The 128,430-nt window shown below is 38.8% G+C and overlaps 8 protein-coding genes and 1 non-coding gene across 9 annotated transcripts; 7 read left to right on the top strand and 2 right to left on the bottom strand.

The window, feature by feature from the left end:
* The first annotated feature begins 7,890 nt into the window (after positions 1–7,890).
* On the top strand, positions 7,891–9,400 carry LOC108594213 (cuticle protein). Its single transcript, XM_017979320.1, has 2 exons — positions 7,891–8,040; positions 8,424–9,400. The coding sequence occupies exons 1-2, from the start codon at positions 8,029–8,031 to the stop codon at positions 9,387–9,389; spliced, it is 978 nt and encodes a 325-aa protein (XP_017834809.1). The 5' UTR covers positions 7,891–8,028; the 3' UTR covers positions 9,390–9,400.
* A 646-nt stretch (positions 9,401–10,046) lies between these two features.
* On the top strand, positions 10,047–12,808 carry LOC108594212 (importin subunit alpha). Its single transcript, XM_017979319.2, has 5 exons — positions 10,047–10,150; positions 10,458–10,583; positions 10,641–10,954; positions 11,013–11,583; positions 11,635–12,808. Exons 2-5 carry the CDS (start codon positions 10,521–10,523, stop codon positions 12,256–12,258), a joined length of 1,572 nt encoding a protein of 523 aa, XP_017834808.2. The 5' UTR covers positions 10,047–10,150; positions 10,458–10,520; the 3' UTR covers positions 12,259–12,808.
* Positions 12,809–13,492: 684 nt separating this feature from the next.
* LOC108607130 (antichymotrypsin-2) lies at positions 13,493–17,548 on the top strand. Its single transcript, XM_017997770.2, has 4 exons — positions 13,493–13,599; positions 15,798–16,734; positions 17,164–17,317; positions 17,371–17,548. The coding sequence occupies exons 2-4, from the start codon at positions 15,820–15,822 to the stop codon at positions 17,490–17,492; spliced, it is 1,191 nt and encodes a 396-aa protein (XP_017853259.2). The 5' UTR covers positions 13,493–13,599; positions 15,798–15,819; the 3' UTR covers positions 17,493–17,548.
* A 74-nt stretch (positions 17,549–17,622) lies between these two features.
* On the bottom strand, positions 17,623–104,547 carry LOC108607780 (CG31714). The gene is made up of 20 exons (XM_033294198.1): positions 104,527–104,547; positions 98,713–99,371; positions 88,459–88,566; positions 87,630–87,721; positions 86,495–86,769; positions 57,965–58,192; positions 57,215–57,354; positions 45,924–46,029; positions 41,459–42,156; positions 40,722–40,839; positions 35,147–35,559; positions 34,269–34,418; positions 32,257–32,439; positions 32,049–32,187; positions 31,776–31,985; positions 27,899–28,650; positions 26,607–26,739; positions 19,171–19,428; positions 18,645–19,104; positions 17,623–18,577 (listed from the first exon to the last, which is right to left on the bottom strand). Exons 1-20 carry the CDS (start codon positions 104,545–104,547, stop codon positions 18,084–18,086), a joined length of 5,637 nt encoding a protein of 1,878 aa, XP_033150089.1. The 3' UTR covers positions 17,623–18,083.
* On the top strand, positions 21,638–23,575 carry LOC117134791 (odorant receptor 67a-like). The gene is made up of 4 exons (XM_033293649.1): positions 21,638–22,146; positions 22,200–22,401; positions 22,453–22,608; positions 23,540–23,575. Exons 1-4 carry the CDS (start codon positions 21,638–21,640, stop codon positions 23,573–23,575), a joined length of 903 nt encoding a protein of 300 aa, XP_033149540.1.
* On the bottom strand, positions 51,523–52,759 carry LOC108607147 (heat shock protein 23). Its single transcript, XM_017997782.2, has one exon. It carries the CDS (start codon positions 52,542–52,544, stop codon positions 51,870–51,872), a length of 675 nt encoding a protein of 224 aa, XP_017853271.1. The 5' UTR covers positions 52,545–52,759; the 3' UTR covers positions 51,523–51,869.
* Positions 54,475–85,474, top strand: LOC108607121. Its single transcript, XM_033293648.1, has 13 exons — positions 54,475–54,618; positions 62,530–62,615; positions 64,859–65,217; positions 65,494–65,666; positions 67,038–67,103; positions 68,658–68,798; positions 68,874–69,003; positions 72,035–72,171; positions 74,860–75,004; positions 77,720–77,979; positions 81,704–81,860; positions 84,799–84,886; positions 84,924–85,474. Exons 2-13 carry the CDS (start codon positions 62,552–62,554, stop codon positions 85,364–85,366), a joined length of 2,163 nt encoding a protein of 720 aa, XP_033149539.1. The 5' UTR covers positions 54,475–54,618; positions 62,530–62,551; the 3' UTR covers positions 85,367–85,474.
* Positions 103,137–114,906, top strand: LOC108607106 (cGMP-dependent protein kinase 1). Its single transcript, XM_033294319.1, is given in 12 exon segments — positions 103,137–103,197; positions 105,381–105,662; positions 109,406–109,477; positions 109,865–110,791; positions 110,793–110,879; positions 112,173–112,333; positions 112,421–112,704; positions 112,765–112,934; positions 113,139–113,377; positions 113,432–113,749; positions 113,805–114,038; positions 114,326–114,906. Coding segments are annotated over 11 exon segments (3,120 nt in total). The 5' UTR covers positions 103,137–103,197; positions 105,381–105,557; the 3' UTR covers positions 114,849–114,906.
* Positions 114,907–118,514: 3,608 nt separating this feature from the next.
* On the top strand, positions 118,515–118,585 carry Trnag-gcc. The gene has a single exon. It is a non-coding gene; the product is annotated as a tRNA-Gly (tRNA).
* Positions 118,586–128,430: the final 9,845 nt, after the last annotated feature.

Below are 128,430 nucleotides of genomic sequence, written 5' to 3'. Positions count from 1 at the left end.
AGTAAATTCTCCCTTCAGGTGGATTCGAAGCGTCATTTGTAAAATACGAAATGATTTTCTCACTCTTTAAGAAGATTAAATAATGCAAAATCAAAAATATATAGCCAGAGGTTATAGCAATTGAATTAATTTAATTTGATGTCAAAAATTCTTTTGTCAAAACTGCAAATTGAAAGTTTAGATTAATTTCTCCAATCCAAATCTGAAAAGCTCTAATTATGTTAACCCAAAAATGTCTAAAAGTTATGCAGTTACTCACACACACAGACAGGCATTGCCAAGCTTATTACAATTAAAGTGCAGACAATTTGAATTTGGTACAGTTACCGCATGCACTAAATAAAAAATATAGTTGTCGGCTTTTGCTTGGGCAGCGCACAGATAAATCATATAAATTTATTATGATGATGGCATAAATCATTTAAAATTGCAGCACAGTTTAAAATATATAGACTGTTGTTTTTGTTTTCGGTCTTGCATGCCAGTGCATTGTTTACGTTGTCTAAACGCCGCAAAATATGCAATGCCCGCAGCATTCCAGCAGCAGCAGCAGGAACAGGAGCACCAGACAGTTGACAGGCTTGCACTAGCAAAAGTGAACCCTGTCAACGCTTGTTGGCCACTTGCAAAATGCACCGCTGTGTCGTTATTTTTTTTAGAACAATTTTACACACATTTTACAACTACTTGTCCCACTTGCCCACTGTACTGGCCTGTTCCCCTGCCTCTCTCGCGCTGTGTCAGCCGCAGTGCAGTCCGCTTTGGCTTTTAAATCACTAACAAAATTTTATACGCCATGAAAATGATTATTTTCTTGTTTTTGTTTTTGTGTCCATGCACTTTGGTAGAGCCTCCCTTGATGCTGCAGTTTTGTCGGTTTGGCAATTTGTTTTTAGTGCCTTGTTATGGTTTTCCCCGGCAGAAGATCATAGCATGCAGGGTATGCAAAGTGAACGGCTAACAAAAGTTGTTATAAATTAAATTAAATTGCACCAAGCGTGCATTAAAATAAACAGTGCGCATAATTTTTGCCCCAAGCTCAACTCAGAATATTCAACAGTTTATAATGCAAACGTTTATTTTAATAGAAAGGGCTGTCTATAAATTATAGAGTATCTATTGGCACATCAATGCTGCGCCCTGCGCCCTTTTCGGTTCACTCTGGTGGGTTGTCACTTTTCATTGCGCGCTACGTTGCATAATTTCCATGTTAATATTGCCCTTGAGTCATAATTCAGCAATGAAATTAACTCCACTATGCATGTGTCTGTGTATTTTAGCCATACGCCCTCAAACAAGGCCCAAAAGGCAGCGATGTGAGCTAGAGGAAATCGTGTGCGAACTGCAATTAGCATATGAAACAAATTTGATGCCCTATTGTGGGCATGGTCAGGCCTGTAATTTATGCAGCCTGAGCTCTATTTATGTTTGGGATATTATGCTTAAAGAATTACGAGCATTATTAGATCGTAAAGTTTATGCTTAAAATAAAATGCATTCATTTTCTTTAAGTGATGTGAAAGTAACAAAAAATTATTATTCAATTGTTGCATTTTTTAAAGCCAAAGCTTTGCATAAAACTGAAATAAAATATTTGGCAGCATGCTTAGCTTATGCTCAGGGTCCTCGAGTTAAGTTGTTGCTGCAAAATTCCGCTGCAAGTGGCAAACCTATTTGTGCTGCAACTTGAAGCCTGACAACGTTGCATATTTAAAGGCGTCTAAGTGCTGGCAAAAAGTGCAACTTGCCATCACCTCGCAGATGACGTAGACGGCGACGACGACGACATCATGCATGCTGTTTTGGCTTTGGGCTTGCCTGATTGTTTTGAGTGTCGACGTCAAGTCAACAGCATCAGCAGCAACAGCAACAACAACAAGTTTGCCAACAACAGTAACAAGCGCTCGTTGCATTGATTGCATTTGCGTCTGTCTGGCATTGCCACCATGCCTGACTCCCCTGGCGTATTATAACAATGCCGTTGACACTTCAATATGCGATGCAAAAAGGCAAGAACAACACATGCTAATGCCTAAAAATTCTGTCGCGTCCTTGACTCAACATCCTGTGCTGCAGTCTGGCCCCCTGCTTATGTGTCTGCAAATAGTCAAACAATAGCTGCTAAGCACTCAACGCTCCATCGACTGTCAACTGATGCAAAAATCAACTGCGCTTCAAATATTGACAGATCTGCCTGCAATTGATTGCTTTTTTGCCTGGGTGTCTGCAATTAGGGCCCAAAGCAGGCACAAGCTGGCTAGAAGCTTTAAAATTAAACATTAATTAAATCGTTTAGCATTGAGTTCAGACAGTCTAGAGACAAGAGCTGCTCATATAATTTGCATGAATGCAATCGACTCTAGGACTTCTATACTAAGCGAACTGATAGTTGATGTTTAGTTATAATATTCAATAAATAAAAGCAAAGTAATAATAAAAAGTAAATATTGTTTCGTACGTGGGCTACCCAAAGCTCTATCGGAATATCAACAAATATTTTTATATAAATCCAATATAAATTTTGTTAGTTTGGCTGCAACTATAATTGCTTCTTTCATAATTTATTTAATGTTGTTTATAAACAGTCCACGCTAAAATACAATTTTAATGAATGAAAGTGTTACACACACTCAACATTTGCTGCATGAATAAAATAAAGCAATCAGATCTGGACTTGTGTTCGTTGTTATAAGATAAAATATAGTGCTTAAGAGTCATAGCTGAGGCTTCAGTGTTAAAGAGTAACTGGGAGAAGTTATTGCAAGTAATAGTTAGTGAATTATTAAAAGCTTTTCAATAACTTTGTCAAATTGTTTTTTAAGTTCTTGCAAATTTACAGCAACATATTTTTTTATGTGTATGACATATTGACACTTTAGCTGCTGCTTTTGAACACAGGCTATGAAAATTATTGTTGTCCTTTTTATTTTTTGCTGCTGTGCATTCACTTTGTTTGACATTTTTGAAATTGCTTTTAATTAAAATGCACTGAGTTGAAAAAATGAAACGTTTTATTAACAACAAATAAGAGCTTAAACTTTAATACAGCTAATTAGTTAAATATGATTTAAAACTTCTTGCCAAACAATCCCTGCTTGTTGTTGCGATATACTTTGCGGGTTTGCTTGCCAGGTTTCCTGGTTACTTTAATCCTACGCACAACGACCAACTTTGTCTTCTGGCCACCATTGCCAGTTCCATCGCACTTTTCAGTTGTAGTCTCTGTTCCACCAGTTGCTGCAGGTGTTGTCGTATCTGGATCCTCTGCACCTGCAGCCGCAGTGGTAGCGCCAACATCCTCGCACAGATCTATTTCGGGATCTTGATCGCCAGTACACGGCTCCAGATCCAGCTGCGCCACAACACAGAGTGCCAAGGCAGCAAAGCTTATGATAACTATTTGCAATTTCATGTTGAGTCTAACATTTTGTGCTTAGCTTTGGTGACTTTTATAGCAGCCGAGCTATGCAAATATTAACAGAGCTGTAGGCCTGTAAATTGGGTCAGCTTGCTTTGGAGCTAGTTAATAATACATTTATTTAAACAGCAGGCTGTCTAACCTAGTATGCTCTTTTAAATCTATGTACATAGATTGCTCTCATTCAGAACTATGCCAAATCACAAATAAATATGTTAGCAGGGCTGCAAGCTTCAAAGTATTGACTAAAGTAGCAATAAGTTTAGTTTTTACTATTTTGGCAATAGTAATGAGAATCGTTTAAATGGAAATTAAAATATTGCTTAAAGCATAAAGTGAAATTTAATTCATACATTTTTGATCTATTTATTGATATTTTCTAACTCTTTGAACCATTTATAAATATAATTTAGTTTGTTTGAGCTCGATTATACTTCTTTATTTTATTTTTATACACTTTGAGCTTAATTGAATTGAAACTTCCGATTAAGAAGAAGCTTCTAGAAGTTTACATATACTTATTGTATAATACTATTTTTGAAGTAATTCAATTTTAATTTTTTTTTGTTAGAAGCAATTTGTTTATGCTTGCAAAATTAATGATTATCGCCGCTAAGTTATGTAAAAAAGTTAAAGTATGCTATATATTATTTATTTATTAAAAGAAAATCAGAAGGCAGATTAAATTAAAAGAATATTAATAAATAAGAATTACATATACGTATGCATATCGGCGGCGATATAAGAAAACCCAAACCGGAAACGTGAAACAAATCCGCTTAGCAACTCAATAATTAGCAAAAGTATTATATGTGGGAGTTGACAAAGATCGCAACAACAATGAGCACTCGTCATAGACTTTATGATCAAGTCTAAGCCGGCACCGGCAATTGTACAAACAAAGTGAAGTAAACAAAAGTCACAAATCAACAAAAAGGAATTCGATTGGCGCCAATAAAAAATCAATCAATTCGAAAATGCCTTGTACACAGACTAGAACTATATTATTTATTTATAAACTGAGTTTGATGACAAGCAGCTTTGTTGAACTAGCGATGCGCTAATTCTAATTGACACATTTTATTTTCATTGCTGAGACATTTGAGAAAATAAACAATTTAGTTAATGGAGCTATTAAAGCGTTTAAGAAGTTACTCATTCAAAATATTTAACGTTCAAGTACAACATTTATGCTCTTCTTCTTGATCAATGCTCCGGTACGTATATAATGTAATTTGTAAATAATATAATAATAGTTGTAAATAATATAATAAATAGCGGCGTCAGATTACCCCAATCCGACAATTGTTTTAATACATACTGCTTAAAAATATTAGGCAACTAAAGTTGTTCATCGCTGTTCAATTGAAGGGGTAAGTTCAGTCGTTCAGTCTTTGGTGAACCAAGTCATTATCTATGGTTTTATGTATGTACCTTTGTGTGTATATTGTTCAGTTACTAAGTCGTTATAATAGCGTCAATTGAACAGTCGTTTAGCTTAATTCCATAATCGTTCATTTTGTGCACTCTCGTTTTATAAATTATACGTACAACAGATTTCCTATATTAATCGGAATTATAATACATAAATATTTACCAAAAATAAAAATTTTAAGTCATAAGCATAGCGTATTAGTTATTATTGTGCAATTGATGGATTATGGTTTATGGATTCGCTATAGATCATTTGTCTTAATTACAAAACTCAATAGTTGTCGATCGATATGTCTATATAAATATGTATGTATGTATGTATGTGTGCTTTTGCTTATTGTTGTTATTAAGGTTTGACACTTAATTGGCTTAAGTGGTTGTTGGCCAGCTGGCTTCCTGTTTGATGGCTTGAACAATTTTACAGTTTTGTCGTAACTTTGGCAAGAAACTTTGCGAAAAAAAAATCAAAATTCCAGCTATGAACTTTAGGGCTGGCAGCTAGGAAACCTTGACAGCATTTCCATTTCAGTGCCTTGCTCAATGGCCAGAAACATGCTCACACATGCACGTGCATGCTTGTGCATGCGTGTGTGTGATTTTTGTTTAAATTGTCTATGGAACTGACGTTGAATGCCAGTGCCGCCCACAAAATCTAGCATCTTTTGCTCTGATTGCATCTCTCTCACTCATACTACTCACACACCACACCCACACACCCACACTCACATACACACGTACGCTCATTTCGCTAGCTAAAAATGCATTTCCTGTCAAGTGTAAAAAGGAAATGATGTGTTGCTCTTGAGCTTTAACGTGCAATCAATCATTGACGCTGTCCCTCTCTTTCGCTCTTGCTCTAACTATCTATGCTATTTTACACCTGCCACACCCACTCTACGCCCCACTGCGCACTGTCCTTGGCCCTCCGCTCGCAAACACAGTCAGCGCCAAACGAGTTTATTAAGCCAGGCAAATATTGTTAAGTATTTGTCAAATGTCAAAGTGCGTCCTGCCCCGCCCACACCGTACAGCCCCAACCCAAACATAGGCGTTTGTTGTCAAAGGTTGCCATTGGATTCGTTGCACTTCCGTTACCGCAATTTCCGTAGCTTGTTGCCCGCCATTCGATAACAAATTTCCTTTGGGAGTCATTAATGCAACATTTTTACATGCACTTTGCTTTTGACAAATAAAACTGTATTTATCTCTGTGGAATTAATTTTATGCAGCAAATAAATGTGTGAAAATAAAAATAAGCACAACACTTTGGAATTCATCTTTTAAAAAAGTTAAAGTACTTAAGTTTTATTTAAATTTAAAAGAATCTTTTTTAACCAACATTATTTGCATATACATAAAAGCAAAATATTTATATTCCAGCTATAAGCTTGCAAATGATACACGCAAAGAAATTTTTTTAAATACTTTAAAAATAAATAACTGGGCATTAAAATGTGTTCTATTTTTTGTTTTTGGCAAGTGTACTTAACTTTTACTTTACCTTAACTTATGTTTGCATATGGCTTGTCTTTCAACGCCTACACATTTTGAACGTATGCGAGGCTACGTGCTTAGCAGACATAATTAGAGGTTTATATTCCATGCGCTTGAGGTCTGAAAGCAATTTATAAACGCTTAAGTTCTTTAGCTTTAAAACATGTAATAGCCATAGGCCTAAAATTCCTTGAAAATCTTGAATTATTGTTAGGCGCTCGAGGAAGAAAACTGTATGAGTTGACATTATTTTGATTGTAATTTATTTGAGTTGGAAAATCGTATTGACCTTGCTAAATAAAGTGCAACCAATTAGCTGCCGAACATTGCTCTAAATTGTTAAGCAGCGACGAAGGCCGACGACCATTGATGAAGGTCTGTCTGGGGCTCAGCCATCCAATTGCTGTTAACTTTGAACTTGCGCTTCAGCCACAAATATTAACAAGTGCAGCGAAGCAAAAGTTATTAACGATGTTTTAAAATTGATATAAAATTCGGTGGCTTTGAACGCGGCTATCTTTGATTAATATTGATATACATATATTTCGTTTGACGCGCGTACATATTTAATTAGACATTGTTGTGTGTAGCTTTGGCTGAGTTAAAAATATTGATTGTCAAGTGGGGGAATGACAAACAAAGCAACAATTAACAAATAAATAAACAAAGCTAAGTCAATGTTTGCAACTGGGGCATGGACATTGCACGTAGCCAAAAATAAAAAAAATAAATGGAGCAAATAATAAATATCATATACACAACATATGTACCTACATATACATATATTCTCTCTAAAAAAACACAGCAAACGTAACTGAAATGGAAATTTAAACTGAAATTGAAACTCATGCAGCAAATGAGCAAACGCTGCTGACATACAAAAGCCAAACTGACGACGAAGACCAAAAACTAAGAGTGTAGCCAAAGCTGTTGACAGACAGACAGATAGACAGACAAATCACCCAACAATATGTCTCTGCGAACTAGTGCAGGAGGGCGGGTGTGGGGAGACAGCTTTGCCTGCATGGGCTGGCAACTTGAGCGCAGTAAATTACAAAATTTCAAGTGCAAAAAAGTATTGAATGTCGCATGTTGTAAGCCCGTGTAGCTATGCTTAGGTGACAATTGTACATTTAATTAAATAATGGTAAATTATTAATAGTCACTTAATTAAGCCAACTTTGTAGGCCTAAGAGGAAGCGCCCTTAAGCGTTGAACTTGAACTGTTTTCAAATCTAAACCCGTTTAGCTACGCAATTGTCAAATTGTCAACTTGTCAACTGGCATCTGTAAGATATTTTATCATTTTTCGGTTACTTTGAGATACTTTTGTACTTATTACCGGTTTGTCACATTTGTCAGCGTCGCTGTGTGGGTGCAACTGGACTATGACTATGCCTTTGGGCAATGCCTCACTCGCGATTCTAGACACACACACACACACACACACAGTACAGCATAACACACACGCCTAAAGAGGTCCGGCTTGCTCCATATAAAGTCAGTTGCCAGCAAAGTGAACCGCATCATTAAGCAAACGTTGCTCACAAGCACAAAGTGACGACGCGGTAGGACTATAAAATCAAATACCCATATAATCGCGACGGATACGTTATACGGCTATTTGTGACACTGTGTGTGCGGAACACGTACCTTTAATTTTCTCTCATAAAACAAAAACAATGGCAAGCTACGTAAGTGCGCACCTTAACTTCCTGCCAGCTATCAAAAGCAAATCCTTAAATTGTTGTTGCTAGCGATTAGAAATACCCATATACTTGAATGAAATTTGATTAGAGAGCAGCATCATAAAAGTAAAGTTATAGTGTCATAAATATTTCCACAGTTTATTTTCTAATTAAAATTATCAACAATGATCTCAAGTTTTGTTCATTCAAATTTGGCGCCTACGTGCGTAATGTTATGCTCACCAAGGCAATGTTACATATATAACCGCCTGTTAAGTTATCGACTGCTGATCGCCGCAGTTAAAGCGCATACACTTGAAATATAAACGCAGCTTTAATTATTAAAATCTTATTTTTTATTTATTGCTAACAAAATTATTTGTTTACAGTTTTTGTCTGCTATCTCTCTGCTGGCTCTGACTGGCTGCTGCTTGGGCGGCTTTGCGGCAACTTATGCTGGCTATCATCCCGGATACGCCACTTACCAGGCAGGTCCTGCTGTATACCATGCGGCTCCTGCTGTTTACCATCAAGCAACGGCTCCAGTTTATACAAAAACCTTGCTGCCCGCGGCGCCCGTGTATACCAACACCTATGCTCTGCCCGCTCCCGCTCCAATTGTCAAGACCATTGCTCCAGTTGTTCCAGTTGCACCTGTTGTGAAGACTTTGGCGGCTCCCGTTTTAAAGACCATCACTCCAGTTGTCAAGCAGGTTGAACTGGAGTCCTCGCCACGTTATGACTTCTCCTACGGCGTGCACGATTCCCTCACCGGTGATATCAAGAGTCAAGTGGAGAGCCGTGATGGCGGCAATGTAATTGGTTCATACAGCGTGCTCGATGCCGATGGCTACAAGCGTACTGTTACCTATACTGCTGATGATATCAATGGATTCAACGCAGTCGTTAGCCGTGTGCCCCTTGTGGCTGCTCGTGCTGCTGCCGTCGTGACGCCAGTTGCAGCTGCCGCACCTGTTGTTGCTGCCCACGCACCTGCGCCAGCTGTTCTGCCCGCTCCCATTTACTATCCACAACAGCAGTTTTTCCAGCCACAGCAACAGATAAATGTTGAGCAAGAGAGTGAAGTTGTCGAGGCTCCTCGTCAGCCCGAACAAGAGCCCGCGCCCATTGACTACCAAGAGGTGCAGCAGCAACAGGAACAACAAGAGGTTTACCCTCAGGATCAGCAATTCCCACCTTTTCCATCTGCTTCTCCAGCTCCTGTTGATGACTCCGATACTGATGTCGTCGAGGCACGCTCCGCACAAGAAACCAGCAGCACAACTGCCGCTCCAGCACCTGTTAACGAGGATAACAAGGAGAAAGAACTGCAGCAGGATAAAAAGTCAACATAAACAAATTCCACATAGGCCATGTTCGGATTAAAATGATAAAACAAATAAATAACTATATTCAAAAAACTGTTAATTTTATGTTGTTAAAATTTAATTATCGGTCAGCAATCACACATCGATAAAACATTTAAAGCATAACGAAACGATCGGTCAAAAGCAGTGCGCGCAGTTTTATATTTCATATTCAAAAAATACTTATTTAAGAATAAAAAATATATTTTTTTCCATTAATCGACTAAATCGATCTTGAGTCGAATTTATGTTTTGGTATTTTATGTTGCTTAAAGTTGGCAACAGTGGCGACGATAGGCAATTAATGTTTCGTGTTTCTTAATTTCTCGAAATTGCATTTAGATGGTCGGACTTAAGATAAGACAAGAATTGTCTTTTATTTACCTTGACGATTGAAACATTGACGGTTGCGGTATTTTTTGTTGCCAAAGAGTGGCAGCTCTGGCGACGATCTTCAGCTCTACAAGCTTGCCTTTCGAATTAAACGGCAATTTTGAGCGCAAAGCAAGCACAGGAATTGATTTCTCAGCGACGTTCACATTTTGTACTTAAATTTTGTGTTCTTCATCCAGTTTTATTCAGATTTTAAACGTGTTATAGTTAACACGTCAAGAAATTTTGTGCATTCCAAATTAATTTTGAAACTGATAGTGAAAAAAATTTTTTAGGTGAAATATTTATATATTTTAAAGAAATTTCAGCACACTCATACAGTACATACACTCACAATATACAGCTAATTTAAATAGGTGAGTACAAAAACGTGTGTGTGTATGGTGCAAATGGCGTTAGTCCCTTTGTCTACCTTTGGCCGTCTGTTCGCTATTTACTGTTCACAGTTAGCGCAGCCGCAGCTGTTGCTTTGTTGTTGTTGCGTGGCCTTGTAAAGCCGGCTCTGCAGGCAAAAGGGAGAACAGGAAAGAATGGGCATAAAAGAAATGCTAAGCGCAATGTGCAAAAGTGTGTGTGTGTGTGTATGTGTGTATGTGCATGTGTGTCTGCAGCAGCCCTTTACCTGAGCATCAATCTTAATTTCAATACACTTCTTCGTTACAGCTGAACACTTGTTATTGTAGCAGAAGCAATTTTATAATTAATCCGAAGATATAAATCATAATCATGAGCAAGTCTGAAGCAAATGCACGTCAGGGCCACTTCAAGGCCAAATCGCTCAATTTGCAGGTAAGTGGCGCCTTTTGTTAGACTGCGGATGTAAACCTAACCTCACATCTGTGCTAGGAGTCTCGCATGCGGCGCCATGAAGTGACCGTAACGCTGCGCAAGTCCAACAGGGAGGATCAGATGTTCAAGCGCCGTAACATTAACGATGAGGATATGACATCGCCACTAAAAGAGGTCAATGGCCAGTCTCCGGTTCAGTTAACGGTCGATGAGATTGTTGCGGCAATGAACAGTGAAGATGCAGAGCGTCAATTCCTGGGCATGCAGCAGGCACGCAAGATGCTTAGCCGCGAACGCAATCCGCCCATAGATCTAATGATTGGCCATGGCATTGTGCCCATATGCATTAGGTTTTTGCAAAACACTAACAAGTAAGTCAATACTGCACATCTAACCTTTACTTGATTACATAACTTATTTATCTGCCAGTCCTATGCTGCAGTTTGAGGCCGCCTGGGCATTGACCAACATTGCCTCTGGCACTGCGGAGCAGACGCGCTGCGTCATTGATCATAACGCTGTGCCACATTTTATAGCGCTGCTGCAGTCAAAGGCCATTAATCTGGCCGAGCAGGCTGTCTGGGCTCTGGGCAACATTGCCGGTGATGGTGCTATAGCTCGCGACATTGTCATTCAAAATAATGTCATTGATGGGATTTTGAGTTTGATCAGCAATGAAACGCCGTTGTCTTTCCTACGCAACATTGTCTGGCTAATGTCGAATCTGTGCCGCAATAAGAATCCTTCACCGCCGTTTGAGCACGTGAAGCGTCTGCTGCCCGTACTCTCGCAGCTGTTGACCAGCCAGGACATACAGGTGCTGGCCGATGCTTGTTGGGCGCTGTCCTATGTAACAGATGATGATAACAACAAAATACAGTCTGTGGTCGATACGGATGCAGTGCCGCGTCTGGTGGCGCTTTTGCAAACCGACGAGCCTAGCATTATAGTTCCTGCTTTGCGTAGCGTGGGCAACATTGTTACCGGCACGGATCAGCAGGTGAGCCGCTAAGCAAACTGCCCATAGCGTTAGTTAATCTTTGTGTTTCAGACTGATGTGGTTATAGCTGCTGGAGGTTTGCCCAAACTGGGTTTGTTGCTGCAGCATTCCAAGAGCAACATTGTCAAGGAGGCTGCCTGGACCGTGAGCAACATTACCGCGGGCAATCAGAAGCAAATACAGGCGGTTATTGATGCGGGTATATTTCATCAAATACGGCAGGTGTTGGAGAAGGGCGACTTCAAGGCCCAGAAGGAGGCTGCGTGGGCGGTGACCAACACCACTACCTCGGGAACGCACGAGCAAATTGTGGATCTGATTGAAAAGTACAAAATACTAAAACCTTTTATTGATCTGCTTGATGCCAAGGATCCGCGCACCATTAAGGTGGTGCAAACTGGGCTTGCCAATCTCTTTGCGCTTGCAGAGAAACTGGGCGGCACTGAGAATCTCTGCCTAATGGTTGAAGAGCTTGGTGGCCTGGACAAGCTGGAAGCTTTGCAGCAGCATGAGAATGAAGAGGTCTACAAGAAGGCATATGCCATTATCGATACCTATTGGCCAGCTGGCGATGACGATGCTGCCGAACAGGAGCTCGCACCACAGGAAGTAAATGGCGCTCTGGAGTTTAATACTACACAGCCCAAGGCACCAGAAGGTGGTTACACCTTCTAAGTTATACAAACACATACAAAGCACATACGACCGCGCTGACACAGTTCCATAACAACTTGTTTTGCACTCCATACCCAACACCCATATACCCACACACACACACACACACACACACAGGAGGAAAACTCAATTTCCTTATTGTTTATCGTTTTGTTAATTTTAATTGCTCGTTGTGCAGCTGACGCTCACTCAAAACTGCAGGCTATGAAAACGCATACCAGGCGCTAAAAAACAATTTTTAAAAACTCGCCATACCTATACATACAAACATGAAAAAAAAAAATGTTAAATTATTGATTAATGCACATTTGAAGCCTGTTGCGCTATCTGGTTGCGTTTGCATGGCCTGCGAGGACTGTATGTGTGTGTGCTACACTACAGCTCAATCTAATTTTTCGGATATATTTCTCATATCTATTTATATATGTATTTAGGCTGTTAGTATTTATTGATATATGTATATGTAGTGTTTTTAAATGATTACCCCCCCTCTTATTAAAACACGCATACTCAAACAACAACACGAAGAACATCGCAACTCAACAAGTGTCCTCAACATTATACGCATGAATATTAAAGCATTATAAATAAAAATAAATGTTAAAAACAATATTAATTGTAAGCGCTTAAGCATGCATGCCTAAATTGCAAATTGTTAAGCAATTACATATGTTAAAAAATAAGTTATCTACATAACTGTTGCTAAATGAACAAAACTGTGCCAGTTCTCTTGCTACCGATTAGATAAGCTGATTAGACAATAGAAACTATGTAAACAATGCGCGCTGCACTGACTCAATTCAATCAAGCAAGCAAGCAAGCAAGCAAGCAGCATCACGCCCAAGCTGCCGCTGCCACCGTCGCCGCTTTATTTAATTCAACGACAATTGTAGTAATTGCAGCAAAAGCTTTGCCCCCCACAGACGCTGACCGGCAACAGCAGCGGCGCTTCCAGTTCATGTTTTGGCGTCGTTAGCTCGTGAGTCTCGTGGCAAAGAAATTATAAAAATAGATTCAATTTTGTAGTTGCAGAAAATTTTAAAGAGAGCTTTTCAACTCTGCTCGCTATGCTCAACCAACCCAAGTGTCGTCATCAATGAACAGCAGGCAGACCAATTTAATTAGCTGCGTTACTATATATGTATATACATAATTATATATATATATATAGTATATATATCTGTATAGTTTGTGTTTTGCTAGTGAGCGCGCGAGTGTTTTAGTTGATTCTTGTGCTAAGCTGCGTGCGGGCGTAAATTTCTTTGTAACCCAACGCGTTTACGTTTGTTTTGTTTTTTATATAATTTGAGCGCTGTCTTTTGTATTGCACACTTTTTAAAGGTAAACATTTTAAATCAAATTCGATTTACAAGAAAAAATGTACGGTTCTAATAATAAAAATACGAATAATGAATAATAATTTAGTATGAATAAGTGTATTAAATATAAACAAGTTTTATTAATCACTTTTGAACTTATATACGAGTTATATTTGTTCATAGATTTTCCAATTGACTCAGTTAAAGTGCATTAATTATACATATTATAAAAAATGAAATATTTTTGTGTGTAATTCAAATACTTGCGAGTTCGAAAATTACATTTTGTAGGTGTCCATCTGTTTCACATTATAAGCGACTAAAATAAATGTAGTAATTTTAATTTATGCAAAATAGCATTTGCTGATGCATAGCATAAAACATAATGTTAAACATATGGACTTGCCGAAAATACTTACAAATATCTATAGCACATGTTGCTTTGCTTACAGCAATATATATAAATTATAATTATTGCCGATCGTCAGCTAGGAAATGGATGCTGTGATCTCATGCTATGCTATTAAATCTCTATGGAGCATTTACCATCTGCTCTGCATTGCTCTACATTTTGCTTAGCATGCAAGTCTATATGTTTATACATATGTGTCTAAAGTTAAGCTGAAGATCGCTCAACGAAAATCACTTTTGACAAATTCATGATGTAATTAATTATCTAAAAGAAAAACACACTGAAAAATTGGCACACCAACAGTAAACAATAAACATTTGGAGAGTGCCATGGAGTAGCAATACTTATGAACAGCTGGCCGTAGCAGAGAGAATTGTTTAAAGACAATTGTCGAAAAATACCCTGTAAAGAAATCAACTTGGAATGTTTCATTTCCCAAAAACAAAAATACCAACCTTTGTAATTTAAAATCAAAGCTTTATATGCTTAAAATATTACTTTTGTATATTTGTAGCAATTTATATTGTGTAGCAATTTTACAGAGTGCTTGCTAGTCTAGCATAGCATGGGCATTTTCTAATTTGCTTTCCCATTCGGGCAAGGCGATTTATAGTTTCCACATTGGGGCCGCGCCAATTGAGTCGTGAGCGCGCTGGCGGAAATTCGCGTGAGATTAAAAGTTGCCCAAAATTTAAAGTGGCTCTATGTTTGTGTGCGTGTGGGTGTGGGTGCGGGTGTGGGTGTGTGCGTGGCCACCTCAATGTCAGGAGAGTCTTTTCGTTGCGGCGCTTTTTGTTCACTCAGTTGGTTTTACTGAGAAATAGAGAAATAGTGTCAAGTTTTTTCTGTGTGTTTTTCTTTGTGTATGCTGCCAGCCAAATTCTTGTTTTTGAGTCTGTTGCACTGAAACGCTTTTGTTTTCAGTTGGCTAAATCAGTAAAACGGAAGAAATTAAAATTCAATGTGCATAAGAAACCGTAGACAGCATTGAGGCCAGGGCCAATGAAATTAAAGCAAGTAAATAATGTGCCGCTTAAACGCAAACGTACTCTTTGTAATTATATTCCCTAAAGCAATTTAAAATAATATATTGAGTTGATTTCATTGAGTCAGCTTAAAAGCTGTTGAAACGACTTTTGGAATTGAAATTATGATCAATAAAATAAAATTTGTAAAATGAATTATGAATTATTTTACTTAGTGTTTAATTTAAAAATATACTGAATTCATTTTGAATGTTAACGTTTAATTTGATAAAGCGGAGGTGAGTATGTTGGATATACAAGATAGGTGAGGTGAATATTTTCTCAATTGAAGAGAGCAGCGGCTAACGCTCTCAGTTGGAGGAACAAACTGAAATGGGTTGAGCTCACTGAGAGTGAAACGAACTCAATAGTACTGAATCTCTTATCAGTTTCAAAATTTGAGAAGCTATAGCTTAGCTCAGAAATATCGTACTTAAGAGTTGAACTTATTCATGGCATTGTAAATAAACAGATGCTGTTGTGTTTGATCAATAAAAACATTTGTTTGATAAAGTTATAGGAATAAATCCAATGCTGTTGTAAAGCAAAATTAAAATGAGCATGTATGCTTCAAAAAATTTTGAGGAGCTTAAGAGTTACACAAATAAGAGTAATTAAAAGGGCAAGCGGTCCAAGGATATGAACATTTAAGATAAGGAAATTATGATTCAGGGTGTGTAACTGTTGGACTCACCAAAATACATCATGGCCATGCTCATGAATATAAACTATTAATTACTTACCTTAATTGACTTGAAGCTAATTACATTTAATATCTTACAGCTGTAACTTCGAGTAGGACAAGATGAGTGCTGCGCCCAGCGAGCCATCCATGCCACAGGAGATTAATGTGGGCAGCGAAGCTTACCACAGCATAGCTGCCACAGCTGAAGATCAGAATGTCATAGTTTCCCCACTGCTGCTCGAGGCGACGCTAGCGTTGCTCTACTTAGGCTCCGATGGTGCCACCGCCGAGGAGCTGCAAGGGCTGCTTAAGCTGAAGCAGCGCTTTGCCAGCAATGCCAAAATGGCCAACTACTATGCCAACGAGTTGAGTGCGGCAACTGGCGATGCCGACACACGCATACAATTGCAGAGTCGTTTGCTCATACAGGGCGACGGCAAAGCTGGTGCAAGCATTGCGGAGGATTTTCAGAAAATAGCGCAGACATATTTCCATGCCACAGCCGAGTGCCAGGATTTGCAGCAGCAGGAGAAGCTGCGCCAATACATCTGTGAACACATTTTGCCCAGCGTAGGCGGTGGCAAGTGGCAGCAACTGGAGTTGCCACAGCTCAGCAATCAGACATCGCAACTGCTGTTGCTGCTGGCGGCACAACTGCACAGCAAATGGTTTCTGCCTTTTAGTGCCTACCGCACAGGCCTCTATGAGTTCCATGGCCAAGATGCCGCTGCCGCTGCTGCCGCGCCCAAAGCTGTTCCCATGCTCTTTGACGATGACATGTTTGTCAAATACGCCGAGTTGCGCGAACTCGATGCACGCGCCATTGAGCTGCCCTATGAGCATGTCGATGAGCTGGCCATGCTACTAATACTGCCCAATCAGCGTGATGCCAACGCTCTGCGTCAGCTGGAAGCTCAATTGCGTCAAGTGGACTTGGCTGCATTGCAGCAGGGCATGAAAATGGAAAGCGTACAGGTGCTGGTGCCAAAGTTTAGCATTGACTTTGAGTGCAGTCTGCGGCAGGCAATCCAAGGGGTAAGTTCAAACGAACGACAGCAGACAGACAATTAATCAAATTATTAAATTAAAATAATACATGTATAGCAGCAGAGTACTTGTATTATTTTAATTAAACAATTAAATTGTTATTGGTAAAACAACAGCTAGCACCTAAAATACATTGCAAGCCCTTTGGGGTGAATTCGCATGCTTTTTGCGTGGCCCTAAAAGTATGCAGCGTTTTCTATTTACCATATTGATAAATTAGCCACAACTCACAATCAGACTTTGCGACACACGCAGAAACACATTTTATCAATCTGATACTCAGTTAGCTTGACAACAGCTTGGCACTATGTTGTCCTGATCCTGCAAAGGTCAAATGATTTATGATGAGGAGAAACAATTGCTTCGCATTATTTTACTGCATATATAGAGACTTAATATATCCTTCTCTACTTGCAGCTGGGCTTGGAGCACATTTTTAATAGCTCTGCAAACTTCAAGCATTTGTATCCTGGCAGCAGTTTACCCATTGTGGATATATTGCAAAAGCTGCGCATTGAATTAAACGAAACGGGTTCAAGTTCAGCTACTAGCGCCGCTCCAGCAACAACAGGTAAGAGCTTTGTATGCACAATTAAATATTTAATACTCTATATATTTGTACAGCCTACAAGCCCATTGTGATTAGCAACTCGCGTCAAAAGTTCTTCCGAGCGGACCATCCATTCTTCTTTGCCATACGCGGTGAGCAGTCAACGCTTTTCTTGGGGCACGTGGTTAGCTGTTAGTTATAAGTCGAAAGCTATTTTTTATAACAAGAGTCTTGAGTTTATTCAAAGATATATATATATGTATATGTATATATGTGTATGTATAATTTGCTTTTACTGCAGAAATAGTTCTTTACAATTATTGTAGTTTTGTAGAGTTGGCTTATAATTGTGCTTAAACCGAAAATGTTTATTTTTATTTATTTTATGTCTAGGAATTCGTTTTTATTTTGTTAAATGGAATCAAAAAATGTAGTTCAAAGTTTAAACTATGGCTAATTTAATTTGTTCATTACTCTTCGCTTATAATTTTGTACATCTAGCTAAAAAACTTTGCCATTTAGTTTAAATTCTGTTGCAATTTGTTTTTGATTTTTTAAATATTAAAATTAAATAATAGTTTACTATATGTCATAATCTAACATTTGCTGCGTAATGTCAACTAAAGAGCAAAAATAAATTGTTAAATATTTGATAAATGTTCAATGACTAAGCTTAATTATTTACAGGCCTTTGGAATATTTACAATAGAGATTGCTTACAAACTAAAGTCCCAGTTTTAGCCCTAGCTCATTGATTCTCTTTTCTAGCTCTACTAAAGCAACAAACTTAGAGCTTGCTGCTTAGCTGTGATTGCTGCTGTGCCTCAGCCGTGGCTGCTGCTGCTGCTGCTGCATCCACATCCAATGCGCCACGATTGAGCAAATAGTCAAGGTCGTGCGTTATGCGATCCAATGTGGCATGACTGCTGTCCAGCTGTGCGCTTTGTGTTGTTGGCGTGCTGGCTGCCGTTGTGCTGGCCGTGCTGGTGGTGGTGGTGGTGGAGACAACAGCGGCAACCATTGTGGGCAGCAGTGGATCGAAAGTGGTGCGCGATGTGGGCTCCAAAATGGTGACGCGCTTTTGCGTCTTGGGCGTCGGCAAAGTGGCGCTGGAGATGTTGCCGCTGAGGTTGCCACTGATTGTGGGCGGCGGTGGCATGGCAGCAGGCGTGGCTGTGGGCATGCTAAGCATCAATGTGCTGGGCAGAAAGTCCACATACGGATTATGTTGCAGTGGCACGTAATGTGGCGCGCCAGCGGGCAATATGCCAATTATGCTATCTGCAATGCAAAAGACAAACAAAGAGCAAATCAAATGCTAGTTTAAATATTATTTGTTGCTGCTTACCTGCTGCCACGCCCTGCAGAATGTCCAGCGTTTCAACGCCCACATATTCATCACATGTTGCTGTTGCAAAGTGCTGCTGCTGCTGCTGTTGCTGCTGATGGAGATGTTGCTGATGCTGTTGATGCAGCAGCCTTCGTCCCAAGCTGCCCGTTAGTCCGCCAGCCAGCGTATACGCATCGTAGGCATAGCCCAAGGCATTGCCAGCACCGAGCGCCTCGACGTTGTTGCTGCCGCTAAGCAAAGCGCAGCAGCGTGCTGCTGGCGAGGCGGTGCCTGCTGCTGTTGCAGCCACCGTCAGCGGCTGATGTGCATTGAGCAATGTCTCGGCATTGTTGCCCGCCTGACCGCTGCGTGGAGCAGTTGAAATAATTGTCAACGGCAGTTGCACTGTGGCCGTGCCCGCTGCTGCTGCTGCTGCTGACAGCTCAAGTGCTTGCTTGCCACTGGAACTGGCTGCTGCCACAGCTGCTGCTGCTGTTGATGCCGCCAGCATTCGTCTCCTTCTCCTATCGTTGATTGGTGTAACCTGCAATATTGTATTTGTATTTGTGTTAGGCATAAGTCTAGCGTTGACCTCGTTCTGCTTACAGCTCAGTGGACTGTTGATGCTCGCAGTCGTCGTAGTGCAATAGTTGTCCTCCAGGCTCGTCTTGCTGGTGCTGAACTTGGTTTGCTTCAGCGAACTGCCGCTCTGTGTGCTGCTGCCGCTGCCGCTGCTGAGGAACGGTGGTCCACGCAATTGACTCTCGGCCTTTAGCACAAAGCAAAAGAGTATGCCAAAGCCCTGTTCAAAAATAAATGAAAGTTATGGAAAATCTTTTTAAAATCGTTTCAGCCTTGACAAACAACAGTTGCCAATGCTTACACAAGCTTACAATAATGCAGAATACGAGTGATTTTTGTTTGTCCGCTCTACCTAATTTTTATTAACTTTAGATAAATAATAACCTAACTATAATACTTCCTCTATAATTATATAATCCTTACTCTAAATAAACACCTACAAACAAACCATATAAAACTACTTCTTAATCTTACTATAACTGATCTAAACTCTATAAACAAATCTATGAACAATACCTTATATCTAACTATCCCTTTAACCTATCCTACTACGATAATACAAATCGCTACTGTACTAACTACTACCTTTTATTTTTTTTTTTAATTTAGCAACTACTAACTATGCTATCCTAAAAAACTACTTTCTATAGCTAATTCTACTACACTCACCCCACCGCATCCCCTTCACATTAAACACTATACTTCTATAACTGATAGATTAATATTAAACTACACTATAAACTTATACACTAAACACCCACTTTTTACCCTGTCCTACCAATCTACCAATTAAAAGGCAATTTAGCAATATTTTACATTTGTACAATTGCCTAAGCATTGAGTGCAGTTGGCTTTTGGCAGAGCCTACGAACAGACAAGCAGTAAGATTTTAAGAATATACAAATTTATTACTGGTGAGTGTTTACCAAAACAATAAACGATGGTGTTTGCTTTATATTTAAAAAAAAATTATTTTATATTTCCTTTAATTGGCAAATGAACTTTGAATTTAATACATATTTATATGTTTTTTAGACTAACTTTAAATTTAGAAAACTCTACATTATTTAAATATAATTGTTGCATTAACGACTTGTCGCTAACTTTGTGTTGCGATCGCGATTAAGCGCCCGAATATAGAACATATATATATATATACTAAATATGCTGTTGTTGAAGCAGGCAATTTATGTTTAGCTTTGGCTCACAAGTCGATAAGTAACAATGTATGTAATAATTATAGGCACGGCCGTATAAGTTTTCATTAGCCAGTTACGAGATTTTGTAATTTATAAACGGTCGAGTTAAGCGACGGTGAAACCGACTTGCGGGAGCGACATAATAATATGTCTAATGTGTTAAAGATTAGAAACGAGAATAATGCAGATGTGCGGAAGGCAGGTGCAAAGAATACGCCGCGAGCTCATTAGCGCAGTGAAGAAGGCAAGAGTAAACAAGTGGTCGCATTAAAGTTGGGCGCAACAAACTTTTATACACTTTGCCTAGAGCATCGCAGCAAACACACGCACGCACTCATGAACATATACACACAAAACAGCGGACGCGTCACAGCTGTTCGCTGTAGCGTCAGCAGCGACGCCAACGACTGCGAGCAGCGACCTGAGGAGCGTCAGCAAGCGCACCTCCCTCGTTATAAATTCCCTAAGTTATCCAACCGATCTTTCTGAAATTACGGTATCTGGTAAAAAAGATGAAAAGGGGCTATGTTGATGATTTCAGATTTTTTTGTGGAGTCAAAGCGTTTGTTTGTTGATTGCGGTGAAGGGAGAGAAATAAAAAAATAAATTTAAAAGCGATATGTTCCTGGGTATAGACCCAATCATACCAAGTTGGTTGCTCTAGCCTTAAAGTTGCTCAAACACATTTCTTCATCAACGGAACTGGACGGACAGCCCTAATATCGACTCAGTTGATCTGCTGCTCAATAATAATATATAACTTTAATATAACAAGCGTCATTTATTTGCATATACAAATAATACTAAATCTTATAGGCAACTTGTGATTGATTGTAAACTATTTAACTATTTCAAATCAAACTTGCTTAATAGTAATACGTTGCTTTGTATTTAGTTGTATTCGACTTCATTTGTAATAAAATATTTTTAACATAACTAACTATAGCTGCCCAACAATGTCCCTGGCATATGTGAGCTTTGCAGACTTTATGAAACCATCATTGTATTTTTTCCATCAACTTGGCATGGACTTCTACGAGTACGAGCAACGCAAATGGAGCCGCTTCTCAAGCGCCTTGAACAGTCTAATTCAAGTGCTTAACCTGGGTTTGCTAATGACATTGGAATTAATTTTTGTAATTGAAATATTCAGCAGTGGAGAGAATCTGGAGCATGCTTCGCTGGTCATGAGTTACCTTGTGTTCTCGGGTGTGGCTTCGATCAAGATTCATGGTGACGCTGCTCAACAAACACAAGCTCAAGGCCTTGATGGAGAGCATGCAGGGAATCTTTCCAGGCGCTTCAATGGAGCAGCAAGAACAATACGAAGTGGCTCGCCATTATAGACTTTGTCGTTGGTTTAGCCGAGGATTCAGCGTGCTCTTTTTGTTTCTGATTCTTACCTACAACATGTTTCACTTTGCGCAGTACTTTGTGATGCGTTTCCTGATGCGTTCGCCCAACGCAAGACGGACCATGCCCTATACGCCTGTATCCCCCTGGGATTGGAGCGACAATTTGGGCTACTATGCCCTGTACACAGTGCAGGCCTTGGGTGGCTACACTTCTATACTGGGACACATTACAACCAATCTATTGATTTATACAGTGTCCATACAAGTCATCATGCACTTTGATTACCTCAACAGACAACTGGTTGAGTTCAAGCTGCAAAGTAGTTACGCCAAGGAAATGCGGCAACTTAAACGTTTGATTTTCTATCACAATGAGTTGCTTGAGTAAGTTTTGAGCAATATTGTTCTTTAGTTTAATTGATTATGTCTGTTTGCAGACTTGTGCCCAAAATAAATGAAGTCTTTGGTTTGCCGCTGCTGCTAAATTTTATGACCTCATCGCTTGTGGTTTGCTTTGTGGGCTTTCAAATGACAATAACGCTCAGTCCACAGTTTGCCATGAAACTTTTCCTGTTCTTAATATCAGCTCTGGTGGAGATCTTTCTCATCTGTTACTTTAGCGATAAACTGATGATGGCTGTAAGTCGCTTGGATTTCATACTGTACTAAAATTCATAGCATACTTTGCAGAGCTTGAAAGTGGCCTCCTCCGTCTATGAGATGAACTGGCTGGAGGCTGAGCCGCGTTTCCGTCGCATGCTTGTGCTGATGATATTGCGCGCTCAGCGTCCAGTCCACTTGACAGCTACCGCCTTTCTAAGTCTCTCTATGCAAACTATGACTACGGTTAGTGTATCTAACAAACAGTTCTTAGAATTCTTCTTTTATATAATTTATTTCTCTCTTTAGTTCTTACAAATCTCTGCTGTCTATTTGGCTAGACGCAACTGAATAATCAGATTATGATGTATATACTATAAAGTAAGGTACATACACTTGCGTGATCATAAAGACAATTGAATAAAATATAATTATAGTAGAACTGCAAAAATGTCTTTACTTTAACCAGCTGTTCTTGCATAAATCGTAAGGCGCAACCACAAAACTTTTCCAGTGCACTTTGATAATAACTTAATTTCTATTTTGCATCGCTTGGCCATAAGTCCTAGCGACAACAATAGTTAATTTGTTGCATGAATAATGCAACAAACTGCAGCAGCTGCTAGCCGCAGGTGAACGAGTTCAGAAAGTTGTACAATCAACTGCTAAAATATACGCTAAGCCAACTGGCTAAAATATATAACAATGCTAGAAGGTTCTTTACTCTGAGCACGAAATTCGATTAGTTGCAGCAAAAATAAAAAATTATTTTGATTAATTAGGCTACTCAAATTTGTATTATTGGAATTGACAAATTTGGCTGATCTATTCTACTTTATTGCATTTCTGTCGAGTATGAATGTGTTTGTTTTATATGGAAATATATAGCATAAAAAGGCATATTTTATTTATTATGTGTTAATCAACAGATTCTATGCTTTTTGTAAAGTCGCCCAGATTAAGCTTTAAGTTGTTAGACGTTAAAAAAGGCTATGGATGCAGAATTTGATTCATATTATCATCATTCATATTAATCGATAGCAGGGTATACTTCAGACAAAAAGTAGTAACAAGAAATTTCCGGTTGATGTTCCCTTTGGACAAGGACAAGTTAGTCATATGGATGTGAATTTTTTGTGGTTTTGCATAAGACCAACTATTTCGACCATAAATACAGTTGGTGCGCAAGATGGATACCTGTAGTAACAATTGAGCCGAGCCTAAAGTGTAACAAAGTTTGATCAAAGATGAGAAAAGTGTTTGCAAGCACCGATGATTTTATGAAGTTGCCGATAATCTTGTATCGTTCCATTGGCCTTCGATCCCTATGAATCCAACAGCTCTGGCACACTGAATCTACGCTTGCTATATCTGAATATATTTGTTAACTTGCTTAATATGAACTTCACCTTCGTAATGGAGTTTTTAGTAATTGTGGTGAACTTGAGGAAGCCTGATAAGATCATTGACGTCTGCATGACCGTGTGCTATGTAGGATATATCATTGTGAGCGAGATGAAGAGCTTCAGTGTGGTGCGAAAGCGAACGCTGCTGACCAAGCTGATGCGTGATCTCGAATCAATCTTTCCACCTGCCATAGCGGAGGAGCAGCAAAAGTATCGAGTCGATTACTATGTGCGTCGCTCGCGTAATTTTCTCATAGGCTTCAGTTCGCTCTTCATCATTTTGACTGCCACCTATGCCATTTTCTATTTGGTTACTTATGTGATTTATCGTCTGCTGGGGTACGATAATCTGGAGCGTATCATGCCATTCTATTATTTGTCCCCCTGGGACTACAAGGAGAGCAACTGGGGCTATGTCATGATGTATATTTCGCAATGTGCCGCCGCCTATACGGCCACAATTGGTCATGTTGCCGCCGATATTCTGATCTTTGCCGTTTGCATTCAGTTTGTCATGCACTTCGATTACTTGTGCCGCACGCTCAGCGATTTCAAGCCTGTGGGCAACGAACAGGATTTAATTTGGCTGCGCAGCATGATTGCCTATCACAATAAGCTCTTAAGGTAAGTTTGAGCTGCTGCTGTGCATAAATGTAATTCGTCCTTTTTTTTTTGCAGCCTCTGCGAAGTGATGAACAATGTTTTTGGCATTGCGCTGCTCCTGAATATGCTCACCTCATCGGTAACCGTTTGTAATCTGGCTTTCCAAATGACCTTGGGTCTGAGCACAGAGCACGAGCTGAAGCTTTTCTTTTTCTTGATCTGCACATCGGTGGAAATCTATCTAATTTGCTATTTCAGCAATTGGCTAACAGAGGCGGTAACTACAATTAAACTTTACTTTGCTAGCTAGTCCATTTATTTTTGTCATATTTTTAGAGCAGCAGCATTGCCGCCGCCGTCTATGACATGCATTGGTTTGATTCCGAAATCCGTTTTCGTAAAATGCTCATACTGATATCGGATGCGTGCTCAGAATCCAGTCATGCTCAAGGCGACAGTGTTCCTTGATATTACCATGGAAACCATGACAATGGTAAGCACTTCGATTGCATACAAATATAATATAATATTTTAATATTTCCTGAACAGTTTCTACAAATGTCCTATAAACTTTTTTGCCTCATCCGCACCATGTATCAGTAAACTCAACTATTTGCAACAGTACGACTGGTACCAATTGGTGATTTTGTTTGTGAATTCACCAATGCTTGAAATTGCAGAATTATAGTTTCTTATTCTAGGTAAATTCACCAACATGCGCCTGTTTTGTTTATTTCTTATTCTAATACCTTAGCCTAGGCTAAACAAAAAAAACAGCCGCATGTTGGTGAATTTACTGATGAATTATTTACTTTCACCAATGTGTTGTATCAGTGGTAACTGTTGATTAATAAGTCCGTTAATCATTGCAGTTAATACGCTGATCAGTGAGTCGTACTGTAAGGTAATTGCCTTAGGCTGTCTAACTTAAAAATAATAAAATCACAATAAATATTTGTTAGTACACAAAGCAATTAAAGTGTCACACTAATTTCATTAGGGGCTGCTTCTGATTTTGCTTTTATGCCAATCGTAGCCATAAATCCGCAACTAAAACATGATTCTGCTTTCAAGAAATGATGCACCGCAGACAAAGACAGCGACAAGGACAGCGACGACTTTGTGAATTAATTAGATAATTAGCGCCGAAATCTACCACAACACAGCAGACAAGACCTCAAACCGCAATCGTGCTAATAATAGCAGCAACAGAGCTCTGAGCCGAGCTCTGAGCTGAGAGCTGAGAGCTCGTGCGTGTTAGCTGGCCTTTAAACGTTGGCTGTACTCTCGATTAATATTTAAACAGGCAAGAGGGCGAATCGATGGGCGCATTAATAGTGCAGAGCCAGCCAGGACACGTGTGTGTTTGTGTTTGTGCCTTGGCATGTGTTGCGCATAAATTTTGTGCTTAGTTGGGATTTGTGGCAACTAAGTTTCGGGGCTAATTTGTCTATTAGGCCTTAAAGGCAATTTGTTGCAACGAAAGAAATTCCAAGAAGTCTTCAAGCAGGTGCCACGTTGCTCAAAAGTAAAGTGCACTTATTTCATTTGCACAATAAATCAGCAGAAGCAAAAGAGCGAGAGCGAGAGCAAGAGCCAGAGCCAGGGCAAGAGCAAGTTGGGGCAGCTTAGTAGCTTGAGTAAGATGGCCGCACACTCAAGCATAAAGTAAGTACAAAACAGGCAACAAGATGGCAAATGAAGTTGAGAAAAGACGGCTGCTCTTTGATCCAAGTGGCGACCTCAGTGCGGCAGCAGGTAAGTTGTTAATGCAACGAGTAGCGAAAGTGGTTTTCATGCTGTGTGGAGAGGGTTGGAGCTGGGGGCTGGGGGTTGATTTTTGCATGCATAATTTGCGCCAACGACAGGCGTAAAAATATGCAGGATTTGCACTTTGATGAAATATGCACAAAAAAGAAGAAAAACAAAGATAAACCCCAAACAGTAAAATCTCAAACTGAAGCGAGAGAGAGCGAGAGCAAGCCAAATGGATATTAACATAAGAGTCGCTGGCAAATGTCTCAGCAGCAGTTGCTTAATAGTTTTGTTGACAAGCTGGCCAAACTCAAACTTCAATAACTCAATCAGCATAAAAGCTTCTGGGGAGCGATTGGCCATAAAACTTGCACAATAAATATAAAAACAGCAGCAGCAAGCAAGTGACACAAATCAAGTATACGCCGCATACGCACACACACACACGAATACATATATAATTAAATTACAATTGCTTACCAATATTATGCAGGATATGCCAAAAGGATATGCCCATAAAGTATCCGTTGCTGAATTAACATAGACTATGAAGCAGCCATCGCTGCACAGTTTTATGAGCAGCAATCCACCAGCCCGATAAAGCAGTCCGAGCCTATAAAGCATCCAAAAAGGGAGAGACAGAAAGTGAGATGCAGATACTGTGAATGAGCTTGTGTAACCGAAAGGAAATTAAAAGCATTTCGAATTGATAGTTAAGCCAGCTCATATGGTTTATGCTCTGTCAGCTGTGGAGGCTAAGACAGCACAAAAGGGGAAATTAAATATTCTAGCAAAGTGTAAGTAGCATTTGAGTCTTTGTTAAGCACAAGATTTATTTAAAAGCGACCCTTTTTATTTTTAATATTTGCCCAAAGTGCATTTAAATTCACACTTTAACGATCTAAACCAAACCAAATGTTGAAAAAAAAATAATTCCAATTGATATTGATAAAAAAATAAATAAGAGAAAAATATTCAAATAAATAAAATGCAATTTTTGCTTCTCCTAAGCAAACATATTTACAACTAAAACTATAAAAACTAAGTGTAATTAAATTGAGAACAATTTTTTGAATTTTGTATTCACTAAATATTTTTTAATGGGTATAAAAGTTGTCTTCTGACTGTGGCACTTTCTACACTTAAGGCGCGAATAGTAATTCAGTTAAAAGGCAAGCGCTAAGTTTATAATTGGAATTGTCCAGACAGACAGACAGACAAGACTGACAGGATAATCAGACGCGAAGGCGCCGCAGCCAACAGCAACAACAGCAGCAACAAGCTTTCCAAGAAGCCGAAGCGTATCTTGAAGGTAAGTGCAAACATTTTGCTTTTCCTTTTGCTTTCGCTGCTGATTTGGTTTGGGTTTGGGTTTGGGTTTGGTTTGGTGTTCAGCCAACAATACCGATGCGGCGGCGCATATGCCATTGTATCTCAAGGATGCGTGATGGCCACAATTTGCGATTTCTTGTAGCCACAAACCACAAAAGTATTCTTCCATTAAAACTGACAAACAGAGCAAAAGATAGAAGCAAAATGAAAACGCAAAATCGTGGCAACGAATAGAATTGAAAACTGAGCGACGGCGCGATGCCGCTTGATGTGGCGGATGTTGATGGCAAAAGCCAAGACTGCGCATTGCCCACGGCCCAAGCCAGGAAGCATAGCAGCAGCCGAATTGTCAGATGGGAGGTTAGCGTTGCCAATGGGACACAGAAGACTGTATTGTTGCGATAAAGCCGCAGCCGTCGTGCACTCAGCTCCAGCCCAACGCCCAAGTACTTAGCTGTGATTGATGAGCTGACGTGGCTGCCGCTGCCGCTGCCGCTGCTGCTGCTGCTGCACTTGTTCCCATTGACGACTCAGTTGGCGTGTGTCTGGCGCTCCCATTGCCATTGCCCAGCAGCGCCTCCGATTCCAGCTGTAAATTATCACCATTGAGCAGCGTATGCGTTGCATAATAAACTGACGACTCCGACTCAGACTCTGCGCTGGAATCGCTGATTGCATCCGCTGACTGTTGCATCCACATCGGCTCCAGCCACCAGTGGCGCGGCCACTTGCCAATGATGCTGCAGATTAGTGGCGCAGCAATCGCAAACAGCAGCGGCAGCAGCCAACTAATGCCAATGGCTCCGCGAATGCCCGCCGCAGCGCCCTGCAGCGGAATGCGCGACGTTGAAAAGTTGCGTCGGCCATTGCTGTTGTTGTTGCAGCTACTGTTGCTGCTGCTGCCGCGTGGCGCCTCCGTTGACTGCGTGCTTATTTGCGTTATGTTGCTCAGACTCTGACGCCGCTGCTGCTGCGACTGCTGCTGCTGCTGCTGTTGTTGTTGCTTGGTGGGCGTTGCTGGCTTGCTGCTGTTGCCACTGTTGGTGTTGGTGCCACCACCGCTGCTGCCACCAATCTGCAGATACTTCTTCGGCACCAGCTCTGTGTGTATGGCAAGTGCAATGGCAATCAGCGTCGAGATGCCCAACAGCAGCAGCGAAGCCAGCGTGCTGCTGATTATTCCATGCCAGTTCTGCAACAAAAAGAAAAGTATTATATTGTTGAATAAAAATGCCACATTGATGTGCCGAGCCTCATTACTTTTAATTAAATAATATACATTTTATAGCTTGACTTCGATCTGCGCGGTTTAGCTGCTCATAAAGTTCTGACATCAACGCTTTTAGTGCCTAGAGCATTTAGTTATTAAAACAGAGCCAATGTTGTTTCTGTTGTTGCCACGCAGCGTTAAGCTTGCTTTTATATCTCTGCTGCGAAAATGGCTATAACATTTTTTTATATTTTATTTAAACTAAGCTCTGGTATTTAGCTGACTTTCTATTTGCATTTCGTTGCTAACTGCAAATTATATGGCAAATGCTTTATTATATTTGTAGCCTGTAGTTAATTTGCCAAAAATGAAATGAAAATCTCACTTCCTTCTATACTAGTTGGCATATTTATTCATTATGTGAATACAATTTGAATTTGAAAAACTTAAGCTACGTCTCTTGTTACCGAGAGCATCGAAGAAATCTGTTATAGATTCGTTCTTTAAACAGTCAACTCAGCCTCACACACATTGATCATAGTGCAAGAATAGCAGCTGGGTGTCCTTAGAGTTCCTTAAAGAACGTGAGCGACCAATGCTGGTGTTTGGCTTAAAATTTGGTTTATTTATTGAAATATAATGTTTAAGATAGTTAAGTTAGTTGTTTCTATTTTAGTTACTTCCTCACAATGGGTCAAATGGAAATACCTAACCTAACCTAAGTTAAATATTCTGAATTCATTAAGAATGATATACATATTAAGTGATATACATATATTGTTTTAAAATAAAAAAAAAAACATCGAAAGTAAATTTGTAGCGTCTGGATTAAGGCTGGAGTTTTGTTAAGAGCAGGTAAAGCAAGCGTAGCTATTTTTTTATCTCAACTTTGTGTTGTGGTTCTGCTTGTCTCTCGAGGTCAACCCCCCACCAGCAGCGGCAGAGCCAGATTCACTCCAAAGAAATTCAGAGAAACTTTTTAATTTTCAATGCTCGAGAGCGCACAGTTTTATTTATTTATTTTTTTTTGTTTTGCGCGTTTGGTTGTTGTTTGGGAAATTATGAGTTAAGTGCGCTTAAAAGGTTTTGCTTTTCATAGGGCGAGCGAACGAGCGAGCGAGCAAGCGTTGTCGTCTGCTGCTGGCCCTGGGGGGATATTGTGGCGTATGCGTAATATTTATTATTATTATTTATATGTCGTTGCGAATTGTATTTATTTATGCAGACAGACATACTAACACCACACAACACAAACAACAAGAGAGAACATAGTTAAATGAATATTTAATTAATTATGCACTTTGGTATGTCTCCTGCGCTGTGATTGTGTGTGGGCGTGCGTGCGGTGTCCAGTGGCACACGCTTTAAATTCACGCATATCTTTTGGCATTGTGGCGGCACTTATGAGTATATTCTTTTTTATCAATGTCGCTTAAGCGCCGCTTCTGAACTTTGCATTGCAATAATGTATAATAACTATTACGTGCGTGTAGCTGCATGTTATACGTCAAAGTTGCCCCAGCCGGAACAGCAGCGAAGCAACAACGTACTTTGCAAGATCATCGACTTGGATGTGAACCAAAGCGTGTGTTTTACCATAAGTTGCTTCATTATGTTTGCGCCTTAAAATTTTGCACGTGGCCGTCACATCAGTCACATTTCACATTCCAAAACCTGTGTTCGCCGGTGTGTCTGCGTTTCTGGGGAGTTTGGTCGAGCTTGGGATTTGGGGCATATTTAATAGATTGCTTCAATGTTCTGTATTCGCGACTTAATGTCTGTTTGCATTGCGAGCGTTAAACCTTTTGCTGTTGCTTTTCATTCATTTATTGCGCTGTTGCTACCCAGTTTATAACTAATTCAAAGTAACGTTACATCATGTTACAGTTAACAATGTTTTCTACGGCTGGGCGGGGTCGCTATATCTCTGGAGATTATGCAGTGTTATTGCTTCTGTTTTTATGTTTATGCCGCGTATTTTAAATTTCAGCGCTGGCGCATTTTATATGCCATCAATTTTTAGCATATTTATTTAGCTGCACATTATGTGCAAATTGTATTTTTGGTGACGCATTTATAAATATTAATTTCGACTTAAGCGCACGCTCCTCCGTCTCTCTAGAGTACTTTTGCCTTGGTTTGCTTTGTTGACTTTTAATTTGCTTTCTGGCAAATGGCAACTGGTAACTGGTGGTGGCCAACAGGTGGGCGTGGTACACTAGGGATTTGCTTTACATGAATATTTGCTGGCAACAGTAAATTATAATATGCACAAGCAAATCCAGCTCAAATATTCGCAGCTAATTTGTTTTTGTGCAATGGAAAGTTTTGTTTGTTATTTAAAGATAATATTCATGCCTGAATGCTTGTGATAATTAATTATTATAAATGTGCTTTATGAATTGCTGCGTATTATTGCAAGTAGTTTGCCCGAGCTTTTGTGCTATTTATATTGTGGCTTTGCCAGTTTGTTGTTTTTATACACTAAGACAATTGGATAACCAAATGGAAGAGGGTATAAGAAAGTTGTGCAAAGGCTTGTAGTGTGTTTTGCAATTCTCACGTCTGTATGAGCAACAATAACTCGGGGATTATAAGAATTAGATGCTCCAAATTTCGTTTGTAGATTGAATTACAAAATTTAAAAAAGAAACTATTATCGCCTACAATATTCAATGGATTTCATTCAAACTTCGCATGTTCTCGACCAACACCGAAAATTTCAGCTAATCGAATAGCTGCTGGCATATTCCAATTTTAGCTTTTCATATTTTAAATATTCCTTTGTAATCATTTTAATTTACCATCGACTGTCTAAATACATTTCAATATTATAAATAATAATATAGATAAGCACTATTACAATACGCGAGTCGCATAGAGTAATCGTAGACTGTGATTATTGTATTACACTTGGCTAGTAAAATTGTTCTTCTGCTTATTTTGATCTGAATGCCTTTTTGCTTTTGTTTACTTGGCTTTGCCTCACTGTATGTGCATATTTATTTTATAGTAATTAAATATCACACACACATACCCACACACACAGAGCTCGCAAAAATGGAAAAACTGGTTGGATATGAAATTAGTCAAAGTGAAAAACTTACCACAGGCAGCATTTTCATGAATCCCAGCAAATAGATCAGCATGACGCTCGAGGTGGAGACGCAGAACTGCATTTTGAGAAAGGTCACAGCACACTTGCGATTACACCAGATGGGCAGCAAAATGAGCAAAGCGCAACAACATTGGAGCAGGCAACAGGCACAGCTGATGATTACAAAAAGCGGACGTTGTGCCGCATGCGCTGGAGGTGACTGCAAAGAGTTAATTTGTTTTTAGAAGAGCTTCAAGTTATTGGCGTTGCACTTTCAACTCACATTGGGCTGTCGCTTGGTGAGCATGACCACGTAGGTGCCAGAGAGCGGGCAAATGCAGCGTGTTATGTTCTCCATTAAATGCTTGGTGATGCACAAATCGGAGCGCCAGGTGGAGTCAAACGAGGCTTTGTAGTCGTGACACTGCAAGGCATTAAACTGAATTATTCTTTGTTCTTGTTGTTCTCGTAGTTGTTGTTGCTACACTTACCCGCAGACCGCCACCCAGTCTCCAGTTTTGGGCACGCTTTCGTGCTGAAATATAATTTCCACATGGCCAGCCTCAAAGGATAGGTCGAGTGGCTCACGAAAATTGTCATTGGAGCGGTTGGATTGAAATAGCCAGGTTTGTATAATGCGTGAGGCAAGCACATAGTCCGAGTCCTTAGGATCGCTAAAGGATGTATGAATAGATATATTAAAATATGCATTAATTGCAATGCGCGACAATTGATATTCAATTATTGAGCGCTTGATGTCAATGCCAGGGAAAGCAGAAATGAAATCTCATGCTATTGCCACTCAATTGCTCACGCCCCATATTATGGCCAAGTTCCAATTGTTGAAACGTGTTACATTAGCTTGATTTTGATGCCAATGCTTTGACAACGTTTGGTTTGGTTTCACACAATACATATACATAATCTTATTATTTATTGGATATCGCAAATGCCTCTTATTAATTTATATTAAATAAAACTTTTAACTATTTTATCTCAGTTATTTATGTAGATGCATGAAATTAAACAGATCTTCATGTATTTCGTGACCTCTCTTACTCGAAATTCGTTATATATATATATATATATATAGATATATCGCTCCTGTATCTCTTCTGGTAAATGCCGCTTGCTACTGGGAAGCTGCTGCTAATATGATCTACAGCAAACTCATTAGCATCCACACCCTACACATTACTTATGTTAAATTACATTCCACACATTTTGAACATAGCTTATAGCTTTATAGTTGTTAAAGTCAGCTCATATCGAGATATGCATATATCTAAGATATGGTTACCGTAATTAAAAAAAAGAAGATGGGGTTGTGTTCTTGGGTAAAAGTTCTAAGCATTCAAATTTATCAAGTTGTATAACTTAAGCTAATTTTTGCAAAGCTTTACAAACGGAGTTTAAATATGAAAAAGTCTGTTCATTGTTGACATATTACACATTTCAGCAGTAAAGCTTAAAAACAAACAAGGTTAGAGTTATTAAAAAGGTGCGAAAGTTAAGCTTAATTGGAAATATCAGTTTTAATTAATTACACGCTATGTATATAGCATGCACAGTAAATATTTTAGCTTTAATTTGTGCATAAAATAAAAAAGAATGTGCGAACTTTGGTAGAGCACAAATCCGTTCCACAATTCTGTATTTTTGACAGCTAAGTTTGTATTACCACAGATATCACTAATAATATCTAGATGCCCACAAGTCCCCACAGTGCTTACGTTCAGTCTCTGACTGCTATGAACTCGACCTTTTGCTCAAATGCAATTGGACTCTTATCCTTGTACATTAAAACAATTTAATGCAATAATAAGTGCAAGTATCGCAGCTAATTAACTACTAATTATAATAATTATATGAGTTAATCAATGTTGCAAATATTTACAAAGCACAATAAGTTTGAAGCGCTACTTTGTGTGATTTAATTTGCAATTTAGCCCCAAGCTAAAGCACTTAGTATATGTGTGTACATAATTCGTGGGATAAGCACTTTATGTGGGGGAATATTTAAATATAAAATACACATATGCAAACATATGCAGATAAGTACCGCCATATGATATGCAATTGGTATTATAAGTATTATTTGAAGTACACAACAGCTGTTGATGCTCATGCTCCAGTTGCATTCACACTAATCTCTTTAGCGTACTCAATGACAATTGCTTCAAGTGCTGGTGAGTTAAAACAAATGCACACACAAACACACGCACACACACACATGCATAGATAGCGTTATTAAATCAACATTTGTTTACACATTGCTGCCGCTTGGCTAACCTCAAACCCTAATCAGCTTTCAGCTCAGCAGCCATCCACACTCTACTCTACTATGAGTAATTTTTATGAGTGTGGCTGCCTCTTGTTGCATGCTACATATTTGCATATTGCTTACATTTATTACAGTTATTTGCTAGCAAGTGCTTGCTGGCTTAATGCGCTTAGTTGTCGGTTTCGATTGCTTTTGTCTCAACTAATTTAAGTCGCTTACCTGCCACGCGTGTAGTAAGTTTTGGGTAGAAAGCTTTTGAGGTTCTTATAGGAGATCACAGAAGCGAATATTGTCGAATTGGCCATGATATGCAGCAGACGTGTGGATAGTCCGATTTCCATATAAAGTTGATCCGAAAATAAATCCTCGCTGCGAATAGAGAAATTAGAGCGAACATTAATCATAATAAGCGCTCGACTGCACTCAACTGCAACTTAATTAGTTAAATGAGACACTTGAAGCCAAACACTGCAGCATGCCACCTGAGAGAGCGTCAAGTTTTTTGTGCTGTTGCAAGGTCCTGTGCCAAGACGCAAGCACAAACGTGGCATGAAGCAAGACAAATGGATACTCTTGATAAATATTAAGAATTCTAGTTCATTTACTTTTCATTTGATTGGTTATTTAGTTAAATTAAATATTTTTTTCTTTAACAGCTCGTCGTCTGCGTCGGCTCTTCAAATTTCAAATACCCTTTCTATAGAGTAACTGCCAGTTAGAATTTTGTATGCTTTATTTTATGCTAAGCGCGCTGCTCTTGTCTTCGTCTTTATATATTTCCACACTTCATGCTTATTTATGGCGCAAGCCATAAAGTACATTTTTCCATTAAAGGCAAATGCAAAAAAAATGTTTTTGCTTGGCGAGCATATTAATCAAGCGGTCATAAAACAAAGTTTACCGTTTACTTACGCACCAAACTGAATTTACTTTAAACAAAAAATAAGGAAAAGAAAATATTTGCATTGGCCTATGTGGCGTTTTAGTTGATGCTAATTAATAAAAAATCCTGCATACGATTTGCCTTGGGACTCTCCCACTTGAAGTTATGTTTTTATTTATTATTTATATTTTTCTTTGCCAGCTTGTCTACTCACCCGTAAATGCGTAAATCGAACGGCAATGTTTTCACTGAGGTCATGTAAATGCGCAGCGAATTCAAGCGATCCAGCGATAAAGCGTCCTCGTCTATGGTTAAAATGCTGCTTGCGCCACTAGCACTACCACCACCACCAGTGGCACTTGCACCAGCAGCAGCTGAATCGGCCGCAGCGCCCACACGGTTCGCCTGTAATTTGCCTGCAGCTCCATCCACTCTGCCCTGCCCGTTGGCGCGACCCTGTGCGGTCAAAGTTGTCGTGCTGTCAGCAGCAGTTGCCGAGGATGTCACCTGGCCAGCTCCGCCGTTGCCGCCGCCACCGCCGCCCGTCGATGTGGCCAATTGGGAGGCCGCAATTGTCTCGCGGTTGAGTGCCGCAGATTGCGTTAAAAGTTGCAACTTTTTTATTTGCTGCAGGTGACATAAAAATAAATGCAGACGCACATCATTATTAAAGTTTGTTTTTGTTTACAATCCAAATATATCAAACGCACATTGATTTGTAAACAAGCTCGTGTTGTCGTTAGGGCAACCCCTCAAATCATTTGCTTTTGGTCTATTGTTGTTTTCACAAATAACAAACAATATGCTCGAGTATAAATCAATACATATACATATATTATAAGAGCGCATTAATGTTGTTCGCAGCCAACTTTTTAATACACTTTTTAATTTGAATTAATATATGCTCAATTGCTTTTACCTTTAGCTGTGCTAAATTTGGTATCTCTATTTCTTATAATATCTGAGTTATTGTTGCTCAGACAGATGGACGAACTAGCCAGAGCTCAATCTATCTCATAATTAGCTTGTCTATCTGGTGGCCTTTGCACAGCTTTGTGATACCCTTTTCCTATTTCTTATACAAATGTTAAAGTGTATAAAAATGTTAAGATTGCCTTTAAGTATGTACGAGACTTTCTTAAGCTTTTATTAAAGTCTAAAAAATCGAGCTATTGAAATAATTTTCTCTGAATTTTTCTAATATACACAGCATCAGCATCGGCTTAAGGTTGTCTGCAAATATTCTATACAAATTTATGGTTCACTTAAGCCTTGCTGAATTGTTTTGTTTCATAGATTTTGTCTTGCACAATTTAATAACGACACATAAATATCGAAAAATATGTACTAATAATTACTTTTCATATTTACACTTTCAGTTAATATTTGGCATTTTGACATATTTAATATAAAAACAAAAAATTACCTTTACATATGACAAAATATTCATACAATGGTTGGTGTCTTAGCTAGAACATAACCATTGGAAAATGTTAACATTGCAGCTCAATCTTTTCTCTCGCTCTCTTAAATTCTTAAGCAATGCCAAGTAGCCTCCTCTGTGGCTTAGCAAATAAGCATATTGACCAGCAGCCGAGTAAATATATTTACTGTTTAGCTAGTTACATTTTTATCTGCAGTTTGCCTATCGATGCCAAACAACAATTGCAAATCTCAGTCAGCATATTGTGCAACGATGAGCATTGGGCCACAAATCAAAAGGGGGTTAAAAGGAGTTTGTTGGCAACAATAGCGCAGCGATAAACAAAGCAGTCAATGAACCCCACATAATATTATAAATTGTTGAATGCGCAACAGTGCTAGCCTCGGCTGAAGCGAGTGGGTGGTAGCTTGGTGGGTGGGTGGCTGGGTGGTTGATGTACTGAGTCTATAAGCTGACCCAATAAGCTTAAGCAGCAGCAGCCAAAACGGCCAACGAACCATTGAGTGCTCCATTTTCGCAATTTCGCAATTTGTAATGCGAACTTCATTACAATTCTGATTTTTGCTTTACTTAATATTGTTTCTTCATCTCCTCTCTCTGTTTTTTTTTTTTTTTGAAAATTTCTGCTGTGATGAGCAAGAATGTCTATCCGACCCGGCAGTGCGTGCTTTGTGCCTTGAGATTTGTGATTTGGCCCTGTAGCTTTAAAAAATAACGTTACAGTTTCTATTACCAGTTCAATGTCAAGGCGCTCGGAACGTTAAACGGATCTCAGGGACTGGCTAATGATACAAATGACAACGCATAAAAATTTACACATGCCACGCCCTCCTGCCGCCCACAGCCCACAGAACACAACGACTAATACTATGCGCCTATGCGATTTGCTTTAAAGACAAAAAAGTACGAATTTTCCGGTATTTTGCGCAAAAGTTGAGAAATGCGAAAAATTTGGGAGCGCCGCACACGTGTAACAGTTTAACGTCAACTTACTGTGGGCGTTCAACTGCATGGGCGTGGCAAGAAAACTGACTTCAAATTACAGCTCATGTGCGACTCGCAATTTTCAGCATTTTTTTATTTCAGTTTTCAAAAGTTTGTCTGTCGTTGTAGAAACTTTAGGCTTACTAAGTGATTTGTCGTGAACTTTGGGCATGTAATTGTTATAAACATAATATGTATGTGTGTGTGTGAGCCTATCACATTTATAATTTAACAAGTGTATATGCTAGTGAGTGGGGGGCCTTAACTAGGTCACTCAACTTTCCATTTTTAACGAGTCAATAAGCTATGCAAATACTTGCAGCATTCGGAAACTTTAATTTGAATGAACTTTTATAAACACGAGAGATTTTGGCAATTTCCTAAAAATCATTTGCCACAAAGCCGGCAAATTGCAATCAATGTGGAGCCGACAAATATATAAAAGTAATTGAAATGCAATTGCAAACAAAATTTAGCCATTGAGCCAGCTATTAACAATAAATACATATTCTGTATAATTCTATGAATTTGAATATGAGCGCATAATGCAGTTTATGCTTTTGCCTTTATGACTTATGCATAAATAAATGAACATTAAACAAAATGAAATGCGCATTGGTTGGCTTAGTGACTTAAGCGCGTTGACTAACTTTTTTGTTTTCCAACTATGCCAAGCAGTTTGTCCAATTAAATCAATAGATTTTGCCGCTTGTCGCTTTGCCTTTTTGCTAATTAAAAGTCCAGTTGCCACCTCTCTCGGCAATAATGCAGTCAATAAAACTATTTTCGAAATATAAAAACTTGAGCAAAAGTTGCTGCAATTGAGCCAAGCGTTTTATTTGATTTTTCTCTTAATTTGCACTGCGCAAAGCTAATAAAAGCGAAAGAGCAAAAAAATGCTATAAGAATTTAAAATATAAAATTGTTCCGTGAAACTTTTGCGACTCACATGGGCGCATTATATTGAAATGCCATAACTCAAACTGAACTGGCAACACACACACACACACAGAAACGAAATTAATTTCAGCGCATTAAAAAGTTGGTCTTGGCATCTTTTAAGTCAACTATGCGCTAAGCACTTTCTTAAATTACGAAAAAAAAACTAAGAAGGGACAGAGAAAGTAGTGGAAATTACTTAACTTTGCTGCATGATGAATATTAATAATGAAACTAGCCCGCAGACTGTCGCTAGATTATGCTCCATAGTTGTTTAATTTATAAACTTTGCTGACATTGAGACGTCTGCTTTAAAATCGGGCTCAACATGTGCGAGGTTGAGAGGCTGTGCGGCTGAGGGGCAGGGGGCGAGCATATTTCAACAGCTGCAATCAACACTCACATAAATTTGCATAGCGAAATTTTAAGCCTGCCGCTGTTGCTGCTTCTGCTGCTGCTGCTGCATGAAGCGAAGCGCGTTGCTGTTGTTACTTTTATGCCGCACTTACTGCCAGAACAAAGTGTGCTCAAGGAATAAAACATGAGCTTCCACATAAACCGGCGACCACCTTTCGTCCCCGCACCCGCCGTCCCTCTGCGATTCGCTTAAAAACTTAAGTAAGTTGAGTGTAAAAGACGGCAAGCTGACTACCCAACAGTAACAGTAAAGGACAACAAGGACACACACAGTTGCAAGCGCGATAAGGCCAAAACCGGAAACAGACTTTATGCCACAATATAAAGAAAAAGAGCATCAAGTTCAAGTAGCTTGCGTCAGTGGCAGTCCATTAGCAATGTGCTCATTGTTATTGCTCTGCGGTCCACAGCAGCTGTCATGAGAAGCGCAAAGAGATTTGCGCACCTGTGTGCTGCTGCTCCTGCTGCTGCTGCTGGTGCGTGTGGTGTACCTGGTGCTGTCTATGTGTGCTGGCTTTGATTGCTGCTCATTAGCAACAAGTTTGAGGCGGTTGCCAACAGTTGTTATTTCCAAAAAAGCGTCAAAGAAGGTTGAGAATTGTGAGGTGAGAGGGAGAGTAAATACCTATAGGTATCATTATGGGTTGGCAGCTGCATTTTAAAGTAAATCTAAACAAATGCTTAAATTATAAGCAAGTTGAGATTCGTTTTTAGCATAAATAATCTTAAACTGGACTGATTTTAATTTGGTTTATCGTTTTAACAAAATGATTCAAAACTTTGCGTTGCATAATTCTTAACAAATTTAAGTTTCTTTAAATTTAATTTGATACATTTTGAAAACTAAGCACTTTAATTAAATTCGTAAGCAACTTCTTGAGTAAATTCTTAATACAATAAGTTGTATTTTACTGTATTTTAAGATTTTGTTAGTACAAATATTATTTATTATTTCAATCAAACGAAAGTAGTTATCAGAGCTCTTACTCTCATTCTCAACCTTTTTAAAGTAATGCCGAAAATCAACGCGATCTTCAAGTAGCAGCTTCACATAAAATTAGCAGCAGCGCTTTAACATAGCGAGAGACGCGAGTTGAAAAGCTGCAGCTTAACATTTAACTAACAATAAGAGCAGCGTTTTAACAGAGAAATGTTAAATGTTAAGCTGCTGCAGAGAAACGCTGCTCTTAGTTTAATGTTAAGCTGCTGCTGTTAATCTACGCCCTCTGTTATCTTCATTCTACAGTATTTTTATTTTGGTAGTAACAATCACAGCCCGCTGCTATAATTTATATTTTCATTTTTATTAAAAAGTTAGCTGTGTAAACGTCTGTTGAGCAGTTCTTATTCAGCTTAAGGCTCGGCAATTTAAAACATATGCAAAATATCTGCCATTTAACAAGCATGTTGTGGCCAACAAATTGCCAAACAACAACAAGAGCAGCAACAACAATATTTTGCAGTCGGGCTTTATGGCATTGAAAACACACACACACACATAGAGAAAGAAAACTAAAAATAAAACTGAGCTCAAATAGCCGCATATAGATTTTACTAGAACGTATTCATTACCAGCAAAACATGAACATCAATTTGGTGCACACGCTCTCGCTCACTCGCTTGCTCGCTGTGTGTGCTTGCCACACACACATCACACACACACACACTCGAATGGCGCAAGCAGTTGCGTATGTGGTGGCAAGCAGATAAATGTAAATTGCGGCACAGTTGACAGCCCAACTACAAGCTAAATAAAAGTGGAGCTCTGTGAATAATGTGCCTAACACACAATTGTATGCGAGAGCCTTGCATGTAAGTATATGTGTGCATGCCTGTGTGTGTGTGTGTGTAATAAATCTGTAAAGAGCCGCAAGCTGGCGGGCAAATATTGAATATGGCTGTAGGTTATAAATTATGGCGCCCAAAGCCTCGACTGCTGTTGCTCTAATGTATGTGCCAAGGGGCTGAGTGGGTGGGTGGTTGGATAGCGGTTGTTAGGACTTACCTGTTGACTATTCAAGGATTTGGCATTCTGCATGACTTTATCCAGTATACGCAATATTATCTCCGCCGCCATCTCACGCTCCAGTTGTGTGCCCTTCAATTGCAAATAGGTGTCGAGCGCAAAATAGCAAAAGACATACAAACCCACAATTGTTAGTAGACAAGTGCCAACATAGAGGAGAGAGGAGGGAAATTTTTAATGCCATTCGTTACTGAAATTGTGTGCCATAAAAATGAAAAATTTTGCGAATGCTGGCTCGACTCGGCTCGCTTTTTGGCAAAACACTTTTGCCTCTATTCTTACTTGCACTTTTCCCCCTTTCTTTTCTTTTCCTTTGTCTTGGCTGCGAAAATTTTTTGCAAAATTGCCAGTCGTCTTGGGGGCTTCTCGTGTGGACTCAAGTCTTTTGCATTCACTTGCGTGTTAAAATAGTTGCTGTCCTTACGCCTAGCGCCAGCCACTCAAGTGGCTACAGCAGAGTCGCAAGACAGAGACAGAGTCAGAGACAGAGACACAGGTATGTAGTTTGTAATGCCTTTGAGCTGTTTTCACCTGGTTGCAGCTTGTGGCCTAAATGCCAAGTGCTTGTTGGGTCTTTGACCAGCTGGCAAAAGCTGTTTGCAAACATAATTTGAGTTGCATTTATTGAAGTTGTGCTTGGGAGCAAGAAGCAAGCAACTTTGAAATTTAATATTAATTACAAGAAATGGGAAATTCAATTCGCTTGCTCTCTCACCTCATGCAGCATATCGATGAGGAAACTCGCCTCGCCGGGCAGAAAGCTCTGCCTGCGCTGTAGCGTGTAGTCAAAGCAGGCCTTGAGTATGGTGGAGGAGTTGGTCTGCTGGAAGCCAGCGCAGAGCGCTCTGTAGCGATTGTAGATGAGCAGCAGCTCGTCCCGCACACAGCTGGAAAAGTCGGGGAGCAGCCAGCTGGAGTTGCCCGCATCGCGTTGCTCACAAATGCGACGCGAGTGGCCCTCAAAGCCGCGAGGACAATCCGTTATAATGGGCGCCCCAGGTGCGCTGGTGGGCCAGTGTACGCCGTAACTGGACTCCGCCAGACAAACATGCGCGGCATTGCGCTCGATGACATTGATGTAGACGCTGCGTGAGACTGGGCGCACGCTGTTGGAGACCAGACAAGCGTACTCTGCGGACTTTTGAATGTTGTTGATTTTGAGAATGCTGCCATCCGGATAGAGATCCTCCCACATGGCCGTGCCGGCATCCGACTGGAAGAGCTGCCCGTTCCGTGTCCAACTGTAGCCCAGCTGGGCATAGCGCTTGATGTCATCGTTGCCCGGCGAAAGGCAACGCACACGCAGTGAATCGCCACGCTGCAGGGTCACGCTGGCTGGATCGACTCGCAGACGTGGCGGTGACTTGATGTGGATGTGCAGCGAACGGCATTGCTCGACGCCCCAGTCGGTCACCTGGCAGTAGATAAAGCAACAATAATCTAATTAGTTAGCGCTGATTTAATCAAAAATTAATAAAAGCTACACCTCTGAAAATAAATAAATATAATTGTAAGCTCTTTACACTAGGCAACAAATTCGACTAATGGAATTATGGCAGATATAACTCAGCTAAGCATTAAAATTAAATTTAATAAACTTTGAGTGGCATGGTTAATTTCTCAAAATTATTTGACATTTATTTTCAATAAATCTTTGTGTTGCTTAAACATTTTGCTGCAACTTTTTTTAAAGTTGTTTTTGGAAATTAAATTCATATCTATAGAAATTCTGAAAACATATTCGTGTACTAGTAACAAGTGTAAATAGTAACTATTGTTTGTAATATATAAAGGCATTCGACGTAATATTTATTTAAGTGTGAACACAGTTGTTTATGAACTATTTATGAATGAATTGATAATTAATTTATCATGGGCTATCTACTTTAATTTTAAAAGATAAAGCAAGCAACTATTTATATTTTAATGTATGTTTAATTTATATCTATTTTTTTGCTCGATTTAAATAAAATTTCTTTAGAAAAATAAATACTACAAGTCTTCTTATGTTAGCAATCAAATGTTTGGCCCTCGGCGAGCGATAAATATCAACAACAAAGCCAATTGTCTGTGTTTGTCTTGTGTCCACAGTGCACAGACAGCTGTCCAGAGGATATAGCTAGCATATAATCGACTCTTGGCGAGTCTGTCTGCTGATTGGATATGACTTTTGTCGGATTGCAACAGCAGCAGCAGCAGGAGTGAGTCAAGTCGGTTAAACACTTGGCAGCTGCTTAAAGCCATGTTGCTTCATGTGGCAGCAACTGTGAGCAACAACACACTGCGCGCTTTAGTCATTATAATAATGATGTTGCTCATGATGCTGCTGTTGGTTGTTGCTGTTGCTGTCAAATTGCCGCCAAAAAATATAGGCACTCAGCGTGCATATCCGTTTCAAATTTAAAAGAAGAAAATGAAGAGAGAGTGCAGAAATGTTGCTTTGCCGACAAGCTAACGAGCAGTGATGTGAGGTCATACATAGACATATAGACAGCTGCACACACCTCTAGGGGGGTGGCATGTTGCATTTGTCTGTCTGTCATGTGTGCTCAGTGCTTTGGCACTTTGTTGCAACTGAAACGGAAACATTTGATAGACAGCAAATTCTATTTGTCGTCCTTCTGACTTTAAAGCAGCATCGAAGTATTTTAAATTTGTGGCACGTCTTGTATGTGTCTGTGATTTGATTTTGATGACATTGCAACACAACCGCAAACAGCAAATCTTTGCTTAGAAAATAGCAATTAACTCAGTTGGCTGTAGACGATGCTTAACGTCAAGCTCATTTCGCATTTTAGTGACAAATTTTTATGAGCAAATTTGATTTTATTGCCGCATAGCCTTGCCGCTTTCTATCTATGTGATGTGGCTTGCTGCTAAGTCGCGTCTCATTAACAGACAAAGTCGTTAAAAGAGCGCACATTGCCGTTTGCTCAATCTTCGTTCCCAGGCAGTCAATAAAATTTGCTCTGGCGTTGCGAAATTGTCAGCACAGGCCACAGGGCCACACAGAAGAATTTGCAATGTTAATGTTGCCTCTAGTTCTGCGTTTTGTTGCACAAACGTTTTGCGGTTTATGGCAGCCCCAAAGCCAGAGCTGTTGATACGAAGTGCAAACTGCAGCAAACGAGCGAGCGAGCGAACAAAAAGGGAATAAATACTTTGCTTGGCTTGCTTTTGTTAGTTGTTGTCTTAGACACGCCTAAGCTGCTGCTGCTAGAGCAAATTGTCTGCTGCCGCAAAGGCTAAATGGCTAAAATATAAAACAGACAGACAGGCAGAAGCAAAAGAAAGCCAATGTAATGTATTAAGCGGCTTAATATACAGAATCAATGAGTTGTGTGCTTGAGTGGGAAAAAAGAGCTGCAGGCTAATAAACTAATTGCAACAGTGCGTATACTTAATATCAATAAATAAATAATCGTTGCGCATACGACCCATGGGATACGAGTGTGTGTGTGTGTGCGAGCATAAAATATGAAACTCCCCAGCGCATAATTGACAAGACTCTCAGCCACATGCCATCGACATTGTGACAGAGCTTGAGGCGCATCATATTGTAAAGGATTTATGCACTTCAATATTCAATCTCACAAGACAACCTTTGGGGACTCGGCATTAAAACAGCTCCACAGAGAGAGAGAGAGCTGGGAGAGAATGAGCCAGAGCATCAAATGCAGGCTCTAAGCAGCTGCTAAGCGTTTTGTAAATGGGCGCGCCCCACACTCCGCACTCCGCACTGCACCACAGTCAAGGCAAGGCGGCGGCATGTCTTTGATACGCCGTAGTCATTACGTAAAAACCGCACAGCGACAGTAATAAGCGAGGCGGGCACAAAGCGACACAGCCAAATAGAAAAATTCTGTTGTTTTTATTTTGCTTATGGGGAGAGCGAGCGAGTCTTGCATAGAAAGCTCAACGAAAATCCCCTAGCAACTCGTAGCTCGCAGCTCGCAACTCGGACATGGCATTAAATACAATTGTTGGCTGCGCTGTCGCTTTAAGAAAATGTTTGCCCCTTGGCTCTGGGATACACTCTCTATGTGCCTCACTGTGCTGTGTGGCATCAACAGCTGCTGGGCGCGCTTTGTGGCCTTAAAGTGTGCAAATTTATAGCAGCAAGTTGAAATTGCAGCTTAGGGCGCGTGGCACAAAAGCTGCTTAAAGAGTTGAGACACTCTCTGTGTGACATGGCTAAAGGAATAAAAAACTTAATTGAAGAACAACAAGCAGCAAAGCGAAACCAGAGAAACGCTTCCCATTGGGCTATTAGTAAATAATAGAACAATGTTTAAGGAAATGGAGAATTGAAAATGTTCAACGAACAATTTAACATATTTCTGCGTATTTATTTGCGTTAAAGTTCAATATTTAAATTTAAAACACACAAAATGAAAGTTGCTTGAAATTTGCCGCTGTGATATTCTTATAATTTAAAATCCATAAATTATCCCAGCTAGTGAGAGTGACCAGCGTGCTGATTGAATTCATCGAGTCCTGCAGCTGACTAATCAGCTTAATTGCCATGCGTTAAGCTTGGCATATCACTTGGCAAGCTTCGTGGTGGCTCGGTGGCAGCCAAAATCCGCTGATGCTGGGCCGCACTTAAAATGCCACAAAATTACTTTCAATTTTGCGCTCAACATTTTGCGCACTTCGTCTCTAAGCTGGGAGCTCAGTTATGTGGCTTTTAATTAGGTAAATTAAAATATGTAAAAGGCGCAAAGGCGCGTGAAAGGATGCGCATAATAATAAAGCAGGCAAGAAAAAATACAGTTGAATGTGTTTTTTGTTTTCTTTACAATGTTTGTTGCGTCTAAGCCGTAAAATTTTTAATCTATAGCTTAACGGGCTTAAGGATTTTGATGTTGTTGCCTGGCTGGGTGGCTCTTAGCAGCACTTACTAAGTCTTTAAACTGTTCCAGGCCATTAAGCTTTAGTAGCCTAAGAGAGCGCCGCGCGCGTCTAGTGCGGCTTAGACATTTGTTTATGGCTTGGCAAATAACAAATTACGCAAATGGCTTGTAAGAAATTATTGACGTGTGGTCTGAACAACATGTTTATGACTTTACATCTTTTTTTTTTTTGTGTGGTCGGAAACGAGCCCAAAAGGAAACAAGTTATAAATCAGCAATGCATGTGCGAGCTTAGCTTACATATAAATCAAATTAGGCAACTCACCTTGCAGCTATAGACGCCCTCGTCGATGCGGCTCGCTTTGGTAACGCCTAAAATGGCCGTGAAGACATCTTTGGTTTCCGGCGGCAGCACAGTGGTCCAGATCTCACTGCAAAGTAAAATAGAAACATAATTAAAGCATTGAGTCTGCCATCTCTAATTAAAATGAACAACTCTCGGTTTTGCATTTGCCAATTCATGCGTGCACTCTCCTCTCAGCTGCAAATAGAGCAAACGAATTGGAGCATGCGGAGCAGTCTGCAGCAGTCTGTGCTAATTGATCCACTAATAGCGTAGCCCACTTATCATGCCACAGCTAAAATGCATTGCATTGTGTTTATGTTGTGTGTGAAAAATCACTGCTAATGTGAAAACAATCGCGGATGTTGCGGTTCGAAGTCAATTAGCTGTCAGCTTGATTTATAGACTGAAAATGTTTTTCCTACTTTTGTTGCTGCCACACAGAGCCATGCGTGGCGTGGCAACTAAAATATGCACTTTGGGTTGCATGATTAAATGGGTCATATGCCATTTGACTAGCAGACATCAACTTCATAGTATAAATCTATGTGTAGCGTAGTGTGTTGGTTGATTAAGTAACAAACAGCTTGATAGACAGTTGAGTAACTTAGCTTCAGTTGAGCCAGTTTTAAAGAGTTTGCAAAGCATATTTAATGCAGCAGCTTAGCAGCTACGGACACGTAACTCAAACTCAAATATGCTAAGCCTATTAAGATGCTTCAGCATTACCTCTAGATAACTGCATATCAGCGCTTACCGTGCGCTCAATTAAGCTTACGTCACTTAACTCACGCCTCATGCCAAACAAAAACTCCTTTGGCTTGCCTGCTGGCTGGCTGCCTGGCTGGCTGGCTGGCTGACTGGCTGCTAAAGTAGTCGCTGAAGTAGACCTCAAAATCCGCAACGAAAACCAAAACCGAATCTCTTGGCAGTTGCAGTTGGCAACAACTTAAGTGCTGCTCGAGGTTTTGCGAGCAAACACAACCAAGCTCTACCTCCAGCTAAGTGAGAGTGCATTCCACTAATAACTTTTACGCATGGATAACGTCGACAGCTTCAAAAACTTTATGGCACTGAAAAAGTGCCCAAAAACCGCACAAAACGTAGATTCGAAACCGCAGTTGGTGCTCGGCTGAGTGCGTCAAGCTATTTACACAGGTGCATTGGCCAAAATAGCGTTTCAAAATGAGTTTGTGGCGTGATTGTGGGCGCTCGGTTGGGTGGGTGGGGCCATGGCAAGGCATACAAAGCACTTAACCTACAATTTGCTAATGGCCCTGCGAGGCGCAAAGATTTTCCCATTGCCACTGATTCTGCTGCTGCTGCTGCTGCCAGCTTTGGCATACGCACCTTCAAAATCAATTAAACGGCAACGGAAGTAATAACATTCTGTGCAGGAAGTGCGTAGCGCTTAAAAACAGTATGCCCACACACACACACACGCACAGCAACCGCAAAAACAGCAAAGCTCAGTACTCGTTTACGGCAAATGAGTAACAAGAACAACAACAACAACAACAATTGCAGCAAACATTGGGGCTGGCGCAGGATGTGGCGCTAGTGCTGCTGCTTACTGCTCGACTAATACAATTACATACTAAACTGCAATGCCAATAGTACACACACACACACACACACATGCAAACGCCCACCACAGCGAGCAAAGCTAACAAAAAGATAAAGCAACAGGAGCAGCCTTAGCTTCCGTTCGAGCATCCTCAGCCCATAGAGATGGCAAATGGTATTGTGTCAGCATTATACAGATAAACTATGTTAAATTACTAGTATCAATTTAATAAATTAATGCAAAAAATGCAATGGCAAACAGCAGCTGAGCATATAGCGCTTGCTTTACAGTGACTGTAAAGCCATTAACAGCAAGCGCTAACATAACAGTTTTGTATGCGATCAGCTAACAGCCTAAAGAGCAAGAGCGAGCTTAGCTTACAGAGCTTGACTCTGAGTGACTGTAAAGTCAGTGAGGCGCTAGCATAGCACTGTTAGATGCAGTTCAGCTTAACAGCCTAAAAGAGCGAGAGCGAGCTTAACTTACATAGCACTGTTAGATGTGATCAGCAAACAGCCACTGGAAATGCAAATAATGATAGCACATGTTAAGCTTAAAGTCTCTGTAATTTGCAATGCTAAAAGTGAAATGCTTACGTTTGTGAGCAGAGCTAAGCTCAGCAGGTAATTACCAAATGTGTCACGTGTGCATCTCTAGCGGGCCGAGGCTAATGCCATTTGCAACAACGGCTGTTGCACTAACGTTGACTACGGGTGCTAGAAAGCATTTGTTAACTTGCAGCCAGGCTACAAAAGGCACTAGCAACGATAACTGCTGCGTTATTCAACGCAAGCCCAGTCTAAGAGCCGTGCGGGGGTGCGGGGTGTACTATATATGCTACATACTCTCATGTATACATGCATGAATGTTTGAGCGGAAATGGGGTATACAGTTTTAGAGGCACGTACACGTGTGTATTGTAGCTAGATGACTCGTAATGTCTATTGGTCTGGTCAAATGTGTGTTTTACTTTCAGCTGCTAACTCTCTGATTTCTCCTGTGAACAAGAAGCAAACGCGAAGCGCATTGCGGTGGCAGCAACAGAAACAAACATTAAGAGCATGCCAAATGCCAGAACTGCATATCAATTGAATGGCCACAAGTCGACTAAGCCGTGCAACTTGCTCCCTAACTGTCTAGAGCAAATTTTTAAGGAATTTAAGCAATAAACGTGTATTTAATAAACTTTGGCAAGGTAACTGAGGCATGGACTCGTAAAGAGAGAGAGAGAGATTACTCAAGAAAACGATTAATCGTAGAGTTAGCTGAGAATTAGTTATCAATATTTATAGACTAAGATGTAGCAATTCTACTGCAATATTATTTGATTTAAATATTTTATTGCTGCATATGTTTCTTCAAAGCTTCAATTACTCAAGAACTAACTACATCTTATGAATGATATCGATACTATGGATTAAAGCTTTTATTCCCCTACTGTCATATAAAATTAGTTTCTTTCATTGAAAAGAAATGTATAAAAAAAGGGGAAACCAACTCAAAGCTAATTTGGCTTTTATTTTTGAGCTAAACCATAACTCTTGTAAGATTTAAATTAAGACTCCAAAGAAGTCTTTAAGTAAGGCCTGCTCTTATATTTGGTTACTTGTCACTTTGACATTGCCTGAAAAATGTTGTGTGTTATATATGTTTGGAGACGTAATAAAAAGCAATAAAACACACTCACACACACATACACATAAAAAATTAGTTTCTGGCCACATAAATATGCATAAAACACACACACACACACATGTAAGAGAACATATGCTATGACAGCGACATAAAAATAACAATACCTCAAAGCGATCTGTACTATTGCATATGTGTATGTGTGTGTGTGTGTGAGCCACGCCCAAGTGGCAAGAGCAAGAGCTTAGAGTTTTATGCAAGGCCATGGGAGCGCGCCTTGGGCAAAGCTTTTCGAAATACAAATCCATCGCAATGGTTTTATGAGTTCATAAAATTGGCCATGTAGGTGTTTACTTTTGCTTTGCTCTGCCATTGCCGTTGCCAGTTGCCAGTTGCCTCGATGGGAAATTGAAACTGTGAACGAACTGGAATGCCCCCGCATTGCTGCTGCTGTAAGGCTCGTAAATATGAATAAATATGTCAGGGAGTAGCCGGAAAACATGCACAGCTGAATCTTAGTGCGTCTAATGCATTAAAGCTGCTCGCGACCATAATCGTAACTTGATTAGAAATACGACAATGGCATTCCACTAAAACTCAAGCATATGTATGCGCGTGGGCCTCAGCTCATATAAAAACTTTATTAAACGCAACTAGGCATAAAAATAAAACGATGACAAAGTACACGACGACGACGCATTTGCAGCTCGAGCCTCTTAAACTTGTTGGCGTGACTCGCTTCGCCGACCGCCGACATCAGCAATTCTTGTCGTTCCATACACTTGACCCAGGATGCTTGTAATTTAGCTTGAGATTTGCTACAGGCAAGATTAAATTTTAAGAAATATTTCCAAGGAAATTAAGCTCAACAATGGCAGCGCCAGGAAAGGAAATTTGCATGCAAGCGTCTATAATAAATATTTGCTAAATTTAAAAAATATATAATAACATTTCCACTAATTATACTCTCACCAACTAATGAATATTTCATAGTCCTTGGCTTAGCGCATTTCATTTTCGTCTAGCTTAATTTTTTTTTTTTATACCTATGTATATATTTTTTGTGGCGCGCTCACAAATTTCACTTGAAGTTGTAACAAATTTCATTACAATCGTAACAAGAAAACGTGTCCCAACAACTAAATTGCAAAAAGCGTAAGCAAGGACACTAAATTGCACATAACCAAAAACTGGCCCGGAACGTGAAATGCCGCAGCCTGGCGTCGAACAAAAAAAAAAAAACAAACGTCTCGTCCCATGGCCAAGGACCTTGATTGGCTTTTTACAGTTTTCACCCGTTCCAAGCAGCAGCAGCGACACTTGTAGCAATTTAATTTTGTATACGTTGAACTTTAAATAAAAGTCACAATATTAAAGCTGTGACTACAACAGAGTCTGTTGAGAAATTCATATTGCCACGCCCCAAACATTCCCGTTTTCTATTTGGCTACAGACAACTCCCCAATTATTTGCCCCTTGGCATATTGCTGTCATACAATGAATTTTGTTATTGTTATCACAATTTTTGTTGTTGTTAGTTGTTGTTTGTCGCTTGGGTCAAACCTGAAGCAATGTTGGCTGCGTCGTCTGCGTGGGTTTGCTTATTTTTGTTGTTTTTATTTTTATTTTATTTTTGCTGACATGCCTACTATTCCCTATATAGCATTTCTATTGATGAGCCTGCTGGTTGCCGCAGGACTTGGAGGAGGTCCTTGTGTGCGTGCGTTGCGCATCTTAGCAAGGTGTTAGTGAATTTTATTCAAATTTGACGCTAATCAAGAGACACGTGACAGGATTGTTGAGCGTCGAGTCAAATGGATATGACAGCGACAGCGAAAGGAAAACGAGAAAGATAAAGGTTGTCTAAAAATAAATAAAGTATGAAGTATGCATAAAGGATTGTTATTATTTGCCGTTATCTATTTATGTTATGAATTCTTCAATTCAGAGAATTTCGAGCTAAAAATTGCTAAACAAAATAAATGAAGCAATGAAAATGAAGTGGGAAAACTTAAACATGAAACCCACTCAGATCATAATCAAATATTTGTTTAGATTGGTCAAATATGATTTTGTTCGAATAAATTTCGATTATTAAACGCTTTAATCTTTTCTAGCATCAAAATAATCGAAAATTTATGATGCAAATATAAAAAAAAAGGAAACTCTAAAACTAAATACAAATATATTTAGAAATAAATAAAATCCAATCTAATATGTAGTGCTTTAAAATATTAAATAAATATAATACAAATTAATTTGCATTTTTTTAAACTAGCTTAACGTTGTTCGATATTAAATAAGTTCTTATATATAATATAAAAATTTATGTTATTTTAAGTGACCTCGAAATAGAATCAAACTATCTTTGGCTTGGGTGTGTGCTGTGCTTATGATAAAGTCCTTTATTAGCATTTAAAGCAAATACATGCGTCGCTTAATAAGTTTATATATAGTTATAGTCGTAGATAGAGATAATTGTCATATTTGATTTGGAGCAACAAGATTTACTAAGTGTTGGAACAGGAACGTACTAAACAATTGCTTTAAGTTGAAACTACTACCATGGGCTACTCTAGATTTTTGCCTGCAGCTACTCATCGATTAAAAATCCACTTTCAAGCCAAGCGACTGCCTCTGGCGGTCTTGACGCGCTGCTGCTGAAGCTGCTGCCACTTGAAGTGTTTGCACCACTTGCAGAGACGCGCAACCGCCAGACGTCGCCAGCTTCATTTGTCCGTCGCTGTGCCAGCAGGATTCGCCTGTTCACCATCAGCTGGAGCTGAATTGTTGGCCTGCTCGATGGCCTTGGCCGCCGAGGGATCCGCAATGCTGCCAAAGTAATTGCCGGTGGGCTCGATTTCCACCACGCGCTCCACATCGTCCAGTTTGGGTGGTGCTGGCACCGTCACCATGAGTATGCCATCCGCCGAGAATGTGGCACGAGCCAGTGTCGCGTCATAGTGCCGCGGCAGCTTGTAGCAGCGCGTAAACTCACGCGTGATGCACAACTGGGCCGTGTCCGCCCGCTCGTCCGACTGCTTGCCCTCCACACAGATCGTGTCGCTGTTCTTGGCCTTAACCGTGAGCTCCGCCAGCTGAAAGTGATGCACATCCAGCACCACCTTGAAGGTGCCACGGCCCAGCGAGTCCGGTTCCGTGCCAGTTTCTATGACGACACGTCCCACCAGGCAGGAGCCATGGCACCAGGCGCTCTCATCCACGCGCATATGGAACTCGCGCGCACACACGTCCATCTCATGCGAGAGATAGTAGCGACGCGAGCGGCACTTGGACTCGCCGGTGGACCAATGCCGACGCGCTGGTTGCCAGTGATAATGCGGGCCCACATGCTCGTGATCGTGCGGCTCGTGCTCCCAGTCCCAGTCCCAGTGTATGGGCATGGCCTAAGCTAAGTGTGCGTGTGTGTATCTGTGTGTGTGTGTGTGAGTGTGTGTTCGTTGCACACGGAACAAGCGCGTTGCTTTTTGGCCAAGGATGCCAAAAAAACTGTTGTTCCAGCTCGTTCGAGTCTTATAAACTAACTGAGTATATCGAATGTAAAGAACCAGCGTGGTTAACGGTAAAGTTAACTGACTGACTGTACCTGTGCCTGGCGCTGGCCAGTAGCAACTGCTGCTGCTTCAGCTAGTGGCAATTTCCATATGCATCGCTTGGCCCCAATTTTCGGTGGCAGCACCAATTGTTTGATCAATATTTATCGCAAACCGTCAGTCAAGGCGGACGGGCGCCAAATGAGCTGGAAACGAGCTGCAAATCGTCAGACGGCCGGACAGACTTGTTATGCCACACACATAAGCGTTATGAGTTGCTGGCTTTATGCAACTTATTGTGGCATTGTCGCCTTGCTACGCATTCGCTGCTGTTGCGCGAGCTCTGTGCTTGGTCAAACGCAATGAGGCAAATAAAACTAATGAAAATCGTGACCCCCCCATGTGGCACGTCTTTAATACACTCGCATATGTGTGTGTGTGTGTGTGGCTTGTGGCATACAAAGCAAGCTTTACACACAGGGTGCTGCAGTTAGTAGGACAAGCCAATAATGCAAGCAACATCTGCTTTAGTAAGTAGTAAATAAATTGTCATCATTTGTTTTAGCTATTGATTAATTAATTCATTCACACCAGATGTGAATGCAAAACTAAGGCAATAGCAAAGTGTTGAAACGATCGAATGGAACAACTTAATTAATCGTATAATTATCGTATTATAATAATAATTGTAATAATTGTAAACTATTATTAGGCAATAATGATAATAAACGTATAAAAACAATTATTTCGTCGCTGAATATATTTTTTTACTTATATTATGGCTACCTATTTAAGAATGGGGAACTATTTCACTAGCTCGCTGGGGGTACCCTTTGCACCAATCCTAACATGGAAACTCATTTAACTTATTCGCAGTAAACATTTTGGTGGTGATTGGGGATTTTATACAAGCAAGGTTACCACAGATATTTCTGGTGACTTTGCCCTGAAATTTCTCATACAAAAAAATAACTATGACCCAATTCTGCGACCTAATCTAACTAAAATCGAACCTAGCCTAACTAGATTGCAAGTGCACCCTTTATGCGTTGTTTGCTTGGCGAATTGGTGCATCAAGCTAACAGTAAGTAAACCTAACAAAAAAAATTTCATTGCCCCGATGTCGTTCTCGTTGTCATGACATTGTTGTTGTTGCTGTTGCTGTCGCTGTTTTCTCCAATTTGTAAAATATACGTAAGTATATATATATTTAGCTGATATCGCTGGCGCTGGGTCAGACAATTTTAGCGCTTCGCTGCACAAAACTGAATTTTTTTTTGTATTTTTTTCTAGAGTTTGAGCAGTTTGACAAATTTTGAGCAAACAAGTTGAAGACGGGCAGAATGACAGAGCTTTTGTGCACGCTTTGCTGCAAGTCCTGTGTCCTGGCAAAGGTCACAAATGCATTGACAGTGCTGTCAGCAAAAGTATTAGCCAAGACAAAAAGCAGCAGCAGCAGCAGCAGTACAAAAGGACGTGGGCGCAAATAGATCCAATAAATGTGGCAACAAATTGTGCAATTGATAATGTCTTGGCGTTTAAATTAAAGCGCAAGTAGAAGCTTGTCAAAATTATATATAAGATAGTATAGCATTATTTTGTTTTAGGTATAGCTTGTAAGTTTTCTCGACTGCCTGCAAATGACGGCATGTTTTCAATTCTATTTTGACAGCACGTGTATGTGTAATTAACAAGTAAACGACAAAAAAAAAAAACAAAATGAAAAACCTCAGATGTTTCCAGCTGAATGCTGGCAAATAATAATTTCAGTTCAGTGCAAGCTTTCAAGCAGAACATATTACAAACTTCTCTAGGCAGCGTATTAAATTGTCTAGTGTGTGTGTCCGTGTGTGCGTGTGTGCAAAATGGCAAAAGTTAATTAAAAAACTGTAGACTACACAGCTAACAGCAGTTTGGCTTGACAGTGAGTTTGCTTTAAACAATTAATACATAATATAGCTTATGTTGAAAACTAACAACATAAACACTTAATCAGCGCTTTAGCGTCCTTTGGCGTTAAGCGTAAACAAGATTAAAAGCTAAATTAATGAGCGCGCCTAGCTCTATGCAAGGTTTACACATGTGCCTTTGCCTATGTGTGTGCGCGTGTGTGTGTGTGTGCTTGTCGCTGCCCTTAGGGACACATTAGCGACCTTGATTGCCAAGTAATTGCATTAATTAAACAGCTTGGGCATCCCGACTTGCCTTGGCCTAGCTTATGTCTGCCAATTGGGTCAACCTCAACTTGCTATATTGACACTTTCAGCTTTAACTCGTGCTCAAGTGTAGTCAAGCATTTAAAATCCACTTAGTTACAGCTATTTTAGTACGCAAAACGTTAAAGTCATCCCCCACCTCTCTTTCTCTTTTACTCACTTGCCTAGTCACTTGTGTAATGCGTAGTTAGTAAATGTCCAAACGAATGACTTCACTTCAATTCACTCTAGTTCAAATATTTACTCATATTTTGCAGCCATGTTACGAACACATGTCCTGTGGCTTCTCACTCTCCAGCCCATAGACCTCTGATTACTTACACATCAATGGATTTTAACTTTCGTGTAAATGTGGGTGTGGAACTATTTAATGTTGATACAACTATTTTTATTTGTTAAGCGCTAGCAATTGGTTTAGAAAATGGGATTAGTGCACAAGATATTCGTAACATTTAAATGAGTTTTTAAATTATTGAGTAGAATTTACTAAGACAGATATATGAAAATGCATTAACCGACAGTATTAGACCTTGTTGTTGAATTCAATTTGATCACCACATGAATGCTGAGAGCCCCTTTATATAAAGTTAAAATATATTGTATTTTGGGTCGAGACAAATTAAACAATTTTTGCTTATTTATGAAGAAAATAAGGTAGATTCAACCATTGATACTTTAGCTTGAAGCTACAATCCAAAGATCATTAATAGATATGTCTCATTGATTAAAACTATATGCACAATTTCAAGTCAACCTCAATCCTAACTAAAATCAACTAAACTAAATCCTCTTTTTAAAACAAAGCAAGATATTGTTTAGAAATGGTAAAAGATCGAACTCTTCATGACTAATTGTAAGATATTCCCGACATAAAAATCTCTACAAATTTTGTGTGTTTCTACGATTCCGAAATTTCAGGCTAAAATCTATAGAGATTTTTGTTGTAGCTCTGAATATATATATATATATATATATATATATAATATATAATTATAGCCCTTAGTTTCAGCTATCGCTTCATTAAGCAAATAAGAGGATACTCTGTATACAAAATGATTGAGTCAATATATTTAAATTGTTCAAATGGTTTTGTTTAGTTCCCTGAGCATTTGTTTAACTTCAGACAAAGTTTAATTGAGATTTTTGTTGCACGCAACAATTTTCAATGCGCATGCAATTCTGAGCTAAATTTGTGCTCAACTCGCGCAACATCTTGCAGCTCACGTCAATTCATTTGTTATGCCGCCTCACGCGCTCAGCTGTAGCTGTGCCCCCCTCTAATGTTTGCCACTTGCTTTAAGCTGCGCACTTGCTCAAAAGGAAGAGCGACGGGAACGCTGGCTCGGCTTCAAATTGTCAAGGCTGCATGGCCCGTTAGTTGTGGCTAAAGCTAAACCCTTGGCAACCCCTAGCAAAGCCCCCAACACACACACACACACACACACACCACACACATTGAAGCAGTCGTCCAAGTAACAACCCCTCGTTAGTTACGGCCATATGCTTTTTATGTAATATGCCACAAGCGAGCAAAAGTGGCAAATCGCACAACATACACACACACATACGCACGACATTGTGTGTGTGTGTGTTCGCCCTTGTTCGCTCTATGTGGGGTTTATGATCAATCATTCGCCCTGGCTGGCTGCGGTTTTAGCCTCGTCCACCTCTTCGACGCTGCTTTGACTTTGACTAGCTCGACTCTGTAGCTGACTGACAAATCTTTATCTTTGCCCTGACTTATTTATCCTTTATTTTTCTTTGGCCGTTTCATTTTTATTTTCGCCAGGACTTTTTATGTCATGTTTATTGATGTGTAAAAGTCATAAAGTCAAATTGAACACTTGTGTGCTGAAATTTTCAGCCCGCCCCACAAAAAAGAAAAACAAAAAAAGTTCCAACAAATGTTGCTTGTTGTGGAATATTTGCTGCTTTTCTTTCGCACACAGCGTTTTTCGTATTTTATATCATTTTAATAAAATTTCCGAAACTACTAGAGTAGCTAACAAGGCCAGCGAATGCTCTTCAAATGCGAAAAATTCAATTAGAGCAGAGCATGAGTTGCAAATCTAAATCTCTTAAGTTGCCGCTTCCGCTTTGTAGTGTATTCCAAGTTCGTTCTCCCTCTCTATATGTAATCAAGTCGTATGTATATTTCAATCTATGATATTTGTTTTATAGTTTTCTGTTTCAATGGTCAGCTGTCGAGTGTATGTATTAAGGATAAGCAGCTGTGTTTGTCGACTGTCACTAAATGGAAAACTCTTACGCTTGGCCAAGCAGCGCAGAAGAGTGAGAACTTACCGCGTAGCCTTGGTGGCATTCACGATGGCGCCATCTTTGAACCATTGGAACTGCATGCGTGATGAGCCTTGGGCTGTGCAGGATATGATGAATTCGCTATCCTCGCGCACAGCTGCTTGCTGTTGATTGACGCTCAGCTCCTGCAATAAGAGTGAGAGAGATTCGCTTTAGTTTGTTTCGCTTTCACAAATGCGCACTAATTAGTGTCCCTTAGTCGAGCGACCAAATTTACAGGACCTGTGGCTTCCTGTGTGTGTGTGTCGTCGGTTATGTTAATGCAAGTTAATTGCTGAATGCCGCCTTGTGTTTGGCTGATGAGGCCAATTGTTCATGTGCTTGCCACAATTAATAAATAATTATTTGGCGAGCACACACAGCACATAAAGTGCAAAAAGGTGCCACACACACATGCGAACAGGCAAACATTGTTGACATATTTATGAGCATATTTATTAACACGACGCCACTTGACCATTGTTATTATTATTTATATTTATTTCCATATTTATGTACACACGTGTTGCAGCCAGTGTATAAATAACAGCTTAATGCGCAGCATAATGAAAGCAACAAAGCATTAAATATGAAATGACAGCCAGCAAATATCCATTGATAGAGTGCTTCACAATTGATTGAAGACCTCAATGTCATGTCAGAGCTTGGACAAGTGACCAGGCAGAAAACATTGCTACAAACATTTATTAAAAAACATACATTTATCCAACGGGGACTCCTACGTACAGGAATCACCAGCATATTCAGTGGTGGATTCTCATCGAAGTGATGGAAGTTGGACACCAGCGTAAAGTTGCCAATGCGTCCACGCTCCACCATGCGCGTGATGGCCTCGCGTATGCGCTGCGAGTCGCCCTTAATGCCAAAGAAATGAAAGGTTATGTCCAAACGATCGGTGGTATTGGAGATTAGCTCAAGATCGCTAACTTTGGTTATGTTAAAGTTGCGCAGAACGCGGGACAGCTGCAAGAGAAATGAAACAGAAATATGTTATGTTAAGCCGACAGCATATGTTAAGTCAGACTGCTGTCTGCTGTAGCTTAGCAGCATGTTAAGTGTACATGCAATGTTAGTTGCTTTGTTAGCGGAATAATAAATTAACATAAAATGTTAAATATGTTGAACAGCAGGGTATCGTATTTACGGCTTAACTTCAAACATAAATAAATATTAAATAACAGCCTGCGAGACTTACAGTTTTGGAGGCTCGCTCGCTGCTTGGATCGATAAATGATTCATAAGCAGCACATTAAAGCAAATCACAAACAGTTTGGCAACAGCTTAACAGCCCTCATTGATTTTTATGCGAGTCTTTAACTCTTTGGGCTGCGCACATTATTACAAATGAATGCTAATATACAATATTTGTGTATTCAGCACGCACCATCAACAATAACGAGACGATGAAAAAACTTTTAGCTGACCAAAAGCGTAGCAACAATTCTTAAAGCTGCGATCTAAGGTAAAAATGCATATTTGCATTTTCTTTTCTCCATCGCCCCATTCGTTGGGCAGCTTGGAGAGCTCTTTAAGTATTGTTCAGCTGCTTGCTACATATTTTCTTTTGGCATTTTCTGCTTATCTGTGTGTATCTGTGTGCTCAACTTAAAGTTTTCCCACTCGAAATTGGCTAACAAAAGTTTTTCGACTTTTTCCAACTATGCATGGGGCGCTCCCTTGTTGCTTGCAACGTGTGTCATAATGCGTTGTCTGTGCCGCTGCTGCTTGTGGTCTGCCGCTGCTGCTGCTGCTGCTTGCCCAAACCCTATTCAAATTATTATGGATTATGTTAAAGTCCTTGTTGCTTGCGCTTCGCTCTGGGTCGTTGCACTGGCGCAACTATTTTTATTTTAATTTCTGCTTTGGGTGTGCGCAACTTTTTTAATGCGGCCCGAGCAAAAACTATGTGCTGTCTACTTAAATATTAATATTATTGAGCTATTTGGCGAGCAGTCAACGACTTTGGGTTAGCAGCAGCAGCAGCCATATTTGGCTTTTTAAAGTCGGCAACTGTCATTAGCAATACCGTTAACTTGGCAAACGCTTCATTTGTTGCAAAAGCAAGACACGACACAAAGCAGATGGCCAAAAAGTTTGCCAAAACCCAACAGCAATGCAATTTGGAGCATTTACAGAGAGATAGAGATAGTAAGAGAGAGAAAGAAGAAAGCGCAATGGAAGCGAATTGAAAAAGTGTTTTAAATTGAAGAAAATTGTAAGCAAGAAAAAAAGTTAGCTAGACATAGCTCAAAAGTCAATGTTGCCTTAAAGAATTGTCATAAAGGCAAGCTTAGGAGCAATTTAAAGCATTTAAGAAAGAGAGAGAGAGAGAGAGAGAGAGAGAGAAGGAAAGAGATATAGCGTATGTGTTATATGTAAGTCACGTAGCTGTTATGGTCAGTAGTTACTCCCAATGCAATAATCAAAAGTAAGCTTTGGTCTACGGATTGTTCACCAAGGCAACAAACTGTCTGTTAACTAAGAAAAAACCTAAGTTCACATACAAAAGGCAAAATATATAAACTAGTGCCTGCAGCACTAACCAATTAGCGCTTTTAATTAACAGCATATTAAAGCGTTTTTGTAAATTGTGGGCAAGCAAAGAAAAGCGAAGCGAAGCGAACAAAAGCATAAAATCAAAGCTGACAACTGAAAGTTGCCTTGGCACGTTGAAGTGCTTCCAAGTGTTGCATTGAGTAACAAAGCGCGCAACTTAAGAGAGAGAGAGAGAGAGGCAGAGAGTGGAAGGACTTAAAAACTCTACGTGGCGTGTTGGCAATCAGCCGCTTATTGCTAGTTATTACAATATTTGTTGTTCACGGCTGCAGCACGTGACATTAAGCAGCCTTGGGGCTATTCTTCAAGTAACTATATGGTATACACTCTATTTTGCTATGGGGTCTTAATATTGAGTACTCGGACTTCAATATGTAGTTGGCTACTTTTTTACATGTTTGATAAAATACGCTGCAGTTCGAAGTTTCATGTTATATTTAATTTCACAATCTTACAGAAGTGACGCTATGCTATTCTAACATATTATGTTATCGATATATAGATTTTATGTAGAATCCATAGATCGTCAATCTCTTGCAGAGCCTGTAGCTATTGATTGAATTTTTCATGTACTACTCTCTACGTGAAGAACTTTTGCAATATTGAGTCAAGTATCTTACAAGGTAGAGTCGATAGATCGCAGATCCTATAGTCATCTATTTTTTGAATTTTCCATATGTTCTTGGAGAAACTTCTGCATAGATTTAAATTCTTTGTTTTCAACTTGAAGTATCTCAAATTCGTTGTGGCATTGCTTAGCAGCACTGCTGCACTTAATAATTATATCGCACAAGTGCAAAACTAATGAAATTTTGTTGCTCTAATTATAGCGGCGTGGCAAGTAGCAACTAGCAAGTGGCAAATGGCAAGTGGCAACCTGGGGCCGCCGCGGGGCCAAGCTACTCGAACAAATTAGCGCTTGGGCTTTATTGTTAGCACTGCACAAATATCAACAATGCAACATGCTGTGGAAAAAAAATGTTAACAAAAAAATTTTCTGTGCGCTGCAGTCAAGTGTAAAGTAAAGCCCCAAAATGTTGGCTCTGGGTCCACTTGGCCACGTCAGAAGTAGTGGCCAGCCGAGAAAAAAAACTTTGCTCAACTTGTGTAAATATATGGGCAACGGAATTAATCAAAAAAAGTGCCAAACGAAACGAAGAGAATAAATATTTTTCGGTTAATATAAAGGAATTTTCGGTTGCCACTGCGCATATTTGTTTTGCCTTTTTGTGTTTTTCTTTATGCCTCTCGGTACTGTAAATATGGCGAAAGCTGTGCAAAGTGGCGAAGCAAAATGAAAACGAAAACAATAATAATGAAATTAATGTGCAATGCAGTCAATGCACCACTGTTGAGTGGGCGTGTGGCACATGCTGCAAGCAGCTTAAGTTTCAAAGACAAATCAAGATTTAAGCTGAGCACATATCTATAAATTTCATAATTTTCTGCTCTGTCAGTTACACCTGCTGTTTGACACTCAAGCTTCTGTATACTAAGCATAGTCTCACATTTCTTGCCTAATAAAATCTCAGTCAGCTGCATCCTGACTGCATCCTGCTTGCTGACTGCCAACATCCTTTAACTTTGCTCGTATCACTTTTTATCTCAATGTCTGTGCTAATGGCATTTTAATTTCGACATTTGAGGCAAATCTTTTCTTACTTTTCTTTTTTCTTTCACCGATAAAGGAAAATTACCAAATGAAAATATGCCAAGTTAAATACTTAAGAGCAGCGTGTGACGAGCTATTTTAATTAAGATATTTGCCTTTCTATGTGCATAGCATTCTAATTCAGAGAAAGGGGACGAACTTGCATAGCAAATGGCAGCATAGAATGCAAAATGCTGGACAAGTGCGGCAAAACTTTTTTGGAAATTGCCACAACTGGCAGCAGCAGCAGAAGAAGAAGAAGAAGCAGCAGCAGCACTGTCTTGGGCCATATTACCTGGCTGACAAAGTTGTCACCTAATGAGGTTTAACTGCAAAAAGTTAACAGACAAGTTGAAGATGTTAGGCAACTTTTTGACGTGGGTTAATCAATTGATACAGTAAATATTCTATATAGCTAACATATTGTTTATTAAGAAAAGAAACTCATAGTGAACAATTGGCACATAAATCAATTGAGTGATTTATATATAAAGATTTATTTAAAAAGTTGTAAAATTATAACAGCCTTATTTTTTTTTATTAAAATCGATACTCTGAAGAAAAGTTTGTAGAAAAAATAATTGAATTATTTGTGTAGAAATAGAAGTCAATAAAGTTGTTAGTATTGAAGTAGCTACAATAAAGTATAGATGGAATTATATAGAATGTTAACTACACTTATTTCGATAATGTTGCTTTTATATAATAGCAAAAATATAAATCAAAGAAAATGCATTTTTGACTTAGCATAAATTGAAATTGAGTTACAAGCTTAAGCGGAACAAAAGCTCAAATTAATGGAAACATATTTGGCAACTGCTTAAGCTGCCCTCGCTGCTCGCTTAACTGCTGTGGGCAAAGTACTTGCATTTTGCACGTTGATAACTTTACGACTGAGCAACTTTGGCAGGCATTTTATATATAATGATTTTTTGTTGCCTCAGCCTAAGCCTTGTCCAAAAAAAAAAGTAGAAAGTGTGCTTTATATTAATGTGTTTATCCACCCAGACTGCCAAACACAATTTGTAAACTAAAATGGCCACTTTGCGCTCTCTCACTCTCTCTCTCTCTCTCTCTCTCTGTCTATTTACAGGCGGAGCTTAGTCTAGAACAAAATGCCGGGCGTTGTGTTTCTAATCGTTGTGCCAACGGCAAATTTTGAGCGCGAGTTGATTTACGGTAAGTAACAATTGAATTGAGCGCTATGCAAACTAATTGAATATAAAAAGTTGTTGGGCGTGTTGTGGAGCAAAATGTTGTTGGGCACGTTTGCCGGAGTGAATTTGCGGTGGGAGCGCTTGGGCGCATAGGCGCTTAATTATGTTGCTTAGTGGTGTTATTAATTATTTTATGACATCGTTAAGTGTTAAAAGTGTATGCCGCAGCGCCTAAAAGCATGTGCTGCTTTGTTTTCTTTTCGGATTTTGCGGCAAGCTGTCTAAAAATTGAATATTAAATTTTAATTAGCTTTGACGCTGTCTGCCGCATGTAGCATGCAGCATGAAGTATGTAGCATGTAACATGTGGCATGCTTATTCACTTGCAACCAGGCGGCATGTGTAAACATGTGGTTTTTAAAGCGGTTGCGAGTTGAGAGAGTCGAGAGTTTGATGTTTGTTCAAAGCAAGCGCCGAGCGAAAAAGAAAACTTAATTCAATTTGTGGCCGCTGCTGTTGAGTACTTCATGTTAATTAGCCTCAGCAGCTGAGCAGGTAACGCATATGTAATGAAGTTTAATTACGCACTTTTTGCTTGGCTTGATTAAGAGCCTACATTTATTATTAAGCCAGCTTCAGCTGCGGATTTGCATACATAGCATATTCAATTTGCGGCTAATGAGCACAAGAGTTGAGTTTCTTTCGATTGAATTCACTGAATGCACTGTCTGAGTTCGTGGAAAAAAGCGTATCTATTAGGCAGGCAAGTTCCACTGAAAAGCTTATTATGCGCTCTCGAAGCTTAGCTTGGCCATTAATTTATCACAATCAATGGCAATGGCAAAAAATATATTGCCAGCAATAAAAACTCATTAAATAGCATAATTTATGTAACGAAATGCGTGGCTACAAAAAATATGCCAACCTATCAGCTGCTATTATTAATCAAATATTTATTTAAATATATGTACATACACATGCATACATACATGTGTTTATACTATATTCGAGAGAGCTGCTGGCATCATCATTAATTTTGCTTTGCTGCTAATGACAATGCCGTTGATTTCAAGGCGTGAACAAACTTTGATACAAAGACAACGACAACACAAAGTTCAAAGTCAAAAAGTAAAATAAATGATGGCAATGTAGTAGACAGAGACTGAGTCTGAGTCGATACTGACAAGTTCGCCTACATACTTGTGTGTCAAGTCATCGCAGCACCAGCAGCAAGTGGTGGCTGGTGGCTGTGAGGCGGCCAGACATAAATCACAGCGCTCAATGCTAAATTTTTTGTTGCTTGGCCTCTCTCGAAAGTCCTTAAGTGCACGCTCAGGCATACAAGTCCTCAACTGAATTGTGTATGAAATAAAAGGCAAGTCTGCTCGTTACCTAAGCACATCTAAGCTTCATTTTGGCATTTGTCAATGGGCAGGGATTTATATTACAATTGCCAATGAGTCTGTATCTGTATCTATGGTGGCGTAATAAATTGTGATCCTTTTAGTGTGGTTTTTATGTAGGCTTGCCAATTGATTTCTGTCTGCTGCGGCTAAGCTCTTTAACTAAACATTTAGCCCACACACAACATTATTTTATTTTATTTTATTAAATTTCCACAATAAGCATTTGGTCATTTTTGTTTCGCTTGCTTCATTAATTTAATTAGTGCAATTTACGAGCCTAACATTTGCATATTGTTTAAATAAAGCTCGCTTTGCATGCTGCGGTGTAAATATTTATGAAATGCTTAACATGAAAATTGCGCACAAATTTACGCTAATTAGAATTTAAATCGTATAATAACAATGCATTAAATAAATATTTGGCTCAACTTCAAAATGTTTTCTCTGAAAGTGCGCATATTGTTTAATTAAATATTAAAGCTGCCTAAAACATCAACACAAAATTCATATTAATAATCTTGTATTTGTTTGCCCTAGAAAGTATGCCACGTAAATTTATTTGCGCTGCTATTGAACTAAAGTGCAATATGAATAGACATAAAGAGCTTAACTTTTATGAAATAAAGTAGTATATAAGAAATAAATAAAGTATATAAAAGTTTGTCTAAGTAAAATCTTATGCATACAATTTGTATTTATATTTCATTTACTTTTAAATTCATACACAGTTAATAAAATATAATGCACTGAATGTTTAGTGTTAATTTTAAGTTATAGACTTGACTAGTTGCTGTCGTTAAGCAAAGCTCGCTTTGAAGTATTTAGCTTAGAAGCAGTTTACATTTTGATTTACTCACAGGCACTTCAAATAATGTGCTGGTGGAGACAGTGGGTGGTCATGCACATGGACAGCAGGAGGCACTGCCTCATGCGTTGGGCAATAATAATCTGAACATCAATCTTCCGGAAAATAACAACGCAATACTACGACTCGAAGTTGAACTACGTGACAAGAATGTGCCCAAGTATCGACGTGGCGGTGGAGTAGTGGGCGCGATGGGACGTGGCGCGGGGCGTGGCACTGCAGCAGCAGCAGCAGCGACAGCCAAGCGTATGGCACCAAGGCCGAATGCTGGACCAGCAGCAACGACAGCAACAACAACAACTGCTGGTGGACAGCCGATGGACAGACGCAATTTAGTCGTGCCGCTGGAAAAGGTGAGTTGAACTCAAAGCACTTAAGCGCTGACTTTGATGTGGCAAACATGGGCACTAACGATTGTTATGTGAAATGCACTTAACCAAGCGAAACGTGACTGAGGTGCAGTCTCGGCATTGTCTCAGCTTATGGATTTGGTCAGTTTGATGAATGATGAATGTGCAATCAGCCAACTGTTAAGATTGATGAGCCCTTGAGTAACTTCAATTAAATGCAAAAGCTCGAGTTACTTCTACGAATACTTCTTTTGTTATTTGCCTTGCTGCTGCCTCTAGGTGCTTGAGGAGTTACTTGTCAAGCTTGAAATCGAGCACGTTACCTGGACAACTAGCAAAAAGGGATATTTCCATCATGTTGTCTTCCCACTTCAAGCTGGCGATGCCTGCGAGACAACATTACACTGTCTAACAGAGCTGGGCATTGGCACCAAATTGAATTCCAGTGTCAGGTAAGTTGAGACATTGAAAGGCAAACGTGCTCAGTTAACTCAAACACGCTGCTGCTGCTGCTGCTACTGCTGCAGCTGCCACACGCTGCAAGCGGCTGCCGGCAAGCAACAGTTCTTCTCATAAAAAATGCAGTCTGCGTTGAGCGCTGCTTAAGCTCAACAGATTTACTCAAGTGCCTGCTAGAGCCAGAGTGGACTATCAGGTGAGCTCATAGTAAGGCGTGGCTTTTTATCGATTTGCTCTTGCTCGCCACAAGCAGCTGCTGCTGTGCTTGATGAAAACTGAAAGCCTTTGTCAAGCTAACTATGAAACTGGCAGAGAGCAAGATTTAATTAGAAAATTGCTTGCATAGCGAATGCAAATACCAAAGAAAAGCTGCTTTACTCTTTTTATTTTTCATTAAATTCGAATTTTTAATGTACAGCCATAAAATCAATTGATTAAAAAGCCATTAACATTTATAAATGATAATTAAATTTCTTAAAATTTGTTAGATTTTAAAGCATTAATGAATTTAAAAATTTAATTAAGAGTTTGATTAATACATTTATTTTATTAGAATATAGTAAACTTTCTGAGCCATTTGAATTTTAAAAAGATTTTTAAGTTCATATATTTATATATATATATATTGCGGTCTTTTAAGATTAAATTTGCATTCATATTTCTTTTTATCAGCGGAAGAAGCAGCATGATTAGCTATAAATTAAGAGATTGCTTAGCGTTTTTAAATTGCGTAAGATTGAATTGCTAAGCCAGCAAATTGAGAATTATTTAAAGCATATTTATTTATATATATATTTTTTTTGTTGTCTTTGCATTCGCTTTTTTTATAAGCAGCAGCAGAAGCAGCTTAATTGGCTATAAATTTAAAGTTTGCTTAAGCAAATTAGCAAGTTGAAAAGCACTCGCCTTAAGTAACTGCCAAGCTGCTTGAGAGTTAACTGCGCAGCCAGAGAAACAATGAACTGAAGTAGTGCCATAACATAAATTAAAGATGAACCAAGCTTGGTAGGCAGGCAGGATTAAAAGCAACAACAAGACAAGGTGTGATAATCATTTAATGGAATTAAGTTGATGCAGCATTAAAATGCAACAAGACCAAGGGGGTGGGGTGAGCAGCAGCAGCTGTTTGTGTTGATTGCAGCCCCCTCAGCTTACTCACGAGCACATGCAAGGTAAAAAGTGATATTTGAGCAGTTTAATGTGCAAGTGAAATGCAATTAAAATTATAGCGCCCAACAAACAAGAAGAACAGTGTGAGCTGCTTGAAGTGAAAGCTTACAGCTGTCAGTTAGTTAGCTGGCATAACAACAATGGTAAATCTAGATTTTGAGCTTTCACCCCTTTCTTTCTTTCTTTTCTTGCAGTGTATTGCCCTGCAGCGTTAGCTACGATGCCATCACAGATGCAACCAACATGCGAGATGATTACAGGTATGAATTGCTTTTGCTAGAATTTCAGTTGAAGACTCTGCTGTCATTTCATTAACTTTCACTTTGCACTCTCTTCACTTTCACCCAACAACACATTTGTGCTGCTGCTGCTGCTGCTGCTTGTTGTGGCTTTCGTGTCTAGCCTTTGGCAATAGAGCAAGTGGAGCATATACTTTCAGTTTGGCCTGCGCCCAAGTTTATTAGAGCTTTGTTGGCAAGACTTATTGTCCTGGGCTGCGTTTTTATTTAGCCAGCTTTAGCTTCTTCTTCTTCTTCTTCTTTTATCGCAATTTACATACGAAAGCCGACGTTAACCCTTGCCAAAGGGTTAAATGCATTTCGTCTAGTTCACTGAATTTATGATTTTAGTCTGGCTCCTTCCCCAAAAGAAATTCTGTCGGTCTGTCTGTCTGTCTGCGTGAGTGGCTATAAATCTTGGCAGAGGCTGAGGTGCTGGCAAAAAAGGGAGCACATCTAATTGAGGTTAGTTTGAGGTTAGCCTGCGAATTTATGGCACCGAAATGAGCACGTTTGAATAATTTTTGGCTCACCAAAACGGATTTGATGTATTGGGTATAAAGGTAAAGGTTGAATTCGTGGCCATCATGAACATATGTGCAGCTATGTGGGTTAAGACTGAAGAAAGCAGAAGTAATGCTTTGAAGTCAAAAATGTATTTTATACTAAGCAGAATTTAAACTTCAAGCTGACACAGATTTGATGGCTAGAGGAACATTTTGAGACTTTTAAATGAATGATTGCAACTCGAAGTTGCGCACTCTACGATTGGCTTTGAGCAATTGCAAAATTAAATGAAGCATATTTAAATAAAATAATTATGTTGTAGGATTGCTACATCTTATTATTAGCCTATTTGAAAATGTTGTTATGCATATTGTGATTATTAATTGACTATACGAATAGTCTCTTGGCTAATAAAAGTTTGTGAAGTGCAAGACATTTCATTGAAGTACAACATTTTGAAAATTTTTATTTTTGAAAGTATAAATGATTAAAACCCGATCAGCAAGCGTAGATTGTAGTGCTGGCGAGCTAAGCTAAAGTCTATAGATCCCTGATCACATTTCACTTTAATTTTGCACTACAATTTCTGCAATACCCTTTAAATCATTTACTTATCATCGTTTAGATAGATTGTGACTAAAACATAAAAGATAAAGCATCTGTAAGGACATATCTATTTCTTCTTCGTCTTTGTACAATCTTAAATCATTAGAGCCCATTCCTAACTACTTCAATTGCTTGTTCTTAACCGCATCTGCTGCTGTTATTAGCTATTTGATTGCCCAAAGAGCAGCGCTATAGCCACCACCAAGCCACACAAACACACACAGACTCACATACTAACTGTATCTGTTTGCTACGCAGTGTCATATTTATGCCTCAAGTAATTGAGAGTGGGGCAATTAGAGCTACAGCTGAACCGCACTGAACTGCAGCTGGCATTGTTCTCACATTTGGAGCTTGAGCTGCTGCTAGAGCAACATTTGGCTTTAATTATTCGTTTGTTTATTTATTTCAACTTTTTGGCAGCGATGATTCGGAGGAAGTCTCGAGGTGGAACAACTTTGTGGAATCAATTAAATCGAAACTAACTGTAAAGCAGGTGGTCGACGGTGTGCGAGCTGGCGGCTCCTTGTCCTTTGACTATTTACTGTTAATTGTTACAGCCGAGTGAGTAAAATTGCAGCATTATCTAAACATTGGCTCTAATGAGTTGAGTGTGCTCAACATTTATCTATGGTGCAGTTCGCTGGCTGCTCTGGGTCTGGTCGAGAATAATGCACCGAATATTGTTGCGGCCATGTTGGTTTCACCGCTTATGGGTCCCGTTATGTCGATTACATTTGGCGCAATTATCTCCGACAGAGAACTAATGGTAAGTGAGTGCAACAGTGCAACAGCAACAGCAACAGAGCAATAGCAGCAACGTCTGCGGTTTGCCCCAAAAACCATTTTGATGCGCTTTTGTTAGTGCCACTCACTCTCTCTCTCTCTCTCGCATGTGGCTGCAACAAATTGTGCAACGCACTGGGCCAACGAAAAAATGGCTAAAGTCACTTTGGCGCATTGTGTACAGATTTATGATATGAGCAGCAAAGCGCTTGCAAAAAATATGACAGTTGCAAATAATAAAAACCATTTGTCCAAAAATTGTTTTGCCAGCTAACAAAATAAACGGCCAAGTGGTAAAGGCAACCAGTTAAAAGCATCAAATGGCTGAATTGATGACAGTTTCTACATTCTCTCTCTATCTCTTTTTTAACTTCGTATACGGTGCTTTGAAAGCTTGAGCGCCTGAAAAAAAACCAAAACAAGGCAACTGCCACTCTCACCACTCTTGTGGTAACTGGCAACAGAGTTGTTTATTGACAGTGCGCTGATGGGTGCAACAAGCGCATCAAGAGCTGTGGATGAGTTGCAGCCACCGTCAATGATAGGTTGGGAACGATAAGAAAAAGAGTAGCATATTAATCTAACTCATATGCCAGAAGAAAATTTAACTATATACATACATACAATTTAAAAAAAAATGAAAGTTTAGAAACAGAATAGTCTATTTTAATTTTTGAAACTTTGAGCCAACTTAAGCTCCACTGCTTTGAAATTTAAACCAATGAGTCAATTATAGATTGAGATATTATTTAGCTAGAGTTAATTCCAGCGATTAAACATTTTTGAATGTAATTGCGGTACTAATTTTCTTTTTCGATTATTATATTATTTCTCCCTTTTTATTTTACTCTTTACGTATACGCAATATCGCTTAACAGTATAATAGCGAGTTATGTTAACTTAGCATTAATTGGGTTGGGGGCTTAGCATAACACAATATAATTTTAAATTAGGTTACTTGCGATATTCTAATATTTTAATATTCTAATTAAATTATTTAATTAAATTGTGCTGGTGCTTAAAGTAGAATTTAAGAAATATAGCTATACAAAAATTGTGGGTAGAAAAACAATTTTAAAGGGACAATCAATTTGATTTATGTGTGGGCAGTTTGTTTTTATTTAATCGGTTAATTTTTAAATGTTTTGTGTTTTTTTTTTATTAATTTTAATTCTTTTATTTATGTTCGAGCAATGAAAATGATAACATTTTGCTTTTCATGCTCTTCGCTGCTTATTAAAGACATTTGGCCGTGCTAATCCGTTGAGTCTAACAGAATTCAACTGCAAAGCTTGACGCAAAGTACTTGGCTTCATTTACTATTGGCCTGGCTATAAATAAAAGCGCTGGCCAAAACTTAAGCTTAAGCTTCTACAGCACTCAAGGAATTAAAACGAAAACGCGCATTAAACTTGCCGCGTGCTCATAATTGTCAACAGCAGGTGGACAAACAAACAAACAGACAGACAGACAGAAAAGCAGACAGACAAAGAAGCAAATGATAAGCGTTGAGTCGTAAGATAAATAATGCAAAGGCATAGAGATTTTGGCTTATAACATTTTATGATAAACACGTTGCGAAACGTGTTGAGCATTTGAAACGAAAACAAATACGTACGTATAAAAAAAGGAGGAGAAGAAGAAGAAGGTGCACACACTTTTATTTTGTGTGTTGGTTTTAATAAGAGTGTTGCGGCTAGATTATTATGAAGAGAGTGTTGGTGGCTCTTTCCACTCTCCACTTTCCACTGGGGTGCAATTTGCTGTCTGCTGACATAATTCTATACACTCGCATGCATTTGTAAGCTGAGTGCTTAGACAGATGTCTGGCTCTCTTTTTTTTTTTTTTGACATGTGCTGCCGTGTACTTCAATTTCATTTTAATTGAAATGAATATTATTTTGCGCAAAACATGAGAGAATTATATTTTCCGTGTGTGTGTGTGTGCTTGTCGGATTAAAGCATATTTCATTTCGAAAAATTTAACCAGCAAATTTTGCAGAAAATTGTAATTTGAACAACTAATAATCTGCATGTTTTTAATTTAAATGCACAAATATATGCACACATATTACGTATACGCATACGCACTCAATATGCAATGCGATAAGCATTTGCACGTCATTTAAAAGTTGTTGCAGTTTGTTTAATCAACGCAAGCAAACGCACTCCCCTCACCTTATTTTAAGTTGACAGGTAAACTGGTAAATAAATAAAACTTTTGCCCTCACCAACTTAAAGTTGAACAACTCTTTAAACTGCTTTTACTACTGCTTGGCACTTGTTAGTTTGCTATTATTTTTTAGCAAAATATTTAAACAGTTGTCAGCTTGTTACGGACGGGGGGAGGGTGAGGGGGCCAAGACCAAGACAGCGTCGTCAACTTGGCGAGTTTCTTACGCGCTGCTTTCCAATGCGTGCAGCTGCCAAAAGCAGTTGCTGCTTTGTGGTGGCAAATTTAGGCTAACATGTCAGCCACACACACACACACAGGCACCCTGACCTCATTTATATTGTTTGCCAAAAAAGCAGAAAGCGCGCTGCTAAGTATGCTACATTGTAGCTCAAAGTGTTGCTGGCTACAGGATTTGTATTCCCTTCAAGTGAAAGTTGAACATTAATTCTTACTATCTGCATATATTTGTGAATTTTAAATGAGCTGTCAATCTATATAAATATATATATATGTATGCATGGGATTGGGATTAGAAGCTAAAACAGTCAGGCCGCATAATTTGAATCTTAAACCAGTTTGAATACCGAGCAAGTTGGAATATCGATTAGTTTCTATGTGTTTAAGCATCGTTTAGAGTTAGAGTAGCTATTAGAAGCCCAAGAAAAGAGAAAAGCGTTGAAGTTGTGTTTTGTACTGAGGGCTGCGTAAAATTAAAGTCAGTAAAGAATCAAAGTGAATAAAGCTTAAGTACTACATCAATAGTGCGAACTGTTTTATTGTGATTTACCTAATTGAATATATAATATATATTATAAATTAATGATTTTTTGATTTGCAGCGCGTCGGCTTTATGTGCTTGGCTTTGGGCATGTTTATCTCGTGCCTATTTGGCTTTTGCTTTGGTCTTATACTCGGCACCACCGAAATGCCTTGGGGTCAAAATGCCGATTGGCCCACCGAGGAAATGCGCGGCAGGTAAGTCAATCAATCAATTGCATTAATATTTGTCTACGGCCGTCACGTTCACGTCAAATTAGTTGCATGTGAAATCAAATGCCTTTTGTTGGACACAAAAGCGTTGAGATCTTTGAACTCAATTCTAAACGAAAGCCAAATAGTAGACATAATTATAATTATGCAGCAATCGAAATCGAAATCGAAATAAGCAAGTTGATTTGCCATGCAAGAACACTTTGGGCCTTGGCTTAAAACTGTATTAGACAAGTAATTTCATTGAGCACACAGCATAAAGCCATTAAGAATGTTAATTATGTGCATTGCCTGGCACAGCTTTAAGTCTAGTTGATGCTCGGCTTGGCTCTGCCTGGGCCTTGGTAATAAATTGCTTGCAAATAATTCAACTAATCTGATCCGTTCGCTCGAAATGTGAGGCGTGCGCTCAATAAACCAAAAAAAAAAGAAACACCCACTGCTGCTTCGCTTCAGTTGGGCTGATACATTTATTAAAATCAACCCCTCAGGCATAGAAAAATTAAATTTTTTATAAAATATGTGCAGCTTGACTTTCGCTTTTGTGTGTGTCTACCAAAGTATTTAAAATATTTTTTAGTGTATTTCAGTGTATTAAGCATACGTCATATGTCTAGTTGGCCTTTGTGTGTTGGGCCACGAGCCGTCTGCGTAAATCTTAGCTTAGGCCTAAGCAGGCACGCCCACGCCCCCACAGCAACAACAATAAATTAGGCTCAGACACAGACTATGCGGAAATTCTTTGTGTGTGTGTGTTGCATGTCTTGGCAATTGTGTTAATTGCCCAAAATAAATTCTTAAAATAATAATACTTCCACTAGGTGCTGCAGCTAAGCGTCCAGGACTGAGACTGAGTGCCACACAATATGCTCAAATCTGACAGCTTTAATGCCATACTACAGTATATACTGCTTACAAGAGTTGACAAAGCAACGCCTATTCCCTATAGATGGGCATATATTTAATAAAAAAAGTACGAGTGTATGTGTGTGCGTTTCTAATGGCAATAGCTCTGCCCATTGTGCTGCTGTAATTGCGTCACGTGGACCGACTCTACATTGAATTAGAGCCACATTTGTGAGCTTGCTGTATGATTGATGTAAGAAGCAAAAGCAAATTACACACAGAAAATAAAGTCACAACATATCTATATAAATATTATGCTCGCTGTCATATTTCAAATTATTTTTCACGAACTGTTGCTGAGCACTTTACGCACTTTTAATAAATAATATTAATATATACTAGCAATAAAAATCAGTGCAATTATTTTTCACAACTTAACATTATTATTTTCGTATTTCTTGCTTTATTTTACCTTTTTGATTTGGTAAAGTAAATAAATACATTTTTTTTAATTATGTTGAGCATTTAACGTTTTCCTCTATTTCAATTTTTTTTTTTGAACTAATTATCTATAACTTTTTATTAGAATTTTTCATTTTTATTTAATATTTTTTCTGCTTATTTTGATTACTAAATTTGCTAAATACATGGAAAATAATTTAAAATAATACGCGCTAAGCAAATAATATTAATGCAATTTAATATAGCGCACACAAAGTGGCAAGCATGTATCTCTCTCACTCACTCCCTCTCTCTCTCACTCTCTCTCAGTAACGTTGTCTATGGCTGTGTGTGGCATGTAAAATTAACAAATTATAATCAGTGTAGAATTTGGGCGTGCCTGGCTATAGTCGCTCTGCTGCTAGTGGGCGGCCTGTGCTGTGTGTTGTGTGTCATTTAAAATTATTATGCAGTCAGCAGTCTGCTTTGGCCTGTAGCATATTTTATGGTTTATGGCATTGGTTTATGTGATTATTTTATTTAAAATTAAACGAATTTGTGGCGGGCAACTGGTTGGTATTGCATAAATTGCTGCATTTGTTTGTTGTTGTTCATTTTGTGACTTTGTAAAGCGAAAATGTTAAAATTAAAAATTAGCTAGTGGCATGTGGCACTGCCAAGTTTTAAAATTGATGGCGCTAAATAAGAGTTCAGCAATAATTGCGCACAAATTGTGACGGCATAAAAGCAAAAATTTATAATTTGCGACCAAACCAAAATGTCACAACATGAAACCAGAAGTCAAGCCCCACATTAATCAAGCCAAAAGTTGAACGCAAAGGTAAAAATACAACAAGAAGCAGCAAGTGGCAAGTGGCAAAGTGGCAGCCATGTAGGCAAAGTGTAGCAAACACAAATGAGAGCCCATGAATCACACACAATGAAAAGTTTTTTTTCGCTCGCATTTTTCAAAATGAAATGAGGTTTGAAGCTGCTGACAAGGTCGCTCGCTTGGCGGAAGAGCTGATAACAAAAAGCCGCTGACACCTGACAAAGTTCCAAGTAACATTAGCGAAAAAAAAACATTTTCTATATAAGCGAACATTTGAAGTAACTGCAAATTGCTTAAGGACTTTGCATTACTTATTACTTTAGAGTACATTTTGAACTAACTAACTCTAAGTCTACTCTAACTTGAGCGCTAGGTGGCGCCACCTGGAGCCCAGCACAGCTGGACATGACAGTTGCCAGCATTTGTCATTTGCCTGCTGCTCTGTATAGAATTTTTAATTAATTTCTTAATTTTTCTTGCGCTACAGAATTTGAATATTGTCTCGTTGCTTTTTCAATAAACAATTTCTCAAGCAGTTTCATTTATTTTTTCAGAGGCAATGTGCGTTCGTTATGGATGGGCGTGCTATGGGCGCTCACATCTGGCACTGGAGTTGCTGTCGCTCTGCTGCAAGGCTCGGCAGGTCCTTTGATTGGTGTTGCCATATCAGCTTCGCTATTGCCGCCCGTTGTCAATTGCGTGAGTAACAAACGATAACAACAGGAACAACAGCAAAATGCTATTTAATTGGTAAGACGATATTCGAAAAGGCCAGGCCAGGCCAGGACCAGGCATGCAGACATTTATGGCATCAATTGCCATTGGTTACATTAAATATTAGCCTGGCGCCATGCACGATTTATACGCATGAGGCTCTAATTGAAGCACTTAATACGCTCACGTCTCTCGCTTTGCTCTATAAGTAAACTCTCAGCATAGCAGTTGCTTAAGTATAAATCAAAGACATATGGGTAAAATGACTCTAATGAGGTACAAAATTTGCCATTAAATCAGTTTCATGCTGTTCTCTCGCACCCATATAATATGATTGACACGTGCTTCAAGCATGTCAGATGAAAACTCTCTCGCAACGCTTTAATAAAAAACTTCAACAATTTTTATGAAATTCAATTAAAGATTGAAGTTGGGTAGTTGAATGTGAAATTGAAAAAATATGTAGAAATATCGCAAGCTAGAGAACCGGAATGATTATTCTACAAGTTTGAGTATTGCATCGGTTGAGAACTAAAGTTAAGTTAGCTAATTTTAGGCAAGTGTTCGACTTAAGATATAAAACATTTTAAAGCAGTGCCGATATAACTTATGATAAGGATAAACATATTTTAATATAGTTGTATCTTTGGCTTATAAGTATAAAATACTAGCTTTATGGATTTGCTTGAAATTTTTATCTAGGTCGGTCTTAAAATATCTTTTATAATTTTAAACTCATTTTGCTTCATTTAATAAGATATAAGAATTGTTCCTTATCGTTTAAAAGATAGTTCATGTAAACTAAGATTTTCAATTAGGCGTGTTAAATTTCATATTAAAACGAGCAGCGAGTTGACTATTCTAATTTTTGTCATATGTAGAGTTTGAGTTCCTTGGGGGCCAATTAGACCTTAGAACTAAAAATCCTTTTTAACTGCCAACTTAATTTCCATAAATATTTTTCTTTACTAAACTGAATACACAAAAATTAATTTATCAAATTCAAAAATTGTTCAGGCCTTTGCAACTTATTAACTTTAAGTGCAGTCTCCTCCTCCTTCTCTTTGAACTGCATGCAGAAAAGTTTTAGTAGAAGCTTTTGAAGCATTAAAAGCCAGTGAGAGAGCCAACCACAAAAGTCAGCTATGTATGTTAGTTCCAAGTATTATTTTGGGTTATATATGTCTCCCATACATAAATTAGGCCAGAAATACAATTTGCTGATTAATCTGAAGTGCAAGGCACAAAAACTTTTGGCCATAAATCTATGCGGCCGATTGCCCAGCAGCGGACTCTCTCTCTCTCTCTCTCTCTCTTAGTGTCCTCTCTTGTTAGTGCTTGTGCTTAGCTCGCCTCTCTCACTCACGCTTTCTCAGTCACGCTCTCAACGCTCACTCTCTCACTCGTCTAGATTGGCATTGCAGAACCACCGAGTGCCTTCACAATTCGACACACTCTCTCACTCAATTGTGGCTAGAATACAAGTGTTGTGTTGCGCTCAAAATATATCTCAACAGACAGCTGATGGGCCTCTGGGATAGCGCAAAAACTCTATCAGCACACACAGACAAGCCAAAGAACGGACTCAATTAGCAAAAAACTCCCGAACAAAGCGATATGGGACGGCTGCGCTGCCGCTGCTGCTGCTGCTTGGAGCTTTGGCTTTGTTGCCTGTAAATTTCGAGCTGGGTGCAGGGCTGGGAAAACCACAACCATGACAAAATGATGCAACTGAGCAATTATGTAAACGGCATCTTGGCTTGTGGACCGTTGGGTTCTGGGAGTTGTGCAAGCACTCAACTCGGCCGTGCAATCAACGCGCTCTAGATAACGCGCTCCGCACTCTGGGTGGCGCATGTGTGTGCTCGGGTGATAGTGTATGTGCAGCTTAACAGCCGCAACTAGCAGCCGGCTTCCCGCTTGCCACCCTGACTTTTAAAAAGGATGCTTTATATTGACTTTTCGTGAGTCGCGCACATCACGAACTAACTCGCTACTTTGCTATAAAACATTATATGCTAGTCGTCCGCTGCACAGCACTCACACAAAGGCTTGAACATAAAATCTGCTAAATGCAACTGCAAGTGCAATGAACGCAATTCAATTGCCAGTCTAGTATTGTTGGAAGCGAACTGGCTAAAGACCTGGGGGCGGTGAAATTGAGTGTGCTCATGAGTATTACATTTATTCATATTATGCATACGCAGTGGCGTACAGCGTACAGCGTAGAGCATTTTTGCGCTTTGATTCAAAAGTCTAACCATTTCGCCATTTGATTAAGTTTTAATGAACTTTTATTTATGCAGAGTCTGGCAGTTTATTTTGCAATTCGAACAGCACAATAATTTAGAGAAAAATGCTCGTAAATTTGCCCACACACACACATGTGCACGCACTTCCTGTTAGTTCATGTGTGTGTTCATTCGCTGAGTCATTATAATTTATAATGCCAAAAGCACACAAGAGGCAAAAAGCACAAGAAGAAAAAGGCACAACGAGCAGACAATGCGACAATGAAGTTTTATCTAGCAAAATATGTTTCTCTTTTTGCCATTGTCTCTCTCTCTCTCTTTGTGGCTTTGGAAAATTTGCTTAGTGTCAAAAATCATCAGCAAGCGAATAATGTTCAAGTCACTGAGCGCTTTCAATTTCTATTCGGCGCTAAACTTATGACCTCACTAACAACTTTTATCTTTTTAGGGTCTATTTTGGTCGCAGGCTTGCATCTGGTTGATTTATCCAGAGAAGCGCATACCGCACTTGAAGAACGAAGCAATGAACTCCACATCGGCGTATCCGTTTCTCTATACGGACTATTTGCCAACGGAATTTCTTATCAATGGCATTGTCTCCGCCTGTCTGACAGTTGTGAATGTCATTTGCATATTTATAACCGCGATTATTGTATTGAAAATTAAGGAAGTCTCAGCGCCATATACAGCAAGTCCAGATCTTAAGCGGTAAGTGTAAGAGATTGAGATAGAGATACAGATTGAGCGATTATCATGAAAACTGCTGAGCTCTGCAGAATGAGCTCAAGTGCGCTTAATGAGTGCGCATTTATTTTTAAGCTTATCATTTCCGTTCTGTATGTGTGTGTGTGTGTGTATTTGTGTTCAGTTGACCATTTGTAAATGTAATTAATAACAGCAAGCTGTTACAACAACAATAACAAGTAGCTATGATTATGCTCTCTGTGCTACATTTATTTAATCAACGTTAAGTGGCAGCTTCAGTGGCAGCTAAAGATGATGTTGGCTCATATACTCTATGTGTTTGCCAATTGTAAATACATGTGCAGTGTTAGCCATGGCTTAAAGGAGTGTTAACTTAAAGCACGTGAAAGATTCGTCAATTTGGTTTGTGGCTTCTGTTATGTAATTCAAATGTTAATTGCAGTCATGTAAGCCTAACATACTCTAAGCATTTGGCGAACTATGTTAAATAACAGCCTGTTATCATATTAATCTGCTAATGCATAGCAGCTCAATTGCTTCTGTTCTGTTTCTGTCCTTAGCTGACATTAAATAAATAAGTAAATGATATTAGTATCTGTTTCTGTGTTTGTTTTTTGTTTAATATTGTATTTTTCCAAATAATTGCAACTCTCACTCTCTCTTACTCTCTCATCTTCTCACCAAAGCCTCTATACTCTGATACTTTTTGGGATCTCGATGTCCAGTGATTTAATAAATTCAATCATTATGTTTATGCCACTCTCTCTCACACAAGGTACATAACTATAAGAAGCCATGACCAAACGCACAATTACATGAGATTAATATAGTGCAAAGCCTGCTCCAAACGCTTCAGCAGGAACTAGACCGTGAGACCTCTCTGCGCACTCTTACTACGTTTCTTTTAAACATTACAAAACGCTCCACTGGTCACGTGTAAGTGCTGTGTGCTAATTGCACTGTGGTGGTTTTGCTCTAGTCTCGCAAGAGTGTCTATGTACCCTAGCACTTGGGTTTAGCCTAGTCTGTCTATGTGTACTCTATTAATTTGTCAGCTCATGGAACACTTGCATACTCTGGCACTGCCCTCCTTTAGAACTCACACTCACACTGAATTTTCATGGCGCGTCCTCAATTTCTTTGGCTGTTGCTTCATAATAAATCGCCGACTTAGGCGCTTTTAGACGCCCAAGCACAATTGTCTGGAGGGCTCGACAGCAAGCGACAGGCCTGGACACCATGTCTGGCTTGTTGAGCAGTAGGGCACTCTGTGTACCAATCTCAATAAAAGATTGTTGATGGCTAGCATTAAAATGCGGAAGGCTGTGTGCTTCTTGCAGAGAAACAAATTTTTCAAGATATTTCCTACGCAATTGTAATAATAATCGAGCTCTCTCTCCGTGTTTGTGAGACATGTGTGTGCCCCTTTGGTGAATAATGTGCAACCTCTCATATGTAGGTTTGTTTACTGCATATGTCTTTATTTATAGTGATGATTAATATTAGCAGCAACGTGCCTCATGCCGTTTTTCCTCAGTGACCCTTCGAGCCGCAGACGCTCAGTCTTTAAACTGAGACTGCCTTTTTAGTTTTTGGTCAGCTATTCACTTTGAACATTGTGAATTTTGTATATATACTTTATATATATATATTGTATTTTTGAGTATATACCTGAATAAACTGCTTCCAAAGCTATAACGACAAAAAGTGAGCTAGTTAGTTTTTGTTTTTTTCTTATCTCTTTCGACAGATTCTGGGACACACGGACTCTTTTCGCACTGTTTTTGCCACATGAGATAATTTATTTTTTGCTCCTAAAGCAATGTGGTGCTGCGTGACATTGACTGGCTGCGCAATCGCTGTGATGTTATTCGTTTGCGTGAAGGTGCCTCACCTGTGAAAACATATCTTTTAGGGGCTATATGCCCGGCGTTCGATAACTCTTTTATTGTGCTGATTCAGCCCTAAATTCTTGTTATTGTTGTGGCCCATAGCCAACAACTATTTTGTGTAATGTGGGGAGCGCGTGGTGTGTGTGTGGTGTGTCATGTTTAAGCCAAACAAAATTTAGCTGTGCCATATGAATATAATAGTATAAGACCAAAACAAAACAATTTCGAGAGGTAAATAACAAAAGATTTTTCATCAGAAATCTCATGCAAGTAATTTGCTTGACAAAGAGAAAATAAATAAGTAAAATGGTCATGTGTAAAATAATATTTATGGCTTAATTGAAATCAATGCTAAAAATATTTATGACGGAAATAAAATTCGTTGAAAAGAAAGAGAAATTCTTGTATGCTACGGTCATCAGACTAAGGATTGAATAGTTGATTATAACACAGTAAAGACAATGAAGGATTTTTCAATTTTATTCTATTTATTTAAAGTTGATGGAAAAACATTAACTAAGTTAACCACATAAATGGCTTGTAGAAATGGCAAATGGATATAAAATTTGATAGAATTTGATGGGCTGGGTTGCTTTATATTTAGTCGTGCTCAACACTTTCAAGTCACTGAAATATTAAAATGAAGTTTCAACGATTTTTAATGTTTTGAATTTGTTTAAGGTAATGAATAAGTTAAAAAGCTGCTGAGATACTTTCCTTTTAGCTATGTTTCCAATTAGCGCATTAGTCAGAATTAGCACAATTAACTTAGGAAAAGCTCACACAAAAGTGTGATCCGTAAACTTTTGGTTAACTACAAATCATGTATTACCTCAGTGAATCTCTTTGTACTGCCAACTAAAATAATAATATGCTCGCCAAGGGTCATGAGAACAATATATGGCATGCAGCTATTCAAATTTACGAGCTGAACTATACAAATATATGCAACAAATTAGCCAACAGCTGCTGGCGCTTTTAATTTAACGCCCACTGGCCGCGCTTTTTGTTTAAATGGCGACTGTTTAAATTACAAAAATGTGGAAAGTCGAGCGCAGCCGGCGCTACGAGACCCAGTAAATAGGGTGAGCATAGGAAAGTTAATTTTAAAATAATAATAATCAAATAATATCGATACGAACCTACACGAAATCTGTTGATGAATTAAGCTAGTCCTAGTGACTAAATTAGAGTCTAAATTAAAATTCGACCCAAAAGGGAGTTGAGCGAGGAACTTTTGCTTTAACAAACTTGAAGCTTGACCACAATTTTGGGGGAATTTCTTGACTTTTATTATTAGATATGACTGCATAAATAGCATCTGTGCATATTATTCGATTGCGGCAAAACTAACAGCAACACCAAATCGCAAGTTCTTCTTGATTTATGGGGAGTAGTCAAAATTCTAAAATGAACATTATTCGCTCAGGATATGCCTAAATATGAACTAAGTTTGGCGCAATCTTGCAGCTCGTACAGACAGACATGACTCAATACAAAAACTTTCTTAACTGCTTCTATCTCATTTGAGTAAATTACAAGACCCTCTGTAAATTTTCATGTACCGGGTCTAATAAAATGATGCGCATGTATATGTGTGTGTGTGTGTGTGTGTTTTTGCCTGGCAAGCAGACAAAAGAGCAGCGAAAATTAGCATGAATGTTTTTCATTTCAACGCTGCATGTGAATCGCAACAATTAAAAGTTACATATGTAAATTACATGCCGGGCTGAAACTGAAATTGCCAGACGTTCCGCTTGAACACGGAGTACGAGCGTTTAGCAGATATTTATGCTTGTATTTGTGAATTTAATTATGTATATATTTAATTTCAGTGGCTCTGGCACTGGCGGTGGCAGCTTCGCGGGACTGGACGAGGCACGTGATGCCAAAATGGACACCGCACTGGAGCGCGCCTTGGCGCAGGCGGAGAGCGATGTGACATTCAGAAAGGTCAAACGCATGAGCTACTCGAACAATGCGGTGGGCGAAGTAAGTGCAACAAGTTCATTTCAATATATTCTGCATCAATTTATTTCATATCAAAAGATCAAACTATTGCATGCGACGCCTGCGGACGCGATTTATGCGCACTGCGGGGCCTTGCACTAGTAGACGCTGACCGCGACGCAGACCGCGACGACGCTGACCGCCTCTGTTGCCGCCCATCATTTGTTGCCCATTTGTGTTCATCCGAAGCCTATACCGGCCAAAGAATCTCCTTCTCCTACACTTGCATCTGCGCCTGCGTCTGGTTGCAGTTGTTGTACTTTCAGCAGCTGCCGCGGTTGTTGACTCAGCATCTGCTGCGGCAGGTGATGACTCTGTTGCTTCCTCTGCTGGGGCTACTGTTGTCGTCGTCGTCGTGCAATCTTCGTGATCTACGTTGGCGTCTGCTCCGCAGTCCGTGCAATCAACAGGATCATTCGGTGCGGTACAGGCCACGGACTCGGCTCTTGGCAAGTAGAATATGCTTATGGCCAATAGTAGGCAACCGACCACGATCGTTTCGCTGCGCATCTTGGCTTGGTTGGGTTTGATTGATTTCTGATAATTTGGTTTGGCATCCGAGCCGCTTTTATACGCGAAATTCCATTTGAATTTTGCAATATTTAAACAGCTGATCAACAAAGATCGCTAAGCGCTTATTGATTATTTAATTAGTTGTTTGGCTTGATTTGGGAATTCTTAGCGCTTTTGAAATTTGCACTATTTACTCAGCTGTCGAAGAAAAGAAGTTCGACTTTTGCTTCAAAAATAAAGCAATAAATGATTTGCAGTTTTCGCAGTTAAATATTTTGAATTTGAACAGTTGCTGAAGAAGCATAAGCTACTTTTTAAACAAATAAACAAATAAAATTTAAGAGCAGCAATTAATACATTTAAACATTTAAGATACCAATACTGCGTTTGTTGCTTATATTTGTGGAATATTTCCAAATTTTAACTATCACAGCTCAATGTTGTGAATCAATATGAATAACATCAGCCTAAAGTAAAGAACTTCTTTTGAAGCTAAGTAATGAATGTTCTCAAAACTGTAAGATCTGATTGAGAAATTTTGAATTTAGTTTCGAAAATTTCAAATGAATGCATAAGCTTTTCTTTTAAATAATCCTAATAGCAAATATTCTTTTTGTTATGCTTCGAATTTTAAATTTCAATTTATGCTATTAAGCCTAATAGGAGAATTCTATTGGAGTTTTGTGCCCTGTGGAATTTCATAACAAATTTAATGTGAATTGAAATTCTGGATAAGTCTAATAGTTAGTCCTAATAGCTATATCCATGATGCGTGATATTGCTTGAAATTTGAACAATCTCATGCTTTTATTGTGAATTCTCGTTGAGTGAATTAAGTTGGGAAAGCAAACAATTGTTTTGATTTACTTTCGGCAAGAAGCGCAACTTAAGTGCTTTCGAAACCATTTATCTGACGCTCTTCGCTCTTGTAACAATAAGTGTGCGCTAATCGCATTTGTCAAGAAGCAGAAGCCACAGCTGGACAGCATTTAAAGTAAATTGTTTGTAATTACAAGCGCTGGGGCTGGGGCTGGGGCTCGAGAGAAAGAGAAAACGAGCAAGCGAGCCATTAAAAACTGACCTCAATCATTAGTTGATAAGAGCTACTAGCGACAGGCGAAAGCTGCAGTTCCCACTGTGCAAGGACATGGCTGGAGGGTAATAAAGCAAGCTAGCGGGGCTCATAAATCAATGCGCGCAGCACATGCGAGTACAAGGTCGAAGGAAAGAAAGAACAGTAAAGCAAAGGCGGTTGCATAGTTGAGAATGACATAAGATTTATGTTGGCAACAGATGAAGCTGTAAGCAAGCGAGTCCTGTATGGTCCTATATAGTCCTATATAAACAACTTCAGTGGCAACTTGAGCGTATTAATTGGCAAACCATCACAAATTCTCGCAGCATGTGAAATGAACACGTAGACAAACATAACTGTAGGCGAGAGAAACTTTCATAATATCCGCAATTATAATCAGAAAAAGGTTAACGATTAACGGCAAACGGCAAACGCAGTCAAGCGTCAATTTGCCACAAATCAAGTTTGCTATTAGTTCAAGTTGGCAGAAAGATGAAAGCACGAAACGTAATGCGGCAAACGAAGTAGGAAATGATGAAGCACGCACTTGACAGAAAGCGAGAGTGAGTGACATGCGCCAAATAATTTTGTACAGGAAACAGAGCGTTGCGCTTGTAATCTATTTAAAGTGAGTCGCGGCTACTAAAACTCAATTAACCCCATTTGATGTACAGCCATGGGTAATTGAAATGGCAACGAAGAGAGGGGCAAGAGAGAGTGAGAGAGAAACAGACAAACGTACGAATGGCAAAAAGGAAAATCAAGGCAAAAGTTTATAAACGGAAATGCCAAAGGCATTCAATGCACAATGCCAACAAGAGGGGGGGCAGGCATATTGGGTGAGCTCGGAGCTCTGAACATTTTTCACTTAAAACCGCATTGATACTCAATTACGACTGGCAGGTTGCGGCCGTCGAACTTGAGCGAGACGCGAGCGGCTGCAAAACAAACGTCGGATGTTGAGCAAAGGAAAACGGAAACACTTTGCAACGGAAATGAAGCATCAATTAAAGTCGCACATTGGCGCCGCATGCATCAAAAAGAAAGCAAGAGAAAGTGTTTCTCTCTCTCTCTCTCTATTTCTCTGAGTGTGTGTGTGTGTTTGTGTGCCGAAAATATATTGCTTTTGGCTTGCAGCGGTTGTGTCCATTGTCCTTGATATTGTTTCTACTTGTCTCTGTCTCATCAGCAGTAGTAAGCACTGGGCTAAGAGCAATTTTGTAGCATACTTTTAAGCTGTCAGCAAGCAGCTTACATGAGGGTTAAGATTGCTGACTACAGCGCAAAAGTATGCAACAGTTTTTTTTTAAATTGAATTATTTATATTTGCAGCTCACTGAGCGTCTGGCCAAGATTGCGGGCCTCAACAAGCGACATCTGGACGATCCGCTGCGCAGCAATTCCAGCAGCTTGGCAGGCAGTTAACGAAAATATTTGGCCATAAGGGCATTGGTAAGGCGCGCTTGAAAATTTTGCTGCCTTGGAGCAGCATGCAGCGGGCAGCAAAGCAGGCGACAGCAGCTTGGAGTCAGGCACGCGCACGCCGCCCGTGCGCAAAGCGTCCAAGAAGCTCAATCGCTGGCGTCCGCTCTCGCGCTCAGCGCACAGCTTTAAACGCGGCGGCGGCGGCGGCGCTGGCGATGCTCGCGACTTTACACAGCTGCAGGAGCGCAGCGAAATGCAGTCAGCGCTCTCGCCGCATCCGCCCAACATGCCTACGATTATGGAAAGCAGCGCAGGCAGCCCGACGCCAAATAATGCGCATGCCAGCAATAACAATCCTTGGACGGCATCCTTGGAGCGCACACCTGCTGCTGTGCGAAATATGCTGCATAACATTGCGGCTGGTGCGAATAACGCTGAGGATCAGCTGAATCTCACACAGAATTATGTGGGCTAAAAGCAGCATACGCTGCGTATACGTAACTTACTTAGTATGCAGCAAAGTAAACTTATTTAATTATATGAACAACAAGCGCAGAAATCTTTAGCAAAAAAGTTTATAGAATAATAAATACATTGATTTGCAAATAAATTTGTTTGCCTTTTAAATTTCAGTACGAGTGCATTAAAAGTTATAAATTTGCATTAAGTTTCAACTTTATCTTGACCGTTCAAGTGGCCCGCCCCTTAAATGTCAACTAACAGTAAATTATTTCTTTTGGCAACGCCTCGTTGACAACAGTCCAACATTTTGACTGATGATGATTTTTGTGTGTGTTGGCCGCGTCGCTTGTTGCCTGTCAACAACAGAAAGATAGCGAAAGAGAGAGAGAGAGCGATAGAAAAAGCTACATAAACACCTACAAACCTCAAACACACAGAAAGACAGACAGACAGACTGATCCTGCCTCGTTTCGAAATCGACAAAATTGTGCAATAAAACAAAATTCGTTGTGCAAACAGAAAACGTCTAACAATTTGCCGAAAGCGCAAAACGCGTGTGTTGATTAAACAATTGATAAAAAGCAAAATAAACACATTAAGGAATAATCAATTGGGCCACTTTCGAATCGTTTGGACTTATGTTAACTGAAGAGAAACTTGTTCAAGTCTTTATAAGATCTTAGATATTGTTATGACAGCAGCTATGTGATTAACATAATTAACAGTTTTGCATAGCAAATCGCTGGTTAATATTTCGTTATTTTTGTATCAAAATTGTAAAATAATATGAACATGCTTAGCATATAAATGGAGCTTAGTAGCAAGTTTAATGTGTGTAGCTCTTAAAATAGTGCAAATCTTCGAGTTCATACAGACAGGCAAGGCTTAAACGACTTAACGCTTTTGACTGTAGTGGCTTATAAGACGCTTTTACACACTTCTTTGTGTCGGGTCTTGAAAGGTAAAGTCTGTGTAATTAAATTGCATGTAAATTATAGAGCGAGCGCACAATTTAAAGCAATAGAAAGTGCAGCTGAGTTGGCTCTGAATGCTTTGGCGGGCTCTCATCATTCAAATGTAATACGTTAAGTGGCAACTATTATGTGAAACGCTCGTAAATAAATATGGTATAAGCACTCACCTGTCGCTCCATGACGCCAGCCAATTGTTCGCGCTCAGCATGGCGATAGTATCCGGTAAGGTTGGCGCCCAGACGCATGGTCACCTCGTAGCGTGTTTTACCGCTACGTGCCGCATTACGGTTGCCATGCACGTTAGCATTGCTAACGGAACTGCCACTTGAGCTGGAGCCGTAGCTGCTGCTGCTGCTGCTGCTGCTCGAGATGCCATTAAAGTTGTTGCTGTCAAAGTCGCAAGCGCTATGACAATTACTGGCGCTGGCATTGTCAATGCATCCTGACGAGTTGTACAAAATAAACATGCGCAAGTTTATATAAAAAATATTTAAAACGACTGCGCATTTCTTTGGGGTGCGATATAAAAAATGCAATAAAAGACATGAAATATGTGAGAACAAGTCATGCACTCGACCCACATTGTTCGAATGCATTTTTCACCTGACCCATTGACAGCAGCAGCAGCAGCAGCAGCAGCTGAGCTAGGCGAGAGCAAAAAATTGTGAAGCTCGATGACAATGTCATTGCTGAAGCGTTTACAATAAGCGAGAGGATGATAGAGTGTCTGGCTGATTGTTTTGCCATCAAAATGTCACAGGGTTATAGATGAAGTGCTGCGGCTTAAAGCAGTTGGTTGCGTCCTGCCGATTGCCTAAATTATAATCCATAACACGCTGTAGCCTGTGGGCTGCCATTGTGGCTTATGCTGACTGCTGCATACGCTGAAGGCGCATTGTGCTCTGAGGCTGACAGTTTGAGGTTGAGATTGCTGGACGAACGGACAGACAGACAATCACGCCTTAAATGCCGTGACAAAGTTACCACTTGGCTTGACAATGGTCAGTTGCCCCAGTTTCTCTCTCTCTCTTTCTCACTCGAGAAAGTTACTTTTGAGCTGCGGTATTTGGCCTCGCCATGGTCAACAAGTGCACTTTAAGTGCTTAATTATTTTCTTAATTAAAGTGACACTTGGGCATGCCATCTTCAGTCTTCAGTCAGTCTGTTTGTTTCTCTTGCGTTTTACATAGAACTCACTCTCTCTCTCTCTCTCTCTCGCTCTGTCTCGCTCTCTGCAACTGTTGCTGCTGCTTTTTGCAATTTATTTTTGTTTGTTTCTTTTGCTCTGTTTACGTTGCTTACCCTGCGTTGTTTCATTTATTTCCGGTATTTCACATTTGGTGCCCTTGTAGCCCGCCGGACAGTGACAGGTTATGGCCGCATCGCCTATGTGTCTGCAATTTATATTTGGATTTTTTAATGAGAAAATGACAAAGGCAAAGAAAAAATGTTTGTATTGTGTAAAGATCGTTTAAAAATAAATTTGTGCTAATGAAAAATCACAGAAAATCAATAGGAGGTAGTAATTGAAGAATCGAAAGCAAAAGAATGTTAAACAAATTGTTTAATTTGAGCGTGTCCAATTAAAAATTATAAATTTATAAATTTATTTAATTGTGTAGCTCAAGATGAAATTTGAATTCATACATATATAATATGTACTATATATAATAATAATAAAAGGGATTAAATTTACATATTTCAGATTATTTCAATTCTTATATTCAAACCTATGAGCGCTTGTCGTAAATCAATAAAAGTTAGTTTCCATGCACATGATATAGCAAAAGATATTGAAGCGAACTATACATATATTGCATTATATAAATCACAGTCCTGTGCAGAAGATGCTTTATTCCAATATATTATTTGCTTATTCTTTTTAGTTTTTAAAAAATTGACAAAAAACTTATATTTGATGTTAAAACAAAAAGTGAAAGCTATATTTTGATATTTTTGTATTGATACTAAACAGTAAGTGTTAAAATTGATTTAGGTACGTGTATTTAAAATAAAGTTATAATTTTTATTTCTCAACAAGGAGAAGCTTAAGCTATTTTTATTTTAATGAGTGTGCTTGATTATCTATCTCTCTCTCTTTCACTATATTCGTTTTGCACACTGTACTTACTTGCAGGTGCCGCCATTTTGGCAAACATTTGTATGCGCATCCTTGCAGAGTGGACCGGAGCCACAGTCGCTGCCACTGAAGCCAGGAAAACAGGCGCAGGCATAGGAGCTGCAACAAGATTGAAATGTGAGATTTGAATAAGCCGCATTTATATAGTATAGTGTGTATATAGTTTAGGGTGGACTTGGACAAGGCCAAGAGACCAAGAGCTAAGCGCAGTTGTCGCCGCAGCTTTTACATTGAGCTTATCTCTCAATTTGCGGCATTGGAGCTGTCAACTGCGCCCGCTGGCACATAAGTTTTATTGGATTTGTTTTATTTTTTGTTGCAGAAAAGCAACTTTTAGTACATTTGGCTGTACGTGTCTGCGCATTTCTAATTTGACTTGACACTGGCAGTAGCAGCAGCAGCAGCAGTAGCAGCATCAGAGCTAAATGTCAAAAGGTCAAGCACTTAACCCCTGGCAATAATTTAAATAAGTTGGCGTCAAGGACAGCAAGCACACCAAGTGGGGAAAAAAGCAGAGCCTGAGCCTAGCTCGCACTTATTAGGCTCAATTATGTGTAACAAGTACATGCCTGACGGCAGCTGTTGACTCATTAACGCAGATAGCGTTAAAACTGGCTGCGGGGCTGGCAAAACTTTGCTCATTAGACGGATAGGACAGAGCGCACTTTAATTTTAGTTGTAAACAAATTAATTAGATTTTTCAACGTTTTCGCTCTCTTTGAATCGCAGCGATTAATTCGTGCTGAAATACAATAGAGCAGTTGACAATTTAATTGGCCACGCGCAGCTCTTTATTTAAACATTGACCATAAGCAATATGCAAAAAAAAAAAGAAACCAAAAAAGGTTGCCAACATTTGTTTGCTAAATAATTGCGCAGCCTTTGCCATTTGTTTTTTTTTTTTACAGTGAGCGACAAAAACATGGCATGCAACAATTGCTGTTGACACATGTCAGCGTAAATTAATTTTTAGAAAAATTGCAAATACTTTTATTAGCCAGGGGTGGAGAGCAGCTTAAAGCTTTAAGGCTTTGCAGCTGTCATGCAGTGCGTATACGCAATGTAATGTGGCAAAGTTTGTTGTTGCCTGTGCCGACAAATAAAAAGCAAACTAATTGATCTACTATTAGCTTAGGCATATTGGCTGCGTTAAGTATACGCCATGTTATCACGCAGCAATAAAACTTGCACAAAAGTGAAAAAGTTTCAATCTTATTATCGCTGGCCTACGCTCCGCTTCTGACTATTGCTGCGGCTATTCTTAGGCTAAAAGAAATCAAAACATGCTCAGTGTCACACACAAGCGAAACTTTTACTTTTACTTTTACTTTAACTTACGCTTCCGTGGCGTGTACAAGTTTCACTTTGTGACTTTTATTGCTGCTGCTTGTTATGTGTTTTTTGATGCCTATGTTAAGCAGCCAGCAACGTCAATAAATTTATCCTCACTGATACTATTTTGAGGGGCACTGATTTCGGCCATAAATTAAAAGCACATCGACCACAAAATGTTGGCAGCAGCGTCTTTTGTTTTGCGCTCACAGCTATTTATCATATACACACATATAGAGCGAGCGAGAGAGACAAATAAGCTCATAGGTAGTTGTTTATACAAATGACCGCCGAACACGCCCATTGTTGACCCACTGACAGTCGATGGGGCTGCTGTTGTTGTAGCTCAAGTAATTGTGCCCATTGTCTAGCGGAAATTAATTGCCTCGCCTGTGTGCTCAGGCAGCCAAGTCAGCCAGTCCGGCCTTGTTGCAACGCCTGTGACGGAAGCTTCAGCCCAAAATACTATAAATGCCACACGGCTGCCTCTTGTGTTTGACCCACACAGCAGCAGCAAAAACAACAAAAATTTGCTGTCAAAAGCACCAATAAAAATACAAAACAAAAAATACATGCGCAGCCAGACATCTTCAAACAATGCAGCATGTTGCCAAAGGCAACATCAACAAGAAAATATGCACAACATCTCAGTTGAATTTAACAAAAGTCGAATATTTACTTGGCTTAAGGAGCTGTTAAAGAAAATAATTAAATCGTTGCATCAATTGCCTACAAAGTTTTGAGCTTGACTAAGAAATTGTTGCTGATAAGCTTTTCCAAATATGCGAAAGTAACGAAGCTTTGCCATTTCAGATGATGAAAATTTAAGTGACAATTGTTAGGAAATTCTAATAAGAAGTCAGATAAATAGTGCTTAATCAATAAATATACATATAAATTTAGAAGTATTTATGACTTATACAAATAAAAAACCAAGCTGCCCCCAATTAAAGAAATTAAAATAGACAAAAAATTCCATGAAACTCTCCTCCATTGCTATTTTATTTAAACATTATTTGTTGTAATAATAATTCACTCAACAATTTAATATGCAATAGAAATCTTTAGTTTCATATTTTAACACGTGATTTCAGTTGACAGCTTAGACGTCCGCGCTGGTTTCAATCGTTTCCTTTATTTTGAATCAAACCTAGTCAAACATTCTGAATATTTCAATGCTATGCAATCATTTAAACTTATAATAGTTTAAATTGAAAGTGACTAAAATTATTATTTATTTGTTATTCTTTTTGCACTAAATCCTGGAAACGTTCTTGCAAAGCCTCTGCAGTTGCTCAGTTATTGTCACAACAATTTTCGCTGAGCCTAAAATAGTTTTTCACCCATCCACGCCCACCACCCACCACCCACCGCTTGTGATATTCAGCATATGGTTTTTGCATACATTGCAAATCACCTGCAGCTGTTTGCCGTTTTGTTAAATGTTTTTATGCATATTTTAAGCATTTGTTTTTCGGTGGATTTTGTTTTTTTGTATTTTCGGGGGCTCAAAACTTTTATTTTTCGTGTTGCGTTCTTATTTTCTTGCCCACTTTTAATGCAATTTGGTTATTGCTTTTTGCTTTACGCTTTTGTCTGCTACGCTGACGCCGCTAACGGGGCTGGGCTGTACATAAAAATTAAATGCATTGCGCATACGACATGTGCAACGTGGCATGCATTGTTTTGATTACGAAATCGAGTCCTAAAGCAAGCAAGCAACTGCTCCCTTCGAAATTCGCATAAAGCATCAAATTTAAATTTCAAATTTAAGCCAACAATTAAAAGCGCTTGCCAAAAGCGGCGACATTTTATATGCGACAGCACTTGAATATTTTTTTTTCCCTTTTTCTTTTTTTCGCTGACAGTCGAGTCGAGTGCAGTAAGGCTGAAAGAACTAATAATTTCCATGACACAAACACATGCTCACTGTGTGTGTGTGTGTGTGTGTGCGTGTTTGTCAGCCAATGGCGCGTAGCTGCCATGAACATGTCATGCTTGCAACAGCCAGCCAACAATGTTCCACAGCATGCTGCACTTTTGTAAGAGACGAGAAAAAAAATCGACAATAAGCAGACCCAAAACTGCAAAGACAACTTTGATTTCTGTGCTACACTTGAGAAAATGCAAACATTAATTTAAATTAAACTATTTGCAGTAAACATGCAGCAGTTTTAAAGAAGTTCACAACTTGAATGTAATAAATTTATTTAGTTAAAAATTAAGTAATGCTTGATCAAACTATTGTGGAGAGTCTTAAGAGCTTATCTAATAATTTAACTCTGGGCAGGAAATTTATTGAAGAAAATCCTTTTTCTTACAGTGCAGTTAGCAGTTCTTTGTCTGAGCTAGTTGCTAATATTTTTAGTTACATTTTTTGACAAAACGCCAAAAAGCTTTGCTCTAAGAGCTCAGATAAATATGAGTTGCAAGCAATTGTATATTTTTAATGTCTGTCTAGCATCTGAAAATGTTCGGTCTTTAAGTTAAGGGTCACAGAGCATTAGAAATTGAACTCCATACTTAAAGCTGTTGAATTTCAGCTGCAAAAAATTATTTTCGTTGAGCTTTTAATTACAAATAATCAAATATTGATTATGATAATTACGAACGGATATAATTTGAGGCTTTAGTTTTTAGTGCAGCGTTGGAGAGAGGACTCGATTTAAAACTCATTAGAGCTGCGCTTAGCTGTCGATGTTAAGAATTTAATTAAATAAATTATATTTGAAATGTGTTAATAGCATTATAAATCAATTAATTCTTATATTGTATATTTTTGCAAAAGCAAATTAAGCATATGTCAATTGCAGGTAATAAAATTCAATGTGAATTACCTTTGAACAAACGCATAAAAAAGGATTCCTAGCTACACACACCTAATGCAATCAAATTAAATGCCATTAAATTTGATGGCACTGATGCGCAGCTGTGTGTGTGTGTGTGTGAAAAGGGTAAAGTGTATGTACTGGGCTGATATTGTTACCAACAAGCTTGCGGCTGTTTTGGTTTGCTTCCATTTTTTTTTGCGTTTGTTAATTTTATTTTTTATTACCTGGCGCGCGTCGTAAAAAATTGTTTGCTACACGGCAAGTAAAAAATTAAATTTACATTTTTATGGTTTTTATCAGTTGACGTGTACATAGAAAATAATTTGCAGACATAACGCACATGCAAATTAAATTACATAAACAAAAAACTTCAATTTAAAGTTGTTACAGTTTTTTTGTTTGCTCTCTTTCTTTTGTGTGTGTGTGTGTGTGTGAGCCAATTACAATTATAAAGTTTATGTTTTTTGTCAAGCAACAAATATGTGCACAAAGAATTTCTTTAGCGCGTAACGCTGAGACGACGGCGCAGGAAAATTAAAAAAGCAAAAGGGGCAAAAAGTCAGAGAGGCAGCCAAAACTTTTAATTGAGCAGCCTGATGAGTTGACAAGCAGCAGACAAAGGCAGAAGAACAACAATAAACATTTTTGCGCTCTCAAACCAAAACTTAATTGCAATATACAAAGCGGGGCTCCCGCCTCCTCGCCCTTTTGACTGAGACGGGGCTATAAATGACAATGTTTGACATGGACAAACAATTCTCGAACAAGCGTACGCACTCGCTTGACTGTTGGCCATACCTACTACATGTGTCAATCTCTGTGTGTGTGTGTGACAATGACACAGTTGCAGTTGCTGCAACCACATTGTCATACCTCGCGTTACGTCTCGCTCGCTCGCTCAGTTGCTGTTTGCTCTGACAGTTGAACCTGATCTCATTTGCCACTATTCCGTTTTGTGGAGGAGCTGCAGCAGCACAGCAGCAGCAGCCAGCAGGCTGAAACCACCGTGATCTTGTTATTAAATGCGAAAAATACGACATGCTGCAACATTGATTGCCACCCACACACACACACACAGACAGAACAACCACACACACACACACATGTCATGTGTCACACAATTTGCCACCGCTTGAACGTGGCCTAATTTGAGTCGTTCCTTCACTGATTGTCACACACACATGCATGCAGTTTACTATTGTGGGCCTGGCCAGTCTTCTTAGAAATCTAATTGTGCATTTATTTGAATATTTTTTAATTCATCAACTGCTGCTCCAGCTGCTTTCATTTCAATTAAACCTTAACAAATGATATTCAATTTAACTTGACTGCAAAAAAAAGGGATAACCCGCATGGGTTCAATAAAAAAATGCTCCTTTTTGATGCGCCTCAAAGCGAAAAACTTTTTCAATTAAACATTTCTTACTTGGAAACAAGCAACGCATACGCAATAAAAAATATATATATGTATATATAAAGCTCGACTGGCACGTCAAATGCAAGCGAAAAAAATAAACATAAATTGGCTGCAGCTGCGAACATTTTGCGGTTTAAAAGCAACCAAAATATTGATGAGCAGACAGGCAACGTCAAGTGCCAAGCTATGTGCATTGATTATTTATTTTATTTGTTGATGCATTTTTGTAGCCAGCCAACAGCTCTTTGGCCACTTTGAATATTTTATGCAAAACTTTGTGTGCAATCAAAAGCAAGTTGCATTCTAATGAGCGTCTTACCATGCAAGCCATGAATATATTGTTGAGCTGCTATTGTTTAAACAATGCGAGTGCAAACTAATTGCTTTGAGTATTTTTGGCAGCGCTTTACTTTTACCTCAGCACACACTTCAAGCTTCAAGCCAAGTGGCAAACAGCTTTAAGTTCCAAGTTCCTTTTACTTTCATTACACGCACACATGCTCATATGCTCTTGGCTCTTGGCGTTTATTAAAAGCACGCGCTCAAAGTCAAATGGCAGCCTGGGCGCAACGAAAAAAAATATATATTAAATTAATAAGCAGCAAGAATAGAGAGGGAGAGAGAGAGAGAGCGCAGCGCATAAGTAAAAAGCTTGTCAAGTATACGCACTGTGTGACGCATAACATTGCGCGCTATCGCGCTCTCTCTTTCCCACGCTCGCTCCCATCACTTATCATTTGACATTTTAAAATGTTATGCATTTTGTTCGCACATTTTGTTTAACAAAACTCCCCCCAAAGCGCTGAGAGTCATAAAATTGCAATGAAAAATTGTACGGCAAGGAATGAAGCGTCAAGCTGTATTAGGGGTTCCCTTTTTATACACTTTGAAATTGAAAGTGGTATCAGCAATGTGAAAACGTAGCAGGGAGAAGCAGGCGTGACATATCCCATAAAGTATAAAGACAAACACTGTCAATTGAGCTTTATGCGTCTGTATGAGCAAAAAGAACTCAGAAACTATAAAAGCTAGTGATGCAAATTTTCATAAATAGATAATCCGTTGTTCGGAGCAAAATGCTTGCATTTAAAAAATATTAATTTCCTACCCCAGCCAATTAAAATCGCAAACAAAAGGATTTACGCGCACATTATTTAATTTAATGTTTCAAATTCAGCACACACAATTTTGTACATACTCTCGATTGTTGCCGATCGTATTTGACTGTGGTGCTCTATTTAAAGTGTATAAAAAAGTTGGCTGCGCCCTACTTCAAAGCTTTGCTTTTTGCATTGACAACTCAACAACTGCCCGTTGACAACAACTGACTTGAGCTATATCCTCGCTGTTGTTTTTATCTTCTTCTTCTTGTATCTTCGTTTATCTTAGACACGTAGACTTGTAGCCCCAAGTCAGGTTGTTAGCTCATTTGCCTCTGGTTGGTAATTATGTTAAAGCCTGTCTACGTGTCAGCAAAAACTTGAATTATATTTTCGCCAGCTTTATTTGTTGTTGGTGTGGTGTGTGTGTGTGTGTGTGTTTTTCTTTTCACTGGCTATCAGAAGCTGTCACTTTTATATAAATTAAATTTGTTTGGAAAACATTTCGCATTCATTTTGACATTAAAATGAATATTCAATTAGCCAGAGAGCAACACTTGCAGCTGCCTTAAGGCTTTGCAATTAATATTAATTAATGCTAAGTAGGCTGCTGGCATAAATTTTCTACATAAGCATTTATTGAAGACACATAAATTACGCACTCGGGCTCGAGCTCGGGCTCGGTCACAAAAATGTCCAAAGTTCGTATTGATTTTGCTATTTAACTTTTTAATTTGATTATATTGTTAATATGCGTGTTAATTGCCATTAAATTGTCAGCCGCTAAATTTTGAAATTAGCCAGCATAGCTCTTGATATGCTTCGCCTACTGTAGGCGCCTGTTTCGTTTCGTGTTTATTATGCTAATTGAGTTTCTCTATCTTCAAGTGCCTCGCCATCGAGCGCAATGGAGTGACAGCTTTGTAATTAAATTTTGTGGTAAAACACCAAACAGCAAAGTCAGCGCACTTAAAGCTTTCTAAGAATTCGAAAATTGCTGCTATAACAAATAATCTAAATAGCTGTGTTATCGGATGAGGTGCAGTAGACAAAGATAAGTTAACTCGTTTGATGAATACAACACCAAATATTGTTATCGATACTATCAATGCTTTAGCAGTTTTGGAATTTAGTCATCAAAATAAATTAGCTCGCTTTTTAAATACAACTTAATACATTCAGTGAAACTAAGAAATGTTTAATTTACCGCCGTAAGTGCGAGATCGTTTAATATTGAAAAGTTATCGTTTCTAGCTTAAGCGCTCAACATAAATTAACTCGCTTAAAGAAAAGTTTATAAATATACATCAAAGCTGTAATTACTTATGTAGATTACCCCCTCAGTGCTCTGTTTACAGCTAGTAAATAGCATTAATTTTGATTACAGTTACCAAACTCAAATATGTAGCAGTCTAGCCGCGTCAATCTGCGCAAAAGTTTGTGCCGCAGTTTTTATGAGTGCTTTTTATATATTCTTCGGCTGCAGATATTTTCTACTTGAGAGAGTCCGCGCTCTCAGTCACATACCGCTTTCATTTCCATGCATTCAAATTCCCATTTGCAGACAAAAGTTTCATAAGTATAGGCCACTATTATGATAAAGGTTCCATTAGCAATGTGTCACGGACAAGTTTTCGCACTCATAAGCACAGTTTAAGGCATTTGTCAAACTAAACTCCAGCACACACACACACACTAGCCCAGGCCCAGATAGAACACGTTGTTAGCTTAACCTTCATAAATGTGCGGCAATGCCAAATAAATGATATTGCTTTTAGCTTAAAGGTTGAGCACGCATGTGGCGCCGCCATTTATAAGTCATGGCATGGCATTGGCATCTCTAAGCGCGCGCACGGCCGAGAGCCAATGCCCCAGCGAGGCTGCAACAATCGCACCTGCGTCCGGTAGCCACGCATATTTAAGCAAGCCAAAAGTTTTTACGCTCTCACTCTTGCAACGACTTTACGCATACGTAACACGGCTGTTGATTTCAAAATTGAGTTTCCTTACCCGGTAGCCGCCGACAGTTCCGCCAGCAATGCATATAAAACTGTGCCACTGCCACTGGCACTGGCGCTGGCCCTGGCGAGCGCCAAATAAAAGAAAAATAAGCTCAAAATTGAAAGCGAAAACGAATACGAATACGAATACGAATACGAGAAAATCTGTGGCAGCGCTAACCATGCAAACTGTTAAATGTTTGCATATCAATCTCCACTCGCTTTTTCTCTCTTTTTTTTAGGGGGCTCGGTGTGGAGAGTGGAGCATGTGTGGCAGGTTTGCTTTTAGCCTAAGCCCAAGTGGGAGTCATATATTTTGCAATGCGCGGGGGCACAAACTAACTTCTCTATACGCCGCTGCCGCTTTTAGGTCTCCAGTGTAAAAGCCCAGCTACCAAACAATGAAACCCATTTACGCCCAAAAGAATGGAGTGGCATACTGGGCAAGCGTTGAAGTATGAACGTTCAGCTACCCTTGAAACTGCTTACATATTTATTTCCTGGAAAACAGGAGCAGTCAGAAATTTCTACTAAACTGACAAGTGCACTGCTTTGAGTCTATGATAACCCCAAACTTTCTATAGCGCAGTTCTTGCGAATTGAGCGCGCATTGAGTTGTGCATGCAGCTGAAAATTTTGCGATTGCTTTGCAAAGTGTTTTGGGCTTAGCTTCTGACATTGACGTTAGCATGTTACTCGTTTCTGCGAATTGCAGGTTTGATTGATTGATGAAATATTCGAGGTGCTAGAAGAGTCTTTCACACCAGAGATTCAAAGTTTAAGTTGAAAGCAGAATTTTACTAAAAATTTACGGAATTTTGTCTCTTAAAATATAAAATATTTCAATTGAAATATTTGAAATGAAATGTGTGTGCTTAACTCGCGCTAAGCTTTTAACCCTCGTTTTATTAGTAAGATGCCTGAGGTCCCTTATGTTTAATATATTTCAATATCGATATTTTGCTTTACTCTAAGCTTAAGAGAAGCTTAATATAATGGCAAAATAAACTGATGAATTTATATATTTTTACTGGTTCATTCTACTTTCTCTCATATGAAGTTTCTAACCTTTAAACCAATCAAGGGTGTCATAGATTTATAAATAAATCAATATTCAGCTTCTAGCTTATGTCAAGCATTCATTGGTTCCTTTCTTTGTGGGTTTGGGATATATATACCTATATTTCATATGTATTATTGCCACCCTTTGCTGCTGTAAAGACTAAAATCTTCAGATATTTCTATGGCAGCGCTGAATTTACGGATTTTCCTAATTAAGGAAGAGAAGTTTAGTTGTGTGTACCGCTGATAGACGAGGCAAGAAAAGTAGATGATTGACTTCCATATATTACTCTTAAAAGATGTGTAAGACTCTAATTGAGAAATAGAAGTTTGATCATGAAAAGAGAGACAAACTATCAGAGGGCTTCTTAATCAGACTTTAATTGAGAAAGAAGCGCGGTCATCGGAACCTTTTCTTGGTCGAACTAGGTATAATCTTCACTTGACAAGAGACCTATTCCTAGCCGCTAATTATTTTCGTTATAAAGCAAACTTAAGCTCACCTGTAATCAGCGCTGGCATAGCAATTGCCTAGGAAGCGGCATTGCAACGTGTTGCACTGAGTTGACTTCACCTCGGGCTGGACTTCATAGGTTATATTGAAGCCGTAGACATCGAGTAGGCGATCCAGGGCACGCAAGTGTGTGCCATCCAGCGAGGACATGCTGAAGCGTATCTCGAGGTATTGGCTATTAAACTGCAGCCAGGTAACCTGGGTGACATCATCCTCGTTTAGTGTGAAGACACGATGGGCGGGCACCTTGAAGTCATCCGAGTAGTACATGTACTCGGTGAACTTGAGACCGCCCAGGACATAGAGCTGCGTCAGGTAGACCACAATGGAGACATTGCCCTGTGGCGTGACGGGCAATTCGGTGGCATCAATTATCCAAATGCATTCGATGGGCGTGGCGAAGCGCTGCGGAAAGTTTGGCGTCTGTATGAGGCCATGGCGTGACTTGAGCAAACCACCGCAACCGGATGCGGAGTTTGAGCCGGAACCAGAGACACCAATGGCGCTCAGGCTGCCGCCGCTGCTGGTGGCATGCTCGCCAACAGCAAAGGCATTCAACGCAAAGTTGTGCTTAGAGGCGGGAAAGGGCGGCGGCGGTGGCAGTGGCACGGTTGGCAGTGAAAACTTTTGATCCGTGTTGCCTTCACGCTTTTCACGTGCATGTTGCTGGTTGCTGTTGTTGCTGCTAGCTGCTGCTGTTGTTGCGGCTCTGCGGCGGTGGTAAACAGCAGTAATATCGTTGATAGCCGAGCGATTGCCAGCAGCAGCGACATTGACTTGGCTTTTCACTTCACTTCCTCCTAGTTCACTTTGTATGTAGTTTATGTGCGTTTCTCTCCACGCTTGCTCTCTCATTTGGCCAACAATATGCATGAAACAGCAACACAAATTGTTATTCTATTAGCAGTTGTTGTTGTTGTTGTTGTTGTTGTTCTTGCGCTGTCAGAGCCACTCATTGACTTCAGGCTCATCTTGTTGTTTATTTAGACTTGCGTTTGCATTTTGTTTTTAGCGCTGCACTGCAAATAGCGTTAAAGAAGAAGAGAAGACTGTATAGTAGATGCTGCGTTGTGAAATTTTTAGCTTAAACCATTTTGACAGCTGTCGTTTTCATTTGAATAACTGCCGCTGTCATTTCATTCAATCTAACACTCACACACACGCACACAAACAAATTCCTTGATGCACCCAGCGCTAGACAAAAAACGTAAACTGTCAGCGTGAAAAAGCAATTTCCAAAAATCCACTAAAAATGAAGCACTACACACTACACACTACACATAGCGCATCAATCATGGCTACGGCCGTAGTAGCTGCTGCCTCGCCTCGCCCGTGTAGAGTGCGTGCTCATAAAACAAAAGTTCACCCCACCCCCCCCCACACAACCACCATCCACACCACGCCTACCAATCCGCTGCCGACAAGCTTCAACACTGCCCGGCGCTACGCATTTCTTTGTCAACTTTCAAATTGTTTTCCCATATTTTGTTGGGTTTCCTCTGCGCTTTTTTTTTCACTCGCACTCCCCTAGTCACTGCTCAAGTTTCATAGCCCTAACCCCCCTATCTGAGCTGTCACAGTTCTGCCTGAGGCGCCATTCACAGTGCCAAATTGCCAAAGCTCTTCAACTGGTTGACTTTTACCAATTTTTTGTTCTTTACTTAACTTTTTTGCAGCAGTTTTCAGAGCTTTAGTGGCAGATTTGCTTTAGTCAATAGCAGCTTTGCACCGAGTCTGTGCCCCTCAAGCAAAAACAGCATATGTAAGTAGGCAAGGTACACTGGAAAAATTACGCTACTATATTCAAAATTTGTTTAAGCTGTATGAGCAAATGTATTGACTACTTCTTACTATTCGGAAATTCTCATATATGTCGATACCTATAACTTTAAGCAACTCTAAGAAAGAATCGAGCAGAGCTCGATAGACGACAATATCGATATGAATACATAAGTGAAGAATGTAGTAATAAAATATTGTAAATCAATCATAACCTTATGGCTTATATACTATTTAGTAAATTCAAAAATCATAAATATCAATATTTTCTAAATTTAACTGAAAAGAATTTAAAGCTTTAAACGTAATTATTGTCGAACTTGGCAGATTAAAGTTTTTATAAATTAAAATTATTGGAATTTTAAACAAATTCAAATTCACAGATTAAAATTCTTTAAAAAAAAATATTGTTAAATTTTAAATAAAATATATAATGTTAAACAAAAATTAAATTTATATTTAGTATTCTGACTTATTTTTTAGGAATGAATGTACGCTAATATATACAGCTTATGTTTTGTTTCAGCTGCAATACAATTTAGGAATGAAATCCATATGAAATGATTATGAAAATAATATGAAAAATAGAGTCATTTTCTAACTAAACTGAACTGTTCAGCAATTGTAAAAGCAAACGCAAAAATGTTGTGGTAAGGCCTGATAAATCAAATAAGAATTAAGCGGATATATAAGCAATACTGAAATGTAGTCCAATGACTATCAATAATAAAGCTTAAATAGTTACAAGAGCTTAAATTATAGTACAGCTTATTTTCAAAAAAATGCTAATAACACTTAAAATAGAAAAAATGCTTCAAAGCTGCCACAGAAGCCGGATAGATATTAAAATTGCATGGCTTCAGCTGCAGTTAAATCTTTGCACAACTCAAAGTTAAATGCTCCAAAAGGAATTTAATTAAACAAAGGCAAACAGCCCAAGCCAATAAACGTTGGAATTTAATTTAATAGCAATGCAAATAAATGCGAATCAAAGGTAAATGGCGAGCATAAATTATGACAAATGCAATGGTCAAAATCAAGCTGAAAATTAAAGCAAATAGTTTGAGAGCTCAAATGCCTGCAGGCTTTAGTATATAATAAATTATTGACAGACGTTGCAAGTACTTTGCAGGTTAATAGGCTTAGCTTTCGGTGACAGCATCAAGGCTAAAAATAATGCAAACAGCAAACAGTCTGCAGGCAAACAACAAACAAAACTAAATATATATATATATATATCTGTGTGTGTGTGTGTGTGTGTGTATTTGACGTTTGATGAAACCCAAGTCAGTGCGTATTACGCATACGGCGCGTTTAACTTTAAGCCAAATGCCAAAGTTTTAGCAAGAGGTGTATAAACTTTCGTTGCTGCTAACAAGTTTAATCAAACGACAATGTCGTAACACGTGCATACTTTTGAGCGCCCTAAAGCCAACTTGGCACACACACACACACACAGCGACATGTGTATGTGTGTGTGTGAAGCACACGTAATAGCACAGTCCCCAAACTAATCCCCCCAGCCTAAACTCTAAATGCTGTGCGTGAGTGTGCGCGATTTTTACTTTCAAATTACTTTAGTTACGCATTTTAGGCAAAATGAATAATTTTCTTGCTTTTTTTTTCTTTTTTTGCTCTCACACATCTGCACATTTTTGTTACTTGCCTGTCAGCGCAAGTTCATTTACTTTGCATGCATAATGTGAGCAAATCTCACGGGAGTTGTAAAGCAAATTACAACGTGTTCTATTAACCAAGCGCAAAAGCTTCACAAAATGTTAGACAAAACTCTAAGTGAATTTTAGCCACAGTGCTATAAAATATATAAGCAATTAATGTGGCTTGGGGTTGGAAATTTTATAGCATACTTTTGGGCGATCTGTCAAGTCAAGCTATGATATAAATGCAAAACTGTGGCATATAAATTTGAAGAAATTTCTTCTGAAGAAGTTAAATAGTTTAACAAAATTTTAATTGTATCCATATGGTAAGGTATGGGTTAAAATTAAATAGGCGCCGAAGCAGATTGGCGAGAAAGTTGAACCGTAGTCTGCCCCTTAACACAATTACGGAGAAGAAATTTTCTAAACAGCAAATTTGAAATATTAAAAGTCTCTCTGGAGACATCGATATTAATTCAAATTAAATACTGTTCCACTTATATTGAAGTTCGTCTCAATATTAAAAATATTATTTTTAGCATTTCAATTTGTATCTTTCTTCAACAGATTGAAAGCTACGCGAAAGCTTAGACTAGTCGCAGCCACCTCGCAACCCTTGAGCGTCGTTATTTGCCAAACAATAAATACTTTTAAAAAAGCGTTTCACTGCAAACAATGACGCGTTTGCCCAGCACCTGTCCAAAGATAACGGTTTGTGTGTGTGTGTAGCGGTACTTCAAACTTAGCTCTGCTTTTGCTGATAAAGAAACTCAGGGCCCAGCTGTTGGCAGCGCGGCTGCAGTCAACGCCAACGCTGCGGCGGCGACGACGGTGTCGAGCAAATTGCCAATTTAAATTGGCCGCATTAAATTAGTCGAGTTATCAGCCTCCATAGTGGCAGGTGTACGGGCTGCAGTCGTCTCTGTCCGTGTGTGCGTGTGTGTGTGTGTGTGTGTGTTAGCCAAAAGCAATAACAAATTGTATATTGTGCAATTGTTGTTGCTGCTTTTCTCGAGTCAAATGAAACGGAAATTGTAACGTGCCCGCATGCAAAACGTTATTAAGTTTTATTTTTTGTGCGCGCTAAGCAGGAAATTGCAAATCGCATTGTTATGCTAAACGCTCGAAATGAAAACATATATATATATAACTATATAAATTACAAATGAGCGTGAATTACCTAAACGCTAAGCACTTATCGCTGCTCATGAAAATTATTGAGCAAATTCGATAAGAAAGTCGAGTTCTTACCGCTTCTGCCGCCTTTTGGCCAACAGTCGCTGCTAAGGCGCTGCCTGAGCGATCTCTGTGTGTGCTGTCAAATATTTTGTTGTATTCTATTTAATAAATGCTATACACAGCTAGCAAATCAATCACTTTGCGCTCTGATATTGATATCTAATCAAAAGACATAAACAGTTGCCGTGTTCATTTTGTTTTTAGTGCTGTGCTTTAAACTGAAAAGTTCAAGTGTTCCAGTATAGTTTTCAAAAATAAAACATGTATTACAATTAACAGAAGTCTACAAATTAACTATGAGTTCGTGACACTCTTGTTGTTATCTCCCGTTGTTCCTTATTGCTTTAACACAACCAAACCGTCCACTCTCACACACTTTGTAACTTTTCGCATTGGCATTTACAGTTGTTGTGTATATGGCGCTCTTATCTAATTTGTTGTCTAAGCAAGCAAAGCAGAAAACAAAAAAGTTTAAAATCATAACTGATAAAAATCGATAGGAAGGCACTGCAAGTGACAGACATATGAAAACAACAAAATATATCTAAAAGCTGTAAGCAGCTTGTGGGCAGCATGCCAGGGATTTGAAGCTGATAACATTAAAATTTATAGCGTTTCATTGGCCCTTAGCAGACAAAAAGGTTCAATGGTGACCAAACAAACAAACGACAGACAGACAGACAGACAGACCGACCCCGCATTAATAGAAAACAATTAAGCATTTTATACGATAAGAGATGCACGATAAAGACTTGACTGCCATAGTGCATGATTCACCATAAACACTGTGTGGGGTTTTGGGCTAATTAACTTGGGCAGTGTTTTGGCCATGCGTGAAAATTGTGAACTTTACAACTCTTTGGCAAAAAGCGCACAAGTACATATCTGATATAAAAGCTAAGCTGTTTACCAATTAAAAGTTAAACGATCAGTTGTAAAGGGAATTTAAATGAATTTCCCAACCCAAGTGACTCATGAAGCGCACACGACTACGTTATACACTTTACATGACATTTCATTACAAGTTTTGAGTCAGCAAAGTAAAACGTGAAATTATCTGAACTTATTATTTTAAAAGTTAAACAATCAGTTCTAAAGGGAAGTTTGAATTAATTTCCCGTTACATGCGACTCATGAAGTGACATTTCGTATACTAAGCTTTAAAATTTAGAATCAGCAGCATTTGAGCTTCATCTGATCTAATTACCAATTAAAAGTTAAATGATCAGTATGGGAGCAAAGGGAAGTTTTGATGAATTTTTCATTATGCATCACATGAAACGAAACGCACACGACTACAATATACACATTGTATTATTTAGCTTAGCTTCTACTTTAAAAACTTTGAGTCCAATACACTAAACTCGGACAATTTGATATAGGCTATTTACACAATTATGAGCCACCGCACCACTATTTTTAATGATTTTGATTCACGCCACTGCCACCAATATACACTTTGTATGGCATTTAGCTTAACTATGCTGCACTTCCCCTCTCAAAATTTGAGACTTAAATAAAACTTGCATTCATTTAAGCTTTAAATGCCTCAAGTTGTGTATTTTCTTATCTGTATCAGCGACCTTGCTATAGAATCTACTAAAAGCGTATGGCCAGCTGCTCATAATTATTAACATAAGTAGTACAATTGATAAAGTCCAACAAATCAAATGCACCGCCATAAATCTAATCAATTTAAAAGGATTTAATAAACGCCTACATATATACGATATGGCGCGTTCGCAGCCAGATAAGACGCCAATCAATTGCGACAAATTGCAATTCTCTCGCGGACTCGTGGGTCTAAAAATATATGCAGGTTACAACAATTGCAGGCCAAGTCAATAAATTTAACAGCGCACATAAATCACACAGTCTGGCAACAGTAATCAAAAGCGTTTAACCCATTAAATGCAGCAACAACAACAAAAACAACAATAGTTATACAAATAATAATAAAATATAATAACAAATATAGCAGCAAAGACAATGTGCGATAAATATGCTAACTAACCGAAGCAAACGGCAGTGGCAACAATAAACAATATCAACTATTTAACAACTGAGCGTGTGAGCTGACGCCTCACAGAGCGACCCCTAAACACCCACCCACCACCCACACACATATATATACATATATACAAAGAGCGTAAACATGGCCTGCTTTCCGCGCTTCTTTCATCATCGCAGCAAAAACAAATTCACACCGGCCCAAGATGAAAACTCAGACACCATACTCAACACACAAGATAGTCCCGTGGTGAGTTTACCAGAGTGTGAGAGAGAGAGAGTGAGTGAGAGAAAGAGAGAGACTACGTCACATGTAGTTTGTATTTTGTTATTGTTAAGATAAGCAGCATTGATTAAACACTTAATCAACTTAAGCGGTGATAGCCATAAATAATGCCTATAGCCAAGTGCCAAAAAATACGAAAATTGACCGCAAAAATTTAGATATGCCTATCAATATTCGTATTATTTTCAATTGGCCAACGATAAAATGAAAGCTTAACAACAAAAATTAGATGAGAAGTTGTCAATTAAGCAACAAGGAATTCAACTTAAGCGAAGCTATTTATGCGACTACTCTAAATTGTAAGAGCAAAACGGTTTTTTGTGTTTCAATTTTCAAGCCATGTTGTCATGTGATTTGCGGAGGAGTGGGAAGAAGATTAAGAGCAATACATTAAAATATCTATATACCAAATTTTGTAACTCTAGCTATTATAGTCTCGGATTTCTTGCTGCTCATACAGACAGACAAATAAACGCACATGAATATATCGACTCAGCCTCGGACTGTTTCAAAATATATTCTTTATGGCGTCTGCGACGCCTCCGTCTGCTTGTTACACACATATTGGATACCCTTTTCCATTTGAAACAAATTTCAAAGTGTATAACAATTGAACTTTGACATCAAAGGCAATTATTTCTCATATAAAATTGAATTTTCAATTGAAACTCAATTTTTAAGTGTACAAAGTACAGTCTGGCTGGCATAAACAACAAAAAAAACAAACAAAACTATCTTATATAATCAGAGCACATTCAATGGAATTATGATTAGCTAATGCCTATCGGCAATTATACTAGCGCTAGTTATCGCGGATAATCAAACTTTGCATAGTTTGGATTTATGTGTTTATCGATTAGCAAAGACACATACATAAAACAAAAAAAAAAGAGTTTGGCCATTATGCAAATTGACAAAAAATATAAGAGATTATCTGATATGATTTTCGCACTTTATGCATATTAAATAGGCGCAGCAGCCTGAGTATCATATATAAAAAGCAGGTGTGTGTGTGTGTGAATCAAAGAGGAAATGTATAGGAAATCATTTGGCTGGTTGATTGGCAAATGACACTCGCTTAGGCTGTTAAGCTATCTGGGAAATTTAGTCGACTCGTGACTGTCAGTTGTGCAAGCTGCCGGCAAACGTGTTGTAGATCAATATGATTGCTTGCAACAGACGCACGTTGTGGCAATTTAAAATGCCGCTGCAGCGACTTCAAAGTCAAAGTAAAAATGTGGGCGCATACCCTTAGACAAACACACACACACGCACAGACGATTAAATCATTGAAAATGTTGGAAATCACACAGATACAGATACAGACACAGTCAGAAGTCAGAAGTGTGCGGAAGTCACAGTCACGTTGGCATTGGCGACAACTATATATGTAGCTAATCGGCATTGGGTTGGTTTGATGCTGTTGATTTCCGTGGGAAAAAGAAGGGAAAACCTGTCAAAATGTCGTCGTTTAAGGCTGATTAGCATATCAAAGTGGAGCCCAAGCACGCGATCTGCATATTGACATGTGTTTATTTATGCGGCTTCTGTGGCTGCCCTCCCAACAACAACAACAACCACAACAACAGCAATAGCAACAACCACAATGACAATGACAGCAACGTTTTTGACGGCTCCTACTCCACTTGCCTAAGCTGGGGCGAAAAAAAGGTTTTGAATATTTTATTACCTGCACGACTGTCTGCCAATTGCGAGATAAGACGATTTGACAACTGAAAGGGTAGCCAAAAGTTTGGTTTGGTGTTTTGGCCAAAAAGCTTTTAAGTCCTGGCTTAAGCTGACAATGAATAAGTTACTAATCGCCGCCGTTAAGCGATTCAGTTAGAGAGTGGATAGATCTTACCCCAGCACAGATGTAACCCCCAGTCGAAGCCCACTAAGCTTCAAAACTATAAGTGCTAAAAGTTTCCAAAAGTATTTGTCATTTAATACAAGGACTAAGCGAGCTTATAAGAAATCAAATTATTAATAGAAATACATATAAAACCTTTGATATCATTCCAAGCTACAGCGTCTTAACTTGCTCAGCAAACAAAACTTTTTAAATAAATTCGTATTTTTGAAAATTCTTAATTATTTCGCATTTTGTTTACATGCAGATAAACAAAGCTGCTGCTCTTATTAATAAGCAATGATGCCAACAGTTGCACAAATATTGCAATTTATAGCTTAAGAGCTATATATGAACATGTAAATACTCTATAAATAATGGAAAGCGTCATACTGATAATAAACGCATCAAGTTAGTTTAATTTAAAGCTCATTGATTGGTTTGAACAAGTTTATAGGGCAACTGTAATTAGCTTGGTAAGTGTATATAGAGATAGCTACATTTATTATTTATTTTTTTCGTGAACAACGAGCGTGTAAATAAAAGTTAAACAAACAATAAAATAGCGCTGCTGATAAAGCTCGAGCAAGCAGCAACAATTTAAAGCCATTACTGAGCAAAAGTCAATACTGTGAGTCATTCATTCAATATCTCTCATAAATAAATGACTTTCTTCAATGAAATTGCAAACTACATCAATGAAATGAAAAGCCTCAAATGAGCGATAGTAACTTATAAGCATTTAAGCTGCGGCAGCTCAACGCGTGCATCAATCCGCTGAAAGCGAGTGAAAAATATTAAACAACAACTGTCAGATAAACAAAAGTGCGGCAAAGCCCACAACTTTGTTGGGATTCCGTTGCAGAGATTCAAGCAAATGACAGTTTTGTATGCAATATGAAAAGCAAAGCTCAAAAGTATCAAATGCAAAAAGACAGAAAGAATTGCGAATTTCCATCACACAAATACCAAAAGCCATATATACTTTATAAGATAGCACACACAATGGCATCTTGTTTTGTTGTGTTGTTGCTGCGGCTCCTTGTGGGCATAAACTGGCAACATGAAGCTGATGCTGATGCTCACGGAATTTATCAGCTGTGTCAGTTGCCAGATTGATTTCAAAGCCAAACAAACACTCAAACATCTATAAAGACAGTGGGTGATAGTAAGCGGCATTATTTGCTTACTTTCACAGCTTGTTTGCCCATTTTTCTGAACAATCCATTACTTTTGTTATCATTCGAAAAATATTCCCCTTTGGTTGCCATAAAAAAAAAACTGTTGATATTCTCCAGGTGATTTTCCAATCAATAAACTTTTACAACTGGGAAAATAATTGTTTTGTTTTTTTATTAGTTATGTGAACAATTTTATTTGTTTATGCTGATGCTATAAATATTGTTATGTTCAATCTATCAATGCAAATAAAAAATCTTTTTGTTTGATAAGTAAATTTTATTCATTTGAAATTTATTTAATGTAATTTACTATTTATGTGTTATATTTTATATTTTTTAGTATGATTTCTAATTTTGTGTATTATTGAGCATACAATTTTTTTATTTTAATATTTGTTTTACTATATTTTCTATATTTATATTCATATTTTCTTATTATTTTATGCTGTTTTCAATATAAAGCATATGGATAAAATTTTAATATTATTTACTTTTAGTTTTTTAATTTATTTAAATTTATTATTTTGTTCGTTTCTAATAATATTACGTATACGGTATTAAAATTTGTATTTACTTTAAAGGGATATTTCTTATTTATTTAATATAAATTTGCTAAAATTTAATTTCTCCTATTTAATTCACTTTTGCACACTTGTTCTGCTTTGTATTTTCAGCAAATTGGTCTGTATATACGAAGGGAGGAGAAACCGCTTTACTCCCCCATTATCACGCCCAGTGCCAGTGAGGTGAGTGCTTTGTATTTTGGTTTAAAAGCAAATAGTAGTGTAGCCGCTCTTTGGAGTAACAATCACCACGCAAAGCCGAAGTGGGCGTGGCTGGCAACAGTTTAGTTTTTGTGCTTGTCTTTGTTAAACTCAATTAATATTTGCACACATGTTTCTTATACTTTCAAACGAAATGATGCAAACAACAGCAGCCAGCAAATGCATTAGCATTTCTGCATTTTAGCCACAACAACAACACATTTGTAAATATGTACACACCCACAACAACAACAACAACAACTACAACACAAACAATGCCCACCCAACTCCATGCCGCACTTTGTTTGTCTTTGTAAATGTTTGGTTCCCATGTGCGCCTTGGCTCTTGTGCGCTTTGGGGGCTATTAGGCGCAGCTGCAGCGCCTAAGGCAACAGTCCACAGCCCACAATCCACAATCGCAGCAGCAGCAACAGCAGCAGCAGCAGCAGATTGTTAACGAAAATTTGACCAGCACGCCCAGCACAGTTAGCAATGCTGATGGCTTGCCGGATGACAGCAGCTTGGGCATACAGCAGAGAAAGATGTTTCGCTCTAACAAGAACAGGCTGCTGCTGCAGAGCGAAGAGCGGGAGAAGGATGTGGGCAAGGACAAGGCCAAGGCGCAGGAGCAGGAGCAGGAGAAAGAGACTCTGCCAGTCAATGGCTGTGCAATTAATGTCACACGTAGCAATTCAAAGTTAAAGCCCGTCAAAGAGCGACGCCCCACAGCGCTGCCCACCGAGGCGCCCCCAGCGGATGCTGACGAGGAGGACGAGCGCACCTCTGCTGATGCTGTGGACGGCTCCCAGTCAAAGCTCAAAGTGAATGTGAATGGCATAATTGATGAGAGTGGCGACAGTGAGGCGTCGGTGCCGCCCACAACATTCACACCAAATGCAGAGGCAGAGGCAGAGACAAATGTAAAATTTTTCATTGGTCTTACACAGGAACTAAACGCTGATGATGACACTTTGTCCTGCCACAGCAACGACAACAACAACAACAGCAACAACTGCAACAAACTGGCAAATGGCACATTACCACAGAGCCAGCCACAAGTTCTGGGGTACGAGCAGCAAAAGATGCCAGCAAAGAGTAAAAGCAATATGTCACTCAATTATCTGAGTAGATCGAAAAGCATCATTGCCAACGAGACGGCAACTGCGAATGGAGGAGGAGGCAGCCATCAAAAGCGACGTGTGTCCACTATGCCCGATATTATGATTCCCCCACCTCCGCCCATGCCCCTGGAGCTGCTCAAGCCAGCCACTCCGCTGCATTTGCGCAAAAAGACAGCGGTCAAGGACAACGCAACCGGCCCAGAGGCAACTGAAGCTACAACTGAAACTACAGAGCCAAAGCTTCAGCACTTCCAATAGTCAGGCAAGTAACGCATGCAGTCCAAATTGCCATCAATGGTTGACTTTGTGGTGAATGCAGCAAATGGTTTCGAAAAAGTCTTTTTTGGGTCCAAGGCTTAAGTTCAAAATTTAAGAGCGCCGTCAAGCTCAAGTTCCAGTTGAAGGGAAACTTTCTAGGACTTGTTTATTAGCGTTTTAATTTACAAGCTACTACTAAGTTAAGCTATAATTATAATTTAAGAGCCTTTTACCTTGCAAGCATAAATTACTCTAAATAATTTTCATTTCTATACACTTTGATAATTTTTACTAAGGTGACTGGGATGTCTGAGAATCACAATACTAATGCGACCATCTCCTTCTACATAAACAACTAAATCTTTGAGACTTTCATTGTCTAGGTGCCCTGTTTTATTGTTCATCTGTATTTCTGTGTGTATGAGCACCAAGATCTCAAGGACTACTATTGCAAGAGTCCTCCAAATTGTGTAATTAGGTACTTCTATACCCAGAACAGATACAGTTTGTTTTAGAATTTTAATATTCACACTCCAAGCCCACAATTCAAGTAATTCCCATAAAGTTCAACTCACATTAGCTCAAATGGAAGTACAACTGACCGATCGATTAAATTATCGCGCTTCAAAGTGTATTAAAAAGTTGGCTGCGTCAAATTTTAGCTGGCTTAGCATAAAACTTGCTGTATTAATTAGCTGCTACTAGCTAATTGAATTATGCGCACACACACAAGCAAACAAAACAATAATAAATAGTTTAGAGCAGCAACAAGCTAAGCACAAGAGCAACTCCCACTTGACCGCTATGCTGGGAGCTTCTCCTTCTTCTTCTTCTCTTCTCGACATGCTTGCTAAATACAGAACGAAATGTTAATTGTTTGCCAACAGACATGAACTCTAGCTAACTTTTTGGCGAGCAGACCAAACCAGACCGTGTAGCTGCTGCTCACATTTACGTCCCCACATTGAAAGTGAACTTGTTACTCGAGCTACAACAATTTTGTTATTTTTATGTCCGCTTGTAATTTAAGACTTGATAGTTTGGCTCGCAGCCCAAAAATAGGAAATGCTTATAGTGGGGCTAAATATTTAAACGCAGTAGCAAGGAAAACCGCTACGTGGCGTATTAAGTATACGCAGCGTAGTAAAGTGCATTCTAGCTATTCAAACGATTTAGTTGACATAGTCAGAGGTGGGAGGGAGGAGAATAGCTATCAATTACTTTAACCGCGTACTATTAGCTGAGCTCTAAGACCAACAACAAAAGTAATTCGGATTTTGTCCATTGCTACAATTAGGATAACTTGACCAAGTCCGAGCTGGAACAACACTATAATAGCCGCAGTAGCCAAAGCTCTATTACCAAACTACAACGCGTGGAAGGTGGTCTCATCTATATGCGACCAAATTTGCCCGTGCAGCAGAATATTGAAATCGAATATATTGCCAAGGACGAAGCGTGAGTAAAGCGAACAAATAACGCAACTCGAATAAAATAAAATAAAAAAGAAAAAACTCTTGTTGACTGTCTAACTGATCATTTAAGCACACGCAATCTCATACTCAATGCCATTGAACGCAATGATTTCCTCAACAATCTAATGGATAAGGAGCGCAAGGAGATGGTGATTAATGCAATGGCCCCAGCCAGCTACAAGCAAAACAGTTACATTATCATGGAGCACGACGAGGGCTCCGAGATATTTGTCTCCGCCGACGGCTACTACGAGGTAATACAAGCGGGTCACAAGGTGGGCAACTTTGGACCAGCCACAGTCTTTGGCGAGCTGGCCATACTTTATAATGCGCCACGCAAAGCGACCATCAAGGGTGAGTTTAAATTTAATGGTTTAATTAACTAAAAGCTACTAACTCTGACTCACTTTGTAGCTGCCAGCGATGCACGCGTCTGGAAGATTGCGCGGGAGACTTTTCGCGCAATTATGCAGCTCTCAGGCTCACGCGAGCGTGAAGAGAATTTGCAGTTTTTGCGCTCAGCGCCCTTTCTGCAGGAACTGGAAGAGAGTCTACTCGGAAAAGTGGTGGATCTACTGCAGCGTGTAAGTTGACAAATGTCTCTTCCCAGTGAAGATAAAATCCAAATTCAGTGGCATTACTTAAGCTATTATCTTGTAATTCTCAACGTAACCTAAATTCACTGCATGCTTTTCATTGATAGAATCACCAACATAATTCTCCAGTTAATAACACCATTACTAAAGGGTTGCTTCTATGATAAATTAAACAATTTACTTTTCAAATAGAAATTCTATGAGACGGGCAGCTGCATTGTGCGTGAAGGTGAACTGGGTAATGAGTTCTTTATTATACGCGGCGGCACGGTTACTATTAAGAAAAAGGACGCTGCTGGCGTGGAGCAGGTGGTGGCGAAACGCAAGCGTGGCGATTACTTTGGAGAACAGGCGCTTATGAATGCGGATGTGCGGCAAGCGAGTGTCTATGCGGATGCACCAGGCTCAGAGGTGCTCAAGCTGGAGCGAGAGTAAGCTTATAATCAGAATAAAAGAGAAAGTAACTCTAGCTGTGCCTATTTCAGAGCCTTTGTCAGCTATTTGGGCACCATAAGGCAACTGAGCGAAAAGCCTGACGTGCAGTCCAATGGCAGCGAGCGTTCGAGCAATAAGAGTGCGGAATTTGATAATGAACACGCTCACATTGCCATATCGGATCTGAAGAAGGTGGCCACACTGGGATCTGGCGCCTTTGGACGCGTCGATCTTGTTGCTTACAATACGCAGGCATTTGCCTTGAAGATAATCAAAAAGATTGAGGTCATCAAACAGGATCAAATCGAGCATGTCTACAATGAAAAGAATGTCATGATCAAGTGTCGCGCTTCACCGTTCATTGCGCAGTAAGTAGCTCGAGCAGCTTCTTCCCTGCATTGCTCATGCGTTTGCTCTTTGCAGACTCTATCGCACCTATCGCAATGAGAAGTATGTGTACTTTTTGATGGAGGCCTGCATGGGCGGGGATGTGTGGACGGTGATGACAAAGCGTCAGTACTTCGACGACAAGACTGCCAAATTCATAGCGGGCTGTGTGGTGGAAGCTTTCGATTATCTGCATGCTCACAACTTCATCTACAGGGACTTGAAGCCGGAGAATCTAATGCTCAGTAGCGATGGCTATTGCAAGTTGGTGTGTAGTCCATTTCAAACCTAAGATTCGTTATCCAATTGTCATTTCAATGCCATTACTATTCCTATAATTTCCATTATATTCTAGAATCATTATTATTTTCACACTTAGATTAAATTAGTTTCAATACCCATGTATACTTATAGGGTTATTTCAATATAAAAAATTAATTTAATTAACACTTGACCCCATTCGAAACACTTTCATTAGAAAAGCAATTGAAACACTTTTCTTGGAATAGAAATTGAGTGCTTGCATTATTAATTGATTATTATTTATAATTCTTAAGCTACAACAAATGTTTTGGATTTGCCAAATATGTGCGGCCCAATGAGAAAACCAATACATTTGCCGGCACACCCGAGTATGTGGCGCCAGAGATTATATTGGATCGCGGACATGACCGTTCCGTCGACTATTGGGGTCTTGGCATATTGATCTACGAGCTGCTGGTGGGCCAGACGCCTTTCCGCGGCGTGAATCAAGTCAAGATCTACCAGAAGATACTTGGTGGCATCGATCTCATTGCGATGCCCTCACGCATACCCAAGTCCGCGCAGCATCTGATACGGCACTTGTGCAAACAGTTGCCGGCAGAGCGTTTGGGCTATCAGCGCAGAGGCATTGCGGATATAAAGCGGCACAGCTGGTTCGATAGCTTGGACTGGGTGCAACTGAAGCAGAAGCAATTGACATCGCCCATAAAGCGACCGTTGAAGAGTTGGAAGGACTTGCAGTACTTTATGCCGCTGGGCGTGGAGAATGACTACGAGCCGCCCGAGGAGCTGAGCGGCTGGGACAAGGACTTTTGATAAGTGTTAACAATTATTGAAGTATTCGAAGCATTGAGATATTATGTAATAGTTTTGTAACTACTATTTAAGTATATAATGTAAATAAATTGATATTACAATTGCTAAAAAAAAGTTGCGCTATTTTGCAATCTACGACTTTTTTGTTTGCGCTGAGTTCAATTAGAAGCGCAAACTTGTTATGCGCTTCTTATCAAGCGTAGTTACCTTTCAGCTGCAGCGGAGACAGCTAAAGTAAATAAACATTTTCAATTAAGCATGCTCAGCAGTATTTTCAATAGTTGCCGCAAAGTTGCAAGTTGCTGCCAGACTAAACAGCTTTTGTCTAGATGTAAGCCAAGCTTGTCTCATTGTTGTCTGCTGCAACAAAAGCTATTTTCATGCATTATTATTATCATAATCAGTACAGCTATAATTATGAAAGTGCCGTTGACATTCATTTGTTTCGTAATTGCATCGCTTGCGGCTTACTGTTGCACATATCCACCCTGCCCCGCCACCCATCCCACCACAAAGTTTATTGTTTTCGTCAATAGCAGAGCCAAGCTGAGCTGTCTGTCTGCATTGCTCAAGGTGCAGCCAAGGTTGTTATTAATGTGGTTGCTCCTTTTGTACGGATGCTCACAATGTGTGCACAAATATGAAACGGAGTCAAGTATAATTATATGAACTAAATGCGTCTATTTATATGACAACAGACAACAACAGACAACTGACAATGACAATGACAAAGTCTTTTGGCTGCTATACACACAACGCAAGCCAGACAGAATATCACAACGAATTTAATTTGCCTCTGTGTCTAATCAGAAGCTTATGAAATTTATAGAACTTAGCAAAGACCACATAGCATAGATTGGGATAAGTGAGTAAAATAGACAGATCTGTTAATTTGAATTTCGCGCAGTTATCAATAAAATTAAAGTATCGATTGGTTTATAGAAGAGTAACTATTGACGTAGGAGCGAAGTTGAAGCAGGAAACTTTTTTTATGTTTAAAACTTTTATAGCTACTGTAACTATATTAAATCAGTTAACAAAATTGATATTTCAAACCCACTTAGGTGCTTAGGAATTCTTGGTACGTGTACATTATGAGGATCAATTTATTTTTGCAAGTTATATAGCAAAATCAAACAATATTTCCCAAACAAACCAGCGCTCTAACATGAACCCACCCTTCCATCCAGTTAACGTAAAAAAGTTTGTAGAATTTTGACTATGTTTTTCTTACTGTTGTTTGTATGTAGTTACTTATGCAGTTAGCCAAGATAGAAATAAAAGTATGAGGCCAAATTTGAAATTCAACACCGAAATGTTTCGTTTATCATCAAAATTAACATTATTAACATTATTATTAACAAAACGCTATAATTGTTTTCATAATCAGTGCAGTTTACAAAACTTTATATAATTTTCGAAAGGTAAACGAATGTATTTAAAATAAAGTTGTTAGCTAAAAAACAATTATTCGCGAAAGTTTTGATGATAGCAGGGCTTGTTTTGAGAACTATGGTATCAATGAAGAAATGTATTCGAGTCTTTTATAGTACGAGTTTTCAATACCATTTTTGTCAAGATTTTTAACAATATTTATTTATTCAATCTTGTATTGATTCAAATTATAATTATTGGTAACAATCTGTAAATTTACAACTTCTTCTCAACTCGATTGGATTTTGGACGCACCATCATCTGCATTACTTTAAGGGAATAACGTGCGTCACGCCAAGTGTCCCATGACATGCCAATAAAGCTAAACTCAGTTCCAAACTTTCCGCTCATATACATTGCAAACAGATTACTAATAAAAAGAAATATTAATTAGCTGACATAAACAGCTAAAAAAAAAGTAATTAATTACCAGTCCGCACAGTCCTTATACCACCAAGCACCTCTTCTGTCAATAGGACAATTATTACTTCTTTTATCAAAGGTTGAAAATTTCTGATTTGCATGACGTCGCAGCGCATCGCCAGCATCTCCGGAATATTTTCCCAATATTTGCATTTCATAAAGTTTATTCTCATTGCTTATGGCAAAGTCGCTGTACAGAGCATATCTATGTTGTCCTTCAAAATCTTCGATATAATATGTATAGCTCATGGGCCTGACTGGCGGTTATAGCATGCAGATTATCCAAGCCCAATAAAAAACTCTCTAGACAGATCACCGAAGCCTTGCTTGTACATTGTCCAATTGCGATAAAAATTCTCACTACCATCAAAACGACGCGCGACTACCAACCAACCATCTCCAGCTAGTGTGGAATCACACAAAGCATTAAAAGGCGCCACTCCAGGCACTTGGATGGTATAGATGTTTTCCCATGGTGGACAGCTGGAAGGATAGTAGGCTTTCTCCTGATCGCTACTCATAAGCGACTGCTGATCACGGGTATTGCCAACTTGCTGCTGTGCTAAGCCTTGCACTCCAACTAAGAGCGCAATTGCCCAAATAGAACAAAGAGTTTTCATTTTCACGAACCTATTGCCTCTTTAATTCAAATATCAATGTAAACTAATTGTGAACTTGTCGAGCTCGCGCTTTTTATAGGCAAACTATCAATGAGACTTATCATTATTAATTGTGAAAATCGATGTTGAATTATAGCATGTTACAATTCCACTTGACAAGTGGAACTTTTCTAATCTCCTTCTTAAGAAGTGCTGATAGTGATAGATAGCTAACAAGTGCGCATTACCATAAATTCAAAAAAGTAAGCCACATCAAACAAATGAATTAAATATTGTTTGAAACCCTCTACCTTTCACTACGGCTTGTATCAGCGTATTGGTGATTTTGTTGGTGATTTTATTTATAAAAAACATTTAGTAAATTCACCAATTCACCAACTATAGAATATGTAACCTAAGTAATACAACGCCAAATAGTTTAAAAATTCGAGTGATTGGTGTGAATTGGTTACTACCAATGCATTCCCAAAATAATTTCACCAATATTTTATATGAGCGGTAACCAGTGGGCTAAGTAAAGATGGTGTTCGAAAGCTCTTAAAGTTACAAATCCGAGTGAAAGTAAATGACTGCATTTCCTAGGTTAAGTCAAGACTTTTGCCCTAAATCTTACACATATCTTCGATCTTGGTCATAGTTCATTTTATCTTCATTTCATTAGTACCACAACGTGTTGAATACCTGTTCAGTAATTTTTTCTTTACATATTGGATTCTTATGATTTAGAAGGAACGAGAATTAAATTGTAATAATATATAGGCTTACTCAATATCTTAATGAGCACCGTTAACAAACATGTTTGCAAATAAACGCGGAATGAGTGTGTAGTAGTAAATGCTTAATTATAAAAATAAAATATTACCACAAAAGCCAATAATTTTAAATTCTTACTGGCAATTATATCCCAAATTTATACAAAAGCATTTAAAATTTGGCACTCAGAATTTTGTATTAATTTTGTATTATTATTAGAAAAAACCTACATTTGTATTAATATCATATAATTTGCTTACTTAAATTGAATAATTGATAAGCATATACAAATATCAGAAATAAACAAACAGCTTATTCAGCTGAACTCGTTTATTAAAATTTTGTTAATCTCAAATGTGGCCCAGTTTGCTATTTATAGCAAATAGTACAGAAGCAAAACAATATTTGTTCTTCATTAAGCCCGAAACTGTCACAAGCATCGGTGGTTCAGTGGTAGAATGCTCGCCTGCCACGCGGGCGGCCCGGGTTCGATTCCCGGCCGATGCAATTTACTTTTTTTTATTTTTTAAATTTATTTAAATTTAAATTGATAAGACAAACTAAAATGATAACAGCAAGCATTTCAATTGAGCGATTAAATTCATAGCAATTGAAGCATGTTCCACTTGAATTGCTATAAATTTAATCGGTCAATTGAAACACTTTGGCAAAGGAAATAGAGTTTAAGCAAACGGAAAATAATAAGAAAAGGGAATGATAATTGATAATAACATTGTGCTACCTGCCCGTACCCACGAGGAAACAGAGTGTGTAAGTATGTAAAAGGGAAATCAATAAAAATGATGGCGACAACATTTGGCCACAATTTCAATTTCGTGCCAGCGAAGCACAACGACAACGAATCATTTCAACAATTTCCGTCTGCCGTCTGCCGTTTTCCCGCATTTTCACAGGCAAGTGAAAATTTTCATTTTGTCGCAGCAACTGTCGCAAAATGTTTTCTAGCATTTGCTAAGACACCTCCAAACCAACGAAAATGCCGCACGGCATTCGCATTCGCCATTTCTATGCGAATGCACACACGCAGCCCAAAAGAAAGACTGAGGGAGCGCTAAACTAGAAGAAGAAGAAGAAGAAGAAGAAGAAGAAGGCCATGGCAAACAAAGTTGGACGAAATGTCATCATTTCCGTTTGGCAAGCCAGCCAGCCAGCCACTGCACGCGCTCAAGCGTTCAACAGTAAGGACTCTCGAGCAGGGTGAATTGTGGTGGCGGGGGGAGGGCAGTAGCAAAGTTATCAGTGAAAAGCGAACGCACACCGGAGCATAAAGGGTTAACTAACAGCAGCAGCCATGCAAATCCCCAACAATTTTATTTTGTTTTTGGCCCCAAAAGAAAGCGCTTACAGCAAATACAAATAAATAAAAAAGAAAAAAAAAACGTGAAGCAAAGTAGACTCGAGAATATTTCATTGAATCAAAAATGCAAACCGGGCTGGGCTGCGTCCGCTCGCTCAATGCCACTCACGCTGCTTTAACGAAGCGTGAAATTGTTAAATGAGTGCGAATGCGGCAATGTCCTTCATATATAAGAGTAGTAGCTGGTCCTCTTGGGCCGCTGGGCCACTCTTTTGCTGCTGAATTATTGATTAAGAAACGGACATGCACGTTTGGTCCGATATATACGTAACTCAATTCAATGCAATTCAATTGAATTTGAATTGAAACGCAACGAATTCAATTCAACGAATACGCCTCAATTGATTTGAGTTCAGTGTCTTGCATTGATGCTTATCAAATTGCATGACAAGTGCTTGTACAAATAAATCATATTTTAAATATAACGCATACGCATTGTTAGCTTACAAAATGTTGTTGCATAAAAATCTTGGCTAACGAACCACTCAGCCAGCCAGCCACATAACCAGAGGAGCCTCTGCAGTCAAAACTATGAGCACTAGGCCTAATTTACATACACATGCAAGCGTGTGTTTGTGTGTGTGTGTGTGTGTTTGTGGGTTTGCAGTCAAGGCAACCATAAAAGCCGTTCAACAACTTTGCCCAAAGAACAATCGAGCATCGTCTCGTTGCAAATGTGTTTTGGCCAAAGTTTAAGGACTTGCCAAGCCACTTATACAACTAGCTAACACACACACGCACACACACGCACACACACAAGCACACACACATATACGCTTGTATACAAAATGATTGAACAAAATACAAAATAAATTTTGTGACCCTAATCAATGGCTGGCATTGTTTACTTATACTTTTATAACAGCTGCTCTGTGTATGTGTGTGTCGAATATATTTTGTCTGGCTTTCAAATACTCTACACATATATGGAAAATATTTTATGATTTCAGCAAATTTATTGTTAATTGTTTGCCAGCATAAATGTTGTCTTTATTAGCTTAATTTATTATAGAAAACATATTAATAATTACAGGAGTATTATGTTAAGCTGAGCTCTCAAAGAGCAAATTTATTAATGATTATAATTTTAGCTGGGTGCTTGAACTTCGTTGTTACACTTATGGCTATTCAGCTATAATGCACATTTGAGACAAAATGAACTGTTGGCTTGCAATTTGTTTCACATGAAAGAAAACTTAACTGCAAATATCGAAATTTCCATTGGCAATAAATTTGTTAAAAAATTAGTTGCATTAGTTTGTGGTGGCTCAAGCTTGTTTGGGCTCCCCAAATGGCACTTGGTTGCCACTTGCAGCGCTCTGGGGGCGAGGGCCACAACTTAAATCCTTTTGTTGCAACCGAAATCACAAAACAAATCATCTCTTGTTGTTGTGCTGGGCATTTTACTGTTAAATACACACACACAATTGTCCAGGGTGCAATTTGAATTTTGGGCACACACACACACACACGCACACTCAATGGGGCGTTGCGTTGCTTTTAAAATTTTTGGCATTAAGTGTAACAGTCGTCGTCCAATGTTTACAAATGGCTTCAATGCATTGTTGGCCTTGTTTTCGAAATGTGCGTTTAGCACGTAAGGATTTGAATCAGCAGCACTAAAAACTGCTGTCCTTTTGCATCGATTTCAATCTCATCAGCGGCGCGTTCGAAAGCAAAACTGTTAACAATATTGTCAATTTCAGTTGGAGACCACACTTGTGCCTCTCTCTATGTCTGTCTGTCTGTCCCAGCCTAGCAGCTAGTTTATTTTTATGTTCGTAAAAAAGACACCAGAATTTGCATATTTTGTCCTGCTGTTCGCAGTGTCCCTTTTTTTTGTTGTTGTTGGGCAGCACTGTTCATTTTGTGGGCAAGACCACATAAACACTTTGCTGCCGAATGCTATGAATAAGTAATGAGTGCTCCTTTGTGCTTTCGAGTGTGGGTCCTGGTCTGGGCCCGGTCAAGTTTAAAACAGGCAATGAGCGGTTTTTTGTTTACCTGCCTGTACGAGTTGGAATGCGAAGCTCTGTAAAATAAGCAGCTCGTGTCATATTTGCCGAGAGGAAACTTTGGCATGCCAACGAAAGGAGTCAGAGAGGGAAATCAGCAGAGTCAGTTATGAACCTTTTAGAATCTATGCAATTTAATACGACATACAAATATAAGATATATATATTAAGTAAATGAAGAACAGATCTCCCTCATAAGCGGAACCCACTTATGGTGAATAGCAGCAAAATTAAATCTATTAAGTATGAATGGGGTACGATTTTAATAGGACACTTCATAGGGACCTTCAAAGCAATTTAAGCGCAAATTGCACGACATACGGCAATCTATGTTTAGCAGATATATTAGCACCCCAGCAGATTAACTAGGGAGTTACCCGGAAATTGGCCTATAACACGATTAAGGAGGGGAATTATTCAAACAAACAATAGAAATGAAAAATTCTCTCTTGAGAAGGCGATTTTCGAACAGGGTATGATGTTTATATTGTCATAATGCTGCAGTTTAATTATATGTTATTTTTCTGTTATTTATAAGGCATAATATTGCAACCAATAAAATCTTGCCAAGTTCGACTTCTACTACAATTTGGTTTTTGAGAATTTCCGCCTAAATTCATCAGAGTTTTCTGTGTAACAAATTTCCAATTAGTTTATTAAATCGATCTAACTACAACACATATTTACATATTTATTTTACTAAGAATTTGTTTTAATTGAATGCAAAATATATGTTTATATAAATTTTAAGCTTGAGTTGTTTGTCTTATTTATAAAGTGAAGCCCACAATGCAAGCAATCCAAGTCAACTTAAGTCAAGTACTTAAGCACACACACACACACACACACATACTTTTAATGCTTGCACACACACATGCAAGCACACACACACAGTTGCTCGTCCATTTGCTGCCCGTGTGCTTTTGAAATCAAATTATGTTATTTTCGCAAGCAGCCCAAAAGTATGCAAATATTTGTTATGCACAAACATATGATTCGCCGCTTAGAATCAACGTTAACAGCCACAACAACAACAACAGCAACATGTATAATAATAATAATAAGAACAAACATAAAGCCAAGCCAAGCTGTGTGGCTGCAGCTGGAAAAGGTCGTTTGGATTGTTAACAAGTTCATAAGAAAACAGTCAACACATACACAAAACTGAGCATCAAACGAAGCGACGCTGCTTGCTACTGTAAATATCAGTCTAATTGCAAATATTACAACATATTTATAGAAATAAGAGAAAGAAAAGAGTCTGTCTCTGAGTATCAAGAATATAGCTATTTCATATAGATGAAATGCATTTAATTGGAAAATTAATGAATGACCGTATTCATTCGAAGCTACCTACGCAGACAATTCATGGCCAATTCCAAGGAACTATGCAGAAGTCGCAGCTATTCTTCAAGCCCAGTCGTCTCTGTTTCACTTCAAACTATGCCCCTCCGGTTAGTCTAGACGACACTACATTGTCTTGGCTTAACCTTAGACAGGAGACTTACATGTTCAGCACTCATATAAAACAAGATAAAATAGCTAAACTTAAAGCTCCGGCGAATAAGAAAAAATTCAGAAATTAGTATCAAATACTAGGTTTATTTGTATAAGGATATATTATAGCGCATCTGGTAATATGGGATCCAAAGGATCCAAAACATGACTATGCTACTACGTTAGAAATCAAACTCTTTACAATGTGACTAAAGAGATTAACAATTTTAGAAAATATCATTGAAATCAGCTAGACTATAAATAAATAAATCTCTCCATCACCTCAATCCCCTAAACATATTTATGTAATTTCTATGTAAATATCTCTTAGCGCCCGCCCTTATAAAACTAATATTATAATAAAAATATATAAAAATATCAAATTTAAAGTTATTTATTGTACTTTAATATGCCGCGCGCTATTTTAATTTTATCAAACATATTTAAATAGCTTAATGGCCGAGTGATCGATCAATTTACCCCAAACTTGTGTGGAAGCTGTGATAAGTAACCAAGAGCGTAACCAGAGTAAATCCGCTTAAATGCAGCGCTTTATTTTATGGTTTTTTATTTTATTTTTTGTTAATGTGCAAACGCTGCTTTGCTTTGTTGGCCCTATTTAATGCATAGTTGGTTAACACAGCAGCGCACAATTAAAAGTAATTTCCCACCGCAATGTAAATCGTTTTTGTTTTTTTCTTTCTGTTTGTTAGTTTTTTGATAAATGTTTAAACAATGCAACGCATTTGAATTATGTTTGAGCACATTAATTAAATTCCAATAATTAATTAAACGCATTCTATTTGGTGCTGCAAAATGCATAAATATATTAATATTTAATTTATGCATGAAAAGCGCTTTTTATTAGCCTTATTAGCTTTATTTTATATTTATGAAGTCAATGAAGCAGTTCCGTTCAATGAAAATCAAAACACGCGTTTGTAAATTTTATAAATTTAATTAATGGATATTTCTTGGAATTCTTATGGCTTGCTGGCGGCTATCGCAAAAAATCAATTGCACAGATTGTAATTTCACATTATGTTTGTTTTTCAACCCTTAATTGCAATAAAATATGCTTAACTTTCACTCATAACTCACCTGTAATCACCAAGCCAACCGTTTGGACCTCTCTGCAATTAGAAGAGTAAAAGAAAAGAAAAGTTTTTTAATGAATGTCTTATTATGTAAGCGTTGTTTCAAGCAATAGTAAAAATAAAAATAAGTCTAATAGCTGAAATAATAACGACCATATTGAAGATACATATTTATTATTAATGAATTGAAACACGAAAAAAAATTTACCCAAGGCATAGCATAAATAAGCAAAATGGAACTTTTCTGCTTTTATTCTTTTCTTTTTTCTTTGCCGCGCTAGCCAATTAATAATAAATCGCACAGCAGCGCCAAGTCGAAGTGCGAGAATGCGAATCAAAGTCGAGGACGGCGGCTGGCAACTAATGATGCGCCTCATTTGACCTCAGCCACGTGCAACAACAAAAATTAGCGCCACAAAATGCTGCCACACAAACTTTTCAGCCAAAAGTCAAAAAGGCGTGCTCAAAGAAATAGATAAAGGTGCAAAACTTTTGGCCCAAAGGTTCATTCAATGGTTTTTAAGCGTCTTGGGCACTTGATTTAGCGCCTTGAAATTAACTTTAACAAACAATTTGTTGCACACGGCAAATTATAACGGTGCCTTTGTTATCTACCAAAAAAGCTGGCATATTATACTGCTAGACAGAATGAATATTTTAACAAAGGTGTATATTGTAGCTGGGTTATTTTGTAGCAAATTTATGCAATTTAAAAATATTCACATTTATTTCTTGCCTATGATTTACTTATTGTATAAGAGCAGATTTATTGCAAAAGTGTATTCTGTAGTTCAGTGTGCCTACTTACATTTTAGCATATTTATACAATATTTACAAAAGTGTATATTATAGCTGCGCGACGTTTTATCAAATTTCCTTGAGAAAAAGAAAAATCTGCACTATTTGTTTATACCTTAACTTAAAAGTGTATACTGCAGTCGTGTGCTTCTACTTAACCTCAGTATGCCTAAGCTAGAGCTAAATTAATTGAAAGTATATATTGTAGCTGAGCAACGTTTTTATGAAATTCAAAGAAATTGTAAATATTTTGTACTCTTTGTTCAATGCTCAACAGCAGTTTCTTTTTGTCAAAGTGTATGCTGTAGTCGCCTTCATTTCTTTATGAGATTTATATTTGCAGACCTTTGCTATCAAAAATTGAATTCAACTGGCCAATTGTTTAACCTAATTATGCCCCGGCAAATGAGCCCAGAGCTAAATTAATTGAAACCCTCTAAAAAGAAAAAAAAAGGTGTTCGCCAGCAATTTATGCTGAGCCTAGACAATTCATAAAGCAGACGCTTTAATCAAACAACGCGCTACATCATTTTCTAAATCAATTTTGAGCCTAAATATCAAAAAGTCAAGCAGGCTAATCAATCAAAAAAGGCGCTTGCGAATATAAATAAATAAATGAGCAACCAGGAAAACAAGATGCTACAAAAATGTGCGCAGTAAGATTGAAATTTCATAAGGAGGCTGAAAATTGAATTTGTGCGAGGGGCGACACGCATCAGTTGTGAAAAGCTGTCAGCACTTCGTTGGCTTTTAGCTTATGATACAAAATTTCCACCTTGAGTTGCTCTTGTTGCTTGTTGTTTGAGACAAAAGCAGCACTACAACAATTGCTTAATCAGTTGTAAACAGCGCAGAAATGTTTTAGCGGCACAATTAAATTTTCTAATTGAGTGGCTGACAGACAAGCAGCCACAAGCTAAAAATTGACTGTGTCTGATTTATGTGCTGCCTGCTACTCATAGTATGAGGCAATGTGTTTAGCCTAGTCCTTGGCATCTAATAAATTTATTTGTGCAGGCAAATCAAAAAACAAAACAAGCAAAGCCCAAGCAAACTCTACTTAAACGACTATTGTATGCGCTTACAACAAGCATTTTATTTAATTTGTATTAAAAGCAAATAGAAATTCACTACACTTTATTTTAAGAGCATTTGAGTGCGCATAAAAAAGTAACTCGCTCAAGGGCAAGCAATGTTTTATGTTGTTTATGTGCAAATTGTTTTTACCAATGTTTTTTTTTTGGATGTTGTTGCTTTTTTATTTTGTGTGTGATGATTTATACGCAAAACAAGAGCCACACCCAAGTCATTATTTATGTTTGTGCCTCGTGCACAGTTATTAAATAACAAGCAGTAGAAATAAACCCAAAAATATCAATTGTTTAATTAGTAAAATTGCAAGTTTGAGCCAGTCAGTTACTTAAATTAAAGAAAGAATTATGCAAGCACCTGGGCATATGCAACAAGTTTTTAAATAGCTAAAAACGGCTATAAACAGCTGGATTTTTATGGGAAATAATTATTTAATAGCTTATAATATAATTGCAAAGAATTAAATTTAATATTGAATTTTCTTAAAAACTAAATGTAAGAAAAGACTCAATAAGCAATAAGATCTGGGTTAGTAGAAATTAAGATATTGATATAAATTGTGGATCATGCTGCAGCTGAAAAATTCATCTGACTGAACAAATGCAAGTGAATTTCAGCATTCAGCAATTTAATCATAGATAATCCGACGATAATTATGTATATGTTATGATATATATAATTAAATGTTATAAGACATTTAAATTGCATTGCATTTAATTATTAGTATTGACAACAAGCCACAATTCTCAAACTTTTTCAACATCTTGCCAGGCAACGCTTTAATTTAAAGTGAACTCTATGCGCAGTTGTAACTTACAACACTTTGCTATATACAAATGTATTTGTGCTTTCATGCTCAGGTCTTTTCTCTCTTTATCTTTGGCTATTGTACGTGTGAGTGTGTGAACTTAGATCTAAGCAACAAATTTAAAAATAAATCAGAGAGTGCGCACAATGCGCCTTAGTTTGCCTACAAACAAACCTCAAACGCCACACTCAGAGAGAGAGAAAGAGAGAGAGAGAGAGCGGCAGGCGCAGCACCTTTTCAACCTCAGTGACTGCAGCAAATTTCTTTGGCTGCTTTCGTACGTAGCTGGCCTGGCATGCATAATTAGAGCAACCTGTCTGCTTAAAATGAATAAATTTGCGCCCTGAATGCGACTCATATATGTATGTATGCGTACACTTGAACATGAATGCACAACTGACTTTACACACACACACAGACACACACATGCAAGTGTAATTGTATGCGTGCGCAACATTTACAAGAAGTGGAAAATGCAGAGATAAATGTAGTGAGATACATTCTGCGTCAGCTGCAGCTACAACTGAAACCATTAAAGCCGCAATATGAAAATTAAACAAAAAGCAAAGCCACAGAGCAAAATGTACAATGCGCTTAAAGTTGATCTTACAATTTGATTAACTGCTGAGCAGTCGTTGAATTAAAATTGAAATGCTTAACATACAAATAAATAACAGCCACTTAAATAAATAAATGCCAACTATGTTAGTAGAGCGCGCGCTTCTTCGGAAAGCGTTGTGCCCATTTAAAATGAACACAGGCCAACAGCTGTTTAAACTTGGCCAAATCCTTGAGCTTAGCTATAAATTGCCATTAAATTGAGTGAAAGTTATCATTCAACAGTTACCAATTCAATATGAATACCAAATTTGTTATATTGAGCTGCGCCCTCTTGGCTCTGAGCCTTTCTACACTGCCCACCATTGATGCAGTAAGGTGTGCAGAAGGGGAGACTCCTGAAGAGGACGAGTGCACAGATTGTGGTGATCCAGCAAATATATTACATGTCGATTGTCTCACAGAGGTCGTAGCAACAACCACAACAGTGGCAACAACTACGGCCGCTGCTGGTGATGATGGGTCTTCAACTACTACTACGAGTAGCGAGGGAGACAGCACCACGGCGGCTGCTGGAGAATGCACCACGTCCTCAAGCGGTGGCAAGAAGAAGACTAAGATAGTCAAGAGAACCTCGTTTAAGATAAAGAGACAAGGTGGCAAGCAAACCAGAAAAGTATATCGTAATGACAAGAAGAAGGGCATCTTTGGCAAGAAATTCGGAGGCGGCGGATCGAACAACAACAACAACAACATGCCTGAGAGGCGTCCCAGGCGTGGCAGACGTGGCGGACGTGGTGGGCGTGGCGGTCGCAGAGGCGGTAACAAAAGATCGAACTAAAGCAGAAACACGACCCACGATTGTTGACTATTATTTTCTAACTTTACCATGTTAAACTATTTGCTTAAGAAAATGTGCACTAGACTAATATTATAAATCATATTATAAATAAAAATTCAATTTATATACGTTCTATGCATTTTTAAAGTAGCTGTGACTAATTTTATTAGATAATAAATTAACATTAACAAAAATAAGTCAGAGTTAGCTTTTGTCAATGCCGAGTAATTAGAATTTAACTCAATCAAATCAATAGATTTGGTTAAAC

This window comes from Drosophila busckii, chromosome 2L (assembly GCF_011750605.1).
Source record: "Drosophila busckii strain San Diego stock center, stock number 13000-0081.31 chromosome 2L, ASM1175060v1, whole genome shotgun sequence".
Classification (NCBI taxonomy): Eukaryota; Metazoa; Arthropoda; class Insecta; order Diptera; family Drosophilidae; genus Drosophila; species Drosophila busckii.
The sequence above is the reverse complement of the archived record's forward strand: the minus strand, read 5'-3'. Positions and strand labels throughout refer to the sequence as shown.

What these genes read in the sequence shown, in the direction of transcription:
- LOC108594212 (XM_017979319.2), top strand. Translation starts at nt 10,521, where the DNA reads ATGAGCAAGTCTGAAGCAAATGCACGTCAGGGCCACTTCAAGGCCAAA. An exon ending in CCAAATCGCTCAATTTGCAG is followed by an intron (nt 10,584 to 10,640) that starts GTAAGTGGCGCC and finishes CATCTGTGCTAG; the next exon opens with GAGTCTCGCATGCGGCGCCA. An exon ending in TTTTTGCAAAACACTAACAA is followed by an intron (nt 10,955 to 11,012) that starts GTAAGTCAATAC and finishes TTTATCTGCCAG; the next exon opens with TCCTATGCTGCAGTTTGAGG.
- LOC108607130 (XM_017997770.2), top strand. Translation starts at nt 15,820, where the DNA reads ATGAGTGCTGCGCCCAGCGAGCCATCCATGCCACAGGAGATTAATGTG. An exon ending in TGCGGCAGGCAATCCAAGGG is followed by an intron (nt 16,735 to 17,163) that starts GTAAGTTCAAAC and finishes CTCTACTTGCAG; the next exon opens with CTGGGCTTGGAGCACATTTT. An exon ending in CGCCGCTCCAGCAACAACAG is followed by an intron (nt 17,318 to 17,370) that starts GTAAGAGCTTTG and finishes ATATTTGTACAG; the next exon opens with CCTACAAGCCCATTGTGATT.
- LOC117134791 (XM_033293649.1), top strand. Translation starts at nt 21,638, where the DNA reads ATGGTGACGCTGCTCAACAAACACAAGCTCAAGGCCTTGATGGAGAGC. An exon ending in TATCACAATGAGTTGCTTGA is followed by an intron (nt 22,147 to 22,199) that starts GTAAGTTTTGAG and finishes GTCTGTTTGCAG; the next exon opens with ACTTGTGCCCAAAATAAATG. An exon ending in CTATGCAAACTATGACTACG is followed by an intron (nt 22,609 to 23,539) that starts GTTAGTGTATCT and finishes CCATAAATACAG; the next exon opens with TTGGTGCGCAAGATGGATAC.
- LOC108607147 (XM_017997782.2), bottom strand. Translation starts at nt 52,544, where the DNA reads ATGCCCATACACTGGGACTGGGACTGGGAGCACGAGCCGCACGATCAC.
- LOC108607121 (XM_033293648.1), top strand. Translation starts at nt 62,552, where the DNA reads ATGCCGGGCGTTGTGTTTCTAATCGTTGTGCCAACGGCAAATTTTGAG. An exon ending in CTGTTAATTGTTACAGCCGA is followed by an intron (nt 68,799 to 68,873) that starts GTGAGTAAAATT and finishes TCTATGGTGCAG; the next exon opens with TTCGCTGGCTGCTCTGGGTC. An exon ending in ACCGAGGAAATGCGCGGCAG is followed by an intron (nt 72,172 to 74,859) that starts GTAAGTCAATCA and finishes TTATTTTTTCAG; the next exon opens with AGGCAATGTGCGTTCGTTAT.
- LOC108607780 (XM_033294198.1), bottom strand. Translation starts at nt 104,547, where the DNA reads ATGTCACTTCATGAGTCGCAT. An exon ending in CTGGCGTCATGGAGCGACAG is followed by an intron (nt 58,193 to 86,494) that starts GTGAGTGCTTAT and finishes TTTCTCTTGCAG; the next exon opens with CTGTCCCGCGTTCTGCGCAA. An exon ending in AGGGCGTCTATAGCTGCAAG is followed by an intron (nt 42,157 to 45,923) that starts GTGAGTTGCCTA and finishes ATCTACTGCCAG; the next exon opens with GTGACCGACTGGGGCGTCGA.